The 141137-nt window shown below is 40.8% G+C and overlaps 10 protein-coding genes, 1 long non-coding RNA gene and 2 other non-coding genes across 22 annotated transcripts in view; 4 read left to right on the forward strand and 9 right to left on the reverse strand.

The window, feature by feature from the left end:
* Nucleotides 1-3119: 3119 nt before the first annotated feature.
* On the reverse strand, nucleotides 3120-26538 carry mfap3l (microfibril associated protein 3 like). 3 transcript variants are annotated; one of them, XM_030076998.1, is made up of 3 exons: nucleotides 26528-26538; nucleotides 10606-11026; nucleotides 3120-5386 (listed from the first exon to the last, which is right to left on the reverse strand). In XM_030076998.1, the coding sequence occupies exons 2-3, from the start codon at nucleotides 10925-10927 to the stop codon at nucleotides 4440-4442; spliced, it is 1269 nt and encodes a 422-aa protein (XP_029932858.1). In that variant the 5' UTR covers nucleotides 10928-11026; nucleotides 26528-26538; the 3' UTR covers nucleotides 3120-4439. The 3 variants fall into 3 exon arrangements, with proteins under 3 accessions (XP_029932858.1, XP_029932857.1, XP_029932856.1); XM_030076997.1 differs by lacking the exon at nucleotides 26528-26538 and adding an exon at nucleotides 12737-12838; XM_030076996.1 differs by lacking the exon at nucleotides 26528-26538 and adding an exon at nucleotides 12208-12492.
* Nucleotides 13934-29438, reverse strand: aadat (aminoadipate aminotransferase). Of its 3 annotated transcripts, none has more exons than XM_030076995.1 (14): nucleotides 29352-29438; nucleotides 27381-27452; nucleotides 26890-27058; nucleotides 25333-25465; nucleotides 24800-24874; nucleotides 24438-24647; nucleotides 23904-23969; nucleotides 22313-22395; nucleotides 20716-20812; nucleotides 18584-18645; nucleotides 18348-18412; nucleotides 17580-17686; nucleotides 16106-16207; nucleotides 13934-16003 (listed from the first exon to the last, which is right to left on the reverse strand). In XM_030076995.1, the coding sequence occupies exons 2-14, from the start codon at nucleotides 27445-27447 to the stop codon at nucleotides 15962-15964; spliced, it is 1278 nt and encodes a 425-aa protein (XP_029932855.1). In that variant the 5' UTR covers nucleotides 27448-27452; nucleotides 29352-29438; the 3' UTR covers nucleotides 13934-15961. The 3 variants fall into 3 exon arrangements, with proteins under 3 accessions (XP_029932855.1, XP_029932852.1, XP_029932853.1); XM_030076992.1 differs by lacking the exon at nucleotides 29352-29438 and adding an exon at nucleotides 27901-27994; XM_030076993.1 differs by lacking the exon at nucleotides 29352-29438 and adding an exon at nucleotides 27540-27886.
* On the forward strand, nucleotides 28667-32995 carry ino80b (INO80 complex subunit B). Of its 2 annotated transcripts, none has more exons than XM_030077001.1 (6): nucleotides 28667-29060; nucleotides 29170-29261; nucleotides 30181-30379; nucleotides 30501-30646; nucleotides 31066-31238; nucleotides 32137-32995. In XM_030077001.1, the coding sequence occupies exons 2-6, from the start codon at nucleotides 29222-29224 to the stop codon at nucleotides 32599-32601; spliced, it is 1023 nt and encodes a 340-aa protein (XP_029932861.1). In that variant the 5' UTR covers nucleotides 28667-29060; nucleotides 29170-29221; the 3' UTR covers nucleotides 32602-32995. The 2 variants fall into 2 exon arrangements, with proteins under 2 accessions (XP_029932861.1, XP_029932862.1); XM_030077002.1 differs by having other exon boundaries at nucleotides 28667-28832.
* Nucleotides 32996-32999: 4 nt separating this feature from the next.
* On the reverse strand, nucleotides 33000-54376 carry intu (inturned planar cell polarity protein). Of its 2 annotated transcripts, none has more exons than XM_030076980.1 (17): nucleotides 54117-54376; nucleotides 52546-53144; nucleotides 50509-50594; nucleotides 46214-46435; nucleotides 43771-43886; nucleotides 43097-43186; nucleotides 42164-42241; nucleotides 41658-41841; nucleotides 40981-41034; nucleotides 40010-40072; nucleotides 38586-38795; nucleotides 37129-37221; nucleotides 36269-36700; nucleotides 35559-35653; nucleotides 35157-35346; nucleotides 34910-35049; nucleotides 33000-33816 (listed from the first exon to the last, which is right to left on the reverse strand). In XM_030076980.1, the coding sequence occupies exons 1-17, from the start codon at nucleotides 54242-54244 to the stop codon at nucleotides 33705-33707; spliced, it is 2892 nt and encodes a 963-aa protein (XP_029932840.1). In that variant the 5' UTR covers nucleotides 54245-54376; the 3' UTR covers nucleotides 33000-33704. The 2 variants fall into 2 exon arrangements, with proteins under 2 accessions (XP_029932840.1, XP_029932839.1); XM_030076979.1 differs by having other exon boundaries at nucleotides 43771-43889.
* Nucleotides 54377-56045: 1669 nt separating this feature from the next.
* On the reverse strand, nucleotides 56046-56260 carry LOC115377191 (small nucleolar RNA U3). The gene has a single exon (XR_003929941.1). It is a non-coding gene; the product is annotated as a small nucleolar RNA U3 (small nucleolar RNA).
* A 1224-nt stretch (nucleotides 56261-57484) lies between these two features.
* On the reverse strand, nucleotides 57485-57699 carry LOC115377192 (small nucleolar RNA U3). The gene has a single exon (XR_003929942.1). It is a non-coding gene; the product is annotated as a small nucleolar RNA U3 (small nucleolar RNA).
* Nucleotides 57700-62621: 4922 nt separating this feature from the next.
* Nucleotides 62622-68803, forward strand: trmt10b (tRNA methyltransferase 10B). 2 transcript variants are annotated; one of them, XM_030077006.1, is made up of 8 exons: nucleotides 62622-63024; nucleotides 63179-63287; nucleotides 63485-63618; nucleotides 64135-64287; nucleotides 65209-65287; nucleotides 65551-65618; nucleotides 67559-67682; nucleotides 67794-68803. In XM_030077006.1, the coding sequence occupies exons 1-8, from the start codon at nucleotides 62884-62886 to the stop codon at nucleotides 67928-67930; spliced, it is 945 nt and encodes a 314-aa protein (XP_029932866.1). In that variant the 5' UTR covers nucleotides 62622-62883; the 3' UTR covers nucleotides 67931-68803. The 2 variants fall into 2 exon arrangements, with proteins under 2 accessions (XP_029932866.1, XP_029932867.1); XM_030077007.1 differs by having other exon boundaries at nucleotides 67562-67682.
* Nucleotides 68804-71037: 2234 nt separating this feature from the next.
* cxcl19 (chemokine (C-X-C motif) ligand 19) lies at nucleotides 71038-75267 on the reverse strand. The gene is made up of 3 exons (XM_030077011.1): nucleotides 75166-75267; nucleotides 73341-73476; nucleotides 71038-71788 (listed from the first exon to the last, which is right to left on the reverse strand). Exons 1-3 carry the CDS (start codon nucleotides 75215-75217, stop codon nucleotides 71659-71661), a joined length of 318 nt encoding a protein of 105 aa, XP_029932871.1. The 5' UTR covers nucleotides 75218-75267; the 3' UTR covers nucleotides 71038-71658.
* Nucleotides 75268-80899: 5632 nt separating this feature from the next.
* Nucleotides 80900-83939, reverse strand: LOC115376097 (uncharacterized). Its single transcript, XR_003929774.1, has 6 exons — nucleotides 83717-83939; nucleotides 83400-83529; nucleotides 82700-82780; nucleotides 81871-82313; nucleotides 81372-81454; nucleotides 80900-81117 (listed from the first exon to the last, which is right to left on the reverse strand). It is a non-coding gene; the product is annotated as an uncharacterized LOC115376097 (long non-coding RNA).
* A 759-nt stretch (nucleotides 83940-84698) lies between these two features.
* LOC115376095 (uncharacterized) lies at nucleotides 84699-98083 on the reverse strand. Of its 3 annotated transcripts, none has more exons than XM_030075564.1 (7): nucleotides 94637-94697; nucleotides 94349-94481; nucleotides 93847-93924; nucleotides 92816-92904; nucleotides 89118-89250; nucleotides 88565-88642; nucleotides 84699-84962 (listed from the first exon to the last, which is right to left on the reverse strand). In XM_030075564.1, exons 1-7 carry the CDS (start codon nucleotides 94695-94697, stop codon nucleotides 84932-84934), a joined length of 603 nt encoding a protein of 200 aa, XP_029931424.1. In that variant the 3' UTR covers nucleotides 84699-84931. The 3 variants fall into 3 exon arrangements, with proteins under 3 accessions (XP_029931424.1, XP_029931423.1, XP_029931422.1); XM_030075563.1 differs by lacking the exons at nucleotides 84699-84962; nucleotides 94637-94697 and adding exons at nucleotides 87593-87833; nucleotides 97868-98083; XM_030075562.1 differs by lacking the exon at nucleotides 84699-84962 and adding an exon at nucleotides 87618-87833.
* A 10014-nt stretch (nucleotides 98084-108097) lies between these two features.
* Nucleotides 108098-117455, forward strand: LOC115376321 (protein mono-ADP-ribosyltransferase PARP14-like). Its single transcript, XM_030075811.1, has 14 exons — nucleotides 108098-108344; nucleotides 108436-108569; nucleotides 108923-110491; nucleotides 110604-110840; nucleotides 111097-111321; nucleotides 111482-111536; nucleotides 112001-112147; nucleotides 112329-112391; nucleotides 112484-112660; nucleotides 112949-113131; nucleotides 114194-114823; nucleotides 115297-115433; nucleotides 115827-116007; nucleotides 116351-117455. The coding sequence occupies exons 1-14, from the start codon at nucleotides 108173-108175 to the stop codon at nucleotides 116635-116637; spliced, it is 4197 nt and encodes a 1398-aa protein (XP_029931671.1). The 5' UTR covers nucleotides 108098-108172; the 3' UTR covers nucleotides 116638-117455.
* Nucleotides 117456-117889: 434 nt separating this feature from the next.
* LOC115376228 (coagulation factor XIII A chain-like) lies at nucleotides 117890-120591 on the reverse strand. The gene is made up of 3 exons (XM_030075720.1): nucleotides 120433-120591; nucleotides 119689-119825; nucleotides 117890-118031 (listed from the first exon to the last, which is right to left on the reverse strand). The coding sequence occupies exons 1-3, from the start codon at nucleotides 120589-120591 to the stop codon at nucleotides 117890-117892; spliced, it is 438 nt and encodes a 145-aa protein (XP_029931580.1).
* Nucleotides 120592-125873: 5282 nt separating this feature from the next.
* The window catches only part of LOC115376229 (uncharacterized), an 18177-nt gene continuing 2913 nt past the window's right edge, over nucleotides 125874-141137 (forward strand). Inside the window, exons 1-6 of the mRNA XM_030075721.1 lie at nucleotides 125874-125946; nucleotides 126113-126246; nucleotides 138558-139092; nucleotides 139630-139812; nucleotides 140427-140560; nucleotides 140913-141137. The exon at nucleotides 140913-141137 is cut by the window's right edge and continues 1341 nt beyond it. Coding sequence (XP_029931581.1) covers nucleotides 125892-125946; nucleotides 126113-126246; nucleotides 138558-139092; nucleotides 139630-139812; nucleotides 140427-140560; nucleotides 140913-141137 — 1266 coding nt within the window. The 5' untranslated portion in view covers nucleotides 125874-125891. The remainder of the gene's footprint in view (nucleotides 125947-126112; nucleotides 126247-138557; nucleotides 139093-139629; nucleotides 139813-140426; nucleotides 140561-140912) is intronic.

A 141137-nucleotide genomic window follows, 5' to 3' on the forward strand; every position in this document is an offset into this window, starting at 1 on the left:
GCCTGACACAAAAGGCTCAGAGCTGTTTGCCTCTGCTCCTCAGACACGTGCACGGCCGCACGTGCATGTCGACTTAAACCTGGATTTTGGGCTCTTTCAGGCTCTTTGCTCCGCCACCGGGAAGGCAAACAGTCGCCCTACTTGTTCTCTCGTCAGATTACACCCCCGCCTCCCCTTTCTGTCCTTCTTATTAGGTTTCCATGATAACATCGTGCACCCTGCATCAACAATTCTCCATCCTTTCCACAGCACAGGGGTGGGTGTGTGTGTGTGTGTGTGTGTGTGTGTGTGTGTGTGTGAGACAAACAAGTGGGACGTGCCGCTCTCGGTTTAGAGCGCGTTCGACAGCTGCGTGACGGGACAGGACGGGGGACGTGACAGAGTCTGGAGGCGGGAAAAGGGTGGAGAATTGGGGGACAGACAGTAGCACCTTACCTGCAGAGTGAGAGCAAAAGTGTGTGTGTGTGTGTGTGGGAATGAGTGTGTGTGAGCGTGGGTTCATCTGTGTCCTCTGCGTTTGTTCTTTCCGTTGCAGTGACTGTCCTACTGTGGGTTAACAGGGAGAGCATCGTCTTTGTTAACCAGTGGTGTTGCCTAATAACATTGTATTTCATACTGATCTCGATGTTTTTCCTTTTTTTTAATTTATGGGTAGTGTTATTAGAGTTGTGCATTATTATGAAGAATTTTATGTATGATTACATTGATTGTTTGATTGTACATTTAAAAACAAAAATATGTAAAGATTAAATTTTTTTGTTTTAAATTAAAAAGGAAACATCCAAGTTGCAGCCGGTGCTTCTCGATGCTTTTCAGTCTGCAGCGTTTTTTTTCCAAGCCCGTCTTAAGAAAAGTGTTAAATCGACAAAAAGCCGTGTGAGTTTTAACAATTTTACTCATCTCACAGTTGGATTGGGTGACACGTTGCTTGAAAGAAAGCCAGATTTCTCAATATCAGTCAAATATCTGCAGAAAAACTACTTTTTCGACTGATGCGATATTGGTTTTTCACGCCGATATTGATCGATACTGACAGTCTGCAGGTATATTGATCCATGCATATTTGTTGGAGCCAGAAAATAGGAAAACAACAGAACTATTTACATTGAAAGTTGTGTTTCATCAGCCTTGGAAATTAACATAACTAGCCAAAATGGAAATAAATGATAGGACATTGACCTTCCAGGACTCCCATGACCCCTGGGAACCCCAATATGTGCATCATAATCGAAGACAAAACATTTTCCCCTATTTTATCCCAGATTATGAGGATATTATAAGACTCCCATTCTTGTGTTGTTGTTGTTGTTGTTTTTCCAGTGCTGCATAAACTCACATAGCAGCCTGGATGTGCATCAGCATCAGATGTCGACACTCAGTTTTGTTCCAATGGAAAAAAAAAAAATAATAAAAAAATAGAAAACATCCAGCGCAGTGGGGTCTGGATCATCCTGTCAGCTGTGAAGAGGCTTTGCTGCTGGCACCCGGGGGTGGGCGTGGAGCCGGAGGGAGGCCGGGAGTCCCTCTGCCAGCTCGTTTTCCCAAACACAGACCAGCCTTTGTGAGAGGAGCCCTGAGAGTTTGGAGGTAGAACAAAGGCAGAGCGGCTTGAAGTTGACTGAAAGAGTGTTGACTGCTCCCCGCCTGCCACACACACACACACACACACACACACACACACACACACACACACACATACACACACACCTCCTTCTCCTCCTCCTGTCCCACTGCACATTTATCATTCTTGCCCTGTCAGTCACCAGCCTGTGCGCATTGTCTCTCATTCACTTCCCTCAATACTTCAACACAAGCTTGTTTGCTTGGCCCACGCCTCGTGTGGAGCTGTGGAGTGAGAGTGACGAGGAAAAAGGAAAAAAAAAAAACAGCAGGAGTTCCCACACTCACTCCAAAATCAAATCCAAAGACTTTCAAGGCCTTGCTCGGTGTAATTTGCAATGTTAAGAATTGGATTTGACTTCTGTGGAGGCTCTGCAGGTCATGGTTTTCCGCACGCAGTTGAACTGAGGTCAGCCGGGCTCGTCTGTAGACGCTTGAAGACGTTTCACTTTTCTACTCTGTGTGGTTAAGGCTTTGACATGGAGAGCTTATTTTGTTTTATGATCTTGTCCAGCCAAATCCCGCTGACAAATTTTGAAACTGCAGCCAAAATATCCTTCATAAGCACAGGCACCTTAAGCTCCAAGCTCCTCTTCTGCAAAGTGAAAACCATTAAAAAAAAAAAACGAAATCAGGAGTCAGACTGACATGTTATTTAAGCAAATCCACATAATTTACATAAATGAACATGGTTATATTTGAGAACTGGGATGGATTAAATAATTTTGCTCGTATACTGTAAAAGTAGGTTACACTGCCTCAGTGCAGATTGTTAAGACTCAGCTGACAAAAAACAGAATATGCAGGTAATCTGTGAATCAGGCAGACGATGACAGGCTACATACTTTATCCTTTTTGTGTTTTTTTCCCATTTTTTGCCTGCTGAGTTGATCCATTTCTTCTGAAAAAAAACAACAACTGGTATTTATCAAATCCTCCAACCTTTAGAGATTTTAACGGCCCCATAGGAACCTGCTGTATTCTAGCTCAGCGAGTTTCTGATGTAAGCCGAGCTGGTGTTCATAGTGCCCGTGGTCGCCATGGTAACCTGCCTGTCGTCTCTGCTGTGACAGAATGGGGATTAGAGAAATGGATCTGCTAACGAAATTAGCAGCTTTCAGCTTTCTGACAGTGACTGAGAGAGGAAGGGCAAAACAGGCAGACTGCAGGAAACTGGACTGAGCGGTTGTGTGTGTGTGTGTGTGTGTGTGTGTGTGTGTGTGAGGTGGGGATCATAATGATAAATAAATAAATAAATAAAACTTGACTTAATACAGTGAGAGACGCTGTGGGAGCCAGACATGACATGGCATCACTCAGGTTTATTGTGTTGAAATGATTAGCTTATCAACAGAAAAACGATTATATTTGATAATTGATTGATTTAATCATTTAGCGATTGAAAGTCTCATTCACCAAGATAACTTCAACGTTTAATTTCCTCTGTGCCGGGTGTGTCTGTGTGTGAGATGAGGCGATAAAAATGACTGGCCAAACGGTGGAAATCAACAGCAGTTCCTTTTTATTCCACTACAAAAAAAGAGGCATCTCAAGAGCACCATGTAAAGCAGAACAATGTCCAGTTGCTCTCCAAACCAAACCCACTGGACTGTTAGAGCCAAGCAGAGGAAGAAGGAAAAAAAAAAGTCCTTTTTTTTTTTTTTTAGTCCCAGAGACTGCGGTGCATCTCTCTCCTCTTCCACATGCAGCAGAGTGCACAGTACTGGAGAGCCTCAGGAGAAGCAAGTCGAGGCCAGGGTCACGCTGGACAAATTAAATAAGAAACTAAAAAGAGCACCTGATGGAGGAAAATCATAGGCAAATCTTTTAAGGATCATAATGTGTGGCTGTAAGAAAGCAAAAAAAAAAAAAAAAAAACTAGTTGTGCACGAAACAATATCACACCACAATGGGGAATAATATAATAATACTCAAAGGAAATAATAATAATAATAAATATTTGGGCAATAGTGGCTGTGACCAGAGGTGTTTGTTTGACCCAGTGAGGAAACATACAGAGGTTTACTTGGCTTGCTTTTCTCTCTTTTTCTTTTCTTTTTTCTTTTTTTTTTTGTAAATGTAAGTCTTACAATCATGAAACTGTAACCATAGAAGATACTTTCAAATCAAGCTTGTTTTTTTTTTTGTTTGTTTGTTTGTTTGTTTTTTTCAGTCCAGCATGCATCTTTAGGTAAGCAGAACATTGTACAATGACAGCGGATTGCCTGTAACAGTAGCTGAGTGTGAATTCTCGAGCGAACGAAGGTGGCTTAGCTTTCATGGTCTGGAGATGGCATGAAGACCAGCTTGAGGCAGATTTGTGGAGTCATTTAGTCGTATAAACCCTAAGTAACTGTAAGAAACTAAAAATGCTGTAAAACCATTCTCCAAAAGAGTGAAGTCAGTAATTAAATAAGTCTGTGCTGTGAAAAAGTCAACAGATAAAATGACCCTTTACAATTCTTTGCTTATTACATTAGTATAATAATAATGATTACCCCTCCCACGTACATTCAAACATGAAAATTCATAAGAATGAGAAATGACGCTCAAGTATCTAAAAACCTCGATTTCTCCATAGAAGAATCTACAAAGGAAGGTTGTAGGAGATTGTTCCATTCAGAAAAAGATAAATAAAAATGTGATTGCTCCGATCCAAAATGTGAAATGAAAATCATATTATTTACTTTTTTTTTTATTATTATTTTGTTTTTCTTCAAGTGGAAATGCATAGCAGGATAATCCATCCTTACCTCAGAATTGGTTTGTTTGTTTATTTGTTTGCTTACTGATTAGTTGTTATTTACCATGTTGTTTCATTACACATGGCTCTCATAGAACACCTGGCACGGGGGCCTGTTATTGGCTGCTGCCGGCTCCGCCTCCCCCTCCTCCTGCTGGACATTCTGCTCTCCTTCCGCCTCAGGCTCCTCCTCCTGGTGAAGGGGAGCCAGTGGTGGAAGAGAGGAGGGCGTGGCCTCTGGCTGGGGCGGGGCCTCTATGCTGCAGTACCCTCCGATGGCCAGCTGGGGGTGCACCGACACCTGAATGGCGATGTGCTGCGGCTGCTCCTGGACCGAGGAGTTGTCTGAATCGGCGGCAGGGGATTCGCTGCGCTCCCTCTCCCTCTCCCTCTCCTGCTCCCTCTCCCGCGCTCTCTCCCTCTCCTGCAGGATGGTGAACAAGTCCCCCACCCCAATAGAGGCCACCCGGCCCCCCGTGTCGCGGTGTCCCTCTGGGGCTTGCCGGACGAAGGTGTGCCTCATCTCCTCCACCCCCACCACCTCCAGGATCTCCTCCATGAAGGTGCGGCAGTTCATGATGAGCGGCGGCAGCGGGATGCTGCGGGCCAGCTCCTCGATGTACCGCGCAAACTCCATGGTCTTGAACTGCGTCACCTTGGCCAGCTCCAGCGTCTTGGCGGAGGTGATGATGGGGATGCGCTTGGCGATCTCGAAGGCCTTCTGCAGCTTCTCCGCTCCCTCGGTGCGGAAGAACTCGTTGATGGCTTTCTCCGTCTTCTTCAGGTGGCTGCTCATCATGCAGAGGCGCGTGACGTTGAGGGCCATGATGATGGTGAAGGTGACCAGGCAGACCACCATGTAGTAGACGCCCATGTCGCCGTTGGTGAAGACCACGCGCAGCGTCACCGTGCAGTTGGACGTGCCGTGCACGTTGGATGCCATGCACGTGTACTTGCCGCGGTCCGCAAACTCAATGCTGGTGATGTTGAGGACGCCGTTCTCCAGAAGCCACCACTTTCCACCTGCAGACACAAAGAGGGGGAAATGGAAACAGATGTTGTCCATTAGACAAACAGTAAATAAACACAGGCCACCTGCCAAATGTTTGGCACACTGATTGTAAATTATCTAAATATGTGCCAAAAGGGAAACACTATAACTTTGTGATCCATCATCCATGAAAGCTGTGGGACAAATAGCTGTAGTTAGTCTCATCAGTGAATTAACCTCATTATAATGGCAGGTGAACACATTCATCATGCAGCTCCTACCGAAAGTCAAAGTTCATGTGCTCAAAAATCCCAATATGCATCATCTCTCTCCTGTGTGATTTCAGGGGTGAAACAGTTCTTCTTTGCAGTCGTTGCTGTATGTTTGCAGCTGTTTGCTGCGGCCTCCGATTCTCTCCAAACTTGCCAACACAGCACCTCTTCTCCCAGAAACTGAGACTCTATTTAAAGAATCTGCCAACTTGTGAAAACGCATTTTGTTTTGGCACGCAGCTGTGATTCATAAAAAACGATAAAAAAACAAAAACAAAACAAAACTAAGTGCCTCTTCAGCCACAATTTATTATACGATGGAGAGGTTCCACTGAATGATACGACCCCTTGGCACTGTGTTGTGTATCGCTGCAAACACAATGTATGATGTCACTCCTGTGCTGAACCAGCCTCCTAGTTTTGTCCATCACCGGCTCTGAAATGTAAATCTGCGTACTGCAGTTTCAGTTTGTTTACACATCTTCTTAAGCCTCTGCTATCAGATAAATGTTACTTAGTGATTTTCAAAGGAGAGATGGAGCATGGAGATGTTAGGACCGGAGAGCAGGCAGCAGCCTTAATATTCCTGCCATGCCTTCAAATATGTAAACAGGTGGTGTGCTGTGGCGGCGCCCCATCTGGAAGCACCACCCTGTGTAGCGAGGTCTCAGGGAGATAAACGCCACTAATCAAAACAGAAGCAAATCTATTTAAATGTATGTAAGCTAGGTGAGGTAAACACATGCAGGTGTGTGTCGGAGGGCGGCTTCAGGCAGAGAATACAATGTGTAACAAATCGGCTTTTCACTCATTCATCCACAACAGCGTTTGTGAATGCAGTGATGTATCTCACACATTCATGTTTGCCCTTATCCTCCTCTCTTTGCACGAGGCTTGAGCAGATGATGGATCAGATGCTGTCAGATTTAATAAATGAATCTATATACCCCGGAGTGTAAAATCATGTTTACATTATATTTAATTCACTCTTATCCAGGGCGACTTCCACCGAGTGTCACAGTAGATTAATTTCAATTCAAAGGATTATTAAGTGAGGTTGTAAAAGTGGGGAGAGGTAGAGGGATGATGAGGACTGGGTAGAGAAGGAAGTGGCAGTTTTCAGTGGAGAGAGGCCGTTTTTTTAAATCCTGTGTTATCAAGATTTAATCTTTGGCTCTCACCGTAAAACCAGCCATGATTTCTCCCTTTTAAGATTACACACAGATACGCAGACGGTACTCTTTTTCTATTTTAAAGCTACCAAATTAGCAGGCCAATTCCTACTAAAATGTGTGTGAGGGTGGAATCATAGTAAATCCCCTATTCAGCAGCGTGCGTGTGACCTTAATGCAGCTGCAAACTAACATGTTAGACAAGATTTCTCATTCCATCCAAATCGGGCAAATCTTTAACATCAGTATTTCATTTCTCTTCCTGATTTTATTTGATTTGTGTAAAGAGCAAAATCACGGAGACAAAATTATAGCCAAGGGGATTACAAAACATATCATAGCAGGATTTTTTGGCAATATCATGCAGTCCTGGTCTTCAGCTACCACTAATTCAATCCAGATCCTCCTCAGCTACTGTGTGTGGGAGGAAGGACGGGCAGATTTCATAAAGAGGCCCGCAGAATGTGAGGCTAAATCTGCAGCGGGCTGAGGGTCTGCTGAGAGAGACGAACCAGGATGAGACAGAAAAATGAACATTTCTGCTGCCTCAACGCATCTTTCACTGTGTATCTGCTGGAAAAAAAATGAATGGGAAGAGGAAACGTAGCCTTGCTCACAACAGCGGTGCACACATCCGCCTTTTCTTGTGAAAGCGAGATTTCTAATTTTACCTCCGCCTCTTCCCCTGTGTTGTGATTGAACTGTCATACGACTGATGTGCTGCCCACTACTACATGTGTGTGGAAACCAGAGGGAGGGAGGGAGGGAGCGAGCGAGCGAGCGAGCCGGTCCATGTTAATATACAGACACAGAGGAGAAATTTAAAGAGACAACCGTCTGCACTGAAAAACCAGGCTCATGTCCAAGTCAGGGCAGATTTACCACAGTAACCATCGTCCACTGTGGTAAAAAGTCAAGCTCCTCCTTTAATTACATTCCTCCATTTGGCCAGAGGGAACAGCTCTTAGATGAGTGGTTCTCAACTGGCGGGTCATGGTCCAAAATTGAAGTGCAAGCTGACTCTGTGTGGACTGCAGACATGTGGGTCCACTTGATAAAAAAATTAAATTAAATAAAATTTAATTTACAAATTATAATTCATGTGGAGATAGTTGTTTTTCTTTCCATAGCCCATTGTTACATTCCTTAGTCAATTGACTAACTAAACATACATGACTATTAATAAAGCCTTAGGCCTAACATAGCAACTATTGTCCTGTTACTATTAGGCCTAGCCATGTAATATTGCTGTTTAGAGGAAGGAACAAAAAAAAACAAAACCTTTTGGAAGCTTGATTCATCCCTATTCCCTATTTTCATTGCACTTCCATGTTTATTTTGTGCTTTAACACATAAAAGCATTGTGGATTACTGCATTCGACCTCCTGCAAAATAAAAGTGAATGGCTCTTAGGTTAGCCTGTGTGTGCACTAAGGACAAATGTGGGCTCCTACACATTTGAGAACCATTATCTTTGCTGGTATATGCCGTTATGGGGTATATTTGTTTCCTCGCGTTCTTGACAGCAAGTTTCAACAGGTCGGCTCACAGGAGCACCCAAACACCCAGCCCTACAGTCAGCATTCCTTCTGAGGGATCGCAGGTGACTCACACAGTTAAAAAACACCGAAAAAAAAGCCATGTTGAATTGCAAATTAAGCACACAACTAGGTCTTTTATTTTCACAGCGAGGCAAATAAAAATGACGTATTCCAGTATCACACTGTTTCTTTCAAATTTAACTGGCACTGCCCTGTCATCACAGCAAGAAAATTACCACTGCTGCCAGACAAAATGTGAAATTACAACAGTACAATTTAGCCAAACTGTTTTAGACTTCATGTCTTGTAATTAACCCAAGAGAAAACTATTTTAGCACAACAGCTTGTACTAAAACTATTACTACAAGGACTAAAACATTTCCTAGCACTTGTTGTCACGCTTGTTTACAGTTAGCCGAGCCAGGTTAAAACTATCCTGCTCAATAACAGTCAAATCAAGCTACCCATTTAACACACACACACTCACACACACACGCCTTTCTATGTTACATCACCAGTCAAGATCTCTGAAATCCAGTGCTGTGTAAAGTGACCTCGCTTGGCTTCATTATTAATGTCAGTATTGTATCCTAATTCTACTCTCTGTGATACGGCGGAGTGTAACTTCCTTTGTTTAAATGGCATTCTCCACTAGTGTTGTATCCTTGCCAAGTGTAGTCTCTGTTTCCTGGTAACAATATCAATCAGTGTAACTGTAATGCCACACGGGTCAAACATGATCTCCAGCCTAGAGGAAAATGTCCTTCATGGTGGTAGAGCCGATACTATGTCAACGTGACCCATGGCCAGTTCTTATTGGGATAAGCATGGTTATTCTTACATAAACTGCATTCATAACGTCAATCAAAAATCAGTTCCATCTTTCCAGCAAACTGGCCTTGAAGGGAAGAGTTCTTTTTACCCGAATGTAGACATGTGACACTTTGCCACTTCCTGTGGTTGATGTCAGCATACCCTGTGTATCTGAGACCAGCTGACATCAGGCGTGTTTGCATTTTCTCTGTATTTTTTCTCTATATATTGTGATAGGCACATCTGTGTTATGCAATGGATATCTGGACTGACTGTACTGAAAAACAGATTATTATACATTTTCTACTCTGCCTTTGTGAAAATGACTCTTTCCCTATTCTGTGGTGGATGTATTCTTCGAATAGTTGAGTAACAACCAACGATGCCTCTACCGGATTCTTTGTCAAAGTGTCCTTGAGAAAGACGCTTAACCTCAACCTGTAAGCTTCTCTGGATATGAGCTTCAGCTGAACACCTGATATTTAACTTTAAAAACACTGAACTACAGTGATTGAGTATCATTAAAGCAGGGACTTTGGTGCTGGATTTATGGCAACTGCCAGCAAACATGAAATGTCTTGAATCAAAGCATGAAAAAAAAACTGGTGATCTAAGAGAAAACTACAAACGGCAACTCCGTTCTGTCAACTGAACTGAGCTTCATTAAAGTAGGGCTAGGACAAAATCAAATATATCTTCATATCATAACTGTAACAATATTGTAGGGATAACCATTGGTGCTTTGAGATATTTACATAAGACATGTTTGGTAAACAATCACTAGTAATGTGGATAAGATGACCAAGAAGGTAGAGGCAAATAAGAGAACAGATACAACAGTCTTTCCCAAATCCCAGACAACATCTAGTTTCTATGGGTGTAAAACCGAACTGTCAAAAAAAAAGAAAAAAAAGAAGTCTAACACACAATACACCCTACAAAGTGACACTTGGACCACCAGGCCAACTGAGTTACCTGACACTGAGCGTTCATTGTATTTTGAACTGGAGATGAAAAGTGCCGTGTTACAAACACATCCACTGTATGAAAGCCATACACACACTTAGCTGATGAGTTTGTTTAAAATTTTCTAAGTAGACTGATGTTTTTTGCAAATAAGACAAAATACAGTGAACAATGGAAATGGTAGTCTTCCTAATCTACAAAACAAACCAAGCCAAAACCAAAATGGTAAATCCAAAAAGCGCAAAACAAACTGAACCCTGGGTTAATTGAACTGTTATATCCCTACTAGACTCATATCACAAAACAGATATAGGCCTAGCCTAATATCCATATAATATCACCCAGCCGCTAAACCAAAGATTCACAGCCCTATATGATACTCCACTGCACTGGAGGCTGATAAATTTATGGACAAGCTGGCAGTGCTGGTGCCAGAGACAGAAAGAGGCCAGGTAAGTGACAGTATATCCCCTGAGGCTTATCTCACCACTGGTCTCGGTGTCCAGACGGTCTCCATGGGAGTTGAACCACTGCACACTGGGGAACGGGTTTCCGGTGACATTGCAATCAATCAGCGCGCAGTTCCCCTCCCGGGCAATTATCTGGCTCACTTTCGTGAACACAATGGGGACAAATTCTCCATCTGTCAAGGTGCCGTTCCCTGTGCGGTTCCCCTCTGTGTCCTCCGATAAGGCCCCGGCGGTGTGAATGGCCATAAGGGACACAAGGATCCGAAAAGCATATCCACAGGCCGGCTGCATTTTCTCCGACTGTCGGTGTGTCACCCAGGGGGGAAGAGAGTTTGTCATTCGGCCTGGGTCTCCATCCTGCACACTGGCTATCTCTTGATAGTGGTGGTGGTAGTGGAAGGCAATTTGGCATTCAGCTTTGTGGCTGGAAACATCTCACTGGAAAAAAGAAAAGAAACTAATTGGCAGTTGGTAGTCATTGGTAGTCAGAGACAGCAGGGCAAAACAAACGTGCATGTGAAGACTTTATAATGCTGTGCAGCAGGAACAAACTGATAAGGTACTTCTTTGTTTTTCTTTTTTTTTTTTTCCTTCTTTTTTTTAAGCCACGTGGCAGGTGATTATCCGACTCCCACTCATGAAAAACAGCTTTTGTCTGGACTACATGCAAACACAACATCAATACCAAGCTTTTAGGCTGCTATGACAGCCACGCTGGCAAATGGCATGTACCGTACATGTTCATTTTCACGCCTAGTTAGCGTTATAAAAACCCATTACATTCACGATTTCACAAATACACAACATCTTCAGCACATTGCCAATAACGTTATCAATTAAAGAACCTTTCCGACCAATTTCAAAATAAAACAGAATACAGATGAACATTTAAAATAAAACACATAACGCAGCTACACCATGCAAACAGATTTCTTTTACATTTCTAGAGCTGTAGTGGAAACAGCTTAACTCAATTCATCCCCTATATTCAATATAAGACATTTTAAGATTTTTTTTTTTTTTTTTTTTTTTAAGATTTGCACCCTTCCCTGCTCTGGTTATATACTGGATTATGAGCCAAACAGCAGCATATTACAGACCTTATTACAATCTGTCTCTGGTTATTAGCACACATCGGCCTGATTAATGCGAAAACAACAAAGACCCCCGCGGCTATGAAATAACGGAGCGCTGTGGCTCCGTCTATTCCGTGGAACGCGACGACTTCGCGGCTTAACACTGACATTAGTCACTAACGGTGGACCCATCTTCCACCTATGTGAATCAATTTCAAAAACCACAACCCTATTGAATAGTCTAATGGAGGGGACAGTCTATAACCTGGTCTCCTGTGAGGATGTTGTCATCAATTCGCCAACTCAAACATCGCCGTGTCTATACAGAACACAGTCACGGTAACCGGCTATGTGCTGGAAGGACGTTTTTTCTATCACGGGACGTTCTGGGCATAACAGTAGTCCTGCAAAGTATTTAGCGCTATTGTCTTGATATTAACGAACTCCAAAGATGCACATAAACCATACCTATGGTCGCAATTATCATTAACGCTTAAACGTAGCGGTTGTCGATAAACTATTGTGTATAAAATCCTGAATTACCTTGCTGACAGAACTCGGCGAAACAGCTAACAGCTAGCGGTGATGTTAGCTAGCTAGCAGATCCCGCAAATTCAGAATCCCGATGATAAACTCCGACTATTTTGCGGGTAGAGCCGTTCTCCTCCGTTTGAAACCCATACGTTTTGGTTGAAAGACTGTTCACGACAAACACCGGGGTTGATGTTTTCCGTCGGCTACATTAAAAAAAGCAAAAAAAAAAAAATGATGCTATTTGTCCGACAGCTCCATCCTGCAGCCGCTGGTGGAGTGGTGGTCCGCTGAGCTCCGGCGGCTCTGGACTGACTCCAGACTGGGTGGCAACACCTCCGAAATCCCACTGAAGCGGCTGCTTTAGTACAATGACAGCGATTATTATTAAAAAAAAAAAAAAAAAATCTACTGTTAAAATAGGTGCAGATGTCTCTCTATGTGGTAATTAACACCAATGATAATAGACAAACTTTTTTAAATGGCAGTCTAATAATCAGTATCTCACTGTAAAGTAATGTACAGTCAATATGTCAAATACCTGAGGTTCTCAAACCAGGGTCCACGGGGGAAATCTTATATATCCGCATTTATTACATTCCCCGTATACCAGAGACATGCCATATCATGTAATACATCTGCAGTCACATATGCACCCCCTTTTGGATGTGGTTATATATGTGCCGCCCATATAGCCTGTGATATGTTTTCATAAAATGTGCATATATGAAAACAATGTGAGGGAAGCATGTATTTTAAATATATGTCAGACATATACAGTATGCCCACGTGTGAACATGGGGATGTTTAATATAATGGATACAGAATATTGCCATGTATACACCATATTTGGAAATCCTACATATTAGGGCTGAACTATATATTGATATCATATCGTTATCTAGATATCAACAGGTGAGATATTAATATAGAAAAAGGCAGTGATATGGACAATATCAAATTTATGGTTAGGGTTAGTCTAAGACAGTGACTGATGTGTTCTGATCAATAAAATACTTGGTGAAGTGACTGCATTTTCTACATGTGTTTGGTGTATTATGCTGTTTTTTGAAGAATGATTCATTTCCACTGTTGCTGCACTTAACATTTTAAAGAAGTCTGAATCCAGTCATATTGTACATCATATTGCTATCGAGATATTTGGCTTAAATATCGAGGTATGAAATGCTGTCCATATCGTGCAGCCCTACTACATATATGTACATACAAGGCTACTCTAAGTTCAGTTCACAGCAGTAAACATTAAGACAGGAGGATTGTTTTCACTATAAGCTTCACAACTATCAGAAATTGACAGATAAGTTATGTGATTTTGCACCAAGTCAGATGGCATCCTTGGGATAAAATGTAAACCTAGTCTGTGGTCTAATTCATATTGCTATGGGGGGGTCCTTGACAAAAAGATTTGTCCTCATCAGAGAGTTTTGCTGTATTTTTCCTGCAGCCTGGACAGCGGAAACTTAAGAGGTTGAGCTGCAGGGTCTGGGAAGCTTGCCAGCTTCCATCAGCCTCTGCAGAAGATAGATCGGCTTGAAAACCTCATTCACATAAAGGCTAGTTAAGTGTAAGGGCAATTCATTTTGTGGTGCAGTGGACCCTTTCACTCACACACACACACACACACACACACACACACACACACACACACACTACATTAAGACAAGATAGCTAGTGTTGCGACAAATAAAGGACCACTGTCAAAACAAATTTCCTTTTGCATTTATTATCAATTAACAATCAGGGACACAAAAAGCATGGAAGAATGCTGGAGGAGCACAGCAAACATCTGAAGTGACATCAAAAAAGAAACTTTGAGACAAAAAAAAAGAGAACCAGGAGCACGTGTAAAAGCAAAGAGTTATCTGGGTTATCTGCGTGTGTGTCAGATTGGATGACTGACTGACCTTGGAGCCGCAGTAAAAGTCAAAATAACACACTCCACAATGTGCAACAAGGCCTCTGCAAACAGTCAATAACTGTCAATAACACCGCCGCTCAGGACAGAATAGTATGGACATAACCTCTTTGCTCTTACAAAAAACACTGCATGCTTTTACAATCGAAAATGATCCAGATCATTCTCAGTCTCTGGCTTTAAAATAACCGATTTTATAGCCGAACAAAGCTGGGTATGTAGTTAGAGGCAGACATCCAGGTAAATGTGTAACAGACTAAGCTGGCTCCCCGTCCCTGTTATCCTTCATGGATGAATGTTTCAGCTGCACACAAACACTCCAACACTATAAACACACTGGCTTTGACCGCTACAAAAAGTGCTACATACACGGGAGGGTTAATATGTAAAATCCCACTCTTTTCAAACGGTATTTTTATGCGATCGTGAACCATGCGGCCTCCAAGTAAAATGATGAGACAGGTGGAAGACGTGCTAGTGTCACAGGATTAGCTTTTTTTCAAGTAACCTTATTAGAAAAAAAAAATCATGTCCGTTTTTCTCTACTTGAATTATGGCTTTTTAAGGTCATCAGGAATCAAAGAGGTAACATCCTTCACGAGCTGAACATGTGCGATCGAAGCTGGTTTAGGCTGTAATGTAAACTGTAAATGTCAAGTTAAAAATCAGCGTTGAGGTACACCATTAAAGAAATCACAGCCACATACCTTGATATTTTCACCCTCTGTGGTCAATAAAATGAGAAGCAGAATCTATTATGTCAAAAGCTATGATTGTCCCAATGCAACTACCCACCACCCCCCGTCACTGACACGGTGCAAGAGCATTTTTTCTTTTTTCAATATTAACTTGCTCAAGTTGTACAGTTTCTCATCCGTTCAATAATCGACAAACTGTTTTGTGCTTCTTCAAGCAAGTTTTCTTATCTATCACATACTCTCAGTGGCCACTTTATTAGGTCCGCCTGCACAATCTAATGCAATCCAATGCAACTCTTCTGCCATAAAGTGTCCTTTTCTGCTGCCTATAATGCTCAGGTTTTCTCTTTGTCACAATAATAGAGGTGTTCATTCACTTCTGTGTTTGGCATTGAGCTCATAGTTAGTGCTGCTGTTGGACTGGACTGCATTTTACTGAGAGGTGTTTCCAATATTCTGTCCCCCCCACATGTATACAAATAAGGGGGACAAAAAATTAGAAACACCTCAATATAATGTAGTCCAGTACAAGACCTCTGCAAACTACAACTTCGATAATGAACATAGAATTAACACATTCTCCACAATTTCAACAAAGACTGAACATTATAAGCGTTGTTAAAAGGTAGAATTCATGGCAGAGCTGTTGCATTAGACTGCCCAGGCGGAGCTGATAAAGTGGGCAATGAGTAGATGCACCACGCCAGCAACTGTTTTCACAACATTTGTACACCTCGTTTAGCAAGTAAGAATATAAGCTTTTAAAAGTATCATGTTACTTTTATATTTTACTTCATTTTAGTGTTTTTACTTATTTACTTATTACTGCAGCTGTCAAAAGTGTTGTGAGGAATCAAAGGACTGTCCACAGCATGATAACAAAAAAAAACAAAAAAAAAGTTTTGTCATTCACGGCCACCAGCAGGACATCTTCACTGTGCAGTATATCGACAGATGGGACAGCCCTCCATGGGGTATGTGACTGAGTAATTTAGTGTTGATAAACAAGTTTTTCTGTTAAAAAAAATAGCTAAAAATTGTGCGACTTCTTTTTTCTGATTCATAACCTGTATGAACAGTATCTTTGTATCTCGGTCAGTGAAAAATAGTATCTCTCTTTGCTGTTAGCTCCTCACAAAGCCTCCTTGATGAGGGAAGAAAGTCTTCTGAAAGCCTGTTGAGAGAGATTGTGACAGATGAACGGGGCAGTTACGGGCTTTGTGTGTGTGTGTGTGTGTGTGTGTGTGTGTGTGTGTGTGCTTGTGTGTGTGTATACCTCATCGATCTGCTCTGGTGTGGAGAGGGAGAAGGCAGCTCTGACATAGGGACAGGGGTCACTACTGTTGATCATGAATACACCCCCAGGGACCAGCAGCACCTTTGGCACGCCCACACACACACACACACACACACACACACACACACACACACACACACACACACACACACACACACACACACACACACAATAAACAATGATCTTTCTCATAAACGATCTTCATGTGACTGATAATTTGTCATAACCTTGAACTCAGTAATTTAAACCATATGATCCTGTTTTTCCCACTTTTCTGTTTTAGAGACAGTCTATCCATACTTTTATGCTTCGATTCAGACTAAAACATAAATTAATATTATTGATAAACACTGCATTTTTTAAAAAAATAATAATAAAACTTTATTTGTATAGCACCTTTCATACAAGAATTGCAGCTCAAAGTGCTTCACAATAAAAAGAAGAACATTTGAAAACACATTAAAAAGTCTTTTAATCAGTGTCTATATACCCACCAAAAAACACAGGACTAAAGTAAACACAGGCTAACCATCATAATATGAAAAATAAAACCATGTTCAACTGGGCAAAAAGAGGTGTTAAATACTTCTCTTTCACCTCTTCTCTGAGTCACCTTTATGGAGGATAACAACACGCGGACTCTCTCTCTACCAGACTGAAATGTTACTCGTTAAAAGCCGCCTGAATTCCTGTCACAGCCCAGTGGCTTCGCACTTGGAAAAGCCTCCAGGCAATTATTGCAGCTTTGAAGCATGTAAAAGATAAAAGCAGAGACAGGGATTCCTCTTGTGCGCTTGGTGAATTCATTTTAGATCTGAGTCACCGTTAACCGTCTCATTTTAGAAAGGCGGGCGGAGAGGGAAAGTCTTTATTCTCTCCAGGGAGATGGTTTCAAATATTGGGAATAGACAGAGAGAGAGAGAGAAGCCGACTGTCCAAACCTCCAAATCCTGATTTTGCCCCCCACCTCGTCCTCCTTTCACATGAGCTCATCAGCTAATCACCAGCAGGATTTGGCCTGTGTGTGTGTGTGTGTTTGTGTGTGAGTGCGATGTCTGTGTGTGGGAGGGAAAACACTCGGCTGCTAAACCCACTCACAGAGCGCACAATGGGCGCTTTACATGCGCCGTCCTACATCCTTTTGAAGCAGCCTCGCCCTGCTGCAAAACAGCTGCTCACAAATGGTGCAGGACAGGGGGACGGGGGAAAGCACCAAAATGCATTCTGGGTACTTAGAATTAACATGTAAGAGTGTGGAGTGTGGTGTGTGTGTGTGTGCGAGTGTGTTAACCTGGAGTGGGTGGCATTAGGATTTTGTTTTGTAATAAGGCAGAGAGGAAAATGGCACGGATGCGGCAAGAATGAGCCAAATGTGAAGGATATAACTAAAGGGCGGAGGATCAGTGTGTGTGTGTGTGTGTGTTTGTGTGTGTGTGTGTGTGCGCATGCTGACCTCTTTCTCCAGTGCTTTCTCCATAATGAGCTGCTGGGTGTCTGCGATGCCCTTTAGTTTGATCCACAGGAACATGCCTGCAGATGGGGCGTGCCACTCAGCCACATCTACACACACACACACACACACACACACACACACACACACACACACACACACACACACACAGGTGATAAGAGAGAAAACAGGAGCCTGGGTGCAGTGATTGCTGGCCAGTAGCTGCAGCAATAATCAGAGGAAACGGGGAGTTTTTCCCCCGGTGGTTTTCAGTGACTTCTCCATTTCCACTGGATTTAGGTACATTTTTTTTTAGAATTAATTTCCATGCCCAGAATAACCTATTTTTAAAGCTTCGGAGTTGAGGAAAGTTTATTTTTTCCACTTTGACGGAGCCAGGCTAACGACTCCCATAGTCTCCAAGTCTTTATGCTAAGCTATCACGAAATGCTACCCATAAAAACTGAACCAGTGGAAGTACAGAGGTGAAAATGGTATTGAACATCTTGTCTCAGACTGGATAAGTTGGAAAAAAGGTATTTTGCCCAAAATGGTAGAGTATTAATTTAGTCCTTATATCCTTAAAAGAGCTGGTAGTGCTTTTTTTCAAATGTGGTTGGCCAGAACCTTTCCAGGGCCTCAGTAATTACATTTTCAAATGTCCTGACTTTCCCAGGTTTCTCATGACCGTATGTACCCTGAAAGACACTGGCAATATATTAAGAAGTCCACAGCACTGTGAATGCAGCCATTGTGTTTGAGCCGACAAACCTTTGAGCCACTTGTCTGCAGAGGAGATCATGGCATCGCGTTGTTTCCTGTAAAACTCGATCACCCTGCAAAGAGAGAGAGAGAGAGAGGGGCGGCGTCACTCGCTGCCCGAGGAGAAGCTGCCGTATTTCACTGGTGGTGCTGATGTGCTGGTGTGATGGACTGATCTGATTGCACCCAGTCACACACACACAACAGATACAGATGTGCGGCGACCACGTGGGAGGCGGCCTTACCCGTCGATGTGTCTGAGGAAGCCGTCCTGGCCCCAGCCGTGCAGCAGCTGAGAGACCATGAGCTGCAAGGGGGAAAAGCCAGAGAACAAGTCTCTCCTCAGCCTGAAATCACCACCACAGCCTCGAAAACAAACTGATTATTTACACTGAATTGCCTCAAGGTCTACACTGATATTATCTGCTTTTATTGTATCTGGTATTTTCAATATTGTAATATCCAGATGTGTCTTTTCCTGTGTTAAAGGCTGCATTGCAATAAAGGGAGGTTAACTTTCTGAACTTATTTAATTGCTCTAACTGTTTTAACTGCCTCTACCTGCTGAGTCATTATATACACATTAAAAACGATTGTTAATTAAAATTTTTTTGTTCGTGGAAGCACTAACATTCATTCCAACAGGCCTGATAGAGGCATTCAGTCGAACATATCATGACATTTTAATTTTGTCATCATCGCCCAGCCCTATTAATGACTCCAAAAAAGGGTTTTATGATAGATAATCCAGCTGTGGATTTATATTTCCATTGGCACAACAAAGCAGTTTGAGCCGACTCTTGAAGGAAACACGCCCTTTTTCTTTTTCCCACAGAGCCTCTGAGTCAGCCTGGTTGTATTTTGAATATGTAATCACGCTCGCCAAAGCTTGTTTCGCATGTGCATTTACATGTGTGTGTATGTGTGTGTGTGTGTGTATTTTAAATCCTTCTCACTGACCTAAAGCCAGTATTTCAGTCCAGATTTGAAAGCAGAGGCAAACACTGGACCAGACAGAGGAACACAGCATAGCCGTTTTGTTTTTGTTTTTTGTTTTTTTTCAGATCCTAATTCATTTCCCCCACCCCCAATCCCCTTAAAACCTCTAATCCAGAGCCACCACAACATCTCATTTGGCTTCAGAGGCTGGTGGCCATGGCATGACTGTGCTCTCTCTCTCTCTCTGACGTGCACAGAGGGGTGGGAACAGAAGCTAGTGTGGCATTAACCTCTGTGTTGACTCTGCTTGAAATAATGCTTCATTGTTGGCTCTCTCCGGGGGGGAGAGCGGGTAACTTTTCCACCCAGCCGTGCAGTCGCGGCCGCACGGTGACCTGCTTTCATCTCTGGAGTTGATCTGAATCCTGGCACATACCTTGCACAAATACTTTGGCTAAGCCGACTCAGGCTCCAGATACATGAGGGTTTGCCACGGAGAACAATTCAGAAAGCACCCAAGAGTTTAGAAAACCACTGCTCGGTATTTTAAAAGGCAAAAGAATGTATTTTTTTCTATGACTGACAACAAACGTGTTGTATTGTCTTCATTAAGTAAACCCCAACCATGTGACTCTCAAATTGTTTGCCCAGGGTTTTTCTTCATCCGGCTGGAGCCTTTCTCTCACAAACTCTATTTCCTCATGATGCCTCGCTGTTTATTAATTTGAAAATGAATGAATAATTATAAGATAATTTATGTCAATCAATGCCAAAAGGTAACGCTTTACAAGAATGTAATGTGCACTCGCTTTCATATCACTACATACTCAACTTTCTCCTAATAATATAGTCCACTCTTCACTCCAAAAACATCCTTCTGAACAAGTCATTTAGTCTCATATTTGGTTTTAAAACCTTGTTTTTCCTAAAACAAGTGCAAAAACCTACTAGTGTGATGAGATAATGCCACTTCTTTCCGCTGCAGTTTCACGTGTTTCAGGAATTTGTCTGGAACAAGTGTAAATATGCTCACACAGGAAAGAATGAGGCAGCCCACTAGAAAATGACACTTGATTTAACAAAATTCATCGGGAACAAGTTGGATTATCTCATCCAACTGGCAGATTTTTTTTTCTGTGAAGTTTTAGCTCTGAATATCAAACTAAATTAGTTGGTGATAGTTTCTTTTTGCAGTTCACTCTCTACTACTTGCCACATTCAGTGGACAAAGTCTCCTCTGGCAGAAGTTCAAGTCCCTAAATTGTTTTTTCCGGCTCAGATTACAGCCACAGGAAGAGGACATTATAAATATGACAATGCCAGCGTTCACAGAGGAAACTTGTAAGCCGGCTGCAGGGAAGCCAGTCATGCAACAGGTTAGTGCAGCAGTGTGACGCTGAAATGCACACAGATAAATGTGTGAGTGTTTGGTGCTCACCTGTGTGAAGGTGCTGGTGTGCATGGTGGAGGCCTGGATGTGCAGCACCACCCTGTCGACCAGCGGCTTGGGCCCCGTCACAAAGCCCATCCTCAGCCTGGAACGACACGATTCAACACGACCCGGAGTGAGTTCAAACACAGATGACCGATTTAAGACGTAAACACACTGGTGTGTTTCTGCGGTCCAACTTTATGTACAAGGCCTTGTAAATGCACACACCAATAGCTGTTGTTTGCCTTACTGTAATCTTATTCTCAACCGAAGTTTAAAAAGTAACCTAAACTCTAAACCTAAAAGTATATGTCTTGCTTGTTTCTTATATGTTTATCTTTTTAACTATAATATTTGCACTGTGACAGTTGTAGCAATCCAATCTCAGTGTATATATGTACAGTGATAATAAAGACTTTGAAGTAAAAGAAAAACATTTTCCATTGTGATGATTAACCAACATAGTGCATGTAAAAACACACATAAAATTCACCTTTTTCTCAATTTTATTTAACCTTCACTTATGCTGGTCTGCAACATTTATTATGTCTTGATGCTTCTCTTTCAGCCAGATGCTGCTTTTTTTTTGGTTTTGTCCTTTTGGCGTCCGATGTTTTGGTTGACTAAAAATTTACCAATTAGTAGCTTAATTAGTTTGTATTTGTTGACTGAAATCTGCATCGTTGGTTGACTACTTGGGTAGTAGTTATGTTTGGATTAGCTCATATTATGTTTAAATGGTTTATTTGTGATAAGGGTAGGCGTTATAAGCTCTGCTTCAGCCTACACCTTTTCGGTCAGTCCTTGTTTTGATTACTTGTGCATTGTTGCTGATATTCTCTTTTTTTCTGTTGCTTTAATTGACTGAAATAAATCAAATCAAATCAGTCAATCAATCAGATCTCCCTTGCAAAAGGGATTTTTAGTCTCAGAGGCACTAACCTGGTTAAGTAAAGATTATTAATAAGTGGTTTTAAATTAATAAAAAGTATATGAAAATAACAAAGACCAGTGCAATGAGGAAACAGACTTGGTCAGTGGAAAAACAGCATCAACAACATCATGAAGCCCTGATCCATGTCTTTTCTCTACAGATGGACGACCAGCCTCTCTGTATTCCAGTTATCAGTTCTCACCATGTTACAGTCTGTTGACACTGGAAACATCCAAACCTGCACAAGCTGATGTGACCACCATCATGAAAAGTAAACCAAAATACAAAAACATCATTTGCTTTAGTGGTCAATCGAAAATATGTAGTTTGGATGTGGATCCAACAGAGGGGGACATGTGTATTTGTGTTTAGGATGTTTTGTTTCCTGTGTGTTTTTTTCTCTCTGTCTCTCTGCTACCACGTCTCCGTGTTTATCTGCACACAAACAACACCCAGCTGCATCCTGCGTCACGACTGCAGGGACTTACACAAGCTAATTAAACCAGATCTGCTCGCTGAACTGGAAACACGGGGCGAGCGTGCCGTGCCCCAACTTGTTAAAGGAAAACCACGTACGCTGCAGAGTCTGTGACGGCTTTGACCGATAACAAGAGCCCTTCAAAGACAACACGAGAACACACACACACACACACGCGCTCACTCACTCACCCTGAAGAGAGGATCTTTGAGAAGGAGTCTGTCCTAATGATCCTGCCGTCAACATCCATGGAGAGAAATGTGGCGGCCCACGGCTGTCAAAAAGGAGAGTGACAGAGACGAATGAGCTTTTAAAATGACCCGCTTCACACTCTGGGTGAATACTCTTCTCTGATTGGCCGGTAGGTGCGCATTAAAACCATGTATTGCACTAGATTCCATTTACACATATGATATACAGTTGTCCCTCACTATAAGGCGGTTCACCTTTCGCGGCCTCGCAGTTTCAAGGATTTTTTTTAGTGCAATTTTGCATGTTTTTTTTTTTTTTACTGGACTTATTTTTCTATGAAGGTTTGAACTTTGAGAGCGTTTAAACAAGAGAGAGAAGTGAGAAAATGTTAATGCCTGTCTGAGTGTGTAGTGAGGGGTTTTACAGCCTTAAAACATCTAGAATAATTGTAAAAAATAAAGCTGACTTCTTTGCGGATTTCGCCTATTGCGGGTTATTTTTAGAACGTAACTCCCGCGATTAACGAGGGACCGCTGTATACATTATTTTTACATGAGAAAAGTGTGCAGGGCATTACTTGTGCATCATAACCCCTGAACTGTTTTGTTCCTTCAGTGTTTTTCCATCTTTAAATCTACATTTGCAGAGTGCGGCACGGGTCTAAGCAGATGTCTGATATCTATAAAACTGAATATTGTGATATTTGTGGCCATATGAGTTTAGCTGACCTCGCCTCAGACCATAGCCAGACCAAAGTATAGCGGCTATGCAAGACAAAATCTAAGCATTAAGGCTCGTTACTGTGATGGCATTATTCTGAACGGTATTGAAAATTTCAATTTACTATTTGTGTCAGTGGGTGAAATTCTTAAACGTCTCGTACAAACATGAGAAATCTTATTTTTGCAGTTTTCATGACTGTTTTTTTTTTATTAACCGTTAACTTTAGACTAAACTTGAATCTTTGTATTTTACTGTTAAAAAAAAAAAAATTTCGGCACTGATGTATGCTTAAGTACTTTTACACACCTGACAATCTCGATTATTGTGCAATCCATGTCCATTAAGCATTTAATTCAAGAGGTTTGAGTGGACAGATTAAGAACACATGAAATAAAATCTAATGGATTATTTAAAATGATGGGTTGATATAAGCTGGGTGAAGCCCACCGCCCAGTTTGCCTCATCGAATATCTTGATGCTCCATTTTATTGTGATATCCGATTAAACAAAATTGTGACACAAAGTTATGGATATCGTCCGTTTATTTTACTGTATGCAAACATATGTTGAATTAAATCATTTAGACCAAAGTGAATGGGAATGATGATGATGATGATGGAGCTTTTTTACAGTCACTCTCTTCCCATGTAAATCCAAAATGTGTTTTTTATCCCACTCTACATTCATACTTGTATAATGTGTAAGTGCATTCATTACAGCAAAGTAATGGCAGGGCTGATGACTTCAGTATTTTACCTTTTCAGACTGCAGAAGCTACTACAGGCAGCTCTTTCATGTGCAAGACCTCACTTTTGTGCATTTATCACACCAAAGTGATGACAGGGAGGGTAAACGGCACGACTTTACCTTTTCAAACTGCAGGAAGTAGTACGGGTCGTCCTCGATGATGAGCATGTCGTACTGCCGGGCCAGCTGTTACAAAACACAGGGAGCTTAACAGAGCCTGACAGAGACGGCAACAAAATTCCAAGAGCTGAAGAAAGCAGCCACAACACTTCACTGACCAAAGAGAGGCACACGAGAGCAGATCACTGAGATCAAAGCATGAGTGTGTGTGTATGTCTGTGTGTGTGTGTGTGTGTGAGAGAGAGCTGAGATTGCAAGCACATCTTCATGGTGCAATAAATGAGTGTAAGTGTGTGCTTATCTGTAACCAGTGTTCTCTGGATCTTCGTTTTAAAACTAAGAGCATTTTCATATTCAAAGTGAAAAGTGTGTTGAATCGTGTGTGTGTGTGTGTGTGTGTGTGTGTGTGTGTGTGTGTTTCTTCAGTTTTACAGTCAAGTTTAGGTTTGTGATCAGCTTTGTAGATGAAACCTCAGCTGATTCCCTGATTTGTGCTTTGGCCACAAAATATGACAAGTGTGATTCATCTCACACCTCATAGACTGCCTTCTTCCTCTCGGTTGTCATGGAGGCGCCGGTGGGGTTTCCTCCGTTGGGGATGGTGTAGAGGATCTTGGGGGCGGTGCTGCCGGGCTTGAGGACTTCAGACGGGTCCCACCGAGACAAAACCTCCTTCAGGGCGGCAGGGATCATGCCGTGCTGATCACTCGGGACGTTGATTAAGTTACAGCCAAGAGGCTGGAGCTGCACACCAAGAGAGAGGACAGAAGTTCACCACAGAGGCATGACTAGTTGTGTATGTGTGTGTGTGTGTGTGTGTGTGTGTGTGTGTGTTTGTGGTGTGTGTATGTGTGTTATTTTGTGTGTTTGTCTTGAAAATGGAAAGCGCATCTCACCGCTGCAAGTGTTCCTGAATATGTGGGTGCGTCCAGCAGAACGTTGTCTCCAGGGTTGACCAGCATCTCAAACACCTGAAACACCCCAAAACATTCACACACACACACACACACACATCGTAACACACACTGACATCAAACTGCCACTCTTAAAACTAAACCATTACTACATATACAGCCGAAATCAATCACTGGCTTTTGATCTGAATGCAATAATGTGCTCAAAATGAGTGAGAGTTAAAGGAACAGTTCACCCAAAACACAAATAAATACATGATATTTCCCTGCTGAGCCCAACTGCAATGTGCAAAGTTTTGCTGGGCTAATGACTCCCATAGACTTCAGGTCTTTATGCTAAGCTAACACGAAATGCTACCTGTGGGAGCCAAACCACTGGATATACAAAGGTGAAAATGGTATTAAACATCTTGTCTGAGTCTGGGTTAGTCAGAAAAGGGTATTTCGCCCAAAATATTGGAATATTCCTTTATGTTTTATTTTGGGTACAAAGTGAGTGCTGGTGGCTGATGAACCTTGCAGAGCGCCTCCTGGCTGCCGGTGGTCACACACATGTCCATCTGGCCCTTCTCGGGGCTGTAGCTGGCAGTGGGAGGGTTGTGGAGATTCTTCTGCAGGTTCTTCATCCACGTCAGCAGCTCGGGGATTCTAACACAGAGACGAAAATTAGACTCTAGTGCACAAGGGAACTCACAAGTGTGCACCCTTTTGACTGCAATAATGTAAATAACCTCGCATTTCCCTACTCACAACACAACAGTGCAGTCCAGAGACACCACAGCAATGAGCGCTTATCACCAGAGATATTACCACCTAGTGCCACTAGTGGTTCAAATCTCCTTTAGTGTAATCAAAACAAATAAAGCAATAAATCTCAATTCACAGAAGAGAGATACAGTTTAGATCTCGGATAGTCTGCATCGATTTGATTCACCTCTTTATCTTTTATTACTGGTGAGTCAAACAATACAAAGAGAGTCAATGGGTGACAGATAAGGGACCTCTGACTTCAAGGTTTACAGTGACGGCCATAAAAACAGATACGCAGACACAGAGTGATAACCTCTGCACTCCCAGTGAGGCCGCGACAAAGTTAGGCTGTTAGAGCTCATAGCAAAGTCAAAATATGACTTTATCAAACTATTTTACTGCAAATAACTTGGAAATTGCCCAGCTGCATAAGGCATTTACATTTTATTAACTTTCTGTAAAATGTAAAGCATCCAAACGTCACCCCTGACTCTTGTACAAGCTCCAGGGTGCATGGTTCAAAATCCTCTCATATTTTTCCTCTGGGTTCAACAACAAGACACTTCGATTTTACTATGATTTATTTATCTATCAAGCTTCAGCTTGTAGGAGTGGAGTCACCAGAGGCCCCATGATACAATATTATCGCAATAGTTAAGTCACAATATGATAATATTGATATTTTAACCATTTGGCAATATGATGAGTATTGCGATAACATGTATTGCGATATATTGCGATTTATTACTTTTCCACTGCAAATTATGTCCCCGAGGGGAAAACTTTGTCATCATCTGTTTTATCTAAAAAGGTTAATTTTTCATTCTGTTCATCTCCCTTCAGTCATTTTTATTGCAGCAAAATGAGACTGTCAAGAGGACAGACTGACCAACTCTGTCATAAAAACCTCTATTCTTGACGATACAATATCAATACTTGGTGTCGATATAATATTGCCACACAATATTCTCTCGCTCTTTGATGCTTTACACAAAGGGAAACCAAAGGTATGAAAGCGGAAAAAAATAATGTTTGCAAGTCCAGCTTTCTCTGTAGTGAGTGCTCACTCAGCACTGTTGTATTTTGCTCTAGAGTTGTGTTTCATCACTTCCTGCTGTCAGAGCAGCGCACACACAGGACCTGACACCAGAGTGACATCTGTGCAAACAGAGCAAAACTATAGAATTAGTAGGGATGACACGCTCCTCCTTATTGGCTGTTAAAACAAATATCTGAGAGCCTCCACCCATGTTGGGGCTTGACAGAGAGAAGCCTGTATCTTAAAAGACACATCAGATTTCCTCTCTGTCTTTCCCTCTCACCCGTTGGAGGAAGAGTACTGCAGGGCCCTCTTCATCACGGTTTCATCGAAGGTGATCGTCTCCCCGTTCTTCACCTTGATGGAGGCCGACTGGAAGGGGAAGGTGTTGGGGTTGGGGGCTCCTCCGGCCAGGGAGATGAGGGACGGAGGCGAGCGCTGCTGCAGCTCAGCTTCACACAGGAGGAGACACCGAGACAGAGAGAGGAAGGGTGAAATCTGACTTCTGAGATCGATGACACAGACAGGTTTTGTATTCAAATGATAAAATCCAAATGAAGTGCTCATGTCCAAAAGATTTTATCCATTTAGGCGCAAAAGACATCACTTGAATATCACTCTTTTCATTTTGTGACTCAAAATGTAAGTTATATTGCACAATTTGAATTAATTTCTACAACCAATCTTTTAGTTTTCAAATGACACCTTCTAAACTTTTTAACTCTTTAATCAGTTTGTTATATTAATGCTAAACAGCGTGAAGGTATGACTTACTTAGTAGCCTGATGGGGGAGGGCTTTCTAGCTGCGCTGACAGCTGTCAAAAACCGAGAGTAATTCATGGCTCCTGCAAAATAATAATCCCGTGAATTAATAATCTCTAACAGGCAGCACAGTAGAAACACACACACACACACACACACACGGATTCCACCTGTTGCTGAGCTTCATCATGTCTGGTTTCAAGGTGTTAACTGCACTTTTTTGTTTTTGTATGCTTTGTTTTCTAACCGTAAACAGGTTGGATTGACATTATGAACAGTAAAGTCAAGCTGGTTAACGATGGGGGGCAGCTAATTTAGCATTTTTGTCGCTACCGGTGACAACACTCTGATGCAAATCCACAATTAAACTGCTAAAAGGAGCTAAAAGCTAAAAGACAGAGCGAGCGGGGACACACAGCTATCAGGACCTGAGTGAATAAGTCAGCGTCAACTGAACTAAAGTCATTCTCAATAGGATTCATAAATCAAACTGCGGTTTCTGAATCGGCCACCTTCGCTTGCAGGACTGACCTTGTGCAACGTGAACGCCAGCACGCAGTGGCTGCTGGGAAATGTAGTTCTTGAGGTAACAGCCTTCAACGCCGGTAGTGTTTTTTTTTTTTTTTTTTTTTTTTTTTTCCCCAGGATCGCGAAGGAGTATGCGTATGAGAATGAGCACTAGCCAATCGATTGTGATTTGCTTTTATATTACAGTGGTCCCTCGTTAATCGCGGGAGTTACATTCTAAAAATAACCCGCAATAGGCGAAATCCGCGAAGTAGTCAGCTTCATTATTTTATTTATTTATTTATTTTTGCAATTATTGTAGATGTTTTAAGGCTGTAAAACCCCTCACTACACACTTCATACACTTTTCTCAGACAGGCATTAACGTTTTCTCACTTTTCTCTCTTGTTTAAACACTCTCAAAGTTCAAACCTTCGTAGAAAAATAAGGACGCAGAACACAATGCGCTGTAAAAAAAAAAAAATAAATAAATAAATAAAAAAAAAATAATGTAAAAATGTAATGAGCTTGTTGTTAGGGCGGATTGTCACTTCGCCCTCCTAGGAAAAAAAAAAAGTTGTTTTACCGGTATGGCCAGAAGCACTACATTTCCCAGCCAAAAGTGTGAATACAAGTGTTGTATTTACAAACAAATATGATACAGACATGTGTGTCTCTGCATTTGAAAGATAATGTGAATAACCTCGCTTTCAAATAATAATAATAATGAATAAAAACGTCGGTTTATTTTAACCGTATGATCCACCGGCCGGTACTGACGTCAGCGGAAGTAGATGAGAGAGCTTCCGTGTTTTGGTGTTAGCTTTAGCATAAGCTGCTCGACTCGATAGTAGAACAATTCCATTGGTTAAACCACCAGCAGGATATGAATGACAAGCGAAGTTTTATTTTTCAAATTTTGTCGTAAAGTTAGCGGTTATGGACACGTCTTGGCTGTGAGTTTGTAACCGAGTTTTCAACGGAGTGATACAGAGAAACCCTAAGTAACGTGGGGCGGCCGTGTGTCAGCCCCGAGCCTCGTTAGCACCAACATTATCTGCTGTCTTCATTACACTAGCGTTTTTTAAAAGAAAGCAGGGATAAATAACCAAATCATGCGTTGTAAATGTAGTGTCTAACCCCGTCTCACCTTGTCGTGTAGTCGAGTCCCAAGCCATTGTATTGTATGTATTTCCTCGTCTGTGTTACAGTTTTTATAGTCTAACCTGTAATTCAGCGTCCGTCGGGTTTCCGCATAGAGAGCTGTAATTAGTGGTTTATTTTTTATGATAGTATGTAGAACCGAGGAGTGGCCGGCCTTGTTGTTGATATCTCATTCGTTTCGATGGGGAAAAGGAAGGACATGATTCACCCCAGGTTTCTCGGTGAGTGTGCAAGATGTCTGCCATGCACTGACTGACATAAAGATGCCCTGGCTGTTGAGACAGTAGTAATGGTTTCCAAAATTTACTTACCAACCACTTTTACTGTTATATAGATTTAGAATAGAGAAGGAGCTTCACGTTACACAGTCAAAGGTGTGTTTACGAAACTCCAACATCACAAGTTGCACACATTGTCTTAACTTCAGGGTTGCCAGGTCTGTGAGACAAAAGCAGCGAAACAGCAACTCAAAACCCGCCCAACCTGGTATAAAAAGGGCCCAAAAATCAGCCCAATACCAGAACTCAAAATATGCCCATAAAAATCCATATATGTTGTTTTTAAAGTCCAACAGCATTGCTATAATTGCAAAATGCACTATAATATCTATAAAATAACACCATAGACATTAAAGGCAATTTCCCGAAACAGTTCTTTCACCTATTTAATTTACAGTATACCAGAACTTAAAATATAATATGGGATACCGTACTTCAGCTGAGTGGTGCTGATGATGTGATTGGTCATGTGCTGAGTGGCCTTACACAGCATTGGCATATTATTTGTCTGTGGAGCAGGTGACATATGGGGATAGTTTATATGCTGATCTGGCCCGGAGTCAGTTTGACAGGATTTGGGTATAAACATTGGTCATTCAAAATATGAATCTTTATTCATGTCTGCCCAAGCCCAACCCGCGGACAAAATTTGTTACCCGCGGCAACACTTAAAAAGTAGCCCAATTTGGCGGAAATATCGCGGACTTGGCAACCCTGCTTAACTTGCACTGATGCATGACTTTGTGATGTTTCGGGTGTTAGACTTTTGTTGCCTGATGAAGATGGACACTGCTGGAGTCTGTTTGCAGTGTTAATTTCACACGTTTATGTGATATCTGTACTCGCTGTATGTTTTCTGCAGGCGACGGAGGCTCTGGGATGCATGGCGTTCACAAGAGGAAACACAAAAAGCACAAGAAGCACAAGAGGAAGCACCACCGGGACGAGGGCGGCCACAGCTTCCCCGAGGTGCCGGAGCCGGAGCCCGTCATGGTGGCCAGGCCTCCTCCGCAGCTCAGACTCAAGATCAAACTGGGAGGACAGACACTAGGGACCAAGAGGTGAGACAGGATGGGGCTTGCAACACGACTCCCTCGATGATGACATCCACGCCGCCCCTCTGCGGTCAGACAAGTGATGTTTCCGTAATGTTGTCTGCTTCTTTCTCTCTGTCTTCAACAGTGTGCCCACCTTCACCGTGCATCCCGGTGTGGCCCGTCCTCCATCACCTTTGATGATCATCGATGATGACGATGACGACGAGGATGATGATGACGATGACGACGATGAGCCGTCTGTGCCTCTGGAACAGTACCGAGCCTGGCTGGGTGAGTTATGACGCATCCGTCTTTGATTCCTACGTGTCCTTACGGATGGTTGTGAGAACATGTCAAGATGAATAATTTACCACTTAGAAATGACACTCAATGTTTTTAATATTCAAACAGCCATTGAATTGAATTGAATTGAATTAATACTTAACTTGTTTGCAAAGCAACTATTTTTGTATAGTGTTTCTGGCACAGAGCACAAAAATTCTTAAGCATGATTTGTACTGGATGGTTGCACTTTATTATACAAAACAGTATGAGTTTATACAGCAAAGTGAACAATAATTAAGTTGAACCCACATAACAGTTTTCAGTTATTTAGAAAATTAATAGCATCCAGCACCAGTTTAATTGTTTTGCTTCTGTACCTTAGTTGAGAGTAGAGTCTCACAGTAAATCTGTTATGTTTCTGCCAGATGAAGACAGCAACTTGGCCACGTCCCCGCTGCCCGACATGGACTCAGACTCCATGTTGGGAGGGCCTGTGGACGAAGAGGAGAGGTGGCTGGACGCTCTGGAGAAAGGAGAGCTGGATGACAATGGAGAGCTGAAGAAGGAGATTGACGAGTCTCTGCTCACAGCCAGACAGGTGAGGAAGAGCACGAAGCAGAGCACATTGTCAATTTGACAATAAAACAAAAAATAGAAACAAATTTGTTTGTAAAGATGTTCTTAACAATCACTTTTGCCCCAGAATGCTTTACATACAGAGACAAAAACATTACGTTTGATGAGAGAAACAATTCGTATGGAAGATATGAAACTTCTGTGTATGTCTTCAGCCAAAAACAAATGCTTTTCTGCTTTTCCTTACAAGTTTTTAAGAATAAACGGGACACCTGTGTAGGCTTTAAATGTGTGCAATTTACGGTGTTTTGATTCGGCTGGTAGAGGCTGCATCAAAAACTTTCTAGTGTTACACAAAAAAAGTTTATACTGCATGTAGCTTTAATGTGGAAATTAAATCAGTATGTTATTGCAAATGTGTATCCAAATTTGAAAGTGTGGGTTTGCAGATGTGTACTGGGATCCAGTGCGTAGCATGAGATTTGCAAAAGTATTTTAGTAAAAATGATTCATAAAAAGCTACTTGGAAAAAAATACTTAGCTAAGACTGTGGAGGATCCGTGAAGAAGGTTCGCTTTGCTTCAACAAATTTGGGGAAAAATCACAACAGCTATCCAGGGCAAAGATCAAAATCAATTTGCACCCTCTCATGATAGAGTGTAGGCTGCACACCTCCACATACAAGTTTAGTGCAGATGTGGATGTGTTAAAGACTAAATTCAGCTTGATTTAAAATAGCATGGAGACTTGGAAACTGAATTAAATGAAAATGAACATATATGACCATATATTTACAGATCTAGACTCACATTTTAAAATCTCAGTACACATTTGGAGACAGTTTTGAAAGAATGAAAGCCTATTTTATTTCCATACTTTCACAAATATGATGTATAAATGTGATGCTGTGGCCTATCCAGAAAGCCCTCCTGCACAAGCAGCAGAGCCAGCCTCTCCTGGAGCTCCCCATGGGCTACAAGGAGAAGGAGATGACGGCCGAGATGATGCAGAAAAGGGAGGAGCGAGCCCGCAAGAGGCGCCTGCAGGCCGCCAAGAAGGCCGAGGAGAACAAGAACCAGACCATCGAGAGGCTGACCAAGACCAGCAAGGCCAAGATCAAAAGCATGAAGGAGAAGAAGTCCAAGCAGGCGCAGTGCCCCATGGTGCGATACAGCGACTCGGCCCAGGGCGTGGCCATCTCCTTCCCCACAGGGGTCTCCTCTCCGGCCCCGGCCCCTCCCCGTCCTCCACCTCCAGCCCCTGTGAGCTGTGGGGTGAGCGGGTGCACCAACCTGAAGAGGTACTCCTGCTCCAAGACCGGGGTTCCCCTCTGCAGCCTGGAATGCTACAAGAGGAATCTGCTGCTTGTTCAAACTAGTGCTTGAAGTTAACAAACACTTGAACCAACGTGACAGATCTGAACTCTCTGACTTTTCTTGCAACTCTTCCTGGACTCTGAATCCAAGTGCAATGTGGATGCTGTGTCTTGTTAGTGATGGTGTCTCCTGTACTGTTGCAAGCTGGACAACTGAATTATGTGTAACACAGAAAAAATGTCTCAAAATCAGTGCACAAGTATGTAAAACAAGGTATTTATAATTTCTTAAGTATCCGTTTGTTGAAGACCGCAGGAAATCCTTATTTTTGTACGTCTTTGGACAGATTAGTATTGCTTTCACTAGTTTGGACATGGCTTTTATTTTGGTAATAAAGTTAAAAGAGCTTAGAGACTGACATCAAGAAATGTGACTAAGAAATAATAAATAATGACAGAAACTGTGTAGTATCTTTTTTATTAGCTGTCACAATGTTTATCAGTTTCCATACAAAACTGTACATATTAAATAAAGTTACAAATGGAATATCCACCTCAAAAAAATTAAGAAAATATTAATACATTATTTGCTTTCTGAACATAGAGATGCTGGTAGCAGGAGTCATTTTTATTTGGTCTGGGCAGCGTTGCTGGGGCTAACAGAGCAGCTGCTCTCACTGGGACATCCCGTCTGCTTTTATGACAAGTTGCAGCATGGTTCCTGAGGTATTCATAGAAATTGGCTTTTCTTTTATAGACAAAACCACACAAGCCAAGCGCAGAAGGCAAACCCAGAACATCAAGGCCAATGCAGAGCTGCGCTTGTTGTGGAACGTCTTATCCAGTTGGATAACAAGGCACAAGACGACCTGGTTTGAACCTGAGGCCAGCAGGCAGGTCTGGTATTTGCCTATCGCGGGCGCAGCCGCTCTGCCTTTTGTCTGTAGGAAATTATCTGTGAAAAGGAGGCACACTGAGATTGTGACCCAGTTCAGCTCAGTCTAGCAATCCCACAGAAATTCAGATGACTGGCACAAAATTCTCATTTTTGCTCTCATGTGAGCACGGCTATCGCCACTATTTGTCTGAGAATGTAAATGAAGGTTAATGAGTTCAAGATGCCTTGCAGTGTGTGTCTATCAGGATGATTCGTCTGAGGAGGGAGATGAAGGGTCACAAGGCCAGACCAAATGACAGCCTGAAGGCCATTTCTACAGGAACCTCTGCTACGGAGTCATGGAAACACACATAGAACTCCTGAGGCACAGGTTCGAGAAGCATCCGCCTGCAGGAGAAAAACAAAACAGACAAGAATGAGGCTAAATAACAAGACATTCGTTTTGTAAATTAAGGTGTAGTGATGTTAATCCCAGATATGTCAAAAATGGTCCAATATCACAGCATGCAGGTTGGGGATGTGGGTGGTTGGTTTGTCTTGCCAAAGACCAACTCTTAGCTGACTGGAAATTGTGAATTGGGTACAGCCCTAGTTTTAACAAATCCAAATTACAGTACCATGAGTACGGTAAATACGTTTTTGGCATGGGTAGTTGCAGAGGAAAACAGACCCCTTCATGTGGTACCAACATCGTGCATGTAGGGCATCCTCCTAAAAGTCAACGTGTCAAATTATCTATCATAACCCTCTCAGTCGACTGACGTTCTTGTAGCCAAGCAGTTGTTCTAGTTGATGATTCAAAATTTAATCATTTTCATTTTGTATCAAAAAGAAAAAAGGAGGAACTTTTAGAGCCTAATTTAACCAGAAATACTTGTGTGCTCTCTCATTATTCCAATAAAGCTAGTAGCAATGGTACCAATGCATTTTGTTAGCAAATTCAAGTTGACTAGTAAAATGTCTTCCCTGTTTTAATGATGTCTTAATGGCTTAATGATTTGATAGACCAGACCCATAGATTTGTATGACCTGCATATCATTGTCTTTATTATTATTATTGTTCTGTATTTGTATAGCCACTGAATTTAATTATTATTGCTTTGATTATTATTGTGGTTTCATTTTCTAAATGTCAAAATATACTGAATACAACAGCAAACAGTCAAACTGACATAGTGAACAGCTGGATTTGATCTAAAATGAAAAAAATCTGACCTGGGTACAGCTCACATATGCAAGTTTGTGAACACAGGAACTCTGTCTTAGTGTGACCATGATGTTTAACAAATTTTACTTGTCATATTCTTAACTATTTTTAATTCTTTGTCCCACTGAGGTTTAAGTGACCAAAACCAAGGGAGTGATAATGCTAAACACATTAAGGAAGTGTACACAAGATCATCAGTGATAATTTGGCTGTCTACTAGGTAAACAAAACATTTAAGTTAAGTGAACTGCCCATTATTGGAAGCTAACCTACCCTATGACCCAGTAAGTCATGGTGGGAGCTGGTTTCCTCTGGTCGGTCCAGTTCTCAGGTTTACACTGAAACAAAACCCCATGCTCCTTCACTGGGCCCAAACCCCGACTGCCCTGTGGCCTGTCTGTTCCGCGACGGCCCTGCAGGACATAAAATATGAATCAGGATTGCAATAAAAATCTCAATGATGCATACAACAGTGGTGGTTATGAGGCTTAAACATTTTGAAATATAAATCGTTCCTCACCCTGGGCGGCAGGCTCTGCTGGAAGGCGGCCCGTATGGAGAGGCAGCAGTGGTGGAAGTTGCGGATGAGCTGTGGGTGTATGGAGCCACTGAGCTGGGCCACCTCTCTGTGTGTGGGAGCGATGAAGATCCCCTGCACGGTTTCCATCATGACGTAGTGGAATAGAGTGTTCTCAGCACCCGATGTCAGTCTGACACAAGAGAGAACTTAAGAGTCAGGGTTGATGACTTGATAACTAATTGGTGAAAAAAAATGTCTCTCTGTGAATTTTGCCAAATAGTGTCAAGTCTTCAAGATAAATTAAACTTGGGTGAAAGGAAATGAATGAAAGAATGAAAGAATGAATGAAAGAATGAATGAATGAATGAATGAATGAAAGAATGGACTTTCTCCATCACCCACTTCATGTTATTGTACATCTCCTCTGTCTCCCTCTCAGTCAGGATCTTCTTCAGGGTGCCCAGGTAGAACGGGTTAGGGTGCTTCATCCTGGGGATCTGATGTCAAGGCACATAACAAGCAAGGTTAAAACATGACAGTTAATAATTCATATTACAATACAATAAGAAATATGAAATAAGCAATCTGTAATAAGTATAATCTCAACAAATTCTATTTTTTACATATTCAGAACTGCTGTAGTATCAGAATCTAATGATTAATGAGTACGTCAGCCAAGGTTCCAACTGTGTCAAAAGAGAAATTCTCTGACTCTTTCATGACTGAACTTTCATAACGAGTGTAGGCACAATATGAGTTTTTTTTTTCCTTCATCAAAACACCAAAAAATTTTCATGTGGTGCGATTGCATACAAAATTAATGCAAGGACACAAATAACAAAAATTCGAGCCAGGTGGTGCAAATGGTGGTGCACAAATTTCCACATCATGAATGATGTGAAAACGTGAAACTCGCGTTATTTGTGTATTCACAAGTTTATGCAAGTCCACGACATGAAAACTTGAATTTATTACACTCCCTGACTTTCCCTGTGTGGAATTAGACTTTTCAAAATTTCCATGACATTCCAGAAATTTCACAAACAAAAATTTCAGAACCCTGGTTATCGACTAAAGTAAACACAGTATGAAACAATGGTGGTAGACAGTACCTTGAAGACTCCCCCGCTGCCTCCACTCCCATCAGACCCTCCAGATCCGAGCGAGTCGCGTCGTCCTCCCAGCTTCCTTGCTGAGTCCGGCGTGGAATGTGGACTGAGAGCCGGGGCCATCGATGAACCAGACCCCGTCCCTGTGTCTGCCTGCCCCTCGCTCCCGCTGTCTGACAGGCTCCTCTGGGGGCTGGACCTCCTCGCCTTCTCCCCGAACAGGCTGCGGCCCCTGGAGCCTGATGAGGAGCCTTTAACAGCCCCGGCCAGTTTGCTGAGGACGGGTGAGGATGAGGCCAGGCCGTCCAGACGGTCACGGGCTGTGGCAGCAGGGAGGAACCAGTCGGCACAGGACAGGCAGGGGGTTGGAGGAGCATTCAGGCGCTCCTCAATACCTGCCTCCAACACTTCTAGCTGCAGCAGGGTGGCCTTCACCTGTAGGTTGGGACATAACCGTGTTCCAGATCGATGTATGGGTGTTGGCATGCATGCCTTTTCTTTTACAGGATTTTTTCGACTTACTCAGATGGAGCTAGGCTAATGACTCCCATAGATTTTAGATCTTTATGCTAAGCAAACAAAAATGCTATCCATAGGAACCGAACCACTGGACATACAGAGGTGAAAATGGTATCGAACATCTTGTCTCAGTCTGGCTGAGTCGGGAAAGGGTTGTTTTGCTCAAAACATTGCAGTATTCCTATAATCTGATTATTTGTCTTGTCTACAGTGCATTGTGGTTGAAGAAGTAATCACACTCTGGGACAAATAAAGCAGGAACTTGATCTTCAATTCAACGTAATCATGATGTCTTGTTTCTTTTTCACACAGAGGTGTAACACTGTGGAAGAGGCAGGGTTCACCTGGTCTACGTAAACACAATCAGGTCCTGGAGAGCCCAAAGCTGGGGAGGCACAGCCGCCTGCTTCCAACAACACACACTGCATGAAGTGTCTCTAGATTGGAGAGATGGAGAAATACACGCAGAGAAAAAAGTATTTGTATGATGGTCAAATTCTAAAGTAGGTAGATACTGGAGGACTACATACAAATGTGGACAGGAGGAAAGAGAGCATATTGTTTATGGGGATAGAGAAGAGGACAGAAAAGAGTTGGTGGAGTTTTGAAGCGTTAGTAGAGGGAAGGAAGTGTGTTATATGGCCAGCAACAACAGCAGGGAGAGACATGGCATTATGCAGATGAACTGGAGGGCAAAGAAGACACAAAAATACTACAGAAATATATGTGATCATATATCAAGCATAAAAACCAGCTTAGTCGTACACTGTAGCATGTTGACTCTATTGCCAAGAGGTACTGCTGCTTTGTTAGAAAAAAAACACTGGGTTGATAAACAGTTTTGTTCTATGATACACTAATGTGAGGGAGTCTAAAAAAATTGGATTCCAGTCCTTGTAACTTTTTGTCTGTGCTCTGTGTCCTTATTTTCCCTCTGTGGTGCTCATACCACAGATAAAAACAAATGAATAAATTGGCGAATATGAGCATCAACACAGACTCTGGTTTGTCCTCAGTTAATGTTGTTTTCACGACTTTTCAATCATGAGTAAGTGCTGGGTGTAAGATTTCATCATCTGTCTCCCATGAACACCCATGAAGCCTTTTGCTCGGGGTTGTTTGCTGTAGTTTGCTCAGATCACTTTCACTATAACTTACACACAAACTGTGCCACAGTTTGCTTGGAGGAGGACTGACCCCTGTATTTTAAGGTGGCTGCATTGCGGTTATTTGGTGCCAGCTGACTTTAAATGGTGTTGTTCTCACCTAACCAAACCGACCAAACTAAATGAGAAAACATAAGTTCGAGTATACTTCTCCAAACATGCATAGTTTGAAAGCATGATATGGAGGGTTCCTACACCTTTTCTCTAAATCAAATTCACTTTCAGAGCATTTTCAACATACATTTTTAAGATTTTCCAGCACCCTATGGCAGTTTACAGCTACTAAAAATGATTATTTCCCTTATTCATCATATTAACTCAAACATTATTGTGCTATTAACAGCTAAAACTATATTTAGTGAGAGCATTCCACAGAGGGGAGACAAAAAATGTGTCACAGACCTTGAGATTTTCCATGAAACCAATGTAATTGCAATTTCCAGCAGTTTCAAGCAGTTTATTCAAAATCCAAGCAATTTTCAAATAGAGTTCTGGTGAAAAAGAGCAGGTGTGTGCAAACTTCTATTGGATAAATAAAGGTTGTGGAGGTGTAACTCTTCTCCAATGACAATTTATCTAAACAATATTGAATTAAAACAATTTAATGACAAATAGTGAATGATTTTCCTTCTTACCAGCCCCACTATGAGCAGGAAGTGTCGTCCATGCGGCTGGCTGTAGCCTGGTGCTCTCTGCTGGGCCCTGTGCTGGGGGAACACCTCCCTCCAGATGACCAGCTGGCCGACACGCTGCTCCGAGGCCAGCGGCAGCAGGCAGTAGTGCTGGCAGTACAGACAAACATCCAGCAGGTCCTCTTTAGGCAAGTGGTTGGCGATCAGGTAGGCCTGGTGGTGGTGGTGAAGACCAAAGCAAAGGAATTGATCTGAATATTTTGTTAATTATCACCAGGGGTCCTTGAGGGACTTCCAGTAGGTCCTTTGCAACATCAGGAATTGTCTAATTTTACAAAAATTTAACTCACAAGAAAATTGTTACAATAAAAAAATGTTGGATTGTTTTCATAATGTTTTAATCTCACCAATTTTAATCTATTTGTTAATTTTCAAGTATGATATTCAAGCAATCTGAGGGTCTCTAGGGCAAAATCACTTCAACTGGGGGTCTGATCCTTAACCCTTTAAAAACATGAGCAGATAAATTTGATTTCTTTCAAAAACATGGGAAGAAGGTAAAAACTTAAAAGAAAATGACCCTAATATTACCAAAAAGTAAAAAACAAAAGGAAACAAAATGACCTGAAAATTACCCAATAAAGCAAATATTTTTCCTATAACATAATTTCATATATATAGTTCTAAAAACTACATATATCATTTTCTGGACATCACATAGCTAATTTCAAGGTCATTTTCCTGTAAACTTATACTATCTTCTTGCAAATTTTCAGGTCATTTCCTGCTAAGTTGCTCATTGCCTTTTCCCCTCATGTTTTTGAATCTGTTCACATTTCAAAGGGTTAAAACCTGGTGAAAGGGCACCTTTCACTGAAACAAAAGTAATCTGATGTCCATCCAGGTTTCAAACTGCCAAGTTATAGTCTATTTACACTCCTCTGTCTTCAGTATGTGCATACAGACACTATATGAAAGAAACCACAATCCTTAAACAAACTGGTGGCATTCTCATAATATGTCCTCTGAGGTTTGTCACACCTTCACTCTGACAATACAATACAGGCTGCTACTCACTGACCTCCTTCTCCTTTTTCCAGCTATTAATAATTTAACAGAGAAGCTGGGCGGATGATCTGCCACTGAGACAGACAACAGGATCATCATGTTCTCTGCTGTGAAAGACCATTTATATAAACATTTTAACTCTTTCATTGTTGTTATCTGGAGGCATCTGACAGTGTGGTAGAGGAACATGAGAACATGAATATGTGAGATAGATGATTATGAAGCATGTGTATCTGCGTGTATGTATGTATGCGTGTATGTGAGTGTGAGTGTGTGTGTGTGAGTGTGTGTGTGTATGTGTGTGTGTGTGTGTGTGTGTGTGTGTGTGTGTGTGTGTGTGTGTGTGGTATGATATTTACCTTGTAGAACAGACAGGAACCAAGAATTACATAGAGACGCCTCAAGCCAAAAAAGTCCTCCGACTGAAAAATAAGATAATTTTTACTATTGGAATAAACGTTTGGATAAACATGAGATTATGGAGATGAAGAAGAAAATAAAATGTAGAGTTTCATTTTAACATGTTTATATTCATTTCAGAGAAGTGCTTTTCAAATGTTTATTGAAATAGCGGATATCTATCTCATCTGAAATAATAAAAAATAAGATATTAAACAGCTGAAAAGGGAGACTGAAGTAAAATAATTGATAGGGCTAATCTTTATAGTAACTTGAAAACTCTTGGTCTTCCTTTTCATTAAACTTCTCTCTGCTTCAGTATTCCTAATTTCTCATTTTGACTCAGCTGCTCTCTGTCCTCAAGTACAGGTTCATGTAATCAGTTAATACTGTGCATACAAAGGACATCCCAGACCCCATTAGTTTCTCATTAAATATAGACACACACACACACACACACACACACACACACACACACACACACACACACCTCCAGAAATAGCCTAACCTTCTCCCTCTTCACCCTGCTGAAGCCACAAGACAGATGGTGTCTCAGCTAACCTGTGTGTGTGTGTGCGTGAGCTCATGGAGTGAACACCATAACTAGGAATCATAAAATCACTGGGAACATTTATTTAATTCTTCTTTCAAGTCTTCTTTATTTATTTGTGATTAATTTGCTATGGTAACATTTTCCCCCAGGGAACACATACTTTCTTAAAGTAAATTGTTCAAAAGCAGAAAAGTAATGTATGAGCATGATCAGTGAAAACAGCTGAAAATATCCATTTCTAACAGGAATCTCAAGTTGCAAATGTGCTGCATCTTCTATCTAGCAACAATTTAGATTCTAGCGAGACAATAGCATAGCAGAACCCTTAAAATAATGTTTAAATTATCTACTTTTTGTATGTGAATCACTAAGTCTTACCATTTCTCCAAAATCTGAAGACTCAAAATCAGAGAGGACAGTATCCACCTCCATCTGTGGACACAGAAACCAAAGTCAACAAAAGTGAATAACCTTAAATCACTAGCATGACAAAGGTTTGAATTATAGCATGTTCCCTCTGTTCCAGTCTTATGTATACACTGTTCTCTTCTGACATGACCCTACATCCACATGGAGCTCTTTAATGTTTCATGTCATCTTATTGTAACCTAGCAGTGTCTCATACATAATGTGTCATTTTTCATGTCAGACACTAGAGGGCACTGTATGTACATACTCAACACTACAAGTTAACCAAAATCAATTAACACCTGCTTCTGTTTAACCGGAATATGAAAACAATGCCCAGTGTTAATTTTTCTTTGTTTGCAGCACCCTAAAGAAGTAAAAGTAAAAAGAAAAAGAGAAGCCTTTTATCATGGCTTATGGCAATAAACTGAAATCTCTTTTTGCTACAGAGGAGAGTGCCTTGGATTCTTTGTTTTGTTTTGTTTTTTGTATTCATACAAGGGCACCCCACACCCCAAACACCACCTGCACTGAACAAGTGTTCCTTTACTATTTAATTTGACAGGAAAATGACTTAAAAACAGAGCTTATTTTGGTTATTTTAATTAGATCTCGAATTTTTAATATGCACACTCACACACACATACCTTGATTTCAGGAGGCAGCGTGAGCCATCGCACTGCAGGCAGCCCATCCAGGAAAAGGGTCCCTGAGATGTCGGTGGGCGGGGCTGAGGAGCTGTCCGTCAAGCGGGATGGCTGGATGAGCTGCTGGAAGAACAAGCAGAAGAAGTGGTCCAACCTGGGAGCGTGGTCTGCCTTGCAGAATGCACTAGGGAGGAAACAATGGATTTAAAAGCTTGATTGACAAAAGTGTATCACAAACATAGGGATTCTTTTTTCTTTGGATGCATAAAATTTGGAAGAGAGCAAAGGAGCAAAGGAGAGGGGGCAGATGGAGTGTGACAATGAATACTTTGTTTTAAACCCAGGTGGAAACTGCCTTCTGCTTTGATTTGGTAGAGCATAGTGTTTATACTGCAGTATATTTTGCATTAAGCATTGGAAATGACAGCCGGAAACTGGAGTCTCTAGCCCTTCGGCTCAGCCGGGGAAATGACATCTCTCTCTGCGGGAGCGTAGGACCAACCAACCTGTCCAAGGAGCCGTACATCACTTTTAGTGTCCGGACTACGCCTCCCACCACCGTCTGGAGATACAGCAGCGGAACCCTGTAGGGGATATGGAAAAAAGTCAGACATAGACCTGGATAAACCTCAGCTTTAGCAGATCGCCTGTTTATCAAATATCTTGACTACAGTCCAGGAAAAATGTCTCATCAAAGCATGCTTTTCCTACACGTGGGTTTCCTTCAAGAAACAATTCATGCACTTGGTTAAGAATGAGATGATTTCATAAATGAGATGATTAATGAATTTGGTCTGGCTGCTAAGAATGACAAGGGGCCAAATTGGATTATATTTGGCTATGGTTTCACAAGCAAATACTCATTAAAAATATATTCATCCTACAGCAAAAGAACATATGCAACCTGAGATTTAAAAAGGGGACGTTCCTTTTCAATTATTTTTACAGATCATGCCCTTAAATGATTCTGTGCTCCAAAAACTGTGCAGTTTTGGAGGATAGGTAGCCTAACATTTGGAAAAAATGTCATGACATGCTGCCTCTAGGATACAGGACTATGGATAATATTTGATAACGTGACTGGGAATGATTCCAGCCCACAAGGAGTCATTTAATCTTGGCAAGTCAGAAGCAATACAAAGCTGGTTAATAACTTAAAACGTTACAGCATTTTATTGTGGGATGATATCAAATGCAAATTAGCCTGTAACCTGGTACTCAAAAATGAAAACCTTGAAGATCTGCTGTCAAGCCCTCTTGACTCTTACGGTATGCAGTATGATGGGTGTGTGTGTATTTGATCTCTCTGTTCCTTCTTCTCGGTAAAGACTTCAGTTCAAATGAAATGCTGTGGAGCCACCATATGGCTGACTTTGACTCTCACAGGGTAATAATCTATGTGTAGTATGTGTGTGCTTTTTGATGCTGCCTCCCTCTACCTCTCAGCTGGCAGACCGATGACCAACAGGTTGTTGCTTTCCTTCCAGTAGCCCACATGCACCAGATGCTTCCCCAGCAGGAGAGAGGAACTGAGGGAGAAGACAGAAAATGGGAGGAAAGAAAAGAAGGGGGAAAAGGTGAGTGAGGTGTGTGGAAAAAATGAAGAGGGAGGCAGTGGATTGGAAAAGTCCAGAGATAAGTGACAGGTAGAACAATGGAGGAGGAAAGTTATAAATCCAGGATCAGTACTGGATTCCAAAAGTTCCCTAAATTAAAGTTAAAAGTTCTCTGTGTTACATTATAACGTCATTAAATCATGACCACAATAATTCATCTTATTTACACTTTCTGAGTTTGGTTTGGATTTGACAGTAAATCTGCTGGTTCCCTTAATGACACAAAACAGGAAAGAGGTCCTGTTCTTCAAGCTCAAACAACACTAAAGCTGTCAGGGCTTCTTACAATGGCAGATGGTGGAACAAGTGAAAGATCAATGGAAAAAAGTAAAGTGTAAGAGAAAACTCACGACTGCAGAAGTTGGTGGGAAACTGAAACCACCACACTTGTCGCTCATGCCCCTTATTTAAGGACAATTAAACCGAGGTGTCGCAATGAATTTGACAGTGATTTAGTGATGTTTACCAAAATAAAACTGCATTAGGTCTCAGGTCACCTGATGATCTGACCCCCGGTGAAGTTCTCCAGCATGTCACACAGAGTGAGGAAGATCCCTCGCACTGCTTTCAGCTGGCTGGACGCTTCAGACACCGGGTACTGATACAGGATCTCCTGCTGCATGCGCGCACGCACACACACACACACACACACACACACACACACACACACACACAGCAAAGCTTGTATTATCTGGTAAGTGTTGCTCTGCGGCATGTGAAAATTACAGTCTGGACAATACGTACAGTCTGAAAACTATAATCGCTGGTTAGCCTTGAGCTGGATGGAGAGCTGTGAGTGTAAACGGCCCTTAAACTCGTCATGAGATGTCAGCAAAAAATAATTGAAACTAATAATCACCAGAGTCCATACTCTAAACTCCACAAATGGTGACTATAATGACAACAAAACGAATGAATGAGGCTTTCCATTAATTCCATTAATTTTACTGCAAACTGGTTATTATTTAGGAATAAACAAAACATTTATTATTAATGGAACCAAGAGTTCAGGAACCACACACATGACAGTGGACTGCAGTCTAGGCAAACAACCACTCATGAGGAACTGGATATATTTGAATTAACTTGTTGTCTGTGTCTCTTTTTCCCTACTCATCCTGTCCATCTAGATCATATTTAATATAGTCTTTACTCTATTACAAATTTCAAAAAATAAATTTTTCCTACTATTTAACAGGGCAACATGTCCCAGAAAAAAACACTTGGTACAAACTGTTGAGCACAGTCACTCACAGAGAAAAGAGAGTGGTTGAGGGAGATTTGGTGCATTGTTTGTGATATTAGTATTCCTGCCGGCTTGCTATGGACTTTGAAGGATGTAGGGTGGAGAGGAGCTGCTGAGAGGATCAGAAGACTGGGATGTGGGTGAAGGGATGAAAACCTTGAATGAACGGGCCTCACAGCCTTGGCAACCAGAACAAAGACACAAGCAACCGCCTATGGAAGATATTCACCTTGGGGTCAAAGACACGCACAGGCGCCCACGCTAAAGCCTGTGTGTGCCGCTGAAAACCGACATTAAATCTCTACAGACCAACTGAGGCAGCAAAAACACTTAATTCCTCTCTCTACTGCCTCTTGCGTGTGCATGCAGGCACACAAGGCAAAAAATACTCGGATCACAAAACGAACACACAGCCCAAACTCAAAAATACTACCACCAAACCTCTCCAATTACAGCTACCCTACAATCAAGAGACTAAAAAATCAAAGTCAGAGTTTAGCGGGTTCCTGCACAGCACTGTCATTTAGAAAATCAACCACTGGCTGATGTGGCTCCAGACAACCCATACTCTATCTTCACTGCCTGTGGGTCAAAATGAAAAAAAAAAAAAAAAAAAAAAAAAAAAATCAGGCTCACAGATACACGAGAAAAAAAAGGAACCGTAGAACCATGAAGTGCAACCATAAAGAAAACATAAACCCTCCATTAGCCTTCCACTGGGAAAATGTGATCATAGTGTAGGAGGTGTTGGTCAGAGAAGAGAGTGTAGCTTGCCCCACAAAGCAAGAAAACACAACTTGGGATTAACACTTCACTTGTAGGCGAGCTGACCTCTGACTGAGCCCTGCTCTACAAGATGAAAAATACAGCCTAAGGATTTATAGTGCAGGGATTCCATTAAAACAGTAACTGCATTTTTGTAATTACAGATCTAATGCTCCTGTGATTGCTTATTTCTACAGTGTTTGAGCAAAAAGTGCAAGTGCTGATTCTCCACGGGGAGGAATAAAGTTTACAGAATCAAAGTGACGGATTATTTATTGACAGGAATTGGGCTCGGGGGGCCAAGCTCCTCCACTTTCTCTCTTCTCTTTTTCTGTTTTCTGTTAGCAGCGCCCACAGGCCCTGGAGGCCATCCAGAGCAGTAGTTATCTCAAGTGTCTGACTCACATCTGAGCAACACAAGGAGAGCCAGAGTTCTCACTACCAGGGTTTGGGATTTCCTATGCAGCTAAGGTCATTTTCACACTCAATTTTTGGGATACACCTCGTAAACATATCAACAAATGATTCTGTTTTTAAATACTGAATGAACGAGGCGGATGCAGCTGGATTCAAAAGGCTCAGTGCAGGTCAAATGTAAAAATGTAACTTGTGCAGCTCTAGGTAAGGGTTGCCTTTGGCCACTGCAAATCAAGTTTCCATGAGCAACTTAAAAGATGGAAAAATACCTGGGCCTGGCCATTATGTCCCTGCACTCATTCTAGATGCCGACTCAGTACTCATATTCTGTTTATTCTGTCTATTTTGTTCATGTTCCATCTATTATCAATAACTCTATTGCTTTATGCATTATTTGCCCACTTTCAACACCTATTTTACTCGTTGTGATCCCTTTCTGTTCTGACCTTCTTGAGATTTTTTTTTCCCTTTTGCATCCTTGTGAGGTTTTTGTGAGTTTTTTCCAAACTGACCTCCTCCTGTGGTGATGATGAGTCCAGTTTGAGAGACAGGTACATGACGATGTGAGGGATGTGTCCTATGGACATCTGGAGTTCGGCTGTGTCCTCACCCCACAGCAGACGCACTAGCTGGCTGACTGGAGGTGTGGTTTTCAGCCTCTGGACTGATGCAGCGTCACCACTGTCACCACTGATCCCCTCCACTGGACCCACCGTCTCCAGGGTCAGCCGCACCTGGAGAAGATAGGAGGAGAGGGGTTTGTGAAAATCCAGTGAGAAGGAGAGTAAAGGAGCAAGATGAGGAACAAGAGAGAGCAGGGCATGCAGTTATCCAACTAGACCACAGCATCATCATTGTCATACCCATTGTTCCCCCTCAAAATTACTCTGAGTTTTCATTCATTCCAAACTCTTTAGCTGTGGGTTTGGCTGAAAGCAAGAAGTCAGGGAGTCAGCATGGCTCTGGATGATTATACTTGGCAAGAGACGACAGGATTTCAACACTGGCCGTGCGTCAATGTTAGGAAAATGGAGGTGCGCTTGTGTGCCATGCTTCCCAATGCTGGAAAACTCCCATCATCACACATTCATTCAGGAAAAAGGTAGAAAACTGAATAGCAGAATGATAATTGTCAGAGTGAAAGTGAGACCGACATCCAGACCTGACCACAGCATAACAAATAGCAGGATCTGTGTCTGTGTGTGCTGGTGTGTGTGTGTGTGTGTGTGTGTGTTTGCCTAAATTAAAACCAGACTGCTGCAAGCCCAAGAAGTGGCAAGACAACAGACAGCCTATCTTCTCTTGTTCTCGTAAGCATGCTGTACTTTTCCTTTCCATTCCATAGTACTGTATTTTTTACGCTGCCATTCATAGAAAGCCATGGTGGAAACTGAAGCAGTCGTGCATGGAAATCCAACAAGCACATACATGGAAACACGCGCAGAAGATGGGACAGCAGAACCAAGACCAGCAACTGTGTGGTCTCTTTGTTAAAATGGTCCATCATGTATAAAAAGATCTTGTACAATCAGGCAGCATTATATTATATCCAGCATAAGTCTGCATATCAGCACAGACCAGATTTCACCACACGCATATATATTACTGAAATCTGGACATAAATCACAATTAATAACAGTCAAATTAAATGTAAAACTAGGAAAGGCTATAGATTCTGTCACTTACACTGTGCAGACAGTAAACAACATCATAGAGACATAATTATAGAATACCTGCATACACACATTGTGCTGACTGTGGGCTAAAACTTGTCAGCACTTCAGCGGCCCGCTAAGACGCTAAGTTGATGTTAATTGAAATAAATCAGGACCAGAGTCCAGATGTGAGAAACGGGAGGAGTAGCCTCTGTCAAGTCAAGTCAATTTATATCGCCCTTCATCACGGGCATGTCTCAAAGGGCTTTACATACCATATAACACACTTAATACATCATATACATATTACAAACACATAAAATACATCTATCATGCTCATGCCTATGGGCAACTTAGAGTCTTCCTAGTCAACTGACCTGCATTTCTTTGGACTTTGGGAGGAAACAAACAACAAAACAGTGGGAACATACAAATGCCACATAGTACAATCAGTCACTGCAGTACAATCCACTTGTAAGTTCAACTCAACTTTATTTTTATATCACCTTTCATACAAACATGCAGCCCAAAGTGCCTCACATAGCAAAATTAAAAGAACACAGACAAAAATACTTTAGTGGGACACATAAAGAACGTTTAAAAGATAAGCTGTGGAGGACCTTAGTGATCTGGATAGGACATAAAATGAAAGAAAATATTTGATGTACGGAGAAGATGGTCATTTCAAGCTTTATAAACAAGTAAAAGAACATTAAAATCAGTTGTAAAAGATATAGGTAGCCAGTGCATGGTCTTAAGTAGTGATCACTTTTCTTTGTTGTAGTTAAGATTCTGGGAGCTGCACTCTGGACTAGCTGTAGTTTTCATATAGACTTGTTAGGTAACTGCGTAAAGAGGAAATTACAGTAGTCTGTATGGCTAGTAATAAAAGTGTCACTGCACAATTAACAATGTAAAGAATGGCTAGAAGAGCAATTAATCTCATTTCTATGATACTATGATAAAATTCATTTTCAAGCAATGCTGCTGCCAGATAGATTTTGGTTTTACTCATGCAAAGCACAATGTGATGGACCTGTAATGCAAGGACAATTTCCTGCCATAAAATTCCCAAAGCAGTTGTTTTGTTCATTTATTTAGACATTTAGTAGAAGAGCTGAAAGGCAGACAGAACAGAGGGAGGCACAAGAGAGGGGCACTTGAGGATGCCGAGCTAAGTCTTAACCACATCACCGTCACTGGGCATTCCCCAGCTATATTTTGGGGTTTGACTGTAACACAGAATGTGAAATATGCCATTTACTGGGCGCTTTGATCCAAAGCACCTTATAGTACCTTGACAACCCATACATTTATTTGACCATAAATTTTTTACACATGCATTTTTTTTTTAGAATAGGAAAGAGAATCCAACCCCTAACTTTGAGAGTCTGTGTCATGTTCAAGCCACCAAAATGTACAAAATTTAGCATTATATATTAAAGACACTGTATCTTCTGATCGCTACCTTCCAAAAAGGTTGGTAGCCTGTATTTTTCTAATCCAGTGATCACTGCCAGACATCTCCAAGGCCTGTCAGCACCAACCACAGGCCGCCGGCCACTCAAGCAGGCGCCCAAATCTGGGCTTCAAGCCATTTCAGCCAATTTTAGGGGTATTATTAAAGAAGAGCTCGGCGACGGTGAAAACACCATGTGATGTGCTTTTCAATTGGTAATTCTGACTGGCCCACTCAGTCTTGAAAACTGGAAAGTGAGAGGCAACACAGATAAAAGTGGGAAAATGGTTTTCGAGCTACTTTATCCTCAGCTCTCCAACAGTCTTTAAGGATCTGAAAAATAGCTTTGATGATGGTTCTGACGGCATCACGATTTGACATGAAAAAGTAGTAGAAAACTGCCAAAAAGGCAAACCCTGGGTTTTCAGAAATTACTGGGTAAAGAGACTGAGCCGGCTAACTGCAGCACTTTCTCTCATCATAAATAATAAGGATGTGGCCAGGCTGGAGGGTGCTCTTACTGGAATTCCAGTCTGTTGATGTCAGTCATTCAGCTCTCACTCGCTCGCTCGCTCACACACACACACACACACACACACACTCACTCACTCACTCACACACACACACACACACACACACACACACACACACACACACACACACACACGAGAAACTGTAGTTCATTCAGCTATGAGGGTTAGCAAAGGGCATGGTAGACTGACTGTAATACTAATATTTGTCCCTCCCACATAATAACTACTGTCTATGTTCCATCTGGGAGGGCTGGCATACAGAGCCACCACCTCCAACACGCACACACACACACACACACACACACGTACGCGCACACACACACACACACACACACACACACACACACACACACACACACACACACACAAAACAATCATTCTGTCAGCAATACAACTCTATTTCAGTTTTTTCAAGAACTGTTTCAGTGCCAAAAGAACCTTGTATTTTTCCAAAAAAAAATATATATATGTATCCCTCTGTCCTTCCCTACAATGTAATTTAGTTTCCGACAACATCTTCTAATCAGCTGAGCATTCGATCCCACATCGTAATTGTTGTCTTCCTGTGGCATCGAAAAAGAGTCACACCGCAGTCCAGTCTCTTCACCGCGATCACCATCATCCCCGTGCACACTCTGTCATTTACAAATTCCAGCTTTTTTGTCATCCTGCTTTTTGGTGAAAATGGGCATGATTTGTGCAGAAACTGTGGATTTTTTAGCTACTGATCAAAGGATCATTGCTCGGTAATTGCTGGTTTCCTAATGCCTAACAGCGCTGACTGGTGTTTTCTGTACACATTTTCGCAGCTGAGAGAAACCAATGCATTTGAAAGCATCATAAAGCACCTTAATGTCTATATTGTCGGTCCCAGTTTATTGTGTGTGACAAGCCAAGATTTTGAAGACCTAAATCCAACCTTATGGATTGAGCAGGCCAATTCAATATGGAAAAAATTGTATATTCTAAAGGTTTGGCAAAACACACTCAAATTGTGACAGTGATGTAAAGGGGGGCTCTCCTTCAGTAGAGATGATGCATAGTGTGTTTTAATGTGTAGTAACAAAGACCGAAACTGTGATCAGTCTTTAGCAGAATCCCATGAAACACTAGCTAATTTTGAACATTTATTTGATGTTGGAAGATTTGTAGACGCTTACTTGTGTTGGCCCTGGGATACAAGAGAGCACCCTCTCAATGTTCTCTGTGGTCACGTCCACATCGTCCACTGCTACAAGCACGTCACCTGAGCACAGAATCAAATGCACAAAAAGAGAATAATGTCAAATAGTGATGTAGACAAGGTTCCCACTCCTTTAGGGAAATCATTTTCCAGGATTTTTCAAGGACATACTAAATGATCCACATACATGTTAGATGTTGCTTACAGGTCACCTTATAATGATTCTAACTTTCCCAGCTCTAGCACAAAGTGTTCTCAGTAAATTTGTGCGAGATCTACCTATACCTTGAGAGGTGCATAGATCACTGCACTAGACAGAAGGACACGTGTTCAACAGTTCCAGTTCCAACATCTAACTAGTTGCTGTAAGTTTTTTTTTTTTTTTTTTTTTTCACTTTGATGGAGCTAGGCTAATGACTCCTATAGACCTAAAGCCTTTATGCTAAGCTAACACAATATGTTTGACACCATGAAAATGGCATCGAAGATCTCAGTCTGAGTAAGTCGTAAAAAGGGAATTTTGCCCAAAACGTAGGAGTATTCCTTTAAATGGTATTTAAATATTTTCCTTACTCATCTAGGCTCTAACAGTGCTGTTCAGAATGTGACAACCAACGCTGATTCACCTGTTTTTTGTGCAGAGAGGCATGCCGCCTCTCTGTAACAAAAGCTATTTCAGGTATTTGACCACTCTAATTGTTTAAGCATGTTGTGGTGCTGTGTGAGCTGTATAAAAGCCTCTCTAAACAGTAACTCATGTGGGTAGTCATTTGTGGTGAAGTGCAATTGGCATTCTTCTTTCTGCTTGGAGGAACTGCCCACCGATTAGCTCAGATAGGAGAAAGTTACTTTAAAGATGTCTTGCTTTCAAAAAGATGGCAAAGAAGAACACAATTGCTATTGAACCCTTGCCTGTATCAGAATAACTCCAAATAATGATACTCGGCTTTCATGTGTTGTCGCTCTTGATAGCTGTCACTGGGATTTCAAAACATTGCTATTGCGATAGCCATATATTTTTGGTGCAGAATAATAAATCATCAGTCCTCAGTATAACAAAATTAAGTACTGCTTAAAATCACAGACTTCTTAACTGACTGAAAGCCCTACACAAATCACAGTCCATCTTCTTTTATAAATGGCTAAAACCAGCTGAGGTTGTCCAAGCACTGTATCTTGTAGTCACTGTTTACCCTTTCTCATAAGGAGACTCTATATACTATGGGTGGCTGTGACCAGGTTGTAATAATTTAGAGCAATGCTTTGGCAGTGTTTTTTTTAGAGATGGAAAATGAATGTTGTTGTATGTAAGGGACCTGAACTGTTTTTGCATAGCGGGATTTTCTCTGTTGCTATTTCTGCAAAGAGGTCACAGCTTCACAGCTGGAGTGACTGCATCCTGGACAAGGTAGATCAAGTATTAATCAAGAATTATTTTTTTCAATTTATATGGTGTATATGGTGTTAGTGATTTTAAAAATATTAAGTCTCCCAATGCACCTGTCCCAGAATGTGCACACATATTGATGCCTCACTGGAAGTCTTAACAATCTTGTTTCGTTTACTCCTGACTCAAAGTAGAGCCAAATTTGCATCACTCGAAGAAGTTTTGGGCAGACTGCTGCTTGATTAATTAAGACACTGAACAATATTCCATAGCACATGACCCTCTAAGGCAGGGGTGGGCAACCATGTGCCATGGAGAGCCCAGAGGCTGCAGGTTTTCTTTCCAACCAAAAACTCCACCAGCTGATTTCACTGATTAGTCCCTCCTCTCTGCTTGAAGGTGAGGTAATCAGTGAGATCACCTGGTGGAGTTTTTGGTTGGAAAGAAAACCTGCAGCCTCTCGGCTCTCCATGGCACATGGTTGCCCACCCCTGCTCTAGGGAATAGCCATATTTCTGCTGTTTAGCTGATGCAGTATGAGTTGGCTAACGTCCTATGCCTTGCTTAATGTTCATAACAACTAGACAACTAAACAAATACAATTAGTAGTTGTAAATCCAGTCTCACCAATCAAGATCTGGCCACACTTGATGGCAGGGCTGTTTGGAACCAAACCATGAACAATGAGCCTCTCTTCCCGTCGGGCCGCTGCAGAATCTCCCTGGCCTCTACTCCAGGAGGGGTGGTGCACCACCCCCAGCAGAGCCTCCAGCAGGCCTCCTCTGTCAGAGAGAGGCAAGGATGAGCCTCCCAGGCGTTTAGGGTTGAGGTAGACACATACTTCCTTCAGCTGCTGCTGCTGAACCATCACACCCTGCCTCTGACCTGCCTGATTCTTTAAGATGGATGCCGGGGCTGATGTCAACGAGGAAATGTCTTTACCCCCGTCCTTCCCTCCTCGGCGCTGGGATGGCCGGCGTTTTCTCCTTAGGATCCTGGCCAGTCTCTTCAGTGCAGGCTCTCCTTTCGCCAGTGAACCACAGCGCTGCTTCTTTTGCTCTGTAATGATTTCTGCCTCCTTTTCACTGAAACGAACATGATTGGTGGATACACCTTGACTGGAAGTGGCCTGGGCCAACACGGCCTCCTCCTCTCCCTCGCTCAGCTCCAGGTAGAAGAGTTCGCCATTCTTCTGGATGTCGTCCAGCCATTCTGGTTCCAAGTCACTGAAGGAAAACAAAGAATATCAAAACAGAGCTAGTGTCACAGAGTACAGCTGGACTGAGAGAAGGGGGTGCATACAGAGAAAAAGGCTTAAATAGTGGCTAGAGTGGTTCATAATGAAGGTTAGTAAATGGCTATTGTGAATGTCAGTTTTTATCCCTACCATATAAGTTGCCATATTTACAGTGTGGGGTAATGCAGTTTTACACGAACTAGCTTCCCATAACTGTCTTATTTACAAAGGACCCAGTTCTCCTTTTTCCAGACAAATTTAATTTCCATTCCAAATATAGAGGTATTTCTGAGAAAAAGGTGTCACTACAGGACACTGAACTGTGAATGACACAAACAGCTCAGGGAAAATAAGCAGTCCATCATAGGGGGAATAATGGGAGAGGGAAAAAAAATCCAGGATTTTTTTTCTTTTGGTCTCTCTAAATTTAAACCTTTGGTGAACCTGTGGTAGGCAGTTCAGACACAACATCTATAAATTCACTGTGCATGTTAAGAAACATACAATTATTTATGAAGGTTAACCTCCCAAATTGAAAACATTTCCCCACACTATGAAAAGCTCAAAGGGAGGAGAGATGGAAACCTTGTGCATGAGGGACACTCCCTCTTTGGCACAGCTATGGACTCAGAAACCAGATGGCTTTTAAGCCTTATTTCACAAAACACACCCCTGGACAATATGTATAAGAGTAAATTAGCTCAAACAACAAAACACACAGTAGATCCATTTCCTAAGCACTATCACTTGTCAACAGCTCCTGTTTACATATCAGGTTACAGACTCCTAGGTTGCTAAACACAGTGATATACGTCTGTGCTTTAAAGAGCCTTTTCACACAGATTCTCACACAATATTTAATTTCTGAACTGGCCTGGCATACCTAAAACTACTAGTTTCTGCTGTTTTTTTTTTTTTTTTTTTTTTTGGTATCACATTCAGAGTCAAACTAGCTTCTTACTCAGAGTAGTTGGAGCTGCTGTAACTCGAGGATGTGGATTTATTATCACTGTAGTAATCTTCTCCATCCTCCGTTTGACCGCCAACAGCAACAGTCATACCGCCACCGCGGACGTTTGTAGACGCCATATTGTACTATAGTGCTTTAGTTTTCGCATAAATGCTGCTTTAAACCCGCCAAATTTTCATAAAAACGAGCTGTGGTATTCTCCTCGCCATGTTGTCCGCATACGAGTGCTCTGCTCTGTACCACGTGACGCACAGACGTTCAACGTGATTGGTGGAGCACGCCGTTGCCTTTGACAACACACAAGCTTTCTGGATGAGCAGACGACTTTTTTCTGGCAGGAGCAGGAAGGAATGCAAGTCCGCTGCCATCCTGGTTCATTTGGCAGCTGAGACTGTCATCCCGTTGAATAATGCAACAAACAGACAAACACCATAGCCTGCTCGTGTTTTATATAAAAATCCGAAAAATAAACAAAACAAAATACAAACAAAATAAACAAAAGTAATCGTATAAAAATTGCCTTTGAATACTGTACAATAAAACCGGCTTACGCGCCTTAAGAATATTAGAATTGTACTATAGAAGCTAAAACTATATACCACCGAGTATAATAAGGTTATTTAAACTCACTGCGCTGCGGAACAAAATGCCAAGTCCTTAAATATTAACGTGATTTTTTGGTTGAAGATGCAATCTGGATTCACTTACTCTTAACAGAAATTCACTTATTCTGCGTTTTTATTTTGCCGCCCCGAACTCCACCCCCACCCTTTGCAGACTTGCACGAGGTTTTTAAATCCCCTCCGGCATCCCGCAAATTTCAACCAAGTGCCTGTGGACAAACAACGCACACAACTATGGGCGAATTGCTTAAAGATGTACAAAACACACGCACTACAGTATCCAAGCAGTAGACGTGCGCCATTGGCCAACTGCACTGACCTGTAAAGGAGAACACTGCGAATAGAGTCGAAGTCCTCCAAATTCTTAGAGAATGATGCTCCATCTATAGAAATGTTAAACATCATTTGTGTTTCATGTTTTTTTTTTTTTTTTTTTGCTGGGACCAGTGCGTTCAGTAATAAGATGTCTCCAGTTTTGTTATCGTGGACACGCAGCTTAAATTCCTCAACTCAACGGGATCAGAAAGATGATGAAAGAAAAACAAGATGCATAAAAACTGAAACTGGTAGTCCTGAGCCACGCACACTCTACGAAAATCAATCAAATCCTCTCCTCTGTCCCAATATGAAGTCCTGATCACAATGAATGCCAAGCTGAACTCCGTCTCCAAGAACAGGAAAAGTCCTCCTCCAATTTCTCACGTCAATCACTGACACAAACTGGTGAGCGGCCTCCCCAATGCATACGCTTTTCAGAGAGAGAAGAAAGCGCTGGGTCCTTCTTTGAGTTTTGAGTGTTTCTGCAGGCCAGCAGAGCGGTTTTTTGCCTCGGCAGTCTTCTTGGCAGGTGGAGTGAAAACCCGCCTACTGTGAGGTCCCAACAAAAAGCAGAACATCAGCCCACAGTTGTAGTGCTAAATTGGATTAAAATATCTTACTGCTCAACACATTGAAGGATTTTTCTTAACAAAAATAACAGCACTTATTCCAATAACACTTGGTAACCTGTTTTTTATCATGACTTTATTGAATAATAGTAGATGATATTTTTTTATTTATCCAATGGTTTTACAGCTCTACAGGAACTTAGAATTTCGCTGTGATATTTTTATAGTGTCCCTCTGAAATAGTTTGATAGGGTTAGTGTATGTAGACTGTATGCATGTCTTGTCGCCTGTACGCTGGTTAATTACTACAACTTAAAAGCCGGCTTGACGTGTAGATCATTAAATACTTCACATACAACGAACGAAAACCGGAAGACCATTCTACGCTTGATATTTGACAAGTTAACACTACCACTCTGATCATACTCCTTCCCTCAAAGTCTCCAGAGAAAACAGTGAACGGTCATCAAAAGCAGAAAGCACATGAACTAAATCATCTCTCTCTGCCCGCTTCGCGCTCAAGAAGGAGTATCACCAACTCTTCATCGTGGCTAGCGAGACCAATTCTTTAGCAAACATTTCTCTAGTCAAAAACTATAGAAATGATCCCTGAAAGTATAGTCTTAACAGAGAAACGTCACAGGATCACTACTAGTATGAACAGACAGGACTTGTGCATCATGGTGTCATCACCAAAGCCATATAACACCCGGTTTGATGAGGAAATTAGATAGATAGGTAGACAGATAGATAGATAGATAGATAGATAGATAGATAGATAGATAGATAGATAGATTGATTGATTTACTTTATTGATCCCAAACTGGGAAATTATAAAAATTATCAGAAACGAACTGAATCAATAAACACTGAATGATCTGCTATTGCAGATAGGAAGCACAGCCTATTCATAATCGTTACTAATGTCATTACCGCGTTGATTACATGTAAAGTAGTTTACAAATGTAAGTTATTTAAAATACCCATAATGCTGTCTGGTTATATACTCCTCCTCCGTGTTTTTAATTGGTTACTGTAATATTTCAGGCATCGTGGTAGCTCCATATGAGGTCACATGTTAACAACAACTGAAGTGAAACTCTGGTTTACTGAACCAAACATTTCAGTGATCTCTAAGACACGAAGACTGGCTGAATGCAGGGGTTATAATGTGTCATGGAAGCCGGCTGCACAGCGGTGACATGCAGGAAAAGCTGAGAATGTCTCACTTTAACATTAACAGCAGCTATCTAGCCACAGTGCCAAGGGTGCACCCCCTCCAGACGTCCGACTAGAAACGAAAGTTACTTCTTTTCTAAAAACACGAGTTCTGCGTCTCGATTTTCAGTCCACAAACGCCAACGAGCTCAGGTCTGCGATCAGAATCAGAACCAGAAATATTTTTTTGCTCCCTAAGGGGAAACTGGGTCAGCTGCAGTTGCTCAAAACAGGAATTAATTTATAACAAATAGGAAAAAAATAAATCAGAAGCACAAAAAAGGGCCTTAAGAATTTGCAAAATACGAACTGAAGTATGCGAAATATATATGAATATGTGCATTAATACTACTGGTCCATTAATCGTGATTGTAAAAACAACAGCAAAGCATTATGTCTAAATATTTGCAATAGACCTACAAAATAATAAAATAAATACAGGAATAAGAAATTAAAATTGTTTTTTTTTTTTTTTCTTTTCAAAGTCAACCTATAATCAAATGAATTGAACTAACTTCCGGAAAATTATTTTTTCGCTGTTTCTCGTAATGTCACTTGAAACATTTACTCCATACATGGCGAACGGTAAGAAAAACTCTACTATATGCTTAATATTTGACAAATCTACACTACCACTCTGATCATACTCCTTCCCTCAAAGCCTCCAGAGAAGACAGTGAACGGTCATCAAAAGCAGAAAGCGCATGAACTAAATCATCTCTCTCTGCCCGCTTCGCGCTCAAGAAGGAGTATCACCAACTCTTCATCGTGGCTAGCGAGACCAACTCTTTAGCAAACATTTCTCTAGTCAAGAACTATAGAAATGATCCCTGAAAGTATAGTCTTAGCTGAGAAACGTCACAGGTTCACTACTAGTATGAACAGACAGGACTTGTGCATCATGGTGTCATCACTAAAGCTATACAGCACACAGTTTAATGAGGAAATTGATACAGACAAAGTGTAGACAAAGGAAACCATGCAAACTATATATGACATTTCTAATGCTACTGGCAGCTCGATTGCGACTAAAATGGTTTACAACTGTATTTAATTTAAAAATACCCATAATGCCGCCTGGTAACACCTTCCTCCTCCGTGCTTCCCATTGGTTAATGTAATATTTGCTACCGTCATGGGGGCTTTAAGTGAAAGCACATGCTAACAACAAGCGAAGTAAAACTGTTGCTTGTGGAGTTAACCTTTAAATTGATCGGTATGATGTTTGACACAAAAGCTGTTAAAATGACATTTAAACGTTAACAGGAGCTAACTAGCAACAGTCCAATGGGTGCACCAGTCTCAGACGTCCGACTAGAAACGAAGGTTTAGATAAATGTGAACTTTCAACTTTCAACTTGCAGACATCTGATTTGAGTCAAATATAAAATGTGGTTACTTGCTGCAGTGAAGGAGTGTCATAATACTTTCTCAGTCAACTGTCTACTTTTGATAAAACTGTCTGTCCCAAAAACTGATGATAAACAGAGGACCTTGGCCAGGTGGACAAATCCAACAGCAACAAACCAAACTTTCAGTTCCAAGAGGCAATTTCCAATCTGGTGTCATTTCCAATCTGCTCATTTATAGTTTTATATATCTATATCTATCTATCTATCTATCTATCTATATCTATATATAGATAGATAGATAGATAGATCTATCTATCTATCTATCTATATGTATATATATATATATATATATATATATATATATATATATATATATATATATATATGTATATATATGTATATATATATATATATATATATATATACATATATATATATATATATATATATATATATATATATACATATATATATATATATATACACACACACACACACACACACACATATATATATATATATAGATATAGATATAGATATCTATAGATATCTATATATATATATATGTCTGTCGTTTTCCTCAGCCTCATTGTCAAGTTTGGGCCCATATCGTGCTAAAGCCAAAAACCCCAGTCCCTCAAACGCGCAAACGTGCCCAAGCACGATTGCCCCCGGTATGCACGTCATGACGTTGAAATACACAGGCATGGCCCGACATCATCAATAGTTCGAATACATTCATCATGTCTTCCATTTAACTAAAAAAACGTTTTTGGTCCTTTTAATCAGACATGGGATGTTTATTTACCTTGACAGTTTCGGAGGTCAATTGTCACTCTTCTCTAACAATGTCACACTAACCTCGCGGCAACTGTCACCTACAGTACATGCAGTAGGTTACTGTAGCTGGTGGCAGAGGTCAGACTGGGAATGGGCGGCTCACCCCGGGGTATTATTATTATTATTTTTAATAAATGCAGGTTAAATACTGGAAATTTACGGGGAAATACTAATACGGGAGGGGGGCGGGAAAGGAGGGTAAAAGACGGAAAATCCCGGCCAAAACGGGATACTTGACAGGTATGATTAAAATTACCTATCATTTTGAAGCATTAATCATCTTCAGTTAAATCATTAATCATCCTAGTCATGAACTTAGCATTAGCTGAAGTAACATTAGCTACAACTCTTGCTAATTAGGGCATCACATATGTTAATGCTTTTTTCAGTGCCATATTAGAGAATGAATACAACCTCTTTTAATTCAAATACCAAAACTCTCCGTCAGAAACAGAACAATGAGTCTTTAAACTTTTTTTTTTTTTTTTTTTTTTTTACAGTATTTGAACATTTTAAGGAGCTAGCTAATGTTAGCCTCAGCCATTAGTGGTGCAGGGGTTGCCAGACGGATGCTAGCTGTCTAGCCGATAGTCTAACTAATATAAAACTAAAATATAAGGAATATGACTATCTTACTACAACAGTCCATAAGACAGACTTCGCATTTAAGGACCCAGAGAGGTGCAGTGTGAGTTTTGAATTTGAAGTTAGTTGGATGCAGAGCGGCTCTCCTTAACGCGCTAGCTCGGCTAACGGCGCCGGGCCACTGAGGTAACCGGAGGGAAATTTGACAAATATGTCGTCTGTTTTCATCCAAGGCCGTTGTTACTTAGTGTTACAAGTGAAAACCTCTTACATTTGTTTTAAATATGTCCTTAATATACAGCTACAAGCGTGTTAACGACCATAAATGAACTTACCATCCAAACTTGTAGCCAACGTCCGTTAATTAACACAGGGATTAAAGTTCTCAGTCTCGAGACGGATTTCCGTCAGTTGGAAAAAAGGGGCGAAAAAAAAAAAGAAAGACTAAAAAAAAAAAGTTGCACGTGCATTTTGTTGTGGTACAGTTTTGACTATCCAATGAAATCATGTTAGGCATTAAACTGACGCTGTTGTAAACCAATAAAGCCAGCCAGAGCCTTGGTATTAGCCAATCAGAAACAGAGGAGGGCGGGTTCACCCCTGCCCCTCAGGGACGGATCTGGGGTCCGTTTCACAAAGCAGGTTTACTGAAAACTCTGAGTCTGTTAACCCTGAAATGAGGGGAACTCTGGGTTTTCCGTTTCACAAAGCTAGGGAGGTAACTCAAAGCAGAGAAAGAGAGGTAACTCTAGCCTGTTCCATAGAGGGAGGTAACTTAAGCTCTCGGTCAGTTACCGCAGTTACAGACTCCATGAAACTAACCTGTCGGGACCAGGTTTGAAATGAAATGTCCGCCCTCTTTCAGCCACACACGGTATTTAACTTCCTCATTCATTCAGTCAGCAGGCGAGTTTTGGCGTGGCATATGCTGCCGTCTGTTAATTTTGAAAAATAAATAAATAAATAAATAAAAAAAAAAAAAAAAAAAAAAGTCAGTAGGCCATTAGTAGTTAGGTGGCGTCTTTTTCTCACGAAAATGACATGTCCTTTCGACAACGATCCCGTGGATGAAGGTGCAGTGCAGAGAATTACATTTTCGTCGGGAGATGGTTATAAGACGGCACAGACTGTAATATTATTGTGATTGCAACGGACTACATTTAAACTTACGCACTGACCCGAGCAGCAGTGTTCTCCCACGCCATCTCCCTCAAACTCGGTGTATGAATGCATTAAGATTTCGATTCAACCGGGGTGAAAAGCGCAGCCCGACGCCTCCCCGTTGCCATGGTGACTCGTCAAATCGGAGCTCCATTGATGTGGCTGTGGTGCACGCGCTTACCTCCAGGTGAAACTACTCCGAGTTGATCAAACTAACTCAAACCAGCTGTTCTGGAACCGAAAACTCAGAGTTTCCTATCTCAGAGTAGATCAACTCAGAGTTCGGGGTAAGACTCGGAGTTTGTTGAACCTGCTTCGTGAACTGGAGGGAATAGTTGCATGAGTGGAAATAACAGAGATGTAACGTGGATTTTTTACCAACTCAAAATGGATAGCTGATCGATAACGTCATCTGAGAGCAGCTTCTTCGGTAAGTGTCTATTCCCTGTTGAGGTTCGGTTTTACTTTATACTTTATACTTAATTTGAATAAGGACAGAGCATAGGCTATTAATCGTAATGTAATGAAAGTTGAATGTTAATCTCCGTGTTAGCCTACTACAGCTATTGTCGCCGACTTTTGCGATTCGTCATTTATCTTTAACACGAAAAAGATTCCAGTAAATTTCCACATGCCAACATGGACGCATTGATAGTGAGGGAAGGCTCCAACGTTTCAAAAATAGATCAAACTGTGAAAAACAAATGGAGATGGGCATGGCTTAGTGAAACGGGGGACGACGGAAAGCCTGTTAGCTCTTGGTGTAACTATAACTACATTGTGACTACATTACAAACTGAGTCAAGCCCAGCAAAAAGTAGGCTATCAGTTTTGTTGAATAGATCAAAACATTTAAATTAAAAGCAAACTTACAATAATTAAACTGCTCAAAATCACCTTGCTCCTATACAATGCTATTGGTCTCGAATATTTAAATAGTGTAAATTAAAGTTTTCTTACAACTTAAATGCTGTATTAGAGAACAGAAGGGCTAATAGCCTACAGCATTTGACTTTTTTTTTACTTGAAACCTTTGGGAAGCGATCGCACGGCAGAAAATGGGCCATTCTTAAAGCGTGGTGCAGCGCATTGCGGGGGAATATGAACTGGCCTGAAAAAAAATTCAGTCAAAAATATTTTTTTTGCTTTAATCCCTGTATCCCAAAATTATGGGAACATAACAACATTTAAAACTTAGACTGTATTGCTTAAATTTGGCTTGAATTACAGCGTCCTCCATAGTATTTTATTTTGCTTTATTTGCTTTTATTTTATTTTTGCCAATAACAAATGTGAACCTCCAGTTGATGATGTCGTTGTTTTCTGAGTTATATGTGAAATCATAACTCTATGTACTATGTAGTCGGAAGTTATAAGCTGTTATGCTACTTATTTCTAATGAAAAATATCTTGGTAAAATGTTTATTTATCGTTTCCTTCATCAGCAGAAGTGCCAGCATATATTTTTAAAAAGTTCTAATAAAAATAGAATATGGAAAAATAGATTCCATTGATATAAAATCATTAGAGAACAAGGACAACTCAGTTATTCCTCTTTGCAGATATTCAGAATCACACTGCCCTCTTCTGGCGTATTGACGTAACTGCTGACCTTTGATGACTGGGTAAATCGACACTAAATAATTACTTTTGCTAATAATAGCAATATTTCAAAAAGTCTCTACGCGGTATGTGTTATATGGCTGACTAAATGGAACCGGATCTGATTTGTTTATTTATTTTAATTCACAATTCCCTCCCGCTTTGTTTACAATGACGTCATACACATGCGCCGGACACATGCTCGCCACCAGAAGCGGCTTCCCAGGCATGTTTTCAGTTGCCCTTCGGTCATCTGACAAGAGTTTGAAGTCATTTATTGCCGTTTTATTCGGACATATTAGGGAAATTCTATTATGGCGGCGGTAGAGAAATATATATTTTGTCTTTTGGATAAATCCGCGCTTGATTGGGACTCTTATACACTGCCAGTGTTTTGATTCTTTTAAAAAACAAGGGCATACCGTGAGATCTACACTTGAGGAAATGTCTTTGTTTAGGCAATGCTGATTCAAGGTAGCAGAAGAAAAAAATGGCTCATGTTCCCTGTGATAAGAGTGAGAAACAGCTGGATGGAGATTCACTTGGTGGCATCGCAGAGGAGATGGAGCTGCTTCATATCGATGTGGAGGCAGCAGAGGACAAGCCCGGCAGAGAGGAGGCACTGTGCTCTGTGAGTTGGTCTATGAAAGCCTGTAATACAGAGCAGACAGTGTGCATGTGCTGCACTGTGATTTCTGAGGGTCTGGCTGCATGTGAAGTTCCCCTAGAGTTCAAAATAGTCCTTTACAGTGCTGATTATGGGATTTTGCATGTTTATTGAACAGAGGAACGTCATGAGAAAGCAGCGGCACTGGGAGAAGCATCTGGCAGCGAAGAGGAGCAAGCGGAAGGAGAAGAAGCAGAGGAGGAAGCTCAACCGTGAGCAGGAATCAGGTGAAGGTCAAGAGAGGAAGACCACACAGCCACACTGTCATGGATTTGTTTCTCTAAAGACATTAACGTCCATTTGAATTTTCTCACTTACACAGTCAGAATATGCTCGGATGTGTAACGGAGGTTTAACAGATGATAACGTCTGATTTTACAGTGGAATCAGCTTGCCATTTTTTAATCTTGTTTTTGTTGTACAGGTGGCAGCTCGGACAATCCTCAGCTCACCAAACGGGTCATCAAGGCGATCACCAAAGAGCGTCTGGCTGCAGCTCAGTGCACAGGGCTCAGGCTGTGTGTGGACCTTAGCATGACGGACTGCATGTCTGACAAGGTGGGCGGCAGCAGAGCCCGACTCCAACTGCAAACTATATCCCACTCAGTGTGGGGCAAAAATCCATGCAAGGTTTTTTTTTGTTTTTGCATGCAGTACAAATGTTTAATTTGTGCACACTGGAGCCTTAACAGTCTTGGAGTTGCATAAATTGGGTTTGGCTGGAAAGCTGAGGCTCTTGTGGATTCAGTGAGCCAGATTTGATTCATGTGTGATGATGTTAACCCCCATGGGAGCCATTTCACTGTAGTGAGACCATCAAACTTGGCATCACTGTATAAACTGACCTCTAGGATAATGACAGCTTCATGACACTTTTTATCTGCAAACTTGAGGACAATTTGAAAAAATCACAATAAATAATAATATCAAATTGCAACACATAAGAATTCCAATACATATCAAATCGGCACCCAAGTGTTGTAATAGTACCAGATCAGGAGGTGAGCATATTGTCCCAGCCCTAGTGTGTGTGTGTGTGTATGTGTGTTTACTATGTATGTGTTCCTTGTTCAGGAGATATGCCGGCTTGCCGGCCAGTTGAGACGGCTGTATGGCTCAAACAGGAAGGCAAATCGACCTTTCCACCTGTTCCTGACGGACCTGAGAGAGGACAGTCGTCTCTACAGAGAGTGCCTTAGAATGAACGACGGCTTCCTTAACTATGTGGTAATTATTGTGGCTCAGAGTCCAAAACTTACAAGTAAACCATTTCAGATTGTAGGGAAAGTTGTCAGAATGAATGACAACATTCTTTTATTACATTACCACTATTATTATCATTAATAATAGTGTTGTTCTGTAGCTCTGCTTCACCCGAAAAAGTCGGCATTTCCACAATCAGGCCTGAACCATCAAACATGATTTGATTGTTGGCCTGAGCCTGGCACTGAGCCAGCACTATACCAGAATCAGTTTGAATCCCCAATTCTTTGTAAAGAATTCTTTAATTAACATATAGCAATTGTAATTCCTAATATTAACAATATTATATTTTAAATGAAGGACAATCATTAAGTCAAATCTTTACATTCGCTGATTTGACTGTGATCTGACTGATATTCTCATCTTGGTCCTTTTCAGGTGCAATTTCATTCAGCCGTTAAATAATATAATTCTATTGCATATTGACAAATAATATGCACAGTCTGAAATACAAAAATGGTGTCTAATTTGTCTTAATTTTCATTTAACAGATACTTTGTGTTTTCATAGGAATTTTGCCTCAAGCCCCATTCACTTCTGAACATGTGGTCAGAGCTCACTGCCAGTTTATAATCGTCTCAGTGGTTTCAGTGTTGTGTGTTCTGTTCTGTAACCTGGACCCGGAAAGGCTTGTGTATAGATAGATAGCCTTTATTGTCTCAAAGGGAAATTTGTTTTCACAAACTGTCACAGGGAAAACCAACACTAAACAACACGCAATGCACAAATAAACAACATCACCAGGCACCAAACAACATATGAATACACTCAAAGCACAAACTCACCAGACATTGAACAACCAAAACGCTCAGGAGGGCTGGGTCCATACAGTATCGAGCAGCTGCATCGACTCCATGTCATTATTTGTCTGTCTGTCTTCCTCAGATGGACATGACAGAGGAAAGCTGTCTGGACCTGTTTCCTCCTCAAAATATCATCTACCTCACCCCGGATGCTGAAGAAGGTTTGTCAGCAGCAGTTTATTTACCGGTGCTGAAGTTCAAAGATAAGCACAGCATGCCCTCACTTGAAATGCATCTCATGGCAAGCAGAGGGAGCCAATATTTCAACTTTTTCCTGTGTGTGACTCCTACAGTCGTTTATGGCCCCCAATAACTTACCTGTTTTGACATTATAATATCAAGAAGAATAAAAATGCATATAAATCATTTGTCTAAACAACCTGCTTCTTTCTAATTGACATTACCCATTTTTTTCATGTTTCAGCCTTGGAAATACTGGAGGTTGACAAAGTGTACATCCTTGGTGGCCTTGTGGATGAAAGCATCCAGAAGGTATTTAATCTGAATGTTTTTACACTACAGCTTCACCACCCAGGCATCACACACAGTGGCGCCTGAACCGTTTGTGAACCTTTTTGAATTTTCTCTCTTTCTGCATAAATATGACCTAAAACGTGGTCAGGTGTGAACCATGCCATGAACACAAAAACTCTCGCAGGACTATAGAAGAAGTATTAAGGCTGAATTATGCTTCAGCGTTGGAAGAGCGTACGGGGGTTGTGCGAAGCACGCTTTTCCTACGCAGCGCGTGTGTGTCCAACATACCTCTGCAAACACACAGAGCAATTCTCCTCCCACCAACGTAGACCCTGTGACGTATGGTCGCTGCTCTTCTGTGGCGAGTGGACGAGTCGTATAGGTGCGGGCACTCTCCAAAGTTTTCAAACATAACCGACGAGTCGAGACACAACAGTTTAAAAAAAAAAAAAAAAAAAAAAAACGGCGCTGACGGCACAACAACAGGAATGTGATGCCGGTTGCAACGAAATGCCGGAAATAGTGTACTTCGGCGGACCAATCACAGCTCTTGTGGGGCTGCGGAGGGTCCGCGTAGTTACAATTTTTGGGAGGCGCGCGGCAAGGCTCTGCGGCGGTCGCACAACCCCCGTACGCTCTTCCTACGCGGAAGCATAATTCAGCCTTTAGAGAGAAACACAAAGCTGGAAAAGCTACAAAAGCTACAAAAGTCGACCCGGGTGTCCATCAGTCCACAATAAGACAAATTGTCTACACATGGAGGAAATTCAGGACTATTGCTACTCTCTCTTGCAGTGTCTCTGATCTGTAGACAGATGAGAGAAAAGTTGAACCTTTTCGCAAAATGCAGAACAGTATGTTTTGAGAAAAAAAAAAGGCACCACATACCAACACCAAAACCTCATGCCAGCTGTGACGCCTGGTCGCGGGCAGCTTCATGGTTTGGGGCTGCTTTGCGGCACCAGTACCTAAGTTGCCTTGCGATCAGGTGAAATCAGCTTTTTTCCATCTCTTTCAGGATTGCAAGTTGTTCTCTGGCTGAACTTTGCAGGATGTCCACTCCTAGGGAGAGAGGGACCAGTCCTGAATTTCCTCCATGTGTAAACAGTTGGTCTATTGTGGACTGATGGACACCCAGGTCTTTGGAAAGGCTTGTGTTGCCTTTTCCAGCTTTGTGTTTCTCTAGAATGCTGCTTCTAAGGGCCTGTGAGAGGTTTTGAGGCACTGTTCACACCAATAAAACTGGCTTAATAAGGACAGATTTGGTCGGTAACCAGACTTTGTGTGCTGGCAGGACTCCTACAACAAACACTTAAATTTAATCATTATTTGAAGCAGCTGACTCCATTATCCGTTGGAGAACTCAGTAGCACAGAGGTTCACATACTTTTGGCTCCCACAAATATGTAACATTAGATAAATCCCCTCGATAAATAAATGAACAATGTCAATGTTTTGCCTCCTTTGTTTAATTTGGTTCCCTTCATCTAGTTTTTGGACCTGTCTGATCACATTTGGGTCATATTTATGCGGAAATAGAGAAAATTTGAAAGGGTTCCCAAACTTTCAGACGCCACTGTACTTGCAGCTTTGACCAGCATATATAATATGAGCCTGGAAACAGTTTGTTGAATCATTATAGAATTTGCTTTCATTGCTACCCAGGTTAAATAAAATCGACCAGCTGTCTTAATTTATGCAGTAATATTGATGCATTAGCACATGTCAGTGCATGTGTGATGTATGCTGGACCTCACGGTGCAATACATATCACGATAAGTGGGTCGCGATACGATTTGCACCACAATACTTTGCAGCACTCTGCACAATCGGCTGAAAATGAGTGTGAATATAACTTAAAACATGGCCCACTGCATAAATGTGACCTGCACCATTGGTTTTATTATGTCCAATGGTTGATTTTCAGCTTTTCCGTGCTGTTTCCTCTACTGTAGAAGATAAGCTATTTGAGGGCCAGTGAACTCAGCGTCCAGATGGCGAGGCTGCCAATTGACGAGTACATGGTGAAGAAAAACAACCCCAAGAACTTCCACTCCAAGATCCTTGCAGTTAACCAAGGTCGGCAACGATGTTTACTGCCACGACACTGAAAGGATTTGAGGTTGGTATTATCTGCAGGAGAAATAAAATGGCGTCTCTTCATTTCTCTCTCTCTCTGTGTGTCTGCAGTGTTTGACATCCTGCTGACTTTCTGTGACACCGGTAGCTGGACGAAAGCTCTGGAGGCTTGGTTCCCCCATGGGAAGGGTTACATTGTTGCACACGGCGGTTCTCACTCTCCTGCTGTCACTCTGCCACTGACCTAGCACAGGGAGTAACTTACCGTAAAAACTCTTTTATTTCCCCGGGGAGTGGATGGAAATTTCTTCTTTGGAATGCATTTCAACTGAAATTCACCACATTCCCTGGGAAGTCACTAAGGAGGAGATTAAGAGACAGAACAAAAGAGATGCAACTCTAACCTTGGGAACTCATGGAAAGCAACTGAAAGTGCCTGACTACGGGAAAAAACAGACTTCGAGATGTTCATTAGACCTTACCTGACTGGAATCATCTATCAACAGGGTGGAAAGAACTTGAGAAGAGTGTCAGGGCACTGGGGACAGGGAAGGACTAAGCTTTTGGCCCTTTTCCACTAGTACCTACTCGGCTCGACTCGGCTCGACTCTACTCGGTTTGAGAGCTTTTCCATTAGGTGGTAGTACCTGGTAGTAGATACTATTTTGGGACCTACTCGGCCGGGGTTCCAAGCGAGCTGAGTCCAGCTGAGTTGAGCCGAGTAGGTACTAGTGGAAAAGGGGTATTTGTGACTCCTAATGGCTGCTAGGACAAGTTTTCTAGATTTTAGACCAGCTGGTACTGCAGACACTTTAATTCAATATTTTTTATTCTAGGACAAGGAAGCGCACATAACGGCACAGAAACCACCTCAGGTTCTCAGACTGCTCACTGCTGTATTTGGTTTTTCTTTGTCCTGTGACAGAATCAGCACCTCAGTAACGGGTAATCACTTCTTGTAAGTTTGACGTGCCTCCTCACAGAGAATGTATCCTTGATTTTCACAGACCACTACTGAGATATACACGTACTGTTATACATTTTTCTTGTATATTATATTTTGAGAACATGTTTTTTTTACTTAAAAGAGTGTGCACACCTTTGTTGCTGGTTCTCAGAGCAAAAATAAATGGATGAAAAACTTCAAAATCGTGTCATTCTTGCTTTCTGACCTTGTTTCTGTACTATCTCTCCGTAAGAAGTATTTGACAAAAACGCATCACAAAAAACATTGAATCAAGCATCTTGTTTTAAAGGGATCTAAAATGAAGAATATAATTTGTGATTTCAATGTTTTATCATCGTCACTGGGTGCAGAAAACATGAAACTGAGAATCTTTCTACACCCAGACTGGCCTATCATCTGATTTCTGGTTTCTCTCTTGAGTTAAGTGGTCAGTTTTCCTGAAGATTCAGGGCCCTATCTTGTGCCACCCGCTATCCGCTGCCACTACCCGCTACCCGCAAATTGCGGATTTAGGAGCTTCTGCTATCCCTAAACGGTATCTTGCGCCACCCGCTACCCGCTATCCTTATGCCGACTCCGTCATTTGCGCCTGGAGGTGTGTTCGTGGGCGTGTTTCATGCGCTATCCCTAAACTTGCTATCTTGCGCACACACTTTAGGGATAGCGGATAGCAGGTGGTCCTGACCATCCGCTATCCGCTTTCCCTAAAGTTTGGGCTGTTACGAGAGCGCGCCCAGGCGGCTTCAATGCGCGCCCCGACGGAGCCTCGCCACGCACACGGTCGGAGTGATACCGGGACGCCGCCGGAATGGACTGAGTATATTACTCATACAGACTGTTTAGAGGAAAGACTGTTTTAATTGGACACTTACCCCAGCACGTTTTATTGTTTTATCATAAGCCAACAGCTGTGCTATATTTTTAATATTATTTTAATATTTTATTTGCCCAATCTACCTTGTCAATAAATTAGTTTACACATAGTTCCACCTCTGCCTCTTGTGAGTGTGTGGTGTGTGACCCGGGGATTTTACTCAATCAGTACAACCTTGTGACACGTCCACTTGGACACATGTGGCTCCATCTCCCGAATTAACTCGCCTATAATATAATATATCATATGTATATAAAGCCAACTTGCTTTAGCCTCAGTAGAAGCCCTGAGAAAATCTACCTCCCTCTCTCCATCGCGGGTTTAGGGTTTAGGATTTAGGATAGCGCATCCTGCCCTTAAAGGCAATGGCACCTGGCACACTGATTGGTTTAACTGGCATAACGCCCAAAACACGCCTATTCATAATATAGCGGGTAGCGGAGGTGTTTTGCGGATAGCGGGAGGTGCACAAGATAGCAACTTTTACGGGGGAACGCCTCTTCCTAAATCCTAAATCCACAAATAACAGGTTTAGGGAGTCTGGCGCAAGATAGGGCCCTCAAAGCCAAGTTCACATGTAAGGGTGAAGCAACCCAGTCAGAACTGAAAATCAGTTTTTATTCCTCTAAAAAAACAGAAGCAATTCTTAGCTTGTCAGGATGGCACACTTGTTTTGTGCTGATCCTGCATGTAAATCCACGCCTTCACTGAGGATTATTTCACCAATCTGAGAAGAGGCGAGGGCAAAGGCAAAGGGCGTCAATCTAATCTGGAGGTTAATGATGGTGTTTGTCGTGGAGCTCAGCTCTTCTACTGCAAGGCTTAGCAAGGCCTAATATTGGCACATCTTTAGTATATCAGCTGACATCGGCTTTAAAATTAAATATCGGTAAAATGAGATGAAAATTTCTACCGATACGACATGCCGATATGAGAAGGAGGTTAACTCTGCCCTGGTTGTGGCTGTTGTCAGGATTTTCTCAGGCATTCCTGTTTCAGTAGGACGAATTTTACTGTTTTGTTTGAAAGAAAATGTTATGAAAATAAATATGGCATGATTTACATACCCTAAGTTGGAGCAGTTATTATTTTACCCAGTGAATGTGTAGAAAAACATTGTAATTTATGTCCACATCTGCTAGAAAGCCTTTACAATAAGAGTAGGCATAATAATATTTTAATTCCACTACAGGAGAGACTTATTCTCTGCAGTTGCATATGTGCATATAATGGATAATGGATAATGAGCATAGTAGTCAAGAACAATATTAACTTAGAAAATCCCCATTTTTAAATGAGGTTATAATGTCTTTAAGGTTTAAAGGGAATAGTAGTTCATTGTACTGAGAAAATCCTCCTGATCTCAAGCTGTTCTGAATTATTAAGTTTTCCAAGCAACTGTTGCAGTCAGGTAGTGTTAAACTGCCAAACCTACAACCCACGGGACACTTCTGAAGAAGTCAGCTTTTTATTGGAGTTACACAACCAGTTTCAGTAATCACACATGGCAGCACTTCAATCAAATACAAAACGTGTTGAGAGATTTGGTGGCATTGGTACAGAGGCATACTGACAACCCAAAGTACAGAGGGTATACTAACAAACATGCTGCATAACTTACTATGGGTAGTAGGCTATACATTCCACCTTACAAACCTAAATTAACACATACTCAGATACAAAAAACAACAATATTTCACGCTACATATTTGCTTTCAGTCAGAGTAACATATTACATTGCCCAACGTGCTGTGCAGACAAATGTTTTCAGTTTCCAGTTATGCTACATATTCTTCATTTTCATCATTGAGGCTCGCTGCTCCAGCATCCAACTCTTTAGCATAACAGCTGGTAACGTACTTATTTACTTGGTCGTACGCTTATCTTTCTACCTGACCTCTTTCTGTCAGACTGCATGTGACATTTTAACATTTAACAGCATAAATCTTGTAACACCTGGATTTCTAAAATGTGTATAAAGTATTCATAATAATCAGTAGAAATACACTTATGAACTCAAAGCTCAATTCTGAAAGCAGCTGAAATAATACAAACAGCGGTCCAGGGTAAATGTTGTGCCCTGTCAATTTGTTTCTCATTACAACATGGCCTTAATCTTTATTGATTGCACATTCTTATGCCTTTTGTTTGGGAGCATTCCCTCCCTGCTGCTGCAGCTGCTTATCAAGAACAAACTGGATGAGTCTCTTCACCCAGGCCGATCGAGGGTTCAGGCAAATGTTCTCCCCGCTCGTCAGTCCAGCTCTGGACAGAAAAAGATACAACACATTTGTATGAACAGTGTAATTAAAAAGCATTGCATCTATGCAGAAACCTGGCGAGGATTGTAAAGACATAACCATTTGGTGCAAAAAAGGCATCGGTGACAGTAAAAATTAGTATAAAATACCACCAAGCCCTATCTGGTGGTCTAAAGAACATTTTTGTAATTTCAAGCAGAGCTAAAGGGGAAAACCTAAAAGGCTAAAATTTGGTGCAAAAAGAGTGTATTGCACTATATGCATCTTTATGTTAATTTAATGTTAATTTAATGTTAATTACTATAGAGTAATAAATCATTTCATTATTATAGTGCTCTGTGTCAAGGATGATTTCATGTTCTGATTTCATTCTGTATGTGCTGCTTGCAACACTTTACTGAACACTCAAAACATCTTTTCCCTGTAACTCAGCTTGGCAGCACAGCATGCATTTGTAAAAGCGAACCAGCCAATGGGAATCACAGGGTTTAAGAGTGAAAATATGGATCAAACTGTGAAATCCTGCTGCGCTGAGGTCAGTGACACTCCCATGGTTTTTTGTGGTATTTTTGCTGTATTTGGCAGTCACAATGTAGAGAGTCAGGAAAGACAGGAGGGAGAGAGAGGGGATGACAAACAGCCCTGAGGTCAGATTCAAACCCAGGACGCCGCAACCAGGACCCAGCCCTAACAAGTGGCACGCCCACCACCAGGTGAGGCACCGGGGCACCAGACACTCCCAACTTTTAGAGGACATTGCCAAATTTCAACATTTCATCCATTTTGGTGCAAACTTTTCAGTGGCTCTTAAGTCATCATATCCTAATGAAAAACACCAAAACCATTTGGATGTGCTCACAAACAGTGTCTCTGTCTCTGATTAAAAAACCAATATAGTTTAAAGTCCTGAAACCCTCCATCATAGTTGTTTTGGCAGGACAGTTAGATCTAAAACACATAGAAAAACACATAATGGGCCTGCGCCTGTGCGTGGTGTGATTAATATGTGTGCCTTGGATTGTGGTTTAGCAACAAAATGAGAAACGTCCACCTGCATTTCTGTCAGCCTTCACCCACTGGAGTTCAGTTTAGCCTCTCAGTCTCCCAGCTGAGAGAGAAAAAGAACAGCTGCTCTGTTTAAATGGAGGTGCGTCCGTTCCAAACGAAACACATTTCCCTTTACACTTTCAATAGTAAAAGTGCAGCACGAGAACCTGCACTGTAATGTTTTGTCGTCGAAGATTGTGCTCTGGTTGTTCAAGCTGAGATGTGCAGTTTTCATTTCACTTCCTAGGCGTTAGTGTCTGGCTTGGTTGCACATCCTTGTCCACCGTCATTGAGTAACAAAAAAATTCTAACTAAATTCATGTTCCTCAATTCCCTAAAGGTCAAATGACAGTGGCAGTGGTGGAAGAGGAACTACATTTTAAGCTCTGCAGAGCACTTTTGTAGCTTGATTTAAAAGCAATACACGTCCATTTTAAAAAGCTCTTAGTTAGCTAATGTGCTGTAAAATAGCATGAGGATGTGATCATTTGATTTGTGAAGATACGTACATGACCTCGGTGGCCGGGCAGTGAGTTCCCTCAGGGACGATCTTGATGCTCTTGAGGCTGTCCGGAGGGATGATCCTGGACTCCACCTGCAGGCAGCGGCAGTGTGTGTTGTAGTCCCTGCTGATCGGTGGCATTCCTGTCACGAGCAAACATGCAGTCAGCGCACATATTGTACAGTTTCAAGCATGTAGGCATATCACTTGTCTTCCCTCTGTCGTTCTGGTGTTTCCTCTCATGCACATTGCTGATGCTATGTATGGAGCTTTTCATCTTGGTATGGACCAGTATATCAGCCAATATCAGGCTAAAAATCAATACTGACATCAGTACAAAAATTTTTAAATGTTTTTTTTTTTTTTTTTTTACTAATTAATCAATTTTTTTCTGTCAGTATTTGGTTAATTGTGAACAGAATGACACTAACATGTTTTTTCATTAACAAAAAAAAACAAACAGGAAAGTATTAAGAAAAGTTTAACCTGTTTTGCACCTGCATTTGCATTGTGATAATTTCAAAAAAATCACATTAGTATTGGTACTGGCCATGAATGAGGAGATGACCGTATAATTCCACCCAAATACATTTGGTACAAACACACACATCAGTAAAGTATCAAGTTGACAGCTGAAATGTTGAGTTAACTCCATAGTTGCTATTATTTTGTGGTGGCCTTGTCCTTCTTTTGGAGAGCTGATCATTTTACTTATTTTACTCCTCACGCCTTCACTCTCAAGTGTTTCATCAGCCCTCTGCTGACAGTGCATCTTTGAAACAGCGCCCTTTCACCGCCACATGTTTAGTGTTGTGACATGTTTCCTCTACACACTTCCTGTTATTCCTCCTGTCATCTTGCTGTTCACCACGGTTGAAATGGTCAAGCTGATGATGAACAGAGAGGAAAAGTTTGTGTTTCCATCATACACTTAAAAGTGTGTAATGTGCTGAGTCAGCAGAGGCAGTCAGTGATGAACTATGACCAGCACATTATGACATATTAAATGTCTTTTTTTAAATACTTCTTTGTAATTTTTTCATTTTAAACAGCTGACATTTCAGAGAGTTTCTCCTACACTGAATAGGTGGAATGGGTCACCCTGCTACCCTAAAGACATTTCAAAGTTTCAAAATGGGCATTTTTTTTTTTCACAGCTTGTTCCACTTTAAACTGCAAATATAGAGACATACATTTTTATATGCATTTTGGGCAATGCATGCTGTACATTTTTGGCACGGCAATGGTCAAATTTAAAGGTGCACGGCAAAATTACTGTGGGTTGATTACAAGTGAGGACCGTTTACTGTCGACTGACCTTAAAAACCTGGAATAAGTGTGAAATCTGATGGTTGAGTCTATATGGTTTTAATCGCCGGCCTGACTCACTAATAAATTTCACTAATATTCAAAAGTGTTTTATCAGCTGAGTCTACACGGTCCTCACTTCACTCTACCTTCAATTTCGCATCATGCTCCTTTAACGATATCAGCGCAATATCTATTGGCTATTGGCAGATTCAATTTAACAGTACTGGTATTGGTTTTATTGGATTAGCAGTCAATTGATCAACAGCTGACTGTTTGACCAGACTTACACAAATACTAAATAACACAAATTGATGAAGCATTCATTATTAGGATGGCCACACTAACCAGTCAACATTTACATATGTATTGTTGCACATTGCTAATCAATATCAGCCTGCAAGTATCCACACTGGTTGAACCTTGATGCATCGTGGAGTCAGCTACAGTACGATGCAGGGACTCAGGAGTCTATGACGATGTGTGGCTGCGACAAAGAGTGTCGTGCTGCGTTGTGCTCTTACCGTTGACGAGGACAAGGAAGGCGGCGAACAGCAGCAGGAGGCAGAGCTTCATGTTGCTTCAGTGATGTTTCGTTGCGAGTCTCACGGCGGGTCAAACAGCTGTGTGCAACTGCTGACACACATCTGTACGGCTCTTCTTTTATACATGCACTTATCATGTGCTCATCATGAACTCAGCAGCGAGGGGGTTTCAGGAAGCAGAAATAAAAAACACAAGTTTGTGTAATGATGTATGTATTGGTTTCACTTTGGCGCGTTCACATGTGCAGCAGAAGGCAGTCATGAGACGGTGGGTTCAGGGGCAGACCAGAGGCCCTGCTGAGGTTAGAGGCACGAGGCTCGAGGCTCGCACACAGAAGCCATAGATATGACTCATATACTGTAGATCAAACATGTCTGTCTATCTGTCTTCTTGACTGTTTGCCAGCAGCATCATCTCTACTTTGGTTATGATGAATCTGTTTGGGCTCTGGTTTTCCCCTTCTGTCAGTAAACAAGGCCACACAGCTACAGTGATATCATCCCCCCTCCTCCCCTCCTCTACCTCTGCAGCAGAGAGTCTGGGAAACAAAGTTTTGCCCACGGCTACTTTACAGTGACTACATTTACATGCACAGAACATTCTGGTTTTGCCCTTATTCCCAAAAAGACAATATTCCTACTCTCACTGTTCACCTGGCTGATAAAAATGAATATTTCACTAATATTTCCATTTACATGCAGTCGTGTATACCTTGACCTGCTGGACCGTGCAAACACAGCCTCCCTCTTTCATTCATTTACCCACCTGATTGAAAAAGTCGACGTTGCAATATTAGCGCATATCCAAAAATATCCAAGTCTTTCATGATGTTTAAAAGCAGGTGTGTTTCTCCTTATGATCAAAAATGTGACCTTTTGCAAACAGCAAACAGCCAGGAAAAGCTCCAGTTGGGACACATATTGTGAATGTTCTGTGTACATGTGGGCACATGTACACAGAATGCTCCTAAACACCAAAACAATTGGCATATCCCACATGTCTTAACTGGAAATTGACACATTTGGAAAATTGCCTAATTCGAAATATTCATGCTTGTTGGAGCCAGTATGGCAGTGTTTGGTTTCTTGTGTTTGGTCTCTTTCTTCCACATGCTTTAATCTACAACTACACAAAGACAGAAGAAACAAGCCACAAAGCATTAACTAAAGGTATCTGCACTACATTTTAGCATTCCATTCACCACTGTGGCAATCACTATTGGACCAATTAGTCACAAGAATGCTGTTTACATCAAACGTATCAACTTCAGAATATTGTCACATTCAGAATAATAGTGGAAAATTAGTGTCCTGAATGTTGTTGTATTAAAACCTTGTAGCACCCAAGCCTCTGCACCGGCAACAGCTGTGGCCGAGGGCATTATGTTTTCCTTTGTACGTCCATCCAAGGATGAACTGATGGGATTTTGGTGATTAAAGGTCAAAGGTCAAGGTCACTGTGACCTCACAAATTTACGTTTCTTTGCCATAACTCAAGAATTCATACGCTAATTAAGACAAAGTTTCACGCAAACATCTAAACAGTGTAAAATGATGAAGTTGTTGCATTTTATATCCTAAAGGCCAAAGGTCAGCTGCACTGTGACATTATAAAGGTCAGCAAAAAAAAAAAAGTAGTTTTTCTGGCCATTATTCAACATTGTAGTTTCACTTCCTCTTCCTGGATGACAACCAGGGCAGGAGGCCTGCTGTTCCCCTGGTGGTCCATCACAAGCTCATTGGTTTTGCTGCTCCTGAGCTTCAGGTGATCATCATTGCACCATGTGACACAGCCCTATCAGTCCTCTGTACTGAAGACAACATGTTTCTCACAACAATTCACTGGAATCATACATGTCAGTACAATGATATTTTCAGTTTTGCCCAAAAATACAATTAATACCTTTTATTCAATTCCTTTAAAATCTTCACTACGGGTATTATATGAGTCTGGACAGACATGGATAGAAACTGCAACCTGACTAGATAGTCGAGGAATACAACCATGACGTGGTAAATCTCGTAAAGAGGTTCCTCCATGGCTTGAGGAAGTTGTACAAACCTCAGACTTATAAAAGCCTTCCATAAGCCACTGGATAAACTCAGATATACGTGGCGGTTCGGCTACAGACGCCGCGGTTTTTCTTAGTTCCTGAAAAGCTCTTCATCTGGAGATATGTGGCTTTCACCCGACACCGTGTCTGACTGAGTGCGTGTGTGAACGTGTGTGTTTCGCTACCTGCTTGAGCTTTGTTTTGACTGATTTGTCTATGTCTATGTATACCAGGGCCATCATGAATAATAATCATAACCATAAATAAGAAAATTGCAAATGGTAACATACATGACGCTTTCGATCAGACTTTAGTCGAAATTGACTTTTGATGATTTTTTTTTTTTTTTTGTATTTCTATTTCTGATATGTATTGTTTGTGTTGATTTTCTTTTTCTCAAGTAAAATAAAAAACACTTGATAAAAAAAAAGATGAAAACTGAAAACATGTACTTTTACATGTAGACAAGAAAGTTTTCAGTTTCAGTTTTTTTATTAGTATCTTTTTCATCCAGTTCATGAGAAGGTTTTTAACATCTTACATCATTTTTTTTCTGTTTAAAACACCTAAAGTGGATTGTTGATCTCTGCTCAAAACTCAAACTTGGACAGCACAGACCTCTATCAGCTCATAAAAATTCTCTTGCTACACCCAGGGACGTCCCATAACGACAGCGTGAAGTTTGATCTCTTGATTCCAATAGTAGAAATCTCACCAAAATCTGTTTAATCTTTTTTTTTTTTTTTTTTGTCCCAGAGCCCCTTATGCCTTTCCTTACCCCAAGTTTAACCGTATATGTTGATCGGTTGTTGAATATCCTGCTGACACACAAACAGATAAACTCACAGAAACAAAACAAATCTCTTGACACAAATCATGACCAAAACCACACAAGTCAATATTTTTGGCAACATAAAAAACAGAATCCTATTGAACTTGATTTGAGTATCAGTTATTGGGAATGTTGCTCCCTTGTGGTACATCAGACTTTACTGGGAGCTTATCCTTTCCACCCATAGCTCAGAGATCATGTTAAACGATGGTCAGCCTGCAGAGCCAGAAAGCCACATGACTGCAAACAACAAAAGTATTTATTATGACGAGGCACAACTGTCATGCTCTCAAAACGCAACAACCTTAAAGGGGAAATCATTTTATTTATTTATTTATTTTTACTGCATCATGGCAGAAATGTCCATAATACACTATATCTGCAGGGTGTGATGGGTTTATTGATTAGTACCAATAATTCAGTGGTTAGTGTTGAGATTTCTGGCTTTCAAGATTTAATTGCCGGCCTGCAGTCTGTTTTGAAATGGAAACTCCCTCCGTGTTTGAGCTTAAAAGAGCTCTCAGTGTCTGACTGAGGTCATTCAAGGTCATATTGTACTGTATGTCATGTAATGGCCTCAGGAATTGTGCTTTTGCAGAAGCAGAGAATAAGAGAAAGAGAAGAGAAGAGAATTATCCTGTTGTTAATAAACAAAGAGGGCACTCAGTAGAGCACAGGCCATCTTGGTGTTCCTGATTAGAGGCCTGAATGATCTTGTAGTGTGAGGGGTTTACAGACGGGGTCTCAGCATTTTGGACTGAAGCAGATGTTCCCCAATGTTGAATTGTAAATATCAAGCGTGTTTGATATTCACAACTGGAATCCTGAAGTGTGAAAGGAACAGCAATTGAAAGCTGAGCTGTTAACCCCCAACAGCCAATGGGAGCGAGCTGACAGGACTCATGTTTCCCAAACGAGGTGAGACAAGGTGGGTGCAAGACGAGAAAAGCCACGAAAGTTTAGTGTGTAGCCGTTAACTTAAAGCCTGTATCAGAAAATATTACACTATATGAACTCACATCATGCAAAGTAACGTGTGAAATCTCAAATCCTTGGAATCACCACTCTGAAATCATTTACTACTAAGAGTGTGGTCCTGTGTCTTGACTGAATCCTCTGGTGTGTGCGTTCTTGTAATCAAAGTGTTAAAAATCACTTAATCATTTAAGATTAGAAATCCTCTATTGTGCAGTAGCCTTTCCATGTGTGGAAGCTGAACTTATTTCAGAGCTTTCCACTGGCTTTCCACTGTCGTCCCACCGCGACCTGGGGCTATCTTCAGGCCAGATGGTGCTAATGGCCCCAAGAACAAAAATCATTCACATTTCCACTGTTGTGTTGATCGCCCCGCAGTCTCATCCCGCCAATGCTTGCAAGTGGAAGGTAGGAAATGGGTGGTTAAAGTCTGCACACCCGGCATCGACTTCTGCAGAACTGCGCACCTTGGAATTTCCTTGAGATGCCACTTTGTGCGTTGTGTGCTTACACTGCCTCAGTTTTTTCATTTTTTTGTCCTGTTGTGTGCTGGATTTGAGCTGCTGCACTGACACCTGTACTCATCAGCTGCACCATCTCCCCACTCAAAGCCAGGTAAGCCCTGCCTATGACCTTTGACTCTGCCTCAGACCTCGGTTAGCCCTCTATGACCCATGGGTATTTGGTGGACCATTAGCATCTGGAAACTGGCCTGGACAGCCCCGCCGAGGCACCGTCACATACTGGAAGTGACCATGGAAATGCAACTGGCCTTGGCATGCGCTCGCACGCCCATGTTTGGTGTGACACCTTTTGAATTTCCCTCCAAAACCCCTTCTAGGTGCGGGCTCATACACTCATTGGCTTATTCTCTCCACTCCTTTATCCAATCGACATCAGCTTCTTATTTTCAGCCCACTCTGTGGTGCACCAGAAGCCACAGAATCAGTTTTCTCTTTTTATATAATCATCATCTAATTATATGTTTACATATCCATATCAAAATAAATCTGATAAAATATTATTATTATTTTCTGCTGTGCTGTTTTTATATGGCACGCTCTTTCAGCCAGTCAGCAGGGAAAATTGCTTCATTAACCCATGACCAACCTGGACCCACCAGGTTTTGAGAGGTTATGTCAAAAGTCCCCAGCCATGCCTACAGGGATGTATTACTGTTATCTGAGTTGCCATGAATGGGGTTTTGGACAATGAAATCAGATAGCTATTTTTTTTTTAGTACAAATATATTATGACAGTCTTGGGTGTTTTAAATCCATTTCAGTGAGCAGAGGTTTATTACCCGGGTATTCCTTGCTGTTTCAAGTCCTAAAGGTGTGTGAAACCATTTTGCCAGTTAACTCTGAACCCAGCCTTCTAGATGGGATCAAAATGATGATATTTAATTTACCCAGAAAGATTTTTGCCTTGACTAAATAACATTTAACCCTGAATAACGGCTGAACTAGATTACAAAATCCAGGTCCAAATCCTTAGGACCAGAAAATTTGTAAATCTGATTTGAAAAAAAAAAAAAAAACAGATTTGCAAATTTTTCTAATTGAATAACTTTCATCCTGGAGGCAAATTTTTGAAAGACCAGCCCAAGTGGATGAATTGGAGCCTGCGGTGACACAAAAGCAAGTCAACTGTTTAAAACTGCCAACCCATCAAATTAGCTTTCATGTGCAAATTGCAGCAGAAGAATACCTGGGGAGGCCAAAGAGCATTTTTAAAGCTGCTTCAGGCATTAAAAATGAATCATCTTCACATTTGATATTACGTTCAATAATAGTTAAGCAGGGTGGAGTTGTGGAAGCAGTATCGTGTTATCAGGAAATACAATTTCTCCTCCAAAGTTTTATGGAGTTTTATTGTAAAGTGGAGACAAAAACACAACGTACTTAGAGATTACATAGTCATAGGGTGTAATTTTACTATCAAGCAATGACCCCCATAAAACCCTGATTAAAGACGCCCTGCTGAAACAGCTGTTGCACAATTAAAGCTGAGTGTGCAACCATAGTTTGTGTTAATGGAGTCTGCTTTCATCTTGGCTGGTGTACTGACCTGTGGGTGAAAACAAAACCTGTTATGAACCCTGTGAAAAGCAGGAAAATGTTATACCTTTTCTTGGTACTTCAGATGCATACTGTTTGTTATTAATATAAAATTGGCTATAACAGTCCTTGCTATATACAGCAGCCAGCAGTAGGGGGCAACGTAGACCTCAGCATGTGCCTGCTCGTTCTGGGAAGTGTGATGTGGTGCTGTAAACTGGTGAGCTGTGTGTGTGTGTCAGGGTGTGTATGCTCACTGTTTACCTCCGTGAGTTAAGAATAAAAGGAGCTCCGGTGTAATCCTGGCACTCCTGCATGCGTGTGCGCTCTTAATGGTTTTATATTCCCTGTAACATAAATCTCAGTGACGACAGTTTCAGGTTTACACGGTATGAATCAGTTTAATTGCAGTCTGGTGATACATTATCTAACACTGTGTTTGTTTATATGTGGCTGGATATTGCATGGCACTTAGTCAAAATTCATTTAAAAAACAACAAGGCACACATATGCTGTGTAAAATTCTTGACAACATAAGAAATACCTCACGTCACACAAATCAAATCAAATATCACTGGCTCATAATGTAGAACAATTAAAATCATGAACTAAATTCAGTATTGGCCATCAGCCGGTAAAGGTAATGGATTTTTTCGTTGGATGCTACACAAACAGGAATTAAATCAATCAATTAATCAAACGTAATCACATAGGCTGGAAGTGTCAACGTGAAACTTAAGAGCAAAATACAAACTGTACAAACCTTTGGTGTAAAGCCATCACAGACTGTCTGATGTCGTGTTAGGTCATTTCTGCGGTGCTCAAGCTAAAAATGCTAAAACTTTTACTTCTCGCTGCCATTTCGAGACATTAGTTTGCATAGTTGCCAGCTGCAGCTTTAAAATTCTGTATTTCTTGTAACCAGTGTGAAGAGCTGTCACTTAAGTTACTTATTTCTTTGGAACAAGTAAAATTAGTGAAACCAATAATATGTGTTTCATCAGGATAAAATAATGGTCACAGTGTTCTGCCTATCTTTGCCATGCTGCACCCTTTTCACCCTCCTTGCTCCAGTAACGATCAACATGATATGCAAAGGAAGGTTCACAGTCGTCGTCCATCAGATGAGGCACAGCTGTGGCTCAGGTGGAGCTCACCAGGCTGGTGGTGGTCATCCGAAGAGAGCTTGAACGCCTCTGCTTTGTGCTGTGAAGGCAACAATATTCATTCAACTCTTCATCTTGATCTCTCTCTCTCTCTCTCTCTCTCTCTCTCTCTCTCTCTCTCTCTCTGCATGTCCTGCACTAAATAATACATTGTTCCCTGTTTTTTTCATGCACACAGACCCTGACGAGCCTTACTTGGATGAAGCATCTGCCCAGTAAATCAGGTGTTAAAGGCTGCCTACTGATTCTTGAAACAATAAACTTCTGGATACTTGAAATTGCTCAATCCGCTCCTGGGACAGTTTCAAACCACTATAACTGGCAGGTTTCCTACATTAGCTACGCTCTAGTGCATGCTGTGCTGAAGAAAGAGCAAAAGAAGTGCTGTGACTGCAGTACAGTATGTAGAAAACTTTATTCGTTTACCGTATCTCTGTTTCCAGGAGTTTTTGTGTGAAGCTTGAATATGGATCAAGGCACCGCTCAGAGCCATCTCTCAGCGTCACACTGCAATAGAGCCAAAGAAAAATCTTACTGTCTGAGCCTGTGATTTCAATGAACGCAAGGAGCATCAATGAGAACTGAGTCTTGTAGGCCTCCACGTTTATCTCCTTTGGCTAGAAGGGAAATTGCCTTTGGCTAATCGTCAGAGACAATAAACATCAATGCTGTGCCGATGTTTATACAATTACACTCCATTAGAGTTCAACGCTTTTGAAGAGCCACACAGCCGTATCAGCTGTGTGGTCCCATTTACAATTGGCATCAAAATGCATTCTTTGTCCAGATATGTTTTCCAGATAAGGAAAATTGCATGTAAATGCAAGGTGTAAATGAGGCCCACGAGTGGACAAACAACTCTCCAATCCACATGTGTCAACTCCAGAATAAATGTCACTGGAAAAAAATCAATACTGGAGCCAGATTTAGAATCAGAATCACAGTAGCCTTTACAGTACTTACATAAATCACTCATACTAATAGGCAAAAAAGAACAAAAAAGCCCTAATTTAAGCATTTTTAAAAAACTAAAATTATTCCTATGTTATTTCTTAATATCTGACAATTGTGAATCTGGCCTCTAATGTTTGGTTTAATCTGTGCATGTGCTGGTGTGGTTACTTACATGACCTCTATCTTGCTGCAGAAGGGATTCACAGTCAGCAGCCTGATGTTGGTGATGCGGGAGACAGTGGCCCTGGTCAAATGTCGGCTCAGTTGAATGCAACGGCAGCGGCCATACATCACAGTTTCCCCTGCAGCATTTCAATGCAAAAAAAAAAAAAAAAAAAAAAAAAAAAAAAAAGAAGGAGTGAGGTGTTTTCACTGACCGGACTGAGTGATGATAGTTAAGAAACAGTTAGACTCAGCAAAACACACACCAGAAAAAGCCAGTGCCAGTCTCATAAATCAGCATTGACAAGGCTTGAGTGCTACACTTACCCTTCAAAGTGCAAACAGTGATGCAGAGCAGCAGTAGAACGGATGGGATTGCAGTATTCATGTTTGTCTTGAATGGTGGGATTAATTGAGCAATAACTGAGTCTTTAAATCAGAGCTATCACCTTTTGAGTCTTGAACTCTGGCTGTGACTGGACCTGACTGTCTTTGCTGCTGTGCTTATCCTCTGCAAAGATGTTGAGAAGTGAGTCTACTGCTGGACCGTGAGCCCCATGTTTTATACTCTTCTCTTCATCCAACCCCATTGAGCTGGACAGCAGCCAAGCAGGGCTTCCTTGGAACTGCTGCTTTAACCCGCCCCCAAAAAACATGTCACCCCTAGTCTTGCTTTTGTAATCCATCCGTTTCAAAAAAGAACACAAAAACTTCCTTGACATTCAAAAGTAAAAGATTGCCTCATTATCAATCTGGTGGTATCTCATTTTTGGCATTAGATTGAATTTTTTTATGCCATAATATTAGTTCATTTGTGGCAGACACACATGTTATTGCTCAAGACTTAAGACGCTGGCTGGGAAGAGAAACTTTGCTTTCAAAGTAAGTCAAGAAAGCATTGTTTCCTTCTTGGCTGTCACTTTTTGACCTTGCACTTCTCCATCATTTATGACCATTGTAGGCACAAAATAAGGTCTTTATCAGAAATAATGGTTATTGAGTGTGTGGGTGCTTTTCTCCGAGTCAGTAATAATAATCTTTAATTTTCATCCAACATCAAATCTCTTTACCCTATTATTATAGTTCATTTATAGTTAGTTACCATTAGTTTTGAAACATTGTGAAGGTGTTTTAGGTCCAGTTGACATTTTTGCAAATGCTTTCCCTCTCTCTCGTTTACCTTCATGAAACCACTCAGACTACAAACTGTAACTACTTGGACTGTCTGTCTGTTCATAGAAACTAATTTCCACCTTGACTGGATAATACATCTCACTGTAACAACAACTTCAGTTCACAGTTTTTTTTTTTTTATTGTTTTGTGAGCACGTTAGTCAATAAACAATACAATTATTTATCAGCAGTTGTATTTTTACATGGCACTTATAACGTTAATGTGGCTGCAAACTCATTGAAATGATCGACAAAGCACACATGCTGCACAAACAAATACATTTTTCATAGCCATAGTTCATAGTCCTCATCATCCATCAGATGATATGCAGCTGTGGTTAAGGTGGAGTTCGGGCTGGTGGTCGTCATCTACACAGACCTTGAAGACTTCTGCCTTTCACTGTTAAGGAAACAAACCACAACAATATTCATTACACTTGTCGTTTGATATCTCATATCTGTAAAAGTTAGTACAGGCATTGGTTAATGCTGGTTAGTCTGATATCAAATTGTACTCAAAAAAGTTTGCTTGAGACCTTGGTTTTCCTTGATCTTTTGTAAGTCAATCAGACTCAATCAGTACATGGACTACTTAAATGCTAAAACATATTTTCTGGGGTGTTAGATGATGTTTACGCTGATGTTTTAGGTGTTATCTCACCACTGAATGGACGTTATCAGTCATAATGCCCCCCACAGGTATGGGCTGGTAGGCCCCTACCGCACCTTCTAGTAGGTGAGAGGGCTGTTATCATCTGCTCCTTTAATAGCTCTTCATCCCTCTACATCCATTTCCACCACTGCTCTCTTAGCCTGATACTGTCCTGCACTAAATGGTACATCGTTCCCTGTTGCTTCCATGCACACTGACTCTGATGAGGCCCTGCTGGATGAAGCATCTGTCTAATTAATCATTTTATTTGCAACATAAGTGAATGCTGCCTCCGGATTCTTGAAACAATAAACCTCTGGACACTTGAAATTGCTTAATCCACTCCCAGGAAAGTTTCAAGCCACTATAACAGGCAGGTTTCCTACATTAGCTACGTTGTAGTGTGTGTTGTGTTGAAGAAAAGGCCAAACAAGAGCTGTGACTGCAGTTAGAGTATGTAGAAAAGTTTATTTGCTTACCTTATCTTTTGCAGGAGTATTTTTGTGAAATCTGTTGATGGGTCCAGACACTTTGAGGTCCCGTCTCTCAGTATCGCACTGCAATAGGGTGAGAGAAAAGTAGTTAAAACCCGTTGTATCCAGCCATGATGAAAAATCTGACTGTCTGAGCCTGAGATTTCAGCGAACTCAAGGAGCATCAATGAGAACCAACAACATTTTTAAGTGGCTGTGTCTCCCTGCCTGCGGTCTTGTAGGTCTCAGTGTTTATCTCCATTGGCTAGAAGGGAATTTGCCTTTAGCTCATCATCAGCTGAGTAAACAACATTGCTATGCCACTGTTTATACAGTTCCACTTCATCAGAATTAATTTAATGCTTTGAGTCTTTAACAGCCACCATATCAGCTATGAATGGATACAGAACTGTGCAACATGAGTCAAACTGGTTTGGTTTATCACATAGGTCTTAATCTGTGTGCGTGTGTGTGTGTGTGTGTGTTAGTGTGATTACTTACATGACCTCTGTCTTGTTGCAGAATGGATTAGGCGGTGATGTCTTGATAAAGGTGATACGGGCGGCAATGTCCTTGATCAAACTTTTGCTCAGTTGAATACAGCGGCATCGTTGTGCAGCAACATCACACTCCCCTGAAAAACACACAGTTCAGACACAGAAAGACACAGTTCAGACACAGTTAGACACAGCAAAGGGGGCTGCATAACTTGAGGAAACACCTGCCAAGAAGCCTGTCACAGTCTCATGGCACACTTACCCTGGAGAATGCAAGCAGTGATGCAGAGCAGCAGTAGAATGGTTTGGACCGCACTATTCATGTTTGTCCTGGAGGGTTTGACTGAAATTTTGTTAAATTAGAGCTGCAGTCTTGAACTCTGGCTGTGACTGGACCTGACTGTCTTTGCTGCTGTGCTTATCCTCTCCAAAGATGTTGAGAAGTGAGTCTACTGCTGGACTGTGAGCCCCATGTTTTATACTCTTATCTTCATCCACCCCCATTGAGCTGGACAGCAGCCAAGCAGGGCTTCCTTGGAACTGCTGCTCTAACCCGCCCCAAAAAACATGTCACCCCTAGTCTTGCTTTTGTAATCTATCCATTTCAAAAAAGAACACAAAGACGTCCTTGACATTCAAAAGTGAAAGATTGCCTCATTATCAATGGTGGCATTTTATGTTTTGACATTAGTTTGAATTTTTTGTGTCATAATATTGCCATAATGCCATAATTCCTTTGTGGCAGGCACGCACATGTTATTGCTCAAGACTTAAGACGCTGGCTGGGAAGAGAAACTTTGCTTTCAAAGTAAGTCAAGAAAGCATTGTTCCCTTCTTGGTTGTCACTTTTTGACCTTGCACTTCTCCATCATTTATGACCATTGTAGGGACAAAATAAGGTCTTTATCTGCAATAATGGTTATTGAGTGTGTGGGTGCTTTTCCCCTAGTCAGTAATAATAATCTTTAATTTTCATCCAACATCAAATCTCTTTACCCTAATTGATTATAGTTCATTTATAGTTAGTTACCATTAGTTTTACATGAATGTAACATAGATTTTGGCTCAGTTTTAGTTTTTTCACAGCCTCAGTTTTAATTCAGTTGAGGACACTGGTTTTTCAACTCCGACTTGTCATCTTCATCTTAGTTTACAATAATAATCTTGATGAACAGCACGTGTAAAGCTAGAGTTAACACAGTACACAAACATTGAAACTTTGTGATGACATTTCTGCGAGCGCTTTCCCTCTCTCTCGTTTACCTTCATGAAACCACTCAGACTACAAACTGTAACTACTTGGACTGTCTGTCTGTTCATAGAAACTAATTTCCACCTTGACTGGATAATACATCTCACTGTAACAACAACTTCAGTTCACAGTTTTTTTTTATTGTTTTGTGAGCACCTTAATCAATAAACGATACAATTATTTGTCGGCGGTATTTTTACATGGCACTTACAACGTTAATGTGGCTGCAAACTCATTGAAATGATCGACAAAGCACACATGCTGCACAAACAAATACATTTTTCATAGCCATAGTTCATAGTCCTCATCATCCATCAGATGATATGCAGCTGTGGCTAAGGTGGAGTTCGGGCTGGTGGTCGTCATCTGCACAGAGCTTGAAGACTTCTGCCTTTCACTGTTAAGGAAACAAACCACAATAATATTCATTACACTTTTCGTTTGATATCTCATATCTGTAAAAGTTAGTACAGGCATTGGTTAATGCTGGTTAGTCTGATATCAAATTGTACTCAAAAAAGTTTGCTTGAGACCTCGGTTTTCCTTGATCTTTTGTAAGTCAATCAGACTCAATCAGTACATGGACTACTTAAATGCTAAAACAGATTTTCTGGGGTGTTAGATGATGTTTACGCTGATGTTTTAGGTGTTATCTCACCACTGAATGGACGTTATCAGTCATAATGCCCCCCACAGGTATGGGCTGGTAGGCCCCTACTGCACCTTCTAGTAGGTGAGAGGGCTGTTATCATCTGTTCCTTTAATAGCTCTTCATCCCTCTACATCCATTTCCACCACTGCTCTCTTAGCCTGATACTGTCCTGCACTAAATGGTACATCGTTCCCTGTTGCTTCCATGCACACAGACCCTGATGAGGCCCTGCTGGATGAAGCATCTGTTCAATTAATCATTTTATTTGCAACATGAGTGCAGGCTGCCTCCAGATTCTTGAAACAATAAACTTCTGGACACTTGAAATTGCTTAATCCACTCCCAGGAAAGTTTCAAGCCACTATAACAGGCAGGTTTCCTACATTAGCTACGTTGTAGTGTGTGCTGTGTTGAAGAAAAAGCCAAACAAGAGCTGTGACTGCAGTTAGAGTATGTAGAAAAGTTTATTTGCTTACCTTAGCTTTTGCAGGAGTCTTTTTGTGAAATTTGATGATGGGTCCAGACACTTTGAGGTCCCGTCTCTCAGTATCGCACTGCAATAGGGTGAGAGAAAAGTAGTTAAAACCCGTTGTATCCAGCCATAATGAAAAATCTGACTGTCTGAGCCTGAGATTTCAACGAGCTCAAGGAGCATCAATGAGAACCAACAACATTTTTAAGTAGCTGTGTCAGTGTTTATCTCCATTGGCTAGAAGGGAATTTGCCTTTAGCTCATCATCAGCTGAGTAAACAACATTGCTATGCCACTGTTTATACAGTTCCACTTCATCAGAATTCATTTAATGCTTTGAGTCTTTAACAGCCACCATATCAGCTATGAATGGATACAGAACTGTGCAACATGAGTCAAACTGGTTAGGGTTATCACATGGGTCTTAATCTGTGTGTGTGTGTGTGTGTGTGTGTGTGTGTGTGTGTGTGTGTGTGTGTGTGTGTGTGTGCGTGTGTGTGTGTGTGTGCGAGAGAGAGAGAGAGAGAGAGAGAGAGAGAGTTAGTGTGATTACTTACATGACCTCTGTCTTGCTGCAGAATCGATTAGGCGGTGATGTCTTGATAAAGGTGATACGGGCGGCAGTGGCCCTCGTCAAACTTTGGCTCAGATTAATACAGCGGCACCGTTTTGCAACAGCATCACCCTTCACTTGAAAAACACACAGTTCAGACACAGAAAGACACAGTTCAGAAACAGTTAGACACAGCAAAGGGGGCTGCATAACTTGAGGAAACACCTGCCAAGAAGCCTGTCACAGTCTCATGGCACACTTACCCTGGAGAATGCAAGCAGTGATGCAGAGCAGCAGTAGAACGGTTGGGACTGAACTATTCAAGGATACAAGGATACATGATACAAGGATACAAGGAAGTTTATTGGTCATTATACAACAGGTTGTATAATGAAATTAAAAAGTGGTTCCCTCTTGATTGATTAATTGATTGTATAAAAAATAAAATTATTAAACATGGAGGAGTGCAGATGGTGCATTAAGTAGTCTCACAGCCTGAGGGAAGAAGCTGCTCTGTAGTCTGGTGGTACGGCAGCGGATACTTCTGTATCTTTTGCCTGATGGCAGCAGGGTGAACAGGCTGTGGCTGGGGTGGGTGTTGTCTTTTAGTATCCTTTTGGCTCTGCGCAGGCACCTCACCTCCCTGATATCACTGAGGCTTGGTAGATGGGTATCAATGATGTTTTGGGCAGTTTTAATCACTCGTTGCAGAGTCTTCCTGTCCTGGGCCGTGCACATCCCATGCCAGTTTGTGATGTTTCCAGTCAGGATGCTTTCAATCGCTCCTTTGTAGAAGTTGACAAGAACTTGGCGTGGGAATTTTGCTTTCTTAAGTTTCCTTAAGAAATACAGCCGTTTCTGAGCTTTTTTAACCAGGGCAGAGATATGTGAAGTCCATGACAGGTTCTCTGTTATGTTGATTCCCAGGAACTTAAAACTTCTCACTTGCTCCACCTCAGCTCCATTGATGTAGACAGGGTTGTATGTCTTTGCCTCCTTTTTTCTAAAATCAACTATCAGCTCATTGGTTTTGCTGACGTTGAGCAGTAGGTTGTTTTCTGTGCACCATTCGGCAAGGTAGTTGATTTCCTCCCGATATGAAAACTCATCATTGTTGGAAATCCGGCCGATGATGGTGGTGTCATCCGCGAACTTCACAATAGAGTTCTCTCCATGTCGGGGGTTGCAGTCGTGGGTGTACAGCGTGAACAGGAGGGGGCTGAGCACACAGCCCTGGGGCGCTCCGGTGTTGAGCACTAGAGTGGAGGAGGAGAGACTGCCAATCCAAACTGACTGGGGTCTGTTTGTGAGGAAGTCCAGTATCCAGTTGCAGAGAGTGGTACTGATGCCCAGAGTGTTCAGTTTTCCAATCAGCTTCATGGGGGAGATTGTGTTGAAAGCTGAGCTGAAATCATCAAACAGCATTCTGGTGTAGGTGTATTCATGTTTGTCCTGGAGGGTTTGACTGAACTTTTGTTAAATTAGAGCTGCAGTCTTGAACTCTGGCTGTGACTGAATCTGATCTGCTGTGTTCATCCTCTGCAAAGATGTTGAGAAGTGAGTCTGCTGCTGGACTGTGATCATTTTTTTTTTTGCTAGGATGGCGAAGACATGAACTAATTTACCTACATTCATTCTCTATAGCCCTTCCCAAATGTTAGCCATAACCAATTTATGTCCAATTCAAACTTTAAAGGCCCCATGGTGTAGGCCTACAGTTTTCCAGGGTTTTATTTTAACTGCTGATATCCCTAGCATGATGTATTTGTGGTTTTGAGTACCTGTGGTCTGCTAAATATAGTTTTACAGCTCCTCTCTCTTTCCTTTATTCCACAGCACTGGCAGCACGGTTCGTTTAGCCAATCAGAAGAGAGAATCAGCCCCTCTCCACTGATTGGCTGACTGTTTTCTGAGTGACATATGGTCGGGCCAATCATCCGATGTTACTGTGCAATGCATTGTGGGACGTAAACAAGAGTGCGCCGCCATATTGAGCGAGAGAAAAACAGAGGCAACGAGATACAGTAACTATTTGAAAACTTGTCGAAAGCGAGTTATCATCTTATGTAAGGTTGTCATGGCTACCGCCGAGCGTGATGTTATACATTACAACCTTACTTATTTGAGTCGGACTCCGATCCCGAGCCACAGACGAAGCTGAGATTGTATTGCTATGGTGATGGCGGCGTGCATGGACGCAGCGGCCCCTCCAGACCAGCAGTACCATCTGTCTTGCTCTCTAATGTTCGCTCCCTCGACAACAAGCTGGACGAGCTACGCTTGTTAACCGCAGGAGAGAGACTGCTGTGTGCTTGCTTTTGCAGAGACATGGCTCCATGGAAACATCCCACCCCTGCAGGAGTAGAGCACTGAACATTGTCAGAGACCCCTCTCCCCCGCTCCACAAATACTTTGAGCTGCTGCCATCAGGCCAACGGTTCAGAAGCATGAAAAGCAAAACCACCAGAATGCGCAACAGCTTCCTCCAGAAAGCTGCTAGACTTTTAAACTGCTGGCTTTACCCATCATTCGGGGATCCCAAGTGAGAAACGCTATCTCATTTTGTGTGCACTACTGCTGGACGTGCAGCTTAATGACAATAAAGCTTGATTTGATTTGACTGTGTCAGGTTGATAAAACAGTCGGCGCTGAAATGAGCCCAACAGACGAGCAAATTTGGACTAAAACCCCGCGGGACCCGTGAAACTGGGACCCTGAGCATGATGGTTTACGACCGTACGATCCTGAACCACAGACAGGAGAAACCGAACCACCTCAAATCTGTTTATTACAAGATGTTTCAGAATGGTTAGTTATTTTTGTTAAATATGTTGTGAATATGTTGTGAACTTGTTGCCCCGGTAGCGGAGGGGTGCTGGCTAAGTTCGCTAGCTTGGTAGCTTGTTGCCTGGGGATGCAGGTGCTGTGGGCGGAGTCACTGACGTCAGAAAATACACGGATGTGAGAAATTCGAGGAAGTGCAATCCGCTCGTTTTACATGGTCAGTTTCAAAAAACAGGCTGTGTGCACTTCTCCATTTATCATAAGTGAAATGCATGAGACAGTATTTATGTGGCCCCAAGACCTTCCCTATCACGCAAAAACAATGAAAATTGCATTTTTCAGGCCATGGGGCCTTTAACCAGTAAGTCAAAATAACCAGTCAAAATGCAAAAAATTACTTCTCCATCCGCGGAATTTATTATTATTTTTTTTTATCAGTTTTAACGCCTGGTGATAAAAGTGTTATCACTTGTGTGATAAAACGGAAACTATATCTGTTTCCGTTTTATCACACAAGTCAAACATTTCTCCACACAGTACACAAACTTTGAAACTTTGTGAAGTTGTTGTAGGTCCAGATGACATTTTTGCAAATGCTTTCCCTCTCTCTCGTTTACCTTCATGAAACCACTCAGACTACAAACTGTAACTACTTGGACTGTCTGTCTGTTCATAGAAACTAATTTCCACCTTGACTGGATAATACATCTCATTGTAACGACAACTTCAGTTCACAGTTTTTTTTGTATTGTTTTGTGAGCACTTTAATCAATAAATAATACAATTATTTATCAGCAGTTGTATTTTTACATGGCACTTATAACATTAATGTGGCTGCAAACTCATTGAAATGATCGACAAAGCACACATGCAGCACAAATAAATACATTTTTCATAGCCATAGTTCATAGTCCTCACCATCCATCAGATGATATGCAGCTGTGGCTAAGGTGGAGCTCGGGCTGGTGGTCGTCATCTGCACAGAGCTTGAAGACTTCTGCTTTTCACTGTTAAGGAAACAAACCACAACAATATTCATAACACTTTTCGTTTGATATCTCATATCTGTAAAAGTTAGTACAGGCATTGGTTAATGCTGGTTAGTCCGATATCAAATTGTACTCAGAAAAGCTTGCTTGAGACCTTGGTTTTCCTTGATCTTTTGTAAGTCAATCAGACTCAATCAGTACATGGACTACTTAAATGCTAAAACATATTTTCTGGGGTGTTAGATGATGTTTACGCTGATGTTTTAGGTGTTATCTCACCACTGAATGGATGTTATCAGTCATAATGCCCCCCACAGGTATGGGCTGGTAGGCCCCTACTGCACCTTCTAGTACAGGGGTGTCAAACTCGTGCCATGGACGGCCAAGAGGCTGCAGGTTTTCATTCCAACCAACAACTCCACCATGTGATTTCACTTATTAGTCCCGCCTCTCTGTTTCGAGGTAGGGTGATCAGTGAAATCACCTGGTGGAGTTGTTGGTTGGAATGAAAACCTGCAGCCTCTTGGCCCTCCATGGCACGAGTTTGACACCCCTGTTCTAATAGGTCAGAGGGCTGTTACCATCTGTTCCTTTAATAGCTCTTCATCCCTCTACATCCATTTCCACCACTGCTCTCTTAGCCTGATACTGTCCTGCACTAAATGGTACGTCATTCCCTGTTGCTTCCATGCACACTGACTCTGATGAAGCCCTGCTGGATGAAGCATCTGTTCAATTAATCATTTTATTTGCAACATGAGTGCAGGCTGCCTCCAGATTCTTGAAACAATAAACTTCTGGACACTTGAAATTGCTTAATCCACTCCCAGGAAAGTTTCAAGCCACTATAACAGGCAAGTTTCCTACATTAGCTACGTTGTAGTGTGTGCTGTGTTGAAGAAAAGGCCAAACAAGAGCTGTGACTGCAGTTAGAGTATGTAGAAAAGTTTATTTGCTTACCTTATCTTTTGCAGGAGTCTTTTTGTGAAATCTGTTGATGGGTCCAGACACCTTGAGATCCCGTCTTTCAGTATCACACTGCAATAGGGTGAGGGAAAAGGAGTTAAAACCTGTTGTATCCAGCCATGATGAAAAATCTGTCTCCTGAGCCTGAGATTTCAGCGAACTCAAGGAGCATCAATGAGAACCAACAACATTTTTAAGTAGCTGTGTCTCCCTGCCTGCAGTTTTGTAGGTCTCAGTGTTTATCTCCATTGGCTAGAAGGGAATTTGCCTTTAGCTAATCATCAGCTGAGTAAACAACATTGCTATGCCACTGTTTATACAGTTCCACTTCATCAGAATTCATTTAATGCTTTGAGTCTTTAACAGCTGCCATATCAGCTATGAATGGATACAGAACTGTGCAACGTGAGTCAAACTGGTTTGGTTTATCACATAGGTCTTAATCTGTGTGTGTGTTTGTGTGTGTGAGAGAGAGAGAGTTAGTGTGATTACTTACATGATCTCTGTCTTGTCGCAGAATGGATTAGGCGGTGATGTCTTGACAGAGACGATGCGAGCGACAGTGGCCCTGGTCAAACTTCTGCTCAGAGCAATACAGCGGCATCGTTGTGCAGCAACATCACCCTTCTCTTGAAAAACACACAGTTCAGACACAGAAAGACACAGTTCAGAAACAGTTAGACACAGCAAAGGGGGCTGCATAACTTGAGGAAACACCTGCCAAGAAGCCTGTCACAGTCTCATGAATCAGCATTGACCTGAGTGGCTGGAGTGGCACACTTACTCTGGAGAATGCAAGCAGTGATGCAGAGCAGCAGTAGAACGGTTGGGACTGAACTATTCATGTTTGTCCTGGATGGTTTGACTGAAATTTTGTTAAATTAGAGCTGCAGTCTTGAACTCTGGCTGTGACTGGACCTGACTGTCTTTGCTGCTGTGCTTATCCTCTCCAAAGATGTTGAGAAGTGAGTCTACTGCTGGACCGTGAGCCCCATGTTTTATCCTCTTATCTTCATCCAACCCCATTGAGCTGGACAGCAGCCAAGCAGGGCTTCCTTGGAACTGCTGCTCTAACCCGCCCCAAAAAACATGTCACCCCTAGTCTTGTTTTTGTAATCCATCCACTTCAAAAAAAGAACGCAAAGACTTCCTTGACATTCAAAAGTGAAAGATTGCCTCATTATCAATGGTGGCATTTTATATTTTGACATTAGTTTGAATTTTTTGTGTCATACTATTGCCATAATGCCATAATTCATTTGTGGCAGACACACACGTTATTGCTCAAGACTTAAGACGCTGGCTGGGAAGAGAAACGTTGCTTTCAAAGTAAGTCAAGAAAGCATTGTTTCCTCCTTGGTTGTCACTTTTTCACCTTGCACTTCCTTGCACTTCCCCGCAGATTTTTTTTTTTTTTTATCAGTTTTATCGCTTGTGTGATAAAAGTGTTATCACTTGTGTGATAAAACGGAAACCATATCTGTTTCCATTTTATCACACAAGTCAAACATTTCTCCACACAGTACACAAACATTGAAACTTTGTGAAGGTGTTGTAGGTCCAGATGACATTTCTGCGAATGCTTTCCCTCTCTCTCGTTTACCTTCATGAAACCACTCAGACTACAAACTGTAACGACTTGGACTGTCTGTCTGTTCATAGAAACTAATTTCCACCTTGACTGGATAATACATCTCACTGTAACGACAACTTCAGTTCACAGTTGTTTTATTGTTTTGTGAGCACTTTAATCAATAAACAATAAATTATTTATTGGCGGTTGTATTTTTACATGGCACTTATAACATTAATGTGGCTGCAAACTCCTTGAAATGATCAGCAAAGTACACATGCTGCGCAAATAAATACATTTTTCTTTGAAAATCAGAACCCCACTTCTACCTACATCTCCAAAAATAACAATAACAAAACAAGTATCCTACTCAACATCACACAAATCACACACACACACACACACACACTGTGTGTCATATATATATATTTACGTATTTAGAATATATATTTAAATTCAGTCACAGTTTGTGTTCATATCATTTCATGATGTTTTACCATTTAGATAATAAACTCAAGTAAACAACGTATTGTTTATCATCACTTTGCCTTCAAACAAAGTTGGAATGTTAATTGGTTAGAAACATCAGTGGAAACACATACCACGACTATCCAAAAAACAACAACAACCAAACAAATGTAAAAATACACTCATCCTATCAACCTTAATTATAAAGCCAGGAAGTGACAGGACAAAATACAAACTGTCTCTTAAACAGCAGCGAGGGAGCACTTCTTCCAGTGAGAACTGGACTCACTGACATTAAATCATTTACTTCTTCAGTCCAGTGCCAGTACTTCAGTCAGTATATTTAAAACGTCCCTCTCGCTGCCATTTGGAGATGACAAAGTGCAAATTTCCACCACTGAAAAGAACTAATTTCATTCGTCTCGATACAATAAAATTTAAATAAATGGTAAAATCCTACACAAGGGAGACCGCTCTATCTGTTTCAGCAGTAAAATACTGATTAAATTACAGTGGTCTGCCTATTCTTCTCATGCTGCACCCCTTTCACCCTCTTTGCTCCAGCAGAGTTCAGCATGATCTGCGATGGAAAGTTCATAGTCATCATCATCCATCAGATGATGTGCAGCTGTGGCTCAGCTGGAGTTCGGGCTGGTGGTCGTCATCTGCACAGACCTTGAAGACTTCTGCCTTTCACTGTTAAGGAAACAAACCACAACAATATTCATTACACTCTCTGTTTGATATCTCATATCTGTAAAAGTTAGTACAGGCATTGGTTAATGCTGGTTAGTCTGATATCAAATTGTACTCAGAAAAGCTTGCTTGAGACCTTGGTTTTCCTTGATCTTTTGTAAGTCAGTCAGACTCAATCAGTACATGGACTACTTAAATGCTAAAACATATTTTGTGGGGTGTTAGATGATGTTTACGCTGATGTTTTAGGTGTTATCTCACCACTGAATGGATGCTATCAGTCATAATGCCCCCCACAAGTATGGGCTGGTAGGCCCCTTCTGCACCTTCTAGTAGGTCAGAGGGCTGTTATCATCTGCTCCTTTAATAGCTCTTCATCCCTCTATATCCATTTCCACCACTGCTCTCTTAGCCTGATACTGTCATCATTTTATTTGCAACATGAGTGCAGGCTGCCTCCGGATTCTTGAAACAATAAACTTCTGGACACTTGAAATTGCTTAATCCACTCCCAGGACAGTTTCAAGCCACTATAACAGGCAGGTTTTCTACATTAGCTACGTTGTAGTGTGTGCTGTGTTGAAGAAAAAGCCAAACAAGAGCTGTGACTGCAGTTAGAGTATGTAGAAAAGTTTATTTGCTTACCTTATCTTTTGCAGGACTATTTTTGTGAAATTTGATGATGGGTCCAGACACTTTGAGGTCCCGTCTCTCAGTATCGCACTGCAATAGGGTGAGAGAAAAGTAGTTAAAACCCGTTGTATCCAGCCATGATGAAAAATCTGTCTCCTGAGCCTGAGATTTCAATGAACTCAAGGAGCATCAATGAGAACCAACAACATTTTTAAGTGGCTGTGTCTCCCTGCCTGCAGTCTTGTAGGTCTCAGTGTTTATCTCCATTGGCTAGAAGGGAATTTGCCTTTAGCTAATCATCAGCTGAGTAAACATCAATGCTATGCCACTGTTTACACAGTTCCACATGGGTTTTAATCTGTGTGTGTGTTTGTGTGTGTGAGAGGGAGAATTAGTGTGGTTACTTACATGATCTCTGTCTTGCTGCAGAATGGATTAGGCGGTGAGGTCTTGATAAAGGTGATGCGGGCGGCAGTGGCCCTGGTCAAACTTTGGCTCAGATTAATACAGCGGCATCGTTGTGCAGCAACATCACACTCCCCTGAAAAAGACACAGTTCAGACACAGTTAGACACAGCAAAGGCGGCTGCATAACTTGAGAAAACACCTGCCAAAAAGCCTGTCACAGTCTCATGGCACACTTACCCTGGAGAATGCAAGCAGTGATGCAGAGCAGCAATAGAACGGTTGGGACTGAACTATTCATGTTTGTCCTGGATGGTTTCACTGAACTTTTGTTAAATTAGAGCTGCAGTCTTGAACTCCGGCTGTGACTGGACCTGACTGTCTTTGCTGCTGTGTTTATCCTCTCCAAAGATGTTGAGAAGTGAGTCTACTGCTGGACTGTGAGCCCCATGTTTTATACTCTTCTCTTCATCCACCCCCATTGAGCTGGACAGCAGCCAAGCAGGGCTTCTTTGGAACTGCTGCTTTAACCCGCCCTCAAAAAAACGTGTCACCCCTAATCTTGCTTTTGTAATCCATCCACTTTTCCTCAGAACTGTGAAAAAACTCTGACCATCTTCCTCTTCCTGCTAAAGACTTCCTGATACTCAAGTGTGAAAGTCTGCCTCGCTATCTTTTCTTGTACCACGCAATCAGATCATTTCTGGCAGACATTCAAATATTTTTGCTCATGACTCGTTACGCACATGACCTGGCTGCCAAGAGAAACTTTGCTTTCAAGGTAGGTCAAGAAAGCATTGTTTCCTCCCTGGTTGTCACTTTTCCACCTTGCGTTTGTCAATCATTTATGACCATTCTAGGGACACAGTAAGGTTGTTTATTAGCAATAATGGTAAATTAAGGTGTGGGCATTTTCGCGGGAGCTGTGCAAGATTATTAAACTCCTCATCACTCACTTGCCGGATTTCATTATTAAAGTTATTGTAAAAAGCCCACCTGCCCCCCCTCAACCTCCCACCATGCAAAGAAAACTATGGACCTGCAAAATTTTTAGAAATATTTGTTTTATTGTCATGGCAGAATTGGTCTTGAAAATACAGACAATATCATGAAGTGCATCCTGCTGTAAAATAATAATAATAAAAACTTTGTATTTATATAAATTAACTGAGGTACTCCGCATTCCCCCACATTACTCATTGTTTCTGATTGTAACTTTTGGCACCCACCGCTTTCCCAAGACGTCCTCATCACCTACAGGTGCACGCTGCGATCCAAGAGGTGAGACTAAGAGCTGCTGTGTTGCAACTTCACTCTCTGTTTTCTAAGGAACTCGGGAATGGTGCCAAAACTCTGCGTCACTCTAGACACACAGAAAAGGAGTGTAAAGTGGGTGCGTTCCAGACAACTCTGTGTGTGTGTGGTCAGTGCTGGTGAAGTATTTTTCTCAGGGTTTTTTTTTTTTTTTCTTTTTTTTTTTTTGGTAAACTACTAACTAATAATTGCATGCTTATCTAGTAAGTCCTTCGCCCTTATCACAGATGTCTCTAATTTAATGGCTTTAACCCTGGGTTGAACTCTGTCTTCTCATCTGTTTAGAGTTACATGGGAAAAACCACATCCAACAATGTTTTCTAAAGTGAAAAACGAACTCGGCGACTTTTACAATGCATTAAAAATGAGTCAACTTTGCTTAAATATTTACACTGGCACACCTCTCAATATAATGTAGTCCAGTGCAAGACCTCTTTAAACTGCAACCTAAATAATAAAATAATTAAAATGACACATTCTCCACAATGTCAGCACAAACTGAACGTTATCAACTTTCTTAAAAGGTAGACTTTATGGCAGAGCTGTCCAGGTGGAGCTGATAAAGTGACCACTGGGCGAAGACGTCTTTCAATAAAGCTCGGTGAAACTCATTTGTTTTTTTGAGTTATTTGATATAGTCACTGTCTAAGAATTTAACCTTAAGAATCATTCTACAATACAACGATGTACACGCCTGCCTTGTTTCATTTAAGGATGTGGAGGTACAGATGCAGGTTGCTACACTCAGAACACTTGCTACAGATAACAGATCTTCTCACACTTCGTTGCACGTGTAAAGGTGATGACTAATAAGTACACATAGCTGTATAAAACAGATAAGAAATATGAACAGTTTATACATGTTTGCTGTAGTTGTTTGGGATGAGACCAAATCATGCCTTTTATAATCTTCAAAAAACTTCCTGCTGAGTTGGGGAGGCTATGTTTTATTGACTATTTAAGTAGTTAACAAGAAACATAAAGTACACATAAACTTTTATAATGTTCAGTTTTTGTTGACATTGTGGAGAATGTGTAAATTTAATTCCAGGGACAGAATAGTGGAAACACCTCTCAGTAAAATGCAGTCCAGTACAACAGCAGCACTAACTATGAGATCAATGCCAAACTCCTCTATTACTAACTCCTCTATTACTGTGACAAAAAGAAAACCTGAGCATTACAGGCAGCAGAAAGGTAAACTTGATGGCAGAACAGTTGGATTGGATTGTACTAGATTTTGCAGGTGGACCTAATAAAGTGGCCATGGAGTGTATATTATACCTCAAATCTTTTTTTATCCTGATCCGGTTATGATAGTAAATAACGAAGGCTTTAAAGAGCTATCAGCCACAGCTAGATGGCACCACCAGGATGCAAATTGTCACGACTCTGAAACTGTCACAATGCACACATCAACATGACTGTGCCTGAGTTGGACGTGATGAGAGCATACCTGTTCAAATTCAACCTTTTGAATTGCTTATTGCAACACAGTGTGGTTGCTCAGAATGATATTTGTCCAGTGGTCATTGGGGCTGGGTTTGAAATGGCATTTGAGTCAGGAAAATGAGTCACGTTTAAATGCAAATAGATAGATAGATAGATAGATACTTTATTCATCCCACAGGAAATTCATTTGGTATCATTTGGGGAAAAAAAACAAAAACAGAAACACCATCAATAAAAAGACATAGAGGTAACAAAGTCAGCATGAATAGAATTTAACTAATAAACACATTTATGATGCAGGGAAGCCAAATACAGAACAGTTTTGAGCACACAGCTCTTCTTCAGGTCTGAATACTCTTCTGTACTTTTCTTCTTCTTCTTCTTCTTCTTCTTCTTCTTCTTCTTCTTCTTCTTCTTCTTCTTCTTCTAACAGTTGCATGTTGGTGTTTAGTTTGTGTTTTTGTTTTACATGGATGGATTATTATCTGGCTCACACTCAACTCAGGCATAATGCAATGAGAAAAAAACAGAAACGTTGACCAAAAACAAACAAACAAACAAACAAACAAAAGAACACACTCAGGCTCCCTGTTCACCGGAGTTCAGTTTTACCAGAAGTGAAGAAATTGTCAGGACTTGATTTTTGGCCCCAGCTCAAACACTTTGAGACTGCTCTCCCATATCGGGACATGAATAAGTGAATAAGAGACGCCGCTGTGTAAACTTGTCCTGCGATAACGGAGAGTGCATTAAATCAACTGCAAAGCATGTCCCACATTATTGAGTGCGCACTTCCTCAGCGGATGACAAACACAGAGTGTTGAGTAAGAGCGATAAGACAGAATTCACACATACACTCAGGAGAGCTGAGTTTCATGCTTCAGAGTAAGTGAGTGAGATGGATCTGTTCCACAGTAGAGCAGCTTCTCCAGCTCTCCCCTCCTTGTCATGTTTAGCAAATCGACTTGGCAGAGATCATGGGCCTAAATTCCTCGTTGCAACAAAATTGAAGGCTTAATTTGTCATTTTTATCTTGTCTGGAGCAAATGAGTGTGATTTATTTTCACAGGTCGTGTTGATCACTGGAAGTTGCTCCATTGTTATCTTAACGCAGGGGTGTCAAACTCGTGCCATGGAGGGCCGAGAGGCTGCAGGTTTTCATTCCAACCAACAACTCCTCCAGGTGATTTCACTGATCACCCTACCTCCAAACAGAGAGGCGGGACTAATCAGTGAAATCACCTGGTGGAGTTGTTGGTTGGAATGAAAACCTGCAGCCTCTCGGCCCTCCATGGCACGAGTTTGACACCCCTGTCTTAACGGCTGCCAACGGCTGCCAAGACAAAACTCTTTGTTTTGGGACAAGTTTCTGCCCGCATTGTTTTTTGTACAGTGGACCTGTCCAGGCTAGATGCAAGTAGATAAGTGGATAAAGCACATATGTCAAACTCAAGGCCAGATTGGTCCTGTAGCACAGTGGAGACATTAGGAGACAGTTATTGTTATGCATTGCTATGTAATGTTTTTTTTTTTTTTTTTTTTTTTTTGTCAACCTGCTTATATTTTTATGCTTGACTTACAAAATACTTTGGCATATTTTGACCAAATTCCTCCTTCCTGTGGTTTAATATGAAAATATTAGTGTTATTTCGCCCACTTTGTGTTTGCATATCTTTGGCTTGTTAAGATGCAAACTCATTAATACAGCTGGCTCAGACTGCAGGGGAATTCAGCTGATATGGAGAACTGTAAAGAGTTAATCCTCCCTGTTGCTCCTTAAGTTCAGAGCTTTGCCAGGAAACCGTGTTGCTGCTGTACTTCGAAGGATGTTGAGGCTGCACTCCAAGAAGCCAAAAAAATTAAACATCTGCCTTGGGAAAAATTAGCCTGAATCTCCAGAGTCCCATATAGATTACTAACCGTGTAGAATATGCTCAGTGCAACATTCTCTCAGGCATAGCTAACCGTTGTAGTGTTGCAAAAGCTGCTGGACAAATTGAAATGTTAAATCCTTCTGAAATATTCTGAGGAATCTGAGTCAGAAATGAACACAATGCAAATTTACACTATACACAAATACAATTGCAAAACATGTGGGCACACCCCTTGTTTGGCGGCATCACCATGAAACATACGTAAGAGGATGGCTACATTTATGTTCAGGGATTTGTGTGGGGGAATTCCACAGAAACAGATAGAAGGTTTAAGTTCTTTTCCATATGTCACAACTGCAGTCTAAAAAGAGAGAGATGACATAAAGGTCAAATGAGGGAAGGGCTAGACTGTCCGTCCATTTGTTGTTTGGTGCAAGCAGAAGAGCCATTATTTGTGCTTCAGCAATCTTTGTAGCAATTTTGTGCTTATATTTTTATGCTTGACTTACAAAATACTTCGGCATATTTTGACCAAATTCCTCCTTCCTGTGGTTTAACATGAAAATATTAGTGTTATTTCTAGTGGAATTTGCTTGCCAGTGCATGCATTAGTAAAAAAAAAAAAAAAAACATGCATGACTTCAGATTTCTCGCAAATAAGTCAGTTATGTTTTTTTTATTTTACTTTTTTTATGTTTTTTTTTTTTTTAACATTTTCTGTCTGCCCACTCAAAGTTGAACAGAAACACACCATATTGTATCAACAATTGGAAATTCTCCTTTCATATCCTCATTGAGTGAGATATCAGATGAGTATTTCCTTTTTATTAACCAACTTACTTATTCTCTGTTGTACTTTGATTGTCCCTTATTAAATACTTGTTTTTATGACAAGTTGGTCATTGTGGCGTCCTTTTATATGTTTCAGTCCACTAGTTGAGCCATATCTGGGACCAGGTTTTAGTACTGGAAGCGTTCAAGTTTCCACTTTTGTTTCTGCTGAAGTTTCTGCCGTTTGTAGTCTGAGTGGTTTTATGATGTTAAACAGTCCACGTGGGGAGCAAAAGAGCTACAATGCATTGGCAGAAATGGCCCTAAAACACCTACAAAAACCATTAGTGTTTGTGTATTGTGTGGAGAAACTTAGCAATAAAAGAAATAGAAATAGTGTCCAGCTACATCGGAAAACCCTAAAAATTGTCCATTGCCGTCTGAGGCTAAATCATAATCACACGTAGCAAATGGAGATCGCGCCAGATGATTTCAAACTGGATTATGTGACAATAACACCAACTGGACAATCCATTCTCAGGTGCGTGTAATGTGAAAAGGATAGGTAGCAGCTAACTTTAGGCAGGAGTAGAAGCTTCAGCAGGCAGGAGTGGTTATGTTTTACAAACCCTTTTCTGAATCAGTGCTTAAATTTCTCTGTCATCTCTTGGTGGTCTGACGCTTTAGATGATCACAACAGGCAGAAGCTGCATTATGTTGTGAAAAAGACCAACAAAGTATTGAGTGAACAATGTTATTTTTTTATGTTTTCCTTAAGCAACAGGAGCCAGACAGAACCACCAAAGGAGAATTTCATTTCTTATTCTCGGGACACAGGCTTAAGCAGACTAGAATAAAAAGCAATAAATACAAAAATTAATTTGTACCATAGGCTATTACTTTGCTTTAGATCGGAGAAAAAAAAAATAGCTCGCCCAAAAACGTAATCACTGGAGAAAACCACATTTAGCAAGATGGCCTGACTCCACCTCGACCTCTGTGGTCTTACTTGTTGTCACAGAAGAAGAATTTTACTGGGAAAGCTGAAGGCAGTTGGCCTCTTCCAGTAATGAGGATCAGAATCACAAAATTTGGCTGACCGTACACCAGAGCTGTCTGCACCGGCCAAACAGTAAACAGTTAACAACTCCCAAGTATTTGGAGATGAGTGGACAGATGAGTCCACCGTGTAAGGACATTTCCTTTGGTGAAAAACTTTGCCTAAACTGCGGAGGATATGCATAGGTGGTATTCGAAACATTTAGAAGAAGAGGAGGCTGCTCTGTGTAAAATATTAAATAGATGGTGTAATATAGCACTAATACCTAAGACAAAGTGCTTTCTAGTAATTATGGGTGTGATAGTCAGGAAAGCAGCAAATAACTTACTTTTGAGTTTTATGGGTTTTATGTGATAGTTGCCAACACACTCACTGACTAAAAGGTTTATTCTATTATCTTAACCACAATCGCCCACTTTGTGTTTGCACATCTTTGGCTTGTTAAGATGCAGACTCATTAATACAGCTGGCTCAGACTGCAGGGGAATTCAGCTGATATGGAGAACTGTAAAGAGTTAATCCTCCCTGTTGCTCCTTAAGTTCAGAGCTTTGCCAGGAAACCGTGTTGCTGCTGTACTTCGAAGGATGTTGAGGCTGCACTCCAAGAAGCCACAAAAATTAAACATCTGCCTTGGGAAAAATTAGCCTGAATCTCCAGAGTCCCATATAGATTACTAACCGTGTAGAATATGCTCAGTGCAACATTCTCTCAGGCATAGCTAACCGTTGTAGTGTTGCAAAAGCTGCTGGACAAATTGCAATGTTAAATCCTTCTGAAATATTCTGAGGAATCTGAGTCAGAAATGAACACAATGCAAATTTACACTATACACAAATACAATTGCAAAACATGTGGGCACACCACCCTGTTTGGCGGCATCACCATGAAACATACGTAAGAGGATGGCTACATTTATGTTCAGGGATTTGTGTGGGAGAATTCCACAGAAACAGAAAGAAGGTTTAAGTTCTTTTCCATATGTCACAAGTGCAGTCTAAAAAAAGAGAGATGACATAAAGGTCAAATGAGGGAAGGGCTAGACTGTCCGTCCATTTGTTGTTTGGTACAAGCAGAAGAGCCATTATTTGTGCTTCAGCAATCTTTGTAGCAATTTTGTGCTCTTTCTGTACATCATTACTTCAAATGTACGAGCATAACACAAAAATGTACATGTGATAGGTAGATAAAAGAGTCAAAGTGAACAAGCGTAAAATAAATTTCTTTAAAATTGTCTTGTTAGGTTTTTCTTCCTCATTTATTTTATGCCCCACAATTGTTTCTTAAGCTGTAAATCAGCTCATCTAAACTTGGATACAAACAGGGCATGGATATTATTCATACCTGTCTTTGTTTTCTTTTTCTTTTTCTTCAGCTTTACCTTATACAATCACATCCATACCCTTCAAGCACATTTGTTTCTTGCTTAGTAAAATTAAAAGGAACCTATATCTCGATTGTCTGTGTCAAAATCAAGATTTTGCATGACTTTCCCTATAACTCTTTGAATTCCTTCTTCTTATTTATTTTATTTTAATTTCACACTTAAAACACAGAGGGCCGATGTTCCACCACCAGTACAAACTAGTCATAGCAAATACCTCAAATTTTGATTTCATTCTGTTCCCAAGTAGTAACGAGACTACTTTTCATGTTGCATGTTTCATGTTGCATGTACAGTTAATAAATACACATAAGAACTTAAATCTGGAAAGCTCTGCACTACAAACTAATGATTTAGTAAATAATAGTGTATTATTCACACTAAAAGTTAAATGCCGGCCAAATTTTATACTGTCTTTCAAAATCAAATTCAGTATTTGAGGAGTTTTATAAAATGGCAAAGTCAACAAAACATTTAAATTTCGTAATGAATTAATATTAATTAATATAAAAATGGACTAATCAAAAAGGAATGGAAGCTTTAATGGTTATTACTTTTGATGCTTGCACCAAACACAGACCTATATAATAGCTGCCAATAGCTACTTGAATGGAAATCGATCAGCCCATTTCTAGTAGCACCAGCCTGCCCTGCGTACTCTGTGTCCTTATGTTAAAGGGCATTTATGTGCACTCCACCCATTTACCACGAAACACTGTGGCCTAATCTACAGACTAAAACGCAGGAGAAAATTCGGCGTACAAGTGATTCATCAGGAAGTTGTAGCCTACTTTCGTGAAAATCCAGATTTAGATATTAGAAGAAACGTCCTGTGTCACGGAGCCGATCGTTACCAGGCTCCGTTTAAAAAATCTGTCATTTTTATGTTGCCTTGTAATTCGGCAAATGCATGTAGGCGTGGGAAGGTATTTTAACATTTTTGTGAATAAACAGGGTCTTCCCGTAAATTCGGCTTGTATTTTAATTGTCTAGGCGATAGGCTAATCCGATTAAATCTCAATTTTTACGGATAGTTCACACTGCCCGAAACAGCCTACCATGGTGGTGTGTGGGTGGGCTGGGGGATTTGCCGGTGAGTCAACTTTCCAAATGGGGATTCCTTTGAAACTAAGTGCTGCTTGTTAATACCAGTAGCTATTTCAAGCCATTTTCTTTGATCGCTGTCCCATTTGCATGACATGCTTGAATGCCCAAATGTTCAGGGGCTTCTAGTTATTAGTTATTGGCACTGTTTCTGTGCAGTGTGTAGCCTATCATTAACCAGTTACAAAAAAAAAAAAAAAAAAAAAAAAAAAAAATGTAATTCAGAAAAGGCAGGTCGAGACAACGTGGCAGGTGCAAAAATTGTAATTACAGAATTGTGTTGGATTGCTTGTACCTGTATACGCTGCACGGGGACAGAGTAAACATAACAGGTTTTATTGGATTCAAGTTTCAGCGGGTGTCTTGGAGCCTGTCAGCTGCCGCTCTCCGTGACAAGCACATCTGCACGGCTCTCTGTGTAGGGGCGACATCTAGAGGCTCGGTTTGGTAAAGCACCTCCCCTCTAGAGTTTTGCACTGAAGCAATAAAACAACCTCTGTCACGGAACTGAATTATTATTTGTCCTTGAGCGGTGTGAAGGTAATATAACACTTGAAATAGATGATATTAATGATGATGACAGTGTAATAGGGATTTAGGCAAGTTTATTTGTACAGCACCGTTCAAACAAACGGCCGTTAAAAGTGCTTTACTGTTAAGGAAACATTAACTAAATTTAAATACACATTTAAATAGAGGGGAAAAATATAATAAATTACATACAATAAAAAAAAACTTAAACAGCTGCAGTGCATAATTTAATAAAAGACGGTGGCAAACAGTAAAGATTGAAGGTTTGATTTAAAGGAGCTGAGAGCTGGAGGAGACCATGTTTCGTTTTGACCCTTGGCACTGTAAGCAGATTAGAGGTGTACTTGGCCGCAAACCATTTAGTACATTATTAACCCATAGCAGTTTTTTTAATGTATAAAGAGTGATGTGTTCCACTTTAATTAAATATGATTGTTGTTCTGTCTCCCTCATCACGCTCTCTGTGAGCCTATGAAGAGATCAACAGTCAACTAAACCGTTAACCATGCTGCTTTCTCCAAGGAAGAGCAAAGTGTTGTAGCTGGAAGGATTTCATATGGCAAAGTGTGAAAAGAGGATACAGAAAAGGCTGGCAGTGAATTATCTTGGCATCATGAGTACAGTGTGCCCGACCACAGCTGAAAACATCCTGTCTGACTCATCCTGTGGATGTTACAGGAAGTAAAAAGCAGCACCCTGTACTACTCAAATACGCCTTTAGAGGGAGCATAACTGCAATATTATATACAGTATATTTACTGCAGTTACAACACATTTATTTTTATTAATTAATCCACCAGTATTGATTATTACTGGCATCTCAGATATGTTATGAATCACTTTTGAGTGTTTTAGTTATTTGGGTGTTGACATGGGTGCAGCAAAAACACAGAGGGGGGAGTGGAAAATATTTGGTGTTGAAAGTGAAGTGAAGTAAGTGAAAGAGAAACTAAATTGTTGCACACCAGATTTGCCTCTGAGCTCGAGGGTTGAATACAGATTCAAAGGGTGCAACGCTGGAAACTTATTGTTTTTCTAATTTACACTCAGTAGTACAATGGATAATTACCAGTATCCTTTGTTTTTTGAGGCAAAAGACCTCACAGACCGAGAGAAAGAGAAGCTGAGAAGACACTTTCAGAAAAAAAGAGATTCAGGTGGAGGTGAATGTGGGATGATAGAAAAAGTTGGAGACAACACCTATAAAATCTGCTTCATGCAAAAAGAAGGTAAGGAATCACACTTTAACACACTATTTCTCAGTTGTCTCAAACATATATCTGGAATATGCTTGTGGTGATTGATTTTTTTCTGTTACAGACCAGGAAAGGGTTTTGAACAGGAAGTTTCACACCGTCTCACTGCCACGAGGGGAGCTGTGCTTGACAGTGACTCGCACCAACATGCCTCAAAATCCCCAGCTCACAGATCAACAATCCACCAGTCAACAACAGGTGTGGTTAACAGCAACAAAATCTTATAAATCTTGACATCAGGACCAAAAGTAGGTCATCAGAAAAGACTACCACTGTAATTTGCTAAGTGCCATGAATAGAAAAATATTTAGGGCATCCATGGTGACTGCTGGAATTATTCCAAACCAAACCAGTTGTACATGTTTTAACCCTATTCTTTTAAATGTCATGTAGGCGTATTCAATACTGCTGTTATGTAACAATCTAAAATAATTTTAACATTTCTTTTCATTGCACTATTTTATTTTGAACTTAGAAAAACTCAGTACAGTTCATGTAAAATCTAATATAACCTTCCATCTAATTTGACTTAAACTGCTTTCCTCCTTTAGACGTTTACAAAAGTCAACACTAAAGAGCTTGAGAAGGTCTACCCACTGGAAATTTACCTTTTATATTATCTGAGAGACAGTCCTAAGGTGTTCAAAGTCTTACAGAAGCAACTTAAAGCTATTAGCTGCACAATCCAGCTGAATCCAGAGGAGGAAGAGGCTGTGGTTAGTGGGAGTGCTGAAAAGGGACCAAGTGGGGCTTCTGATGCTGCAGCAACATGGGAGTTACAGGTGGATCGCACTGTTGTTGGTTTCATTGAGAACTACCTCTGCTATCATGTGTTTGAGCCGGAAAAAGTGAAAATCTTACTGCAAGATTTTTCCTCCATGACGGAGGATATCAGGGTGTACAAAGATGAAGGCTATGTGGTCGTCGTGGGAGAGGTTCAGGTCGTGAGGGAGAAGATGGCAATCCTGGAGAAGAACCTGCCGATCAAGAAGGAGTGCTCGGCTCCAGAGAAGCAGTTCAACTTGGTAGAGGAAGAGTTCAGTCGTGAGATTACTGCATGTTGCCCAAATGTTAAAATCTTCCGGGGTAAGCCAAACACAATCATCTTAGAAGGCCCTGAAAAAGAGGTGCAATTATTTTCTACAAAGCTTGATGAGCTGATCAAAAGAGTAAAAGAAAAGAGAGTTCCACTCCCTACAGTCCTGCTGAACTTCATAACTTCCAGTGGTGCTATCTCAAAATACAAGGCCCGCTTCAAGCAGAGCCTTCGCAGCCCAGTTGCACTAGAGACGGGTTCAGACCTGGTTCTGTCCAGCTTGTCCTCTGATGCCCTGGAAGAGGCTGCAGCTGCAGTGCAGAGAGATCTGTGTATGGACACCATACAGCTGGAGGGCACGCTGGCTGTAGCTCCAGATCTTGACAGGGTGAAGGAGGTCCTAACCAAAGCCAAGAATGAGGCAAACTGTGCAGGCCTCAGGGTGGAGGTCAACTTTAACCCGGCAGCAAGTGCAACCCCAAAAATCCAAGTCCAGCTGGTGGGCTATAGTGCAGATGTTGGAAAGCTGAAAGCAGTTCTGACTGACTACCAGCTCAACCAGGCTGAGGTACAACAACAGCTAAACCTCCAGCTGCCTGAAATAGTGGACAGTTTTGATGAAATCTTGGCCTTGATTGGCATGAAACGTCCCACTGTGAAGCTAACAGCCTCCCACTCTCCAAATCCATGTGTGTTCCTGTCTGGCCCCCGCTCTCGTGTCCAGGAGACTCATCAGGCCCTGCAAGCGACTCTGAGCACCCTGGTCTGGGACAACCTGGTTCTGGACGGGCCAGGGGCTCAGCAGTACTTCCAGAAAGATGGGAAGAGGAGCATGGAGCTAGTAGAGAGCTCCTGTCAAGTGCTGATCAGGGAACAACAAGGGGGCAGCATGAGCTCTCAAAACACAGCAACAGCCCCAAACTTGAACACAAGACAGCGAAACAGCAGTATCCCCAGCCAAAGCAACACTGCTAGTGCTTCCACCAGCAGATGGCGCTGCAACACCACCAGCAGCACTGGAACAAATGTGCCAGGCAACAAAATTATCCTGGAAATCAAGATTGGCAATTTGGAAGATGTGCAGGTAAAGACAATGATCCGTTAAATGGCTCAGGCCTATTCTATTCTATTCTATTCTATTCTATTAGATGCATTAAAGAAACAGATCTTAATATTCTTCAATATCCTCTCCCCAGGTGGATGTCTTGGTGGTCCCCATAATCAAAGCACAACTGAGATCTACTAACATTGGTATAAGTCTACTGAATAAAGCAGGGAACACACTGAAGTCAACCTTTGACGTTATGATGGGAGGACGAAACTTCACCCCTGGTGACGTGCTCCAGGTTGATGGACCTCGGTCCCTGAGCTGCTCTAAGATCTTCTTCATTGAGTGTCTGCCATGGGATGGAGCTAGAGCACAGAGTGCAAAGGTAAAAAGTTTCATAAGGGTGGTAAAGATATTTCCTACATTTAAAGCAAGCAGATATTTATTTACTCATGATTTTACTGGACCACTTGTATCAAAAAACAAAAAAACAAAACACAGTTCTTCGCCCATTGAGGTTTACCTCAACCAGCAAGATACCTCTGTCAGTGTTTTTAGCCATGTGTGATGCAAGACTGGCTATTTAAAGTACAAGAGACTGTTGTTCCTTGTTTGAATCTTAAGTGTTTTTAACTTTCTAGACACTCGGTACTGGGCTGCGGAAGTGTCTAGACCTCTGTGGACAGCAAGGCTGGGTTTCAGTGGCTTTGCCCATCATTGGGCCTGGGCTGGCACTGAACTACCCACTGAGAGAAGCTGTCGAGGTTCTGACTCACACCATTGGTCAGTTTGGACGTTCTGGCTCCACTGGTTCTCTCTCCACCATCCACATTGTCATAAAACCAGGGTACCCTGACTCTGAAGACGTGAGTCACATTTATCTTCCACTAATTGTTGACTGTCAACACTTGGATTACTGTTGTTACTGTTTGGTGATAGATGTACATACAAGGGTCAATGAAAAGACAGTGGTTTCTGATGATGAAGTGAGAACACATGTGACCATAGATACTGCTCTGTTTACAGTGCTACCATGACGTGTATAGTCACCTCAGCGTAGTCATGAGTCAAGGAGGCCAAGGTAAGCTTAAGTACTGTTTGCCATTTTATTTGACTGTTAAAACCAGCATTTGCTTCAATTCAGCAAAAATTAATAATAAAAATGTGTAAGAATTTTGATATATTTTATGCTTAATTTAAACTGTTAGCCTTGTGCATTTGACCAATTTAGGAAAACTGGAGAAACACAACTTCAGTTCTATTGGGCAGTCAACTGCACAAAAATTGCAATTTGCTCAATGGGTAGTGAAGGAAGTGGAGAGGGTGAGGTTTCTTTCAAACTTTACCGCAGCTTTAATTCCAAGCAGAGCCCTTGTTATTATTGTAGATTAAAAACATATTCCACATGTTAAAATCTGCCACTTAAATGTATTTAAACATTTACTGAATTGTTACTTTAACAATTTCAGTATTCATTAGCATCTTTATATATGAGAAGAAAATATGTGATACTTGTTAGACATACAACGGTTTCTTCCCTCTCAGCAATATTCCAGTCCTTGAACAGCGACCTTGACGACGTCATACTGTCGGTGGGAGGGGGAGTCACTCTACAGCTGGTGTTTGGTGACATCACCAATGAGACCACAGATGTTGTGGTGAACACAACTGACTTCACTGATTTTGAGTCAGGTAGGTTAGGGCGGCTATGCAGAATGTGAACAAGTTACATAGCTGACTGCATGTCGGCTAAGTAACTGAAATGTAATGAAAATGGTTTGATCTGACAAATAATGAGATCTCTTGATTAATTTCTTGTTAAAATGTTGATATAAGGTGCTCAGAAATGAGTGATATTGTCTGTGTTTAATAGATGGTGTGTGCAAAGACATTTTAACTATGGCTGGACCACAGGTTAAGGCTGCACTGCAATCAGGTGAGAACAGAGGAAATTCAGCTTTACTGTCAACACAAGCAACAGACACTTTTGTCTTCTTATATTTGTTTCTTATGTTACTTCTACTGTAGCACATGTGAAAAAAGGGGAGATTTTTGTGTCCCAGTCCGGGCAGTTCCCTTGTAAGGCTATTTTCCATGTATGCGGACAAAAGGATGCAGGCATCATTGAAGGACTGGTGCGTGACATCATTACATCTTGTGAAGCCAAAGGATACAAGTCTGTGGCAATTCCTGCCATTTGCGCTGGTAAATATGGCATCAGAAACTATAGATTCTGTAAATGTAAATATACTTGGTGTCAGTGTCATTTTCATGTTTGTCACATACAACAAATAATCTGGTTTTCAAATCTCATTAGCTTAGATAAAACATTCTTATTTATGAATTGGTTGAATTTAATATGAATTGACCCCAGCACTGATAAATTAGCACTGTGGCAAATCTTAAATCAACATAGATTTAATAGAAATGGAAATTAATCTAAAGCTTCTGAGTCATCCAGAGTCTCCGCCACATCTTTTTCTGCTTGTTCAGGGATTGGTGGGCTGGAACCCAGTGCTGTGGCAAATGCCATCCTCAGTAGCATCAGTGCCACTGTGTTGTCCACTCCCCTTCGGTGCCTCTCCCACATCCGCCTTGTCCTGATTAAGATCAATGTTTTCCTGGCGTTCAAAGAGGCAGCGAGGCAGATATTTCCTCGTGCTCTGTCCCACACAGGTGAGGGGAACTCAACCTTCGCTTTCTACACAATATACTTCTTTTTGTTGTCTGTTGAAAAAGATAACTTTCAGTTGGTCATAATGCATTTGGTGTTTTAGGAGAAAATTTTCAGAATGCACCCTATGCACCCTGGCCTTATGTTCTGAAAACAGCACCATGTTCCCTCAACCTAAAAAGAATGATAACTTCCATACGCCTGTTAAATAATAAAAATGCATAAGTTGATTAAATAATATCCAAAATTGTGTTTTTGGTCAAACTGCTGCCAAAGATTGTCTCTTACTCAAACACACATTTTATTAGCTTTACAAAGCATTAACAAAGTTGACATTAGCATTCGCATGGAAAATTTGAGCCTCACATTCAGCTTAAGCAACATGCAACATCTTAAGTTTCCTCACCATGAAAAGAATAATGACCACAATGTTCAAGTGATCTGGTGTATTTACAGAAATGCATACTCTGATCACTCATGTTTAGTAAATAATAACCTGTAGTTATGTTTGAAAATGGCATATGAAAAAATGACATTAGGGGATCATTGCACATTGGGAACATAGAACCCTGAGAACATAGGCTCTTGGGAACAAGGAACCCTGGGAACATAGGAGCTTGGGAACATAGGAGTGTGGTAACGTAGAACCCTGGGAACATTGGCTCTTGGGAACATAGAACCCTGGGAACATTGGCTCTTGGTAACATAGAACCCTGGGAACATATAAGCTTGGGAACATAGGAACTTAGGAGCACAGAACCTTGGAAACATGGGGACTTTGGAAGTTAGGGTCCTGGGAACATAGGACATTGTGAACATAGACCCTTGAGAAAATACAAGGTTGGGAACATAAGAGCTCGGGATCACAGAACCTTGGGAAGGGTTCTGCGAACACAGGACATTAAGAACATAGTCCCTTGCAAACATAGAACCTTGGGAACATAGTAGCTTGGGAACATAGGAGCTTGGGAATATGAGGCCTTGGGAACATAGGGTCCTGGGAACATACAGCCATGGAAACATAGATACAATCCCAAATTATTACATTTTCATTTGCCTTTCAGTGTCAGCGCCTCAGGCACCTCAGGCACCTCAGGCACCACTATACCAAACTCCAGTGTCTGTAATCACAAGGCCAAGCAGCCTCTTTACACCTCGCTCCACGCGTCAGCAGTCAGCCTTCCTGATCCTGGGTTTGTGCAAGAAGGATGTTGCCTGTGCCATCATGGAGCTGGAGCGATTGTACCAGACTCAGTGCTTAAAGCAAAACTTCCCAAAGAAAGAGTTGGAAGATCTTTCCCAGGAAAACATAGACAATCTGACGCACCTGATAGAGATGCTGGGCCTGTGTGTGGAGGAGAACCGGGACACATGGACTGTGAGCGGGCTGAATGACGAGGTTACCCAGGTGATGCAGATGTATCACGCTTGTCTTCATGGCTCTCTCCAGAGAGAGATGAGAAGCAGGGAGGAGGAGGAAGTGTTTGGCCGCGTGGCTTGGTGCATCCTGGGATTGAGAGGTGACTGGGAAAGGCTTCCGAGAGCGGCCCATCATGACCTGGAGAAAAAAGATGTGAGGGGAGGGATAGTGGATGCACACGGGGACCAGTGGGACGTCAATCTGGCAAAAATGGAGGCTGTAGCCGTGGCAAGGCGGCAAACAACGCAACTGAAACGACTTGAGAATCTAGCTGGTGAGTGGCTTGCTCTTTACAGAAAGTGTTATAAACGTGAGGATTATTTTAATAAAACTGTCACAGACTGGATCCCATTTATTTATGAACTTTTAGATGTGCAAAGCAAGATTAATATGTAAAAATACATCTATCTTACAAGCTTATATCATGTAACGGGGCTGCGGTAGAAAAAAGCATCCAGTTCTCCTTTATGAAGCAACACAGATTTAAACTATTTGAACAAATTAAATGTTGTTTGGCACTGATATGTCATTGCCTGCAAGAAGTGATAGATGTGAGAGTCAAATGCAATTGTTTCTTAAACAGCAGCAAGTGAGCATTTCGTCTAGCATTACCAACATTAGATCTTTAGTGTCGCTTGTCCATTTGGGAATTATTACCAGCTGTCTCTTTTTCGGCATTTTTAATGCATCATCATTCATGCAAAACTCGTTCAAACATCTGACATCAACTCCTCTAACTTCTTTCAGACTTCCCTCTTCCACTGTACTGGGACAACATGGTTCCCGGTGAACATGTGAAGATAGTTCAGCTGCAGTCTTCTTCTGCGGAGTACAAGAGGGTGAAGCAGGCCTTCAAACGAACTGTTTTCAAGACTGTAATTAAGGTGAGCAGCTTTTGCAGGCAAAGCTGATGATCATGATAATATGAAACCAGCATAGAGTAAAGTGACATTTGATTTCATTAGTTTTATGGTCCCTTGCATCATAACAGCAACGGGTGTTTAGACACATGAATTTCACAAAATATCAAAGGCATCTTCCTGTAATGAGTTGCATCCATGAGTTGTACCATCTCTGGCTGGAAATTGTCCATTAGTTTGTCTTCTCTGCTTCATTTAATTTGCACTTCAGGACTGAAGAGGATGTAATATCTGATACAATAAGGGGTCACATCTTTGGGATTAACAGGATTTACAGACTTCTATTAGAGCAGATGTCTGTAATATTTTGCATTGACTCTTTGATTCTACGTAAGGTTTCTGTGTCTCTCTTGGTAGATTGAGCGTTTGCAAAATATACATCTCCGCCGTGGCTATGAAGTGGAACACAAAAAGATTTCTGATAAGAACAGGCAGAGGAGGGATGCAGGCGAGAAGTTGCTCTACCACGGGACGACTGAGGAAAACTGCCAGTCCATCATTACAACTGGGTTCAACAGGAGCTTTGCAGGACAAAATGGTAATGAACATGTGGACCACTCCTCAACTACTTCACAGTATTTTCTTTGTGTTGATTGTAAACGTATGTGATGTTTAAATGTAAAATGCATCATGTGCTGTGCAGCAGAGGATTATTCTCAGGAAAGAGAGAAACAAAAGTTCCTCTATGTTGAATCGCTGGTATCAGTTGGCAATAGAGAACATTTATTTTGACTGGAAGTTGATTAACATTTTAAATAAGCCAAAATCTTCTCACATATCTCCTCTTCACATACATTGTCTTTTATCTTTGTTGTATTTTGCAAACTTTATTTTTTCTACCTCCTTGTTCCCTTAAATTCTTATTTTCACCTTCCTCTCAGCAACTGTATACGGTGTTGGGACGTACTTTGCTGTCAACGCGAGCTACTCGGCCGACCCCACCTACTCCAAGCCAGCTACGGACGGCACCCAGTTAATGTTTGTGGCTCGAGTCCTGACTGGGCTTTACGCCTTGGGTGAAAGGGAGATGAAGGTCCCTCCGCCTCGGGACCCCCAGCATCCCCATGACCGCTTCGACAGCGTGGTGGACAACGTACAGAAACCCAGCATGTTTGTTGTGTTCCACGATAACCAGGCGTACCCCGACTACCTGATCACATTCAAGTGACTGTGATCAGGTCATCAGCTCTTTATCTACTCCAGGTGGTAGCCTGGAGCTGATCATGTGTTTGTTTGTGAGTCTGTGTATCTGTCTCACATATTACTGGGACAATAAGTCTAATACTTTTTGTGCACAGTTATGACTGTATGATGATCCTCTGATGGTTGCAGGAATTATACCAATGACATTTATTATATTGGGCAGGCATTTGATCTCAAAATCCTGCTCCAGTAAAAAGACAAAATGGGGTCTGAATGGTTTTACAGAAACAAATACATAAAAAATTTTAAAGTAATGAATTGACCTTTTAAGTTTTAGTTGTTGACGTCTCGACTTTAAAAGTTTACTTAGTAATTAACGTTATAGTGCAATGATAATTGTTGTCATCATAGGCGATTAGGCAAGTTCAGTTGATTGTAGTACTTTGAATTGTATGTAAGATAAGCTTTAAATACAGACTTGCATCTTGTCATTATCTGCTCTGACTCAAAGCCATTTACACAACCACCACCACTGCCACACTCACAAACACACACATGCACATTTTGCATTTACCACTCCTTTATTTGGTTGATATTTGAATTCTGTCTTGTAAGAGGAAAAGAAAAATAGGAAGAAACAGGTTTAAACTTTTACGATATCATGAAGAGGTGTGTTAAAATTTTACTCGAATAGCAATACTTATAATTGGTAGAAATTGTTTGCCAATCAAAGGGACTAAATGTAGCAAATAAATCAACTTCAGGTGCAAGTGCTCAGTTACTTTTTTACTCTTGAATGGAAATCATTTTGACATGTGAATTTTGCAGAAATAAAATCCAAATGACCTGGGAGGCTGTTTTTGGCATGGTTTTTGCAAAAATTATTTGGATGTCTCTTTTTTTAAGCTTGTATCCACTAAGTAAAATGTTCAAAACAGATCTTATATAGACTCATTCTTACGACTAAAAATAAATCTAGGAATAAACTACTAGAAACATTCCAAAACTTTGCAGAAGTGAAAGCGTAGATTTTCATATTGTTCCTCAGAAACATGGCATTTTTTTTTTTTAAATCCACTCAGGCAGAGTAACTAGAGCAGATTAAATAGCTACTCTCTACCATCATTGTTGAGGCTAAACTGTAGCTATCAGAAAAAGAAAAAAGAAAAGAAAAAGCAGTAAAACTAAAAGTCACATGGCTAAAGGCACTACAATTGGCCTGGACCTTAACTGAGCTGAATTAGGTTGAGTTTTGGTGTTTTGGTGTCCGGTGACCCTCAGGGCTTGATGGTGATGGACTCCTGGCCGTACACCTGTCTGAGGGCAGCGCAGTCCAGGCTGGCTATCACCCTGGTGGGACCGGCCCTCCGCGGGGTAAAATACTCCGACCAGGTCAAAGACGAGCCTGCCGTGATCAGACTGAGGAAGAAACCGGCAGGGTTGAGGTCAGATGCCATCAGTGCTGTGCCCATTCTTAGCATCAGCATCAAATAAAAGACAATAAAAGATGCTCAAACATGTCAAGAGGATATAGAATGATGAAATGAGTGAGATGAAATGAGCATTGTTTGATTATGTTACACTTAAAATAATGCCTTCTGTGAATTACACCTATTCTGTAAAAGGAGACATGTTGTTTAATTATTGAATTGTGTTCTGTGGGTTGAGGGGTGTTTTTTTTTTTTTTTAAATATACATATACATACATATATATATATATATATATATATATATATATATATATATATATATATATATACATACATATATATATATATATATATATATATATAGGGGAGAGTGGGGTAATTTGTGCCAAGGGGCAAGTAGTGCAACCCTTGTTATCTAGAAAACTATAGAAGAAGTTGGTCATGTGACCACATATTTTTGAAGAGGCATCCATTTCACTCATCTTATAAAGAAGGGAGACACATGGCTTGAGAGGTAAGCACATTTAAGTTCAAAAAACATTTTTTTGCCCTCCAAAGTAAAATTTCTATGATCAAGGTTTTTTGATTGCTGTGTTTGAACAATTATAGAAAATTTTGAAAACAGTTCACACAGGTTTTAGTACTTTAGTAAGCTACACCATGAGTCTATACAGTTAGCATGATATTAGCTCAAAACACCTGGAGGATGCATTTGTTTCAAAATGGTGGGCTTGGGGTAATTTGTGCCAAAGGGCCTTGGGGTAAGTTGTGCCAGTGGCACAACTTGTGATTATATACTATATATTACTTTATTGTATTTTATTGTTATTGTACATTGTCTTCTTACCTTTGATCACTAAAACTATTCAGAATCAGATGAAGATGATTTGCAGGTGCTCATTTTGGAATTTTTATTTTGTTCTGGGTATGTGTTCATGTGGCGCTAGGCCTCGTTATAGAAAAGTGGCCTGTGAGCTTGTTAAAATAATAAATAAATGTTAAATAAATAATTTTGTATTGAATTTGCTTTACTTTTATATAGCATTATCATTTGTGAGATTAAAATGACCTGTTTTACTTCAATTATCAATGGCACAATTTACCCCAGTGTATTCTCTCTAATGGCACAATTTACCCCACATCGGGGGCAAGTTGTGCCACAAAACCACTTTTTTTTCGAAAGCTATATTTCTCAAACAGTTTATATAAGATCCAAAGTGATTGTTCCCAGGGATGCACAACATCCTAAACTATATGTGCATATTTTAGTTGGAGGCATTACTGTAATCCCCTTGCTTTAAAGGCACTTTAAGTAAAAATTGGCACTATTTACCCCACTCTCCCCTATATATATATTTTATACTTATACAGTACTGAAAAATACTCAAAATGCATGGTGGTCAACATTAAAACAAAGCTGCTGTTCTTATGTGCTTTTTTTTTTTTTTTTTTTTTTTTAACCCAACAGCAGCAATAAACACTCACATTTTGAACCAAGTGAATTATAACTGAACTGAAGCCAGCTCTGGAAGACAGAGGCCGTAATTTCAAATTCTAAGTCCTTCCATATTTGGAGCAAATATTATGCTCTCCCTCTCTTTCAATGCACACACTAGTATTTTTTTTTTTTTCGTTGCTCTGCTCACCTGTAGTATTTGTTCTTGGGTGGCAGGATCCCAGGTCCCTCCATGCGAACATACACATCTTCCAGGTTGAAGCTGAAGGGGTTGGTAAACTCCACCGTCACCGTCATCTCTTCACTCAATTTGGCCATCCCGGACACCTGCAGTCCACGCAGAGTCAAAAATAAAGTAAGAAAAAGCAGAAAAAACAACTCAAATCAACACAGAAACATTCTACAGGCGATAGTGCAATATGCTGTAAGATAATCAGCTAATTTTACAATAAGTACGAATCACTTATGTATCTCGGTGTTTTTTTTGTTTTGTTTTGTTTTGTTTTGTTTTTTTTTTGTCATTGTTGTTTGTTTGTTTTGCTGGCATCTGCACAGCAACTGCAACATGAACATAATCAAACACTTCCAGTTACAACACCTAAGGGAAGGGAACAAATATGCCTCATAGGAACTCTAATGTGCATCTGTGCAAATGAACTGAAAACTCAAATGACGATGCTTGGCACAAGTGTATTGATAATCGTGATATATTGATATTAGGGTATCTACAATGTCTAAAGTTGCCCTGAAAGCCCACATATAGAGTGCATAAATGTTATATCTTCAATTTAGATAGTTTTGGCTTGTGATGGATCAAACAAGGAGGTTTCCATCTTTTCAACACGCTGAGTTGTGAATGTTTTCTGTATGGAGAGTTACAGAGATGTGATTAGCTAAACCAGACTGTGCGACCATAATTTTATAACCGTCCGACCTTGACAGAGAGTTTGGGGTTGTGCATGGTGACGACTTTCATGGCGGTGACGATCTGGCCGGTCTCCTTGACCTTCCCTGTGACTATGAAGTGCAGGTTGGCCTGTTCCACCAGCTGCTTCATGTAGCTCTCAGAGCGGACCTGCATCACCTCCTTCATGGCTGCAGCACAAACATGAACACATTTTTGGGGTTCGTTCCACTCCCAGCCCCAGTTTTAGCTTTGCTGCAGGTCACAGTAATGAAAACTGGGGTCCTCTGGACACTTGTGAACATTTCTGAACATCAAGTTAATTATTGTTTATTATTGGTGTGGATCTTTGGTTTGAAAGAGAGTCAGTTTGGTTCATGACTCACTAGCTGGCGATACCCTTTAAGACCAATTTTTCTTTTTTGGAGGAATTCAATTTGATTTGAATGTGAATTTTACATATAATAAATAAACACATGCAGTAATCCTTTTTTCCTTGACATGTGGAAGAAAAATCAAATAACAGATATGCTTATGAATTATTTATTCTATTAAAGCCCATAGTATTCTGTAAGATTGCGATGATGTTGGATCTTTTTCTGTAAGATTCACAAAGGATTTGGTTTGAACAAGTCAGCAGTTCATTCTGTTTATCTCTATCAGCAGGCTGATTTGGTTGAATTATTTATATGTGTGACACGTCGTTGCAAAAAATAAATCGTTACACCCTTACTTTTTAAGGTTTTTCACAACAATCTAGTTAAATTATATTGTTTTGCTGACTTTTCCAAATAGTGTTGATATTATTCTTGATATTGTAGTTGATAATGCTCTTTGTTGTATGGAGGACTAAAAGGGACAGAATGAAATATATAAATACATCTATAGATAAATACTTAAAAGTGTCATTAATTAATTAAAATGGGAATTAAATAAATGTCATTAATTCATTGAAATATCAGCTCATTTAATGTAAAAAAAAAAAAAAAAAAAAAAAAAAAATATATATATATATATATATATATATATATAATTATTTCACTATTTAATTAATTATTTCATGGACCTGTGTTGCATGCTTCATGAATTTATTTTATCTGTCAAAGTCACCCATCAAAGTCAGTGGGCGGGACTAACGTGAATCTAGCCTAATTGATTGCTTAGGTGGAAGTCTGCCGGAAGTCTGCCGGAGCCGGGGGACTTTAACTGAGAGCCTCTTCAGTTAAAGCTGCTGCTTCTGGGCAACTTCTCGACATTTTGTGGCTGCACCTATCTAGCACGCATCGCGCACCCGCAATAACATTTGCCCCTGCAAGTCCCCCACTTGCTTGAGCCGAGTAAAGGTTGCGCCACCTAGTGTGTCAGAATATCAAATCAAATCAAATTAAGTTTTACTGTCATTAAGCTACACATACAGCAGTAGTGCACACAAAATGAGATAGCGTTTCTCACTTGGGATCCCCGAGTGATGGATAAAGTCAGCAGTTTAAAAGTCTAGCAGCTTTCTGGAGGAAGCTGTTGCGCATTCTGGTGGTTTTGCTTTTCATGCTGCTGAACCGTCTGTCTGATGGCAGCAGTTCAAAGTATTTGTGGAGCGGGGGAGAGGGGTCTCTGACAATGTTCAGTGCTCTACTCCTGCAGGAGTGGGATGTTTCCATGGAGCCATGTCTCCGGAAAAGCAAGCACACAGCAGTCTCTCTCCTGCGGGTGTCTCTTAGCAAGCGTAGCTCGTCCAGCTTGTTGTCGAGGGAGTGAACATTAGAGAGCAAGAGCGACGGCACTGCTGGTCTGGAGGGGTTAGCCTTTAGCTTTTAGCCTAGCATGGATCCGGGGGTCTATTTCACGAAGGGTGAATTAAATAAGCCAGGATATAAGCCAAATCTAGGCTTGCTAAAGCCTGCCCCGCACAGCCTGGCTTATTCCGTTCCACTAAAGCCAAGTCAGGCTGAGAAGGAGCGACTTTAGCGAGTCTGGATTGTGAAAACCAGGCTGGTGCGCAATCACGTCTCCCTTCAAAAGACCATGTCGGTCGATCGTAGATTCCTTGTACGTGACCTATCATGGAAGCGGAGCAGAGGGCTGCGTCATTCAGTCTGGACGAGACTCAGCGCCTAATACAGGGTGACCCAAAAAAACGGGACCTTTTTAACAATCCTATAAAACCAAGAGTGATGGAAGAAAAATATTTTATTCATAGTAATTGAAACCTGAAATCATGCCATTTAAGAAACAATGATGGAATTTTCATTTTTTAAAAACTGTGCTGCCACTTGCTCATGTCTGCCAATACGCACCTCAAAAATTCCCATTTTTTTGGGTCACCCTATACAAACACATGAGGAAGTAAAGGAGGTTATTAACCATAGAGGCAATGAAATCTACAGTACAGGCCAAAAGTTTGGACACACCTTCTCATTCAATGCGTTTTCTTTATTTTCATGACTATTTACATTGTAGATTCTCACTGAAGGCATCAAAACTATGAATGAACACATGTGGAGTTATGTACTTAACAAAAAAAGGTGAAATAACTGAAAATATGTTTTATATTCTAGTTTCTTCAAAATAGCCACCCTTTGCTCTGATTACTGCTTTGCACACTCTTGGCTTATTCTCTTATTATATTAGTTATTCCTTTATTTGTTTATGTATTTATTCATTTATTTTATTTTTCATTTTTTTTTCGTTGTAGCCTACCTATTTTGCTGTTTATTTTATTCAATCTGCTCTTGCCTTTTACTGAAGTAGCCTACTTTGGGATTCTGCACTAACATTGATTTTATATTTCCTTGCCTTTTTTCCCTATATCTTTGATTTATGTACCGTGGAAAAATGCCACAGCTGTTTATACCTTCTTAATGAATAATAATAATAAAAAAAAACTACAACATAATCTTTATGCATAAACTTTTATTAAAAAAAAAAAGAAGATTTAAATCACATTTAACTACTGTTTAAAACTCAGAAATCACAAATCAGAAATTACTTGAAGTTACCCTGAAGTTTTTTGTTTCTTTCGTTCCTTTCTCCACATTATTTGTTGTTCACTGTAAATAATTGTAATTTCTTTTTTTGTTATTTTTATACTTAAGTGTATTTACAGCAACGTCGCTACTGAAAAAATGTGTGTTGCCTTTATAATTCATGCACTTGACTTGACTCTGATCTAATAAAAGCGAAAAACAAACAAACAAACAAAAAAAACCGTAAAGGCAACTAAAGCAAGGGAGAAAGCGTGGCAACATGTTGCCGACAAACTTAATGCATAAGTCATCCAAAAATATATATATGATTTATATTATTATTATTTAGTCCATAAATATATAGGCTAAGCAGTTGTCAACCTACTAATCTCCAATGCTATAGGCCTATTATATGCGCTCTATCTATCACTCTATCTATCTGCAGTGCCATGCAATGTCCCGATTGCATGGTGATACCAATTAAATGTGTTCTTCCAAAATTATGAGAGACTGAGAGTGACAATAATTATATCACATGAGCCATTGTGAAACAATTATGATTCGTGGTCACACACTATTAGAATAATATAATTAAACTGATTATATCTTAATGCATTTATTTTCATTTTATTTGAATGTAGCATCATTTGAAATAAGTCCATATACTAATAGGTGTTGAATTAACAAAGTCATTGGTTTACGATTGGAGTCACTGACTAATAGTAATTTGACAAAGTTGAACAACAGGGCACTGGATTAATTTAAGCTTGACTTCTAGCCTGGTCCGGAGCAGGCTAAGGCTTAGGCTAAATTTCCATGGTAACTAAAGTGGGATTACGTTCACGAAACCGAGTTCAGGCTAATTATAGCCAGGTTTACTGGCCAGGTTAATCTCGCAAGACACAGGTAAAATCCCGTGCTGGCGTAGTATGTCCACATCAAAGCAGAGGGCCTCAGTTCTTGCAGCATGCTTTACCCTGATGTTTAGTAAAGCATCAGGGTAAATATCCATATTTCATGGACCGCAACACCGGTCCATGAAATAATTAATTAAATTGTGTGTGTGTGTGTGTGTGTGTGTGTGTGTGTGTGTGTGTTTACATTAAATGAGCTGGTATTTTAATGAATTAATGACACTTTTAAGTATTTATTTAAAGATGTATTTATATATTTCATTCTGTCTCTTTTGGTCCTTCATAGGTTAGGGGCTTCTAGTAGGCACTGTTTCTACAGTGTGTATCATTAACCAGTTACTCAAAAAAAATAATAAAAAAAAATAAAAATAAATAAATAAATAGATAAATAAATAATAATAATAATAATTTGGCGAGCTGTCCACACTCTTCCGGCCAAAAAAAAAAAAAAAAGATTCATGGTTTGTAATTCAGAAGACGCAGGGCAAAACAATGTGGCAGGTGCCAGGTACAGGGTGTCTTCGAGCCTGTCAGCTGCCGCTTTCCGTCACAAGCACATCTGCATGGCTCTCTGTCTAGGGACACATCTAGAGGCTCGGTGTGATAAAGCACCGCCCCTCCAGAGTTTTGCACTGAAGCAATAAAACAACCTGTGTCACAGAACTGAATTATTATTTGTCCTTGAGCGGTGTGAAGGTAATATAACACTTGAAACAGATGATCTTAATGATGATGACAGTGTAATAGGGATTTAGGCAAGTTTATTTGTACTGCACCGTTCAAACAAACGGCAGTTTAAAGTGCTTTACTGTTTCATTATTAACCCAGAGCAGTTTTTTAATATGTAAAGAATGATGAGTTCCATTTTAATTAAATATAATTATTGTTCTGTCTCCCTCATCACGCTCTCTGTGAACCTATGAAGAGATCAACAGTCAACTAAACCATTAACCATGCTGCTTTCTCCAAGGAAGAGCAAAGTGTTGTAGCTGGAAGGATTTCATATGGCAAAGTGTGAAAAGAGGATACAGAAAAGGCTGGCAGTGAATTATCTTGGCATCATGAGCACAGTGTGCCCGACCACAGCTGAAAACATCCTGTCTGACTCATCCTCCAGATGTTACAGGAAGTAAAAAGCAACACCCTGTACTACTCAAATACACCTTTAGAGGGAGCATAACTGCAATATTATATACAGTATATTTACTGCAGTTACAACATAATTATTTTTTATTAATTAATCCACCAGTATTGATTATTACTGGCATCTCAGATATGTTATGAATCACTTTTGAGTGTTTTTGTTATTTGGGTGTTGACATGGGTGCAGGAAAAACACAGAGGAGGGAGTGGAAAATATTTGGTGTTGAAAGTGAAAGAGAAACTAAATTGCTGCAGACCAGATTTGCCTCGGAGCTCGAGGGTTGAATACAGATTCAAAAGGTGCAACGCCAGAAACTTATTGTTTTTCTTCTAATTTACAGTTGGTAGTACAATGGATAATTCCCAGCATCCTTTGTTTTTTGAGGCAAAAGACCTCACAGACCAAGAGAAACAGAAGCTGAGAAGACACTTTCAGAAAAAAAGAGATTCAGGTGGGGGTGAATGTGGGATGATAGAAAAAGCTGGAGACAACACCTATAAAATCTGCTTCATGCAAAAAGAAGGTAAGGAATCACACTTTAACACATTATGTCTCAGTTGTCTCAAACATATATCTGGAATATGCTTGTGGTTGTTTGCTTTTTGGTAATTTCAGTTTAGGCATGTTTTAACATATGCTCACTTAGCCTAGTTGCACTACAGAGTTTGACTGATTTTTTTCTGTTACAGACCAGGAAAGGGTTTTGAACAGGAAGTTTCACACCATCTTACTGCCACGAGGGGAGCTGTCTTTGACAGTAACTCGCACCAACGTGCCTCAAAATCCCCAGCTCACAGATCAACAATCCACCAGTCAACAACAGGTGTGGTTGACAGCAACAAAATCTTATAAATCTTGATATCAGGACCAAAAGTAGGTCATCAGAAAAGACTACCACTGTAATTTGTTAGGTGCCATAAACAGAAAAATATTTAGGGCATCCATGGTGACTGCTGGAATTATAGAGAATGTGAAGGTGACGTCACGTCGTGTTGCATTTTGGGTGTCGGCACCATTTTTGAAGGAACTCTTTTTTTATATATATATATTTTATGTTTTTTTTTTTTTTTTTTTTTTTTTTTAATTATTCCTTTACAAAGCACACAAGCTTTTCAAACATTCATACAAGGAATAGAGCAAACATCAGAAATAATAATTGGGGGGATAAGTTAAAGACAGACAAAAAGAAAAAAAACAAAAACACAGGTAAACTACTAGAGATCCTCACTGAGCTTCAGTTCATTCACTAAGTTAGAAAGTTTCAATGCATTCCTTCTCCTCATACATTTCAGAGATAAGAAATAATGACAAAGTTCTTTCTGGAAAGCATAGAATCTATGTATAGTCTTCAGGAATCTATTCTTATGCACAAAGAATTTCCCTAGGTTAATAATAACATTAATTGCTAGGTCTTGCGTTCTATCTTTTCTAATTAAACCATACATCACATTTTCTTTAGTAAATTCACAGAAACTGTCAAATTTAGGATACAGCCAGTAATGCACATCTTCCCACAGAGCTTTAACAAATTTACAGTCATAAAATGTGTTCAGTAGATTCACAACATTCATCACAAAATGTACATTTCCTTCTCTCCAAACCAAACCTATAACTAAGAAGTTCTCCAGAAGGGTAAATGTTATTGATTATCTTAAAGTGAACCTCCTTTGTCTTTGGCGCTATTGGAAAGGTAAAGAATTTGCTTCTCAACTGCTCAGCTTCCACTTTGGAGAAACACAGTAAAATAGAATTTCTATTTGACAGAAAAGGATACAATTTCTCAACAAAGAATTTCCTAAGTATGGAGACAAGTTTGAGCTGGTGAGATCATATCCATTTATCAAAAGATTGGGAAGACAAGGAGTTACCTTACTTTGATAAAGATTACAAGCAGACACAATAGTTGCTTGAGGAATTGCTTTGACAGCAATGTCAAATTGTCTGCGGTCATTCAAGTGAAATTTGTCACAAAAGTTTTTATAAGTTATAATAAACATTCCGTTATCTTCTAATAAATGCATTACAGACCATATACCTTTTTCTAGCCACTTTTGATTAACCCATAAGGACCCACGGTGACACAGGTGTCACACAGCCTTCAAATGTCCTGGAAAGCCCCTTATACATGTTTATGTTTGATTGTTAACTCATGAAGTCCCTGAGTGACATCTACTCAACATCCTGGTGCAGTCATGTGACACTCTGTGAGTCTGTGTATCCATGACAACATTTCCAACATGATGGCCAGCATAGTTGGCACATTTCACAGAGGCAGCTAATTTCAAAAAGCTTGCTTTTTGTCAATAAAGGTAAGCCACCACTCATTTCACGATGCAAATTGTTTTATAACATGCTCCTTGCTGTATTTAACCTGTTCTGACCTCATTTTTTGAAGAAACTCATATAAAACAACTTAAGAAAATATCGCTGTGACATATATGTAACATCGGGCCCTTAGCCTTAAAAAAGGCATGTAAAATGCTATGTGACACCCATGTCACAATAAGAAAAATGGCAATGAACTGCTCAATTAAATTAGCTGATTCAGTTATTTTGAATTAATATACTCTGTGTTGTTCAATTTAAAACATAATTTAAAAATGTCAACATTAAAATAATGTCAAATTCAATCAATTTTGTTTTTTTCTTTGTTTTTCTGAGTAACTAAATCCGATACAGTGTTCAGGATGCATTAGCTATCATCACAGGGGATGACAGTGAGTTTGAGGGATGTGACGATAGCTCAGATGAAGACCCTGAAGATCCTAATTACAGTCCCAGCAAAGAGGAAATAGAAAGTGATGAGTCATGTGGGTCTGGTGATTCAGATAGTAGTGAATCAGGTGATCTGGATGAAGTAGCTACCACAACCAAACATGAACCTCAGGCAAGAAGCTCCAGCTCCAGCTGTCCAAGAAATAAAAACACAATTTTCTTGGAGAAAGAAACCTTTTGAAACCCCTGAGTGCACATTTAAAGGACAAAGTGTCACACCCCCAGATGACCTTGATTCTCCTATGGAGAGAAGAGAGTTCGAGTTGGAGTCCCAGATGATGTGCGGTCTGATCTGGTTGCACACTGACCCGCTAAATGTGACAAGCGTGGCCGTTGCAAATTCTGCAAAATCAATGCAACCACCACCCTCTGTGGTGGTTGTTGATGTCTGTCTTTGTTTAACTGAAGAAAGAAATTGCTTCAAAGGCTACCATATGCCATAGGCAAACCATGGATGTAAGAGAGACATAACCGATGAAAGAACTGATACCAGGTTCATACGTGATGTTGAAAATGGAAAACATAGTGCTGATGTGTTAATGGAAAAGTTTTTTTTGCACTATGCACATGTTTAAATTTACAAAGTAAAGCCTTTTGCACAGCTATTTATGGCCTTAGTAGCTGGTTAAAACCTTCAATATGAGGCAATATTAGCATTTTTGTTGTTTGCCCTTTTTCGTTGTGAAACTTGTTTTAAAAAAATGTGTTAACAGTAACCAGCAAAGTTGTAATTTTGATATATGTTATGGAAATGCAGATAAAAGGTCAAATTTGTGTTACAAAGCAAAAGAAAATGTCATGCCGATTTCTTTTCAAATGACAATTTAAGTTGCCGAAAACGCCTGTGACATATATGTAACATTACAGATCTTTGACACTAGGTGGTGCTATTTCAAAACAAACTTCAAAAATGTGTTCCATGTATTCCACTTGGTCTGTGTTACACCCCATATAAGTTTACTTCAAGGATAAATGGGTCTGGGTTCTAATGGGTTAAACAAAGACTTATTTCTAGAGACTATATATCTGCAGTTCCACAGTGGGGTGACATGGGGACTAAAGTTATGGCTATAAATCATTTTCCAGTAAGGTAAAACCTGTTGATAGAACGCAGAGAGTTTGATGGGGAGTTTTCTGGGGTATTAATCACATCTCAGAAAGAGACTGATACCCCCTAGTTTTTCAAAAATTAGTTTAGGGATATGAAACCAAAAGTTGTTTTCATTTTTCAAAAAGGAACGCAGCCAATTAATCTTAATTGTGCCATTAATGCATTCAATGTCAATGGCTTTGAGACCACCTTCAGTATACTCTTTCACCATTACACTTTTTTTTTTTTTTTTTTAATGTAGTGTGACTTTCTTTTCCAAATAAAATTAAAGTTAGCCTGGTTTATAGCATTTATTGCCTTGTCAGGAATTGACACTGAATAAGCCAGGTAAATTTGCCTTAAATGAACCATGAGATGCTCTCCATTTTTGTAAGGAAGACTCGACCGATAATAGAGATGTCTCTTTGAGACCACATATTCAAAAGTAACTTACATTTATCTAGAGTATTCCAGATGTTAAGAGTAGTTAGAGCGCTACTGTCCTTAGTAATGTGTATACCTAAGTATTTCACAGTCGATTTGACAGGGATGTTATGAATTGTAGACAAAGGGTTGTTATGGATTGGCAATAATTCACATTTTTTAAGGTTTAGTTTTAAGCCAGAGGCCTTAGAAAAGAAATCAATTGTTTGTAGGATTTTGGGAAGCTGACTGCCATCTTTCATAAAAATGGTTGTGTCGCCCGCAAGTTGGCTTATCACCAGTTGCTTACCTAGAAGTGTTAGTTTCTCAAAGTCAGTCTTTTAACAAGAATGGAGAGCATCTCTGCTGCAATTATGAAGAGATAGACAAGAAATTAGACACCCTTGTTTGATTCCCTTATCGATCGAGAATCTTGGAGACATACCTTGGGGTAGAACAACTGTGCTAGTAGTGTTCTTATAAAGGAGTGTAACTACATCTATAAAAGATTCCCCAATCCCAAATAGTTCTAAAGAGTGAAACATAAACTTGTGTTCAATAGTGTCAAAAGCTTTGAAAAAATCTAAAAATAAAATAAAACCTTCATCTTCAATTAAAGACTTGTAATCTAGTAGGTCAAGCACAAGCCATATATTGTTATGAACTGAGCACTTTTTAATAAAGCCAGACTGTGTCTCTGAGATGATTTGCGTGATATCGGTTTTCAATCTATTGGCATAAATGTGAGTAAACATTTTATAATCATTATTAAGCAGGGTTATAGGTCTAAGGTTGTCAATTACTTTTGGGTCTTTATCAGGTTTAGGAATGAGAGTGATGATTCCTTGCTTCATCATAGTTGGCAGAATGTGGGTTTCAGAAATTTCTTTTATCACATGGAAAACAAGTTCTTTAATGTCTTGCCAGAAATGCCCATAAAAGTTCCTAGTTAGACCATCTGAGCCCGGTGATTTGTCTAAAGACAAGCACGGCATTGCATTTTCCACTTCCTCCATAGTGATGGCTACATCACATAGATTCTTGAAATTTTCATCCACTCTGGGGACCCAGTCCTTAATATACATAAAGAAACCTTCAGCATCTACATCTGAATAGGAGCAAGAGTACAGACTACTGTAAAATCTATATATTTCCTTAGAAATATTGGCAGGATCAGTGCATTCTAGACTATCAATTAATAAAGTCTTTACGGTATTCCGCTCTTGTCTCCTTTTTTCCAGTCTACAAAAATAGGTGGAACTCCTTTCTCCTTCCTCTATCCACTTCACCCTGGATCTAATATAAGCTCCTTTAGCCTTATTTATGTAGATTTCATCAAGAGATGATTGCAGTGGAATCACTTTTTGTTTATCACTCTCACTCAATACAGGCTTGTTACAAATAGAATTTATTTCTTTAATGATCGCTAATTCTTTCCTTCTACTAGCCCTGCTTAATAATTTACTGTTTGAGATGTAAATCTGGCGTGCTTTATATTTGATAAATTCCCATTTCTCCCTATAAGTTGTGAGGTTTGTATCTTCAGTTATATCCTTAATCACTGCTTTAATTTAACTTTTCAGAAGGTTCGAGTTAAACTTCCAATATCCTCCTTTTCTAACATCAACATTTATGGGCTTGAATGTTAGTTTAACCATAGAGTGATCCGTTAAAGGAGCCACAGAAATTGTACAGTTTGATTCTATACCCGGCCTATTGTCTGACACTAACCACAAATCGATTCTAGATTTGATCGAACCATCAGGTTTAAACCATGTGAAAGTCTGCATATTAGGATTTTCAGTGCGCCAGGCATCTTTTAAATTGAATGCATTACAGAAGTCAACTAGAACAGGATTATAATGGTGACTTTGGTATTTTGAAGGTGGTCTATCAAGCCATTCATCCATTACCATATTATAATTGTCTCCAAAGACAAGATCTTCAGTGGGATACTTCTGTAATAGAGCTTTAACATTCCTTACAATTTCAATCAACAAATCAATGCATCCCTTTTAGTGGTTATGATCTTCCTAGGGAAATTGTGTAGTAGCACAGCGACACCTGCTGACCTATTTGTGCCATGACTAAAGAATATTTTGTCACCCCACTAACCTGCCCAGAATTTCTCATCTGCAGAATTCGAGTGGGCTTCCTGAAAAAGAAAACATTGTGCCGCTTCATTCTTGCAGAATAGGAAAGTTGACTTTATTTTTATAGAATCTCTTAGACCCCTAGTGTTAAGTGAAACAAAAGTAAAAATAGAATTACATAAAGAAGACAAAAGGGAATTAAAATGTAGCACAACGTGAGGATGGATGCTTTCCTCTTTGGACAGAGGGGGGTTTAGGGGGACTAACCACTGCTATGAAAGCCCCTATCTAGAAAATCTTAATATAGTAATAGGAATAAAAAATTAAGTATTGTTTCAAAAGATCAAATACATTACACTGTAAGTCATAAAGTGTATCAATTGTGAACATATAGTAAAGATTCTTGAATTGAACCACCTCTTCAGGCTAAGAAAAACATCAGAGCCAAAGTAGGCCGACTCCTCTTAGGAAGTGAACATATCTTAGTTGTAAACATTCATAACAGAACCATCTCCTCCACCTCTTGAGAAGTGTACAAATAACTGACAAACTTCGTACTTAGGTAAAGCTGATTTCTATGGAGGTGAACATGTTTGGTTGAGACCATGTGTAACTTGAACCACTTATTTGATCTTTAAGTGGAGGTGCAATAAAGAAAAGCATATGCTTTAAAACTAACACTAAAGAGAACACTAAAGCAGCCCTAATGGAGGTAAGTAATGGAAGCCTTAGTGCAAAATGAGATTTAAATCTCCTCCCATGCATTAAAGTTAGATCAATTAGATCAATAGAGAGCACAATGAACAGTGCAAAAATATAAAAACATAAAACCCTGAGTGCTTTCGATGAAGGTGCAGTGTTACTGCGCAGAATTAAATATTCGTTGGGAGATGGTTATAAGACCGCGCATGAGATTATGCCGAGGTCTTACCTGTTTGAACAATGTTCTTATATTTCATCTTAAACTGCTGCCAAGTGCGCTTGTCCCCCTTGGGATTGCACCTAAATGAAATAAATTAATAGGCTACCATTCAAGCAGTTTTCCCCTGTAATATTAGGGAATTTAAGCATGGGGCGCTACGGCAGTCCGCTACGGTAACCGGAAAGGGATCGGCGCTCGACATATCAACCTGCCTGCCGTAGCAGTCCATTCTACTACGGCACAAAGCAGCACACTTCGACGTAGCCACACAACGCCGCAAACAGGTGAGTGATTTTTTGCACTTTGGGCGCGTTGCTTGCATGAACTCTGCTAATCACACTGAAATATGTGTTTATACGTCCACATGCCGTTGCATGTTTGTGTCGATATTGCTCATATGTGCATTTGTTTGACTTTGTAGCCAGGTCATGTTTGCAAATGAGAACTGGTTCTCTTTATGACGGAGGAGCAGACAATAATCTGAAATAAATACGAGGAATATAAATCCATCATCCAGGCAAAAAGCAACACAGTTGAAGCTGCAAGGAATGCTGGCAAAAAAATAAAAAAATAAAAAATTCGCTGACTGTGTCAATGCATAAATTAGTGGGATTATAATCTGACTTCCCCACCATGACAGCACGAGTACATCTGACTATAGTAACATTTGCGTGTTCAATAAATGAATGTGTCTCCCACTCAGCTGCAACGTAGCCCGATAAAAAAGTAAGCCACCTTTATGGTACAGAAAAACCAGGGTTAAGCCTGAAGTTAGCTTGCTAAGCCGAAATCCAGTTTTATGGTACGGGGGTCTATTTCACGAATGGTGGATTAAATAAACCAGGATATAAGCCAAATCTAGGTTTGCTAAAGCCTGCCCCGCACAGCCTGCCTTATTCCGTTCCACTAAAGCCAAGTCAGGCTGAGAAGGAGCGACTTTAGCGAGTCCGGATTGTGAAAGCCAGGCTGGTGCGCGATCACGCCTCCCTTCAAAAGACCATGTCGGTCGCTCGTAGATTCCTTGAACGTGACCAATCATGGAAGCGAAGCAGAGGGCTGCGTCATTCAGTGTGGACGAGACTCAGCGCCTAATACAAGCATATGAGGAAGTAAAGGAGGTTATGAACCGTAAAGGCAATACACACGTTATAATAAAAGCAAGGGAGAAAGCGTGGCAAAGTGCTGCCGACAAACTTAATGCGTAAGTCGTCCAAAAAAAAAAATAAATTATTTATATTATTATTTAGTCCATAAATATTATAAGACATGGTTTTGTATGTCTTACCTATGGTCTTATATGTTAATTAAATTATCGGAGGGCTGTGGATGTAGCAAGAGCATGGGGACAACTTCTCTGGAGTAACTCGATCCACTTTAATGTCCGAAGAAGCAGAAGGAAAACTGGACAACTGAACACTGACAACAAAAGTGACATCTCACCGTCTACATATCATTCCACTAATCTTAATCATAACTCACATTACCTGCACGTAAAGTGTAGGGTGGCCATACGTCTGGATTTAGGCCGGACAGTGCGGAACTTAAATGCCTTGTCCGGCGTCCGGCGCAGTCTCAAGCCGGACGCTTATATGTCCTCCTTTTTGGAGTTGCACTTGAACGCAACGCTGCATATCGCCCAACAGATTTTTCTTTTTCGTCATAGACTTTTAAATTACAATCCAAAAAGTGCATTCATTGGATGCGCGTTAGTTTTTCTCCTCCTGCGCTGCTGTGTGCTCATGCCAGTGTGTGTGTGTGTGTGTGTGTGACTGAGGAGCACACACCCACCGGCGCTATCTGAAGCGTAGCGGCGAGAACAAAGTTAAAACAGCAGCGCACTGACATAGATTGTGTAACAAAGTGAAGAGTTGCCACTCCGCTCTATTTTCACTGGCTAATAGCAGCACACTGGCTTAGCTTGTCTATTCAGAGAAGAGGTATCACTTCGGCTTATTTTTCAATCTATGTTATCACACGCATACTACTGCTCATTCATTGGTAGCTGAATTGTTAGGTCTGTTTGATAAGCAATTTACAATAAAATAATTTTTAAATAATAATAATAATAATAATTTAACATATTGTTAAATAAAAAAAGCCAACATGATGCAGGTCAAAGACTAAAAAAAAGACTATTGACTAAAACTAGACTAAAATACTTTGGATTTTCTTCGACTAAAACTAGACTAAAATACTTTGGATTTTCTTCGACTAAAACTAGACTAAAATGCCAAGACTTTTTGTCAACTAAAATGTGACTAAAAAAAAAGAATACAAGTTGACTAAATATGACTAAAACTAGTCATTTGACACAAGACTAAGACTAAAACTAAATCGAATTTAACACTGGTAAACACACCACTTGGTAAATGCATTTATTTTCATTTTATTTGAATGTAGCATCATTTGAAATTAGTCCATATACTAACAGGTGTTGAATTAACAAAGTCATTGGTTTACGATTGGAGTCATTGACTAATAGTAATTTGACAAAGTTTGACAGGGCACTGGATTAATTTAAACTTGACTTCTAGCCTGGTCCGGAGCAGGCTAAGGCTTAGGCTAAGTTTCCATGGTAACTAAAATGGGATTACTTTCATGAAACCGAGTTCAGGCTAATTATAGCCAGGTTTACTGGCCAGGTTAATCTTGCAAAATAATCCACCTTTCATGAAACCCATTAATCCCTAATCCTGGCTAGATTAAGCCAGGATAGCTGCTAAATCCAGGTTTAAAGCCTAATCTAGGTTTCGTGAAATAGGCCCCAGGCCTCTGGTAAACTGTTTGTATGCGGCTTGGGTAGATTTTTCCATGTCTGTGATTGGTCACATGCAGCAAACACCGCCCTTTTTAGGTGAGCGCGCACAGATCTAGATTGGAAAAGCCTGGGTTGAATTAGCGAGTTGATAACCGGCTTTATGGTAGGCTACCAAAAATCCGGAGTGCGGATGTCTGGTTAAGTGAAACCAGATAACTAAGAAAGCCCGGCTATGTTAATCCAGCTTTATGGTACTGGTTAAATAAAGGTAAAATAAATAAATATTTATATGTCACTCCATCTGTTTGCAGAAACCTAATTCCAATGGAGTGGACCGAACCTCACGACGTCCTCTTGTGCAGGGAGGTGAGGTTCAGGGAGCCCTACATCCACAGAAAAGGGATAACTGATAGGGGGAAAGTGTGGTCGGAGATTACTGACTCCTGTAACAGCTCGACTGAGCTCAAGTTCAAGGTCACTCAGCGGGGTGTGAGGGAGAAGTTCATTCTGATCCAAAACAAATTCAGTAAGAAAATGGCAGAAGAAGAGAAGAGCAGCGGGACATCTCCAGAGCTGACTGAGGTCGAGGTGCTGCTGGAGGATATCATGGAGAAGGAGAGGGCTGTGGAGGAGGGTCGGGCTGACCAGAAGAAGACCCCGGTCAATAGAGCAACAGGTAGGCCTACTCGACCTAGATCTCACCCATATGCTGTATCACTGCTAGACTGATTTGCAAATTGTGAATGTGAACATGGCATAAAGACATACATAGACAGGCACACACACACAATATTGTGTACAATATCTAATTCATGTTTCAATGTTTCTTTACATGTATAATAATAATAATAGCTTCAATTTAGATATCCATTCCACAGCCGAGGAAGTGGTGGGGGAGACGAGGAAAAGGACAGCTGAAGATGATGAGAGTGGGGGGAAGAGAAGAAGAAGAAATGGAAATTAAACTATTGAATATTTGAGAAAGAAAAGTGAGGGGGAGAAGGCAATTAGGGAAAGGGAACTGGAGAGGAGATGGAGATAAAGAGGTCAGAGATAGAGCTAAGAAAAGCAGAGCAGGGCCAGGTGGCTGACATGATGAGGGCCATGCAGCAGAATCAACAACAGCAACAGAACATGCTGACCATGTTGATGCAGAAACAGCAGCAGCAAGTGCAAGCTATGCTTGCCCTCATGAGTCAGATTGTCAATAAATGAGCCAAGTTATGTTTTGTCCTGTCTGATTTTTTTTCATGACTTAAATATTTTTCTGTACATAGGCTATGCACTTTTTTTTTTTTTTTTTTTTTTTTTACTATTAACAGTATTTGTTACCATCTTATTTGTTTACTTCAATGTTTAATTTATTAATAAACAGTCATTGATGCAATATGACCTGTTGAGTCATGATTCCTACAAGCTACACAAATGGTTTACAAATATTAATGGAATAACATTGTGTAGTTTATAACCTTTCAAGCATGTTTTTGTTTAATCAACAATTCATTTTTATTTTTCCATGTCCCAATAGCCTATATGGCATTTAATTGAATTTCACATAGGCCTGTTTCTATCATAATAGGCTACACAAATACTTCACAAATATTAAGGCTGCACAAATTAATGGTATTATATAAAGTAGATTTGCAACAAGTTTTGAAGCATTTTGTTGTTGAATCAACTTTTTTTTTTTTTTTTTTTTTTTTTCAACTTAGTCGGCAGGCCTATCCAAAGTAGGCTATGCCAAGTTCAAATGAAACACACTCACAGGCCAACAATGGCTCAATTTTAAACCAATTCTGTCTGTGTTTATGTTTGACACGTGCTGCATAGACGCGTCACCATGGGAACCAGGAGTTCAGTGAAAGGGGTGGGTACCCGTTGCAGATGGCTATTTGCTTAACGATTTTGACTGTTACGGCGATTGTGTCATAGCAGCCGCACTTCCGGCTAGCGGAGCCGTCCTGAAAACCGTCCTGCTTAAATTCCCTATTATTGTGATTGCAACGGACTACATTTAAACTTACGCATTGACCCGAGCAGCAATGTTTCCCACGCTGTCTCCCTCTCTGCCGCTGCAGCGGTGTTGCACTTAAAAAAAAAAAAAAAAAAAAAAAAAAAAAAACAGTTCAAAGTCGCTGGGGTGAAAAACGCAGCCCGACGCTCCCCTGTTGCCACAGAAAACTCAGAGTTTCTTATCTCAGAGTAGATCAGCTCAGAGTTTGGGGTAAGACTTGGAGTTTGTTGAACCTGCTTCGTGAAACGGACCCCTGCTGTGAACTATCTCGTTTTTGGACTGAGTGCATATACGTTAAAAGAATTCAAAACCTATAAATCTTTAGAAGCCCATGAGCAGTTCAGCAGTGGATGGATGCAAGGTTTGCTAATTCACAAGCCGGAGAACTGCGAGAACACGCTTTTCAAAGTGGAAGCGACTGTTCGGTGCAGAGAAGTGAAGACAGTCAGACAAACCTGCATACTGGATCCTGCCTAGTAATGTCAATAAAGTGCTGCAGTGGGTCATCAAATAAATTACACTGCTGCTGCTTCGTCACGAAAATCCCCGAACAGACTCCTGGACGGCGGGACTGTCGTCAAAACGTATGGATCAAAACCGTTAATATCTTGCAGTTTCTCTGTGTACCTTTGCTTCGCGTTTAATTTGAGTTTGTCAAAGGAGGGTCCTTCTTCAATTTCCTTTTCCTTTTCCTTCTCCATCTCTTTTTCTTCTTGTTCTTCTCTCCTAGCTCTTATTCTTTCTCATGTTTTTGTTCGTTTTCCCAATCCTTTTGTTTACATTGGCGTTCCTTCAAAAATGGCGCCGACGCCCCACAATGCAAAGCTGCGTGACGTAACTTCACATTCTAAACCAAAACAGTTGTACATGTTTTAACCCTATTCTTTTAAATGTCATGTAGGTGTATGAAATACTGCTGTTATGTAACAATCAAAAATAATTTTAACATTTCTTTTCATAGCACTATTTTATTCGGAACTTACAATAACTCAATACAGTTCATGTAAAATCTAATATAACCTTCCATCTAATTTGACCTAAACTGCTTTCCTCCTTTAGACGTTTACAAAAGTCAACACTAAAGAGCTTGAGAAGGTCTACCCCCTGGAAACTTACCTTTTATATTATTTGAGAGACAGTCCTAAGGTGTTCAAAGTCTTACAGAAGCAACTTTCTGCTATTGGCTGCACAATCCAGCTGAATCCAGAGGAGGAAGAGGCTGTGGTTAGTGGGAGTGCTGAAAAGGGGCCAAGTGGGGCTTCTGATGCTGCAGCAACATGGGAGTTACAGGTGGATTGCACTGTTGTTGGTTTCATTGAGAACTACCTCTGCTATCATGTGTTTGAGCCAGAAAAAGCAAAAATCCTACTGCAAGATTTTTCCTCAATGACGGAGGATATCAGGGTATACAAAGATGAAGGCTATGTGGTCGTCGTGGGAGAGGTTCAGGTCGTGAGGGAGAAGATGGACATCCTGGAGAAGAACCTGCCAATCAAGAAGGAGTGCTTGGCTCCACAGAAGCAGTTCAACTTGATAGAGGAAGAGTTCAGTCATGAGATTACTGCATGTTGCCCAAACATTAAAATCCTCTGGGGTAAGCCAAACACAATCATCTTAGAAGGCCCTGGAAAAGAGGTGTAATTATTTTCTACAAAGCTTGATGAGCTCGATGAGATCAAAAGAGTAAAGGAAAAGAGAGTTCCACTCCCTACAGTCCTGCTGAACTCCATAACATCCAGTGGTGCTATCTCAAAATACAAAGCCCGCTTCAAGCAGAGCCTTCGCAGCCCAGTGGCACTAGAGACGGGTTCAGTAATATTATATATATTATCAATATTATGTACACTATGTTTACTGTAGTTACAACACAATTATTTTTATTAATTAATCCACCAGTATTGATTATTACTGGCATCTCAGATATGTTATGAATCACTTTTGAGTGTTTTAGTTATTTGGATGTTGACATGGGTGCAGCAAAAACACAGAGGAGGGAGTGGAAAATATTTGGTGTTGAAAGTGAAAGAGTAACTAAATTGCTGCACACCAGATTGACCTCTGAGCTCGAGGGTTGAATACAGATTCAAAGGGTGCAACGCCAGAAACTTATTGTTTTTCTTCTAATTTACAGGTGGTAGTACAATTGATAACTACCAGCATCCTTTGTTTTTTGAGGCAAAAGACCTCACAGACCAAGAGAAAGAGAAGCTGAGAAGACACTTTCAGAAAAAAAGAGATTCAGGTGGGGGTGAATGTGGGATGATAGAAAAAGTTGGAGACAACACCTATAAAATCGGCTTCATGCACAAAGAAGGTAAGGAATCACACTTCAGCACACTATTTCTCAGTTGTCTCAAAGATATATCTGGAATATGCTTGTGGTTGTGTGCTGTTTGGTAGTTTCAGTTTAGGCATGTTTTAACATACCGTATATTTCACCAATTAATCGCCCGGCCGCAAATAGCCGCTGGGTTCTTATAATCGCCTGGGGTCTGCACCCATTTTGCGTATTAAACGCCCACCCGAATAACCGCCGGGGCGATTATTTGCATTATATGTAGGTAACCCAAAATAAGGCTATTCACCTTATTTTTGCAGAAGTAAACAGTTAGCCGCACAATAATTGTGCGGCACTTCCGTTTTCTGTCAAAATAAGAGCGCTAGCTAACGTTAGAACAAATGGGTGTACCGTAATCTTAAATCAACCGACTGAAAATATATTGGACAGCAGCTGTCATCACGATAATGTCCTGGTGCAAACATAAATAAAGGCCTGCAGCGAATAGCCGCCTGGTTCTTTTAAACGCCCGGGGTCCAAGTCGATTTTGCATATTAAACGCCTGGGCGATTAATTGGTGAAATGCGATATGCTCACTTAGCCTAGTTGCACTACAGAGTTTGATTGATTTTTTTTTTTTTCTGTTACAGACCAGGAAAGGGTTTTGAACAGGAAGTTTCACACCGTCTCACTGCCACGAGGGGAGCTGTGTTTGACAGTAACTCGCACCAACGTGCCTGATAATCCCCAGCTCACAGATCAACAATCCACCAGTCAACAACAGGTGTGGTTGACAGCGACAAAATCTTATAAATCTTGATATCAGGACCAAAAGTAGGTCATCAGAAAAGACTACCACTGTAATTTGTTAAGTGTCATAAATAGAAAAATATTTAGGGCATCCATGGTGACTGCTGAAATTATTCCAAACCAAACCAGTTGTACACGTTTTAACCCAATTCTTTTAAATGTCATGTAGGCTTATGCAATACTGCTGTTATGTAACAATCTCAAATAATTTTAACATTTCTTTTCATAGCACTATTTTATTTTAACTTACAAAAACTCTGTACAGTTCATGTAAAATCTAATATAACCTTCCATCTAATTTGACCTAAACTACTTTCCTCCTTTAGACGTTTACAAAAGTCAACACTAAAGAGCTTGAGAAGGTCTACCCCCTGGAAATTTACCTTTTATATTATTTGAGAGACAGTCCTAAGGTGTTCAGAGTCTTACAGAAGCAACTTTCTGCTATTGGCTGCACAATCCAGCTGAATCCAGAGGAGGAAGAGGCTGTGGTTAGTGGGAGTGCTGAAAAGGGACCAAGTGGGGCTTCTGATGCTGCAGCAACATGGGAG

Source organism: Myripristis murdjan, chromosome 18 (assembly GCF_902150065.1).
Source record: "Myripristis murdjan chromosome 18, fMyrMur1.1, whole genome shotgun sequence".
Taxonomy (NCBI): Eukaryota; Metazoa; Chordata; class Actinopteri; order Holocentriformes; family Holocentridae; genus Myripristis; species Myripristis murdjan.

Excerpts from the sequence above, each read along its gene's own strand:
- LOC115376321 (XM_030075811.1), top strand. The coding sequence starts at position 108,173 with ATGGATAATTACCAGTATCCTTTGTTTTTTGAGGCAAAAGACCTCACA. Across the intron at positions 115,434-115,826 it reads TTTTCAAGACTGTAATTAAG|ATTGAGCGTTTGCAAAATAT; the intron begins GTGAGCAGCTTT and ends CTCTCTTGGTAG. Across the intron at positions 116,008-116,350 it reads GAGCTTTGCAGGACAAAATG|CAACTGTATACGGTGTTGGG; the intron begins GTAATGAACATG and ends CCTTCCTCTCAG.
- mfap3l (XM_030076998.1), bottom strand. The coding sequence starts at position 10,927 with ATGACAAACTCTCTTCCCCCCTGGGTGACACACCGACAGTCGGAGAAA. Across the intron at positions 5,387-10,605 it reads TCTGGACACCGAGACCAGTG|GTGGAAAGTGGTGGCTTCTG; the intron begins GTGAGATAAGCC and ends TTGTGTCTGCAG.
- LOC115376095 (XM_030075563.1), bottom strand. The coding sequence starts at position 97,928 with ATGAATAGTTCAGTCCCAACCGTTCTATTGCTGCTCTGCATCACTGCT. Across the intron at positions 92,905-93,846 it reads AGACTCCTGCAAAAGATAAG|TGAAAAGCAGAAGTCTTCAA; the intron begins GTAAGCAAATAA and ends TTTCCTTAACAG. Across the intron at positions 87,834-88,564 it reads AGACTCCTGCAAAAGCTAAG|TGAAAGGCAGAAGTCTTCAA; the intron begins GTAAGCAAATAA and ends TTTCCTTAACAG.
- aadat (XM_030076995.1), bottom strand. The coding sequence starts at position 27,447 with ATGAATTACTCTCGGTTTTTGACAGCTGTCAGCGCAGCTAGAAAGCCC. Across the intron at positions 22,396-23,903 it reads ACTTCCTGCAGTTTGAAAAG|CCGTGGGCCGCCACATTTCT; the intron begins GTAAAGTCGTGC and ends CCTTTTTGACAG. Across the intron at positions 18,646-20,715 it reads ACACCAGCACCTTCACACAG|CTCATGGTCTCTCAGCTGCT; the intron begins GTGAGCACCAAA and ends TCCCCCTTGCAG.
- intu (XM_030076979.1), bottom strand. The coding sequence starts at position 54,244 with ATGGCGTCTACAAACGTCCGCGGTGGCGGTATGACTGTTGCTGTTGGC. Across the intron at positions 38,796-40,009 it reads GTTCCTGTCTGTTCTACAAG|GCCTACCTGATCGCCAACCA; the intron begins GTAAATATCATA and ends CACCACCACCAG. Across the intron at positions 35,654-36,268 it reads GCAGCGGGGGAGTCTTCAAG|ATCCCCAGGATGAAGCACCC; the intron begins GTACTGTCTACC and ends CCTTGACATCAG.
- trmt10b (XM_030077006.1), top strand. The coding sequence starts at position 62,884 with ATGGCTCATGTTCCCTGTGATAAGAGTGAGAAACAGCTGGATGGAGAT. Across the intron at positions 63,025-63,178 it reads GAGAGGAGGCACTGTGCTCT|AGGAACGTCATGAGAAAGCA; the intron begins GTGAGTTGGTCT and ends TTTATTGAACAG. Across the intron at positions 63,288-63,484 it reads CAACCGTGAGCAGGAATCAG|GTGGCAGCTCGGACAATCCT; the intron begins GTGAAGGTCAAG and ends TTTGTTGTACAG.
- ino80b (XM_030077001.1), top strand. The coding sequence starts at position 29,222 with ATGGGGAAAAGGAAGGACATGATTCACCCCAGGTTTCTCG. Across the intron at positions 30,380-30,500 it reads CAGACACTAGGGACCAAGAG|TGTGCCCACCTTCACCGTGC; the intron begins GTGAGACAGGAT and ends TGTCTTCAACAG. Across the intron at positions 31,239-32,136 it reads CTCTGCTCACAGCCAGACAG|AAAGCCCTCCTGCACAAGCA; the intron begins GTGAGGAAGAGC and ends TGGCCTATCCAG.
- LOC115376228 (XM_030075720.1), bottom strand. The coding sequence starts at position 120,591 with ATGAAGGAGGTGATGCAGGTCCGCTCTGAGAGCTACATGAAGCAGCTG. Across the intron at positions 119,826-120,432 it reads ACCCCAAACTCTCTGTCAAG|GTGTCCGGGATGGCCAAATT; the intron begins GTCGGACGGTTA and ends CGTGGACTGCAG. Across the intron at positions 118,032-119,688 it reads CCCAAGAACAAATACTACAG|TCTGATCACGGCAGGCTCGT; the intron begins GTGAGCAGAGCA and ends TTTCTTCCTCAG.
- cxcl19 (XM_030077011.1), bottom strand. The coding sequence starts at position 75,217 with ATGAAGCTCTGCCTCCTGCTGCTGTTCGCCGCCTTCCTTGTCCTCGTC. Across the intron at positions 73,477-75,165 it reads CTTCCTTGTCCTCGTCAACG|GAATGCCACCGATCAGCAGG; the intron begins GTAAGAGCACAA and ends TGCTCGTGACAG. Across the intron at positions 71,789-73,340 it reads TGCCCGGCCACCGAGGTCAT|AGCTGGACTGACGAGCGGGG; the intron begins GTACGTATCTTC and ends TTTTCTGTCCAG.